The following is a 119169-nucleotide window of genomic DNA, read 5'->3' as shown; positions in this document are numbered from 1 at the left end:
AGCTGACTCCCACTGCCCCTGAAGACACCAGCTGAAACTGCAGCAAGAAACATGGAGGTCAAATCAACATAAGGACTTCCTGGCTGAGATTTGGAAAGCGGTGAAGGAGACCCTGGATGGAGAGACTCCCGTGTCTGTCTGGGAGCCTGGCCTACTGCCTTCCTTGTGACATTCCTGCCTCTGTTCCTACAAAGCTCTCCTCTTTCCTCCAGCTCGGCTGCTGGTGGAGACCCCCATGGCCAGCCTTAAGAGAAACATCAGAAGAAAGTTAATAGCGAAACGCTCTGGCGGATCTAATTGATTTTTTTCCTGTTGGTTCCCTAATATGGGCAACACTGTTCCTGCCGCTTTTTCGGGCTGGAGATTATGTCATAAATAAAGAGATTTGCTCCCTATATCCATGTGCTTATCTTTAATAAGTTAAGAACTCGACATGCTTTAGGAGGACTTGAAATAAGCAAAGGATCTGGTGGTGACGGCTTCAGCTGTGGCAGTGGCAGCCGCAGCTTTATTTCAGCAGAGGGGGAGGGAGATGGCTGAGGCGAGGCGGGTGGTGGGAGAATTTGCATTCTTTGGGCTGCACTGGGCCCAGGCTCAGCCGGAAGAAGAGAGGGATGGGAGGGAGAGCTGGGGGAGGAAATTCGTGGTGGCAGATGTGGCAAAATGGCTGGGCAGGGCCCATGAGGCTGGGGGTAACATGGGAGTTAAGAGCTCAGATTCTAGAGCCAGGTAGCCTGGTTTAAATCCCAGCCCCATCGTTGCTTACTAGCTGTGTGACCTTGAGCAGGTTACTTAGCCTTTCTGTTTCCTCATTTTACAAATGGATAATAGCATCTACCTTAAAAGTTGCTGTGAGGATCAATGACATGCAGAATGTTTAGAACAGAGCCTGGCAAGGGGTGTGCGCAGACTGTATGTTAGCTGGAACATGATAGACATCATCTAACTCAGTTCACCTGAACTGCTGCTGAGCCTCTGCCATGCGCCAGGCCTTGGCGTGGGCTTCACAGATGAGTGAGACACAGCCCAGCCCTCATTTCATGGAGCCCAGCTGGGGACCCAGCCCCTGTGACTGGCATGAACTGGGCAGCAGTCCTGAGTGTCCACACCAAGGGAATCCAAACAGGAAGTGGTGACCCCTTCCTGGGGAGGCTGCCATCCTATGTCCCTGTCTTGAGGCTCACTCACTCTCTAGTTCCAGACATCCCACAGGTTTACTAGCGTTCCCTTCAAGCTGACAGTGAACAGAAACTGTGCAGCATGTTCAGAAACAGCTCTACTCAAGACTGAGCACAATCATCACCAGCCACTGTGCACTTAATGAGTGCCAGGCTTTCTCGCTCCTTGTCTCATTTAGTCCTAAGCACCCCTATGAGGACAATACTATCACTAGTTCCCATTTTATAGTTAAGGAAACTGAGGCACAAAAAGGTAAGGTGATTTGCTTGAAAGCGTACAGCTGGTAAGGATCGGGATTTGAACCCAGATCCACTGACTTCCCTTGCTCTAAACACTGCCTCTATTCCTCATGCTGCACTTATAGTCGCAAGCATTAATGAAGCACGTATAATATGCAAAACCCTAGGCTAAGGGCTGAGGGGATAGAAAAATATAATGAGCATTTATTGAGCACCTACTATGTGCCAAGCACTCCTACAGGTTATCTCACTGAATATTTCTCTGAAAGGCAAGTAGCATCACCTTCCTTCACTTTTTAAAAAATATTTATTTATTTGGCTGTGCCAGGTCTTAGTTGCGGCATGCGGGATCTTCATTGCAGCACGCGGGATCTTTAGTTGCGGCATGCGGGGTCTTCAGTTGCAGCATGTGAACTCTTAGTTGCGGCATGTGGGATCTAGTTCCCCGACCAGGGATCAAACCCGGGCTCCCTGCATTGGGAGCATGGAGTCTTAGCCACTGGACCACCAGGGAAGTCCCTTATCTTCCTTATGTAAAGAAGTAGAAGCCCGGAGAGGCTCAGAGACTTGCCCAAGGCAAGCAAAAGGCTGGGATGATTTGAACCCAGACCTGACTTTGAAGCCTGGGCACCGTTCAGGATGCCCCCCAGCCTCTTGATGAGCAGTCTTCCTTTCCAGAAGGCCTTGTTCTTGCAAACCACTAACATGATCTCGGAGGAGCCAGCAGGCCTGCCCAGCCCTACCCAAGAAGTACCAGTGACTTCCTTTCCCCCACTCACTCAGAAGATGGAGGGCAGGCCCAACAGCGTTAAGCGAATCAGTTGCTTATCCTATAAGTGAGGAAACAGAGCTCCTTAGCACCTTCACATCCTCACTCCTTCCCTGATAAGGAAATCAAGGCTCCAACACGGACCAGGTCTTGGCCAGCCCCTCTGGGCCAGTGGGGCTGAGACCAGAATCACGCCTACCTCCACTTCCCAGTGGTACATGGGGCCACCTCAGTGATCCCAGGATGCTGCTCACCGTGTCCCATCAATTTCTACAGCTCATCTGAGTGGGATTAGATGAAGTTCTCCCTTCACAGGCAATTTCAGAGGGGCTGATTGTCAGTGTAGAAGTTTTCAGTGAGGGGCAAAGTCAAGAAGCTGTTTTTACCCCCTGCAGATGGGCTAGAAGTGGAATCCTCCTCCCTCCCATAGGTCTTGGGTGGCCTTGTGCTTTCCCAGTGGGAGCTGGTTTCCCTCTCAAGCCCGCATTTTGCCCACTCCCTCTCTCTTCCAGGCCATTCTCTGGCCCTGCAGATTCTGTTGCTTTCAAGATTGGTGACCTCACAATTGGTTGCCATAGAGACCATTGTGATGTCACAAGCAGAGGACAAGTAGTTCAAGGAGGAGTGAAGGGTGGGAGTGCATGGCTGGAATTAAGGGACATTTGGGATTTCTGTCCTATTTTCATGCCCAGAAAAGGTAGTGTCTGGAACTGGATTCTGATATCTGAGGGAGACCTGACCAATTTTCCCTGTGTTCTCCTGGGACCGAGATGCCTAAGAACCCAAAAGAAGGGCCAATGAAAAGGGACATCAGAAACACTCCCCACCTTGGGCTCTCAAAGGAATGAGATAGATGCCAGGAGGAACTGTGTGGCTGGAAGATCTCCCTGGAGAGGATGATGTTGCTTTGCCTTAGGAAGCTTGAACCATGGGAGACACTTAGCCTCTAGGGCTTTCATTGCCCTGTTGAAGCACCTTGTACAAATGGACATGCTGTGTTTCAGTGTGTTGAGACTCTCTACCTCCCCGCCCTGGACTGGGAGCTCTGCCTTTCCAACAGGCCACTAAGGTTCTGCCACAATAAACGTTCCCACATTCAGTAAACAAACGAGTGAGAGGGTGATGAATGAACTGGGTAGGAGGTTGGAGGAAGGCAGAATGAATGCATGGACAGATGAATGCCTGGACAGATGGGCAGATGGGGAGCCTAGAGGTCATGTGCAGCCCCCTGAGCTTTGGAGCTCTACACCTGCCTGCCTCTCTAGCTGCATCCCACCCCCCACTTCTTTTTCTCTATCATCCAGCCACACTAACCGTCTCTTAGTCCTGCCTACCACAGGACTTTGCACGTGCTGTTCCCTCTGCATGGAACATACTTCCCATCCCTATTCAATCAAATAACTCATACTTGTCCTTTGAATTTGTATTCAATCACTACCTCCTCAAGGAAGCCTTCCCTGACTAGGTCAGGTCCCCAGTGTGGTCCTCCACAGCCCTGTGAACCTCTCCTGAGCATCTGCTACATTGTAGCTTTGCATTTAATCAGGTGGTTCTGCGCAAGGTCTCCCATTCTAGACAGTGAGCTCTGAGCAGGCTGGGGCAATGTCTGTTTTCACTCACCTTTTTATCCCCATCACTTAGCACAGTGGATACTTAATATTTGTCTAAAGAATAAGTTGATAAGTAACCAGCCCTGCCCTGCCTGTTCCAAGTGGCCCACCATCCACGGACTGCAGCAGAGGAGAACATCTGGGCATAGACCTCCTGGAGGTGAGACCAGGGCAGCGGTCAGAGGTCCAGTGAACCTGAGATCCCTCGCACACCTGCTCCTGCAAAGCCCCACTGGCATCTATAGCTTTCTGCTCTGCCTTGGTATTCTGTATATTTTGGTTGGACCTACTAACTAGCTACAAATCACTTAGCCTCCCAGAGCCTCAGTTTCCTCATCTGTACAGTGGGGACAATAACAGTACCTACTTCATAGGGTTGCTGTGAGGATATAAATTCCCCAGCTCAATGCCCAGTAATAGTAAATAATAAATGGTGCTGTTATTCTGATTTTTAGAGGTGAAGTACAGCCCACTGGATTCAGGGCTAACTTCTAAAAAAATGGGGAACATACCAAATTTTCATAAATCTGCTTTAAATGCATGTGGCAATCTTTTTGAAGAGGAAATACTTAAAGCCCTTCTGTAAAATATGAACCAGCTATGAGCCCGTCCTTTATGTAATTCCAAAGCTTCATGCCTGGGTTTGCTTAAAGGGGAAAACTCAATTATCCTCTCACATTATTCAAAGCAACCCCCTAATCTTATCTCAGGCATTAAAAAAAAGGGCAGGAGGCATTCTTCCACCCCCAGCCATGGCATGACCCAGGGTAAGTACTGTCAGGGGCAAGGGCATGAGGTCAGGAAAGTGGTTCATGCCTCTCCCATCCTGTCCTAGTCCCCAGAGGTAGGTGGAGCTGGCCTTGGGATTCTGTTGGGTAGAAGGGCTCTCCCTGACAAAAGGAGACCAGCATTTGGTCAGTTGGTACCTCCTCCTTGCTTGTCCTATGCATAAATACTCTCTGTCTACTACTGACGGAGATTCCAGGTCAGGCCAACCCAGGTAAGAAGCAGGTGGGGCACTCTAGCTGGCTCCACATAGGAAAGAACTAAGATGCCTTTGAGGGGCATCCCAGGCAGCCTGGAAACTTTGTTCCTTCCTCCCACACCCCCAGCTCACAGTAGCACCCTGAGGCCGACCTGACAGGAGCAGCCCACACAATGCATCTGGGGCCTCCTCCCCCTTTCTCAGGAGCTCACCGCCCCCCCCACCCGTGACCCACTCCCTCATCACATGGTCATCATCTTGGTACCAGGTCTCCAGCCTGAGCCACCCCACTGTAAACCCAATGCCTCTGGACAGATGTATTTAATGTAAGTTCAAGCACTAGAAATATGGAGTTCAGAGCATTTTATTTCTAGAGCCCTCTATATTTCTCTGGGATTATCACCTGTCTTTGTTCCCTCCCTTTCTGGGTTATTATCTTTGGACCCTTTCCAAGCCAAGCCGCCTTGATTGCTTGGGGAGAAGAAGGCTGCCAGCATACTCCCAAGGTTTCTCTGGGTCTGGTGAGGACAACCTTGGGGGACTCTTTCTTCTTCCTTCTGCATAACTCTGCAGGTGGCCGCACTGCCCAGGCAGCCTTGGCTTTTAGGAGTTGGCTTCACCAAGAGACTCTCCAAGTACCAGGGAACATTGAGGGGTGGTGGAAGTGGAGGTCTCATCCCCCAACTTAGGGAGGGCTATGCTCAGGGTGAGCCTCAGGGTACAGAGGGGAGGGAGAAAGCCAGCTGTTCTCTTTTCTACACGGTGCCAACCTAGCCTGACACCAAATTAATAGCATTCAAATGAGATGCAAAGCATTATGCAAATCTAGAAGAGAAGGCCACTCTCACCGAGGGCCTTTCAGCTGTTGGAAGACCAGCACCTTGAGCCCTTTCCCAGAGGACCCCACAGGCTCCCTTCAATTTCAACCTTCAACACTTCAGCACCAGCTGGTGTGAAGAATCCGACGAGACTAGAGTGACCATGTCAACGTCCTCTGATCCAAGGGCCCACTCTCGTCTCACCTCCCAGGCACTCGGGTCCTCTTCCATTCTGAAATGATGCAGAGGCAGCCACAGAAGGTGATATAACCTCCCTCTGGATGCCAGAATTCCAGTTCTCCACTCATTAGCAGTGTATGCAAAGTAGATATGGGGAGCGTTTGCATCTATTTAACTGTCCATTAAAATGGCCTCACACCCATCACCTCTGCACAGGCCCAGGCTTCCAAATTGCCAACCCCTGCTGCCTGCAAGCACCATGTGGTCCCTGTGCCTGGTAATTGCTGTGGTGTTTGTTGAGCTGTATTTGCATTTGATTGTCATTTAACTGTCCATCTTTCTCCTTCAATCAAACCGGGGATTGGGCTTCTGCAATTGATTATTCATTTTATTTTCAACCCATTGGTGGGTTTTTAGTGTTTCCTTTATTATAGCCACAAACTTGAATCCTGGGACTTCAATCATATGGAGGGGGAAGGCCTCCTCCCCCCATCCCAGGGCTCCTACGTGAAAATAATGTAGCCAACATCATGGATCTTAAGTCCTTTCCCCAGTCTCTGTTTCAGCACCTGCCTCATTTCTGCCCAACCAGTGGCATTAAACATTTATGGAGCTGTGGAGGATCAAAGGCTTTGGCTGGGAGTGGTGGGCTGGCTGGAGGCCTCGGTCTGGCGATGGAAAGCAGCTCGCATCAAACCCCCTTCTGCTGCTGTCTCTACCCACCCTGGGCTCTTGCAAAAGCTGATCTGGTCCTGCTCCTGGAGTGGGAGCAAATACTCAGGAGTTAGGACTCCCATTTATGAGAGCAGAGCCCTCCTTCTGCCCCTAAATTCAAAAGGTTGACTTTGGGTACTCCAGGAAGCCTGGCTGGAGCTGTGGCATCCCAGACGGTTCCAGATGCTGCAGGGTCTCGGAGCCCCCTCTGAGGAGTGGTTTGAGGTGAACAGGCAGCAGTGTGCCCCTGGGAGTCTCTGGAGTGAGGTGGTAGCCCCTGCTCCTGCTTCCCTGAAACCCCAAAAACCCCTTGGCTCCATGGAAGATGTAGCTCTGGTTTGAAAGCTGTCTTGGAGGAGACTAATTTTCTTCTCCTTTCACTCAGAAAGCAAGTGTCATCCAGGCAGAGACTTCAAAATAAGTCACCAATGTGCCTGTGATCCCGCAAATTGATGGGCTGTTTGGAAGTGGGGACGTGAGGCTGGCTTCTCCAGGGTGTGTGCTGGATGTCTGGCACTCTCTGGGCAGAAGTTATGAGGGTCCCTGAGGTTGGAAAGCCCCTTCCTCCCTCTCTCTGGCTCTCAGTCCTAATGCAGCCATTGTAACTCAGATCCCTTCCCCTACCTTCTGAGTCAGCAGTGAACCCCTCAGTTCCTATCACTAGCCATGGTGCTTGAAAACCCAGCTTAATAATTCTGGACTCCCTTGTTTGGGTGCCAATATCTTTGTGATGGGGTAACCCCTTCCATGTAGTCACTAAGGATGTCCTATGGCTCAGATGAACACAAAGCCTGGCCCCAGCCTGCTCCAACCCTTCCTTCTACATCCCTGCAGAGACTCCCTGCTCCACCAGAACCAGTCTTCTCCCTGACCCCACACCATCTTGCAATTTCCACCACTTTGCACTTGCATAAGTCACTCCCTCCACTTTGGATGCCCTCCTTCTTCCTCTCCCCTGACTGAAACCTAAAGCATAATTAAGACTGATTTCAGGGAATTCCCTGGTTGTCCAGTGGTTAGGACTCAGCGCTTCCACTGCAGGGGGCACGGTTTCAATCCCTGGTCGGGGGAACTAAGATCCCACAAGCTGCATGGTGTGGCCAAAAGCAAACTAAAAAAGACTGATTTCAGTCAACCCATCTGCTGTGTGAAACTTTCAATGACCTCCCCTCCCCCTCAAAAGCAATTGTCCCCTCTCCATTATCTCACAGCACTAATTTGGCACCAATGACCTGCCTTGGGCATGCCATTATTTATTCACAAATATTTATTAAGCATCTACTATGTGTGGGGCACTGGGCTAGGTTGAGATTTGAAGAGACAGACATGTTCTGAACCTTCACAGAGTTGACAGCTAGTAGAGAAGACAAGCAATCAATTACATAGACAAGGAAGCCCAAGATCCTCTCGGGGTAAAGAGCCAGGTGGAGGACACAGAATGAAGAGGAGAAATGAGACCAGTAAAGGGAGCCTTGCAAGTCTCCCCAGGCTGCCACTTTCAAATGTGTATATGACTTGAGTGCACTATAAACCTGTAGTATAGAGCTGAATGTTCCCTAAGGCATCTTATTGTCCTTAATTTGTGGGTGATGCTGAGATCTGGGGAGAACGGGCCCCTTGAAGGGCATGAGACAAGGTGTTGACAGAAACTCTACTACTTCCCAATTTGGTCCAGGCTCTGCCTCAACCTAACTGGGAACCCATAGCACAGAGGCCACGTTGACTGTCTTCAGGAGGGAGGGACAGCCCAGGTACATATTCTTCCCATGATGCAGTACAAACCCATCCTCTGAGCTCAGGGCAGAGTGATGCATTCTGGGGTTTGTAGTCTTTATTGGACCCCCTCCTGAATGCCTAGGTTAGTTCAGGCGGTAGAAACCATGATGTGACATGTTCCTGAGCTTCTCCTTCTTGTGAGTAGTGCCCACCTCATCAAGAAGCCCAGCTGCCACCAGCCTCCAAATCCCCATGAATCATCCTGGCACACAAGGTTCATCCCTGGGTCATGATTCACCCTCCTCTGCCCAAGCTGCTTAGTTCAGAGGAGCCCAGGAATCAAGGAGGAGCTCAGAAATACCTTCAGGGAGGAAAGGAAGAATCTCATGCCATTTGCCAGTATTTCCTCAAACTACCCTCATCCACAAAACCTTCTACCTCCCTCCTCTGTTGGCAACCCTCTCCCTCCCTCCCTTCTGCATCTTCTTTCCTGGCTTTCTCTCCCTACCTCTGATTCTTTTGTCAAGTCCCTTCCCTTCTGCCATCCTTCTGCTACTGCCCTGTTTTTCCTCAGCTTCTTGAAACGACAGTACAGAAATGCTCTCCCAGTGACTCCCTCAGATAATTCTACATGCCACCTGCCTGCTGCCTGGAATTCTTTACAGCTATCAAGGTAGCTCCCCAGAGCCCACAGTAAGAGGATCTAGAGAGAATCTGATAAGCAGAGCTGGAAGATTGTGGAGGTGGTAAGGACAAAAAGACTCTGAGGAATGAGCAGAAGTCTTGCCACTTGCTTCTAGAATGAGATCAGGAAGAGCATTGGACAATGACTGGGGTCTGGAAGCTTTGGAGAGGAGCCACGTCCATGTGAAAAGAACTAAACAGAAAGCTATCCTTCTCCCTGGGGGCCACAGGAAGTTCAGCCCTCCTCTTCCTCTACAGGGAGTAATAACATCAGTCACAGGGTCATGTCCCATTTGTCCATTGAGGCTCTTCAAGTGAGCTCATCCTTGGAGCCAGAAAAACCTCTGGATCTAAACATCTGCCTCAGGGATGTGACTGCTCTCTTTGCTGCCCCATGACTCACTGGGGCTTCTCAGCCCAAGCAGAGTCCTAGAAGCTTGTTCTTCTATGCCCTCGAATGGTACAGCCTCCCTGGCTAATCCCCTGGGCCTCCTTCAAGTCTCTATCTAAAATAGCCCTAGGGAAATGCCGTCTCACACACACCCCATGCCTGTCCCATTTTCTCCACCAGTTCCAGGAACCTGGGCAGGGATAGGTGTGAAGGGTCTGCTCTCACTGGCTAGCGTTGTGGCTTCTCTGGTCCTGTAGGGGGGCCAAGGCAGGGTACTGGAGATCCAGGGCTGCATGGGGACCCAGGATATTACCTTCAGCTTCCCACCAGGTTGGCTCCTGCCAAGTGTAGAATGTCTTCACAGGACACGAGTACCACTGGCTTTTAACTATGATATCAGGATAATTAAGCTTTTCTGTGAGTACAGTTTGCTGCTGATGCAGCTGCCTGGAGCCCTGGCATTTATTGAACACAAAGTAATAAATTATTGTCCTTTGTACGCTCAAAAGCCATCTTCATTACAGGCCCAGGACGGAGCTGCCACAAGGGCACGCGGGCCTCGCCAGCTGCCTCACTCGCGGACGTCTTCCCAGGTCACCCTTAGCGCCTTCAGGTACCAGGATGGGGTGGGGAGAGATGGTGAGAGGGTTGCTCTCTCACGGAGAATCGGGTTAGAACCCCACCTCCTCAGCAGGCTGCTAATGGGGGAGAGGGCAGCAGGCTTGGCTGGGCGTGGGCAGCGCGGAAGGGCGGGGGCCGTGTGCCCACATTAGCAGGGAAGTCCTTCCCTTGAGCTGGCGGCGGCGCGGGAGCCTGTGCTCCCGCCGCCGGGTCGGCTGCGCCTTTGCTTGAGACTTTACGGTAAGCCGCTCCTCCCGCGCCCCCGCCCCCAGCCCAGCGCGGCGATCCCCGGCGGCGACGCCAGGCGCTGGCCGTGGTGCTGATTCTGTCAGGCGCCGGCGGCGGCTGCGGCCACGCTCCCTCTCCCCGGCAGGACCCGCACCCAAGCCCCGCCGAGCTCCCAGCCCTCCCATCGCGGCCCCGACCTGGGGCGCGGCCGCTACCGGCACCATGCGCCCGGCATCCCTGCTGCTCCTGCCCTCGCTGCTGGCGCTCCTGGCTCACGGTAAGGGACCCCGGCGTCCGGCGGCAGGACTGGGGCAGGGGCAGGGTCCCAGGGGTGGGAAGAGAGGACCATCCCCGCGCTAAGCTCCGAGCATCTGGCTGCCCAGCCCAGGCACCGCGCTCCGCCGGCTGCGCTGCTCCCCGCGCCGGCCGAGCCGGGCGGGGCACGGGCTCCGCGGGCGGGAAGCTGCCGCTGCTCCCGCCATTCGCACCCGGCCGAGACCTCGCCTTTAATCATCTCTCCGGATCTAATGGGATTTTTCAGCTGCAATTCATCACGCCACCCACTCCCCGCATACACTCACGCGTTCACCCGCTCGCTACCTCTCCACACTCCAGGCGTCTAGGAGCGCTGGGGCGCATGCCGGGGGGCAGAGCACAGGGCGGTGAGTCGGGACGGTCCCGTTGGCGGCCCAGGGTCCCGCCTCGCTTGTCGCGCGCCAAACTTCGTTTGACTTTGCCACCCGTTCCGGGGCCTCTCACTGCGGAGGGACGGGGCCGGATGGCGGCCGGACCCGGGTTTGGGACTTCGCTCACCTCTCTCCGCCTTGGCGCTGCCACGCGGGAGTCGGGATTTAGAGTACAATTCCAGGGAGAAACTCGGTGGGTCCGGGTACCCCTATCAGGCTCCTCACTCTGCCCTGAGCTGCAACAGCTGAGGTCCTGGGATAGAGACTCTGTCCTCCCCGGAGTCCTTTCCTTGCACCCTCCATTCTTGCACACGCACGGAGCTCTTCCTACCTCCCTGCCTGCCGTCCTGCTCGGCCCCTCCCCACCCCATGGCCGCAGACTCTTCGCAGGAGGACTGCTACCTCACCCTGCGGTCCTCGGTCCCCCGCTTGCAGTCAGATCTCCAACTTCATCGGTCCTGGGTCGAGAGAAGCTTGGCCATGGAGTGGGCAGCGAGGGAATGTTAGGGAGAGGATGGGGGTTCTGTGCCTCGGGGAAGGAAGGTTTCCAACTCTCGGCGGGACCTGCCCTGGCTCAAACAAACGCTCTCAAAACTACGGACACCCACGTCTTTCTTCCACTGCAGCCAGTGACTGGTGTGATCGCCGAAACCTTGCTTGGCGTTGGGACCCGCCATCCCTAGGAGTATGGTTCGTAGGGCATGATGTGGAGGGGGGAGAAGGTGGGAGTTTCTAACCTCTTCGCTCCATCTTTCCAGGCCTCGCTGGAGCTCAGGGCGGTGGGGACGGGGCCAGGTTGGGCCCCTGGGCCGCGGTTTTCTTCGCTCTGCGTCCCCAGAGACGTGGAAGCCCCTCTCTGAGCCTCTGGCTCCAGTCACACGCAGCCAGGTGTGCTCACTCTGCTCCCTGGCTGCCCATGCCGGGTTCTTCTGTGGCTCCAGAAACTCAGTGCCATGTGTTCCCGCTGCGGAAGAGGGAAAGAGTCCTGAACGCCCTACCGGGCCAGGGCAGGGAGAGGGGGGAGGAGAAGCTCGCATCCTGGCCCAGCTGTCCGAAAATGTCCCTGGGAGTTCGGGACACTTCTTGCGATTGGGCCATGTCCTTGTGCTGGACAGCTCCCTTGGGGTGCAGGGCCTGTGTGTGCCTCCTGGCCTGTAGTCCGAAACCTCCTGTGTGGGTGTGTGGCTCTGTGTGTGAATGTAATCAGGGCACAGAGTGCCCGGAGTAGTGGGTCCGAGTGTGTCTGGGCTTCAGAAGGTCTGGCTGTTGCATGAGGGCTCAGCAGTGAGTGGTGTGAGGAGTGTGTAAGGCCGCTAGTGTGCGGTGCAGCCTCTGCCAGAAAGCTCCCTGCAGGGCTGGAGTGAGACTGCGGGTCTCCAGGAGGATGGCTGGTGTGGCCGGGAGCCCGGGGAGCCTCGCTAGGCTTGTGGGTGTGAGAGCTGAGAAGAATCTGTTCACACTGTGGCAGAGTCTGTGTGTCTCCAGCCAGTGTCCCTCCCTGACCACCCAGACCTCTCCAATGCCCACGAGACCTCTCCCCCAAGGGGTATGTGGGATAGAGGTCTGCCTGCTTGGAAAGATCTTTATTTTCACTCCCCAAGGGAGAAGAGGAAGGAGCCTGGCAGTGCCAGGCCTGAGGAGAGAAGGCCTGGACCTGGGCCAGCCCTGGCACACCCCTTCCTCCCAGCGGGGCTGCAAGGTCCCAGTCGTTTGGGTACTGAGTGGTCTCACTGGCAGGCAATGCATTTGGCCATCTCAGGGCTCCTGGGGGCTTCAGCAATGAGAAGGCAGGCCCGGAGCAGTAAAGACCTCGGCCTGTGAGCCTTTGTGGCTGGGTGGTGCATCCCTCTGCCTCGTGGCCTCGAGAGGGGAGCCTCAGCTTTCCTCACATTTAGGCAGAGAGACACAGGCTTGGATGCAGCCGGAAGCGGCCCAGAAGTGGCAGGAGGCGGGATAGGTGGAGACTTCAGGGGCAGGGTGAGATCGTGCGGGGCCAGGCTCAACCCCACGTGTTCAGTTCCCTATTCCCTCTGCAGCTGCGGGGGCACGATCGGCCTGAGGCTTGAGGGGCGCCATGAGCCACCGGTGGTCCTCTCAACCCACAGTTGGTACCCAGCGATCCTGCCACAAGGGGAGAGGAAAGCTGTTTGGGAGGGGCAGCGTGTGCTTGAGCCTGCTGTGTCAGTTTAATGATTTTTAATGAGCAATTACCTTTAGTCATTCTCCTAATTTCTGAATATCAATAAAGTTAATTAAACTCTGCATGTGTGAATGTGGCCTGGGGAGATTGTGAAGGTGGAAGCAGCAGAAACTGGGGTGGGGTTTGGGTCTCCAGAGGTAGAGGCTGCCTCCTCTGGCTGTGTGACCTTGGACCTGATGCTCCCCCTCTCTGAACTCTGATGGAGTATGTGGTGGGAAGAGTGAAGGAGGGGACCGCAAGTAGGGGTTGCTCTCTGTGCCAAGAACTGGGGGACGGTGTCTGGGAGGCAAGAAGAGGAGGAAGGCTTGACCTCCAGGAGCCCTAGTGCTGAAAGAGTTAACAAACCAGGGCTGCCTTAACATAAAATGGTAATTGCCGTTTCCTGCAGACTCTGTGGTAGGTGCTGGAGTCTGACAGAATATTCCTGAGTCTGGGGGCTACAGCCAAAACTAGCACCAAGCCCTTCTCCCTGTTGCCCAGCCTGGCACTTTGGGGTAAGGAAGGGAGTGCTGGGGACAAGCCTCAGTGGGAGACAGTCTAGATTGCACTCGGAGTCCCAGAGGTTGACATGGCGGGCAGGAGGCTCCCCTGGCTTTCTGAGGAGACTGGAGGACCCAGAAACTGCCACGGACTGGAGGGGAAGTCTGGGTTGGCTTTTTGCCCCTCACGGGCCTAAGCTCATCAGGCTAGGCAGGCCCTGGCGGCGGTCCCAGCCTCCTCAGCAGGGTGGCAGCTTAAAATGCCTTGGAGACACCATGGGGCGCTAATGGGGATCGAGGAGACACAGGGGCTGGGATTAATTAGAAACTGGGTTTAATTAGAGCTTCTGTGCCCCTCCCACCATGGCTGCCTGAATGGTGGGGGGCATGTCAAAAAACCTCCTTCCTTAGCCCCTCCCTCCACCCAGCCCTAGGTGCCCAAGCGTGCCAGCCTCCTCCCACCCTCCTTGTCCCCGCCTCTCCAAGCCTTTTCAGGCCCTGTTTGCCAAGTGGGCTCGGTTCAGGGATGCTGTGCCCCGACCTGGGCAGAGCTGTCAGAGCTGGGTACCCCAACCCCCAAATAAGAAAGAGGGTGTGGAAAAGGGCCTATAGGTAAGGATTACTTTAGTGAAGCAACCTCTCACTTCAGATGGTTAAGAGCCTCAGGCTACCTGTCTGTCCTCAGGCATGTCTCTGTCCTCTGTGGGTCTCCACCTCCTGGAGCGTTCAATTTAAGGGTGCACCAAACTGGTGGTTGCCAAGCCTGGAAGCACATTAGGGCCTCCAAAGGCTGTCAAGTCATGCAGATTTCTGGGTCCCCAGCTTACTGGCCTCCTCTCAGGGGAGAAGAGCCAGGCTGTGTATGTTAGAGGCTTGGGGGCGGGGGGGTTGGTGTTGAGGAGACAATGCTACCAGCCCTAGTCAGCAGCTGGGAGGTGGGGAGCAGGCACCAGGAGGTCTCCAAGGCCCCTTTCAGACTAATTCCGGCAGGAAGCCAATTTACCCAGCCAGGCCAATCAGTTCCCCAAACTATCCATGTTTTCAACAGCTTCTGGTCTCTTGCTGTTCCTCCTGCCTGAAATTCTTTTCCCCTCCTGGGCCAACCTGGCTCACTCTATCTCATGCTTCAGGTCCCAGCTTAGTTGGCCCTTCGTGGAATTCTTCTGCACATATTTACAGGGCATCTACTATATGGTTTCTCAGGGGAAGCCTCACCTGACCTCCAGCCTGGGTCAGGGGATTCTTCCGTGCTCCCACCATTCCCTGGCTTTCCCCCATCAGGTTACCCATCTTGCTGGGTCACGAGCACCTGATTGCCTGATGCTCCTTTCCAAGAGCAAGACGGAACTCAAAAACAAGGGTACCAAATCTGTTTTGCTCAGCCCCTCCATTTCAGGGCAGTTCTAGAATTCCTCTTTGGAAGAAGTTTAGGGTCAGCTGCCTGCTTAGAAAGGAGAGCTGGGTGCATGGCAGCTGGGACTGTCTTGAAGCTGAGTTTGCGTAGCAAGCACACTATTTTTACATAGATTGTATGTTAGGATTTTTTCCCTTTCCTAACGGTTGGCCAATTATCCCAACTGTAAATTATAGCCTTTACTTAGTTTTTTCCTTCCACAAATTAAGCTGTCACGCTGTCAGCCTGAGGTGGCTTGGGGGTGGGGTGCTGATGGCCATTCTGAGAGGGCTAAAGCCTCTCTCCTGCTGCCCTAGTGCCACCACTGCTTGGGTCCCCAGTGGCACAGAGCCTAGCACATGGCATGCATTAAATACACATTGAATAAATTCATGAGCTGTGCAGGTAGGCAGCGGCAGAGTTAAGCCCAGAGCCTAGGCTTCTTGACTCGCTCCCACAGCATGTACCCACCACTTCTGCTGGCTGGGAGGGGGTGCCCTGCATGAACTTAAGGACTGAGACAAGGGAGGGGCAACCCCATGCCTTCTGTCTTTATCACCTCCTCATCCGTCTCAGCTTCAGACACCCTCACAGAGCTTGGAAGGACCAATATGAAACCTTGGGAGCAGCTCTAAGCTGGTCATGCCCGTGAATGAAAAGGTGGGGGTGGAGGAGTCATCCAGGACCACCACAGTTCATGTCCAGGAGCCTTCCACAGCTCCGAAAAAGTGCTCCCTGCGGTGTATCCATCCCCTGGGGTACATTCATTCATCATTTCACAAACGTGTTATTGAGGTATGAGGCCTGGCTCAGAACCCTCAGGGGCCAAGTCTTTCATTTTTAAGCCTTTTCTATTTTAATACAAGAGACTAGTTATCCCCACTTTACAGATAGGAAAACTGAGCTTCAGAGAGATTAAGTCACTTACCCTGGGCTTAAAGCCAATAAGTAATAAGACTACTCCAAAGTGCCTGACCATTTTGCAAAACCTGACTGCAGCCAGCACTGTGTCTACTCCCCCACCCTAAGGCAAAGCTTCAGTACAAGCAGATGGGAGCCCAGAAGAGTATCAATATCCTAATAATAATAATAATAGCAGCAACAATAATAGCAAACATTTATTAGATACCAGCTATGTGCCAGGCACTGTACTGCTTTATATACAGTAGTTCATTTAGTCCTCATATCATCTTTATGAGATAGAAGCTATTATCTTCATTTTATAAAATGCCAAGTTCAAGCCCATGTTGTCAGACAGATCCAAGACATAAATGGCTCCTAACTTTCTTCTAGCATGTTTCTAATGATGACAGTGGTTTATCTTCCTGATGTCTACCCTCAGTCCTTACTGATGTAGATTAGGGACATTTTATCTTGCTCAGTCCTTAGGGGCAGAGGAGTAAAACATCTTTTCTGACACTTGGAGGCCAGTATAGAGCACGGGACTGGGAGTCAAGTGAACCCTGAAGTCTTGGCCCAGAGACCAGTGACCTTGGGTAACTCTTATTCTCCCATCTTTTAGGAGCCTTGGTGAATGAGAATACGAGTCACTCCTCTCCTGCATCTGGGCTGCCCCACCTACTCCCTACCCCTACCCCCCTGCTGAGGCCCAGCCCCCAGGGGGGAAGACCCAAGCTTGCCTGAAGCTCAGATCTTGGACAGGACTGGGCACCAAGCCTGCCACATCTTCCCTCCACCTGCCTACCTGCCACCCAGCTGCCCGCCCTGGGAGGGGAGGATCGATGCCGCAGCGCCGGCAGTGCTGTTGGCCATTGATTGTTGAGATTTCTCAGGCGGGCTCTGGAGTAAACAAACCTGCTGCTTCTCCAACAACAATCCGGGGTCTCAGGCTGCAGAGTCTGCAGCCTTGCTGGCAGGCAGGCTGGTGGAAAGGGGCGGGGGTGAGGGGTACTGGCTAGGCTCAGCAGGGACAAGGGGCTCTGCCAGGAGATGACAAGGAACTGAGTGTGTGGGAAGGTGGGCAATGGAGAGACTGGGTGAGGGTGCTAGGGTGAACCCTAGACCCTGTGCATGCCTTGTTCAGTCCAACCTCTACATTTTTGCTCAGCCATTTTTCCATACCTGGAATGCTATCCCTGGGTCCTTCTGTTTATTTCAGTTCAACTACCCCCTCTTTTCCTGGTCATCCAGCCCAGAGGGCTCTCTCTCTTCTCTCAACACTACCACCCATCAGGAACTTAGCCTATCCATCCATCCTTCATCCACCCATCCCTTTTCCATTCAACAACCCTCTATTCAGCACCTATCCGGTGCTTTAATAGGCAGGAATGCAACATAATCCCTGCCCTTAAGGAACTCATTTTGGAGGGGGAGCTGCCTTCTTAATAAACTCAGCTGTGACTGCCTCCCCAGCTAGACCACAGACTCTCTGATTTTAATTAAATGCGATACAAACAAGATGCTAAACAGCATCCAACCACTCACCTTCAAAAGGACAAGATATTCCTAGCCAGGGACTGCCTGAGCCTCAGTTTCTCATCTGTAGCAAGAGAGCTCGTCTTTTGGGTCTTTGAGGGCCCAGTGAGCCTCTGGGATCCCTAGGCCAGGCCTTGTTTGGTGCCCCCCATCACAACTCTTTCCATCTTTGCTGGGTCTGAGTGTCTCTCTAACCCCCCAAGAAGGCAGAGCAGGTGCAGGGCCCCTCCTGCCACCAAACCACATGTGCTGGAGAATCCAAGCTGTGGGTCTCTCCCCTCCCCCAGTGCAGTCCCCAGGGGCCCAGCCGGAATCCTGCACCCATCAACCTCAGCATCTCCCTCAGTCCCCCACTTCTCCCCTCCCCATGGGCTCCTCTCTCTACCCTCAGGACTCTCCTTCCAGCTGGTCATGTGCTGCAAGGGCAGAACTGCAGGGCCCCTGTGAAAAGTGCCTGAACCACAGAGCAACCCCCAACAGATGCTCATTTGCATGCTGTTTTACCCCCTTTGCATTCTCGCTCCTTATAAAAGGCACAGAAGCAGACCCTGCCCCTCCCACTCTCAGCCCTGATCCCTCCCCCATTCCCACCCCATAACTTCTCCCTCTCTCCCTCCCAGCCCAGCAGCTGAGCACCAGCTCCTTTGTGCCCCAGGCAGCCACATGCTGAGTGTCTGGCCTGGGTCCCACCAGCCAGCAGGTGCCTAGGGAGCCCCAAAGCCTGTGAGGGGGGATATCATGCAGTCTGGAGAGCCAAGTTGTGCCTCCAGGAGGAGGGGGCAGCCCCAAAGGAAGAACATGATTAGAAGAATGCTGGTCAGGGCACCAGGACTCCCAGAGTTTAAACCTGATACTGGCTCTTACTGGTTGGGTGACCTTGGGCAAATCATGTCACCTTCCTGTGCCTCAGTTTCCTTGGGAATTCATGGCACCTGTCCCACCTCTTTCAAAAAACAGCATCCAGATCGAAGAAAATCAGAAGGGGTGGTGACAGGGAAGAAACTGGAAGCCCCGCTTAAGAGGAGGGTTCTCTTATAGCCAGAGCTGTCCAGCAGCAGGAGGGGCTGGTTTTCAGGTGGTCACTGGAGGGGCTGGATCAGAAACCGGAGGAGCCCAGGGCCGGACTCCCAAGGCAGGGGTGGGCAGTGAGTGCCAGCTGGCCCAGGTCTGACTAGGAAGCTGAGACTAGCAGTGTAGAGGGATGAAGGTTGGGATTAGAGTGCTTCTAAGGGCTTTCACCCCGGCTTGCTGCTCTGATGGACATTCTTAGATATCATTTATATCCAGCAAGGGGATGTGCTAGTGATTGGAAACATCTGGTCTGGCAGCTGGCAGCCTCCCTCTTGTTGTGAGGTCCTATTTTCTGGCTGGTTAGAGGAAATGGGGGAGAGGGAGTCACCTTCTTTTGAGGACAGAAGAGCCCCCCGGCGTCTCCAGGCAAAGGTGTAAAGGTGGGACCAAACAAGGCATGCCTGAGAGAGGTCATCTGTGCATTTGCTTATCCAGCCTCCCCTCATCCACCTTCCTTCACCGCCCACTCCATTCTTTCCACCTCCTGACAGAGCCCTAGCCTTGCTCTTCTGGGTCCAGCCGTCTCCCTCTCATCCCCCCACCCTGCCTGCCAGCCCAGGCTAGGAAGAAGCCTGCTGCTCAGGTTCGGGTGGTGCCCTCAGCCTAGTCTCTGTTGCACCTGTATCCCTGATGCTACCTCTGGCGCTTCCTGGTCCTTCCCTGCCCTGGGCCTCGAGCAGAGGAGACTGGCAGGGACACAGGGGGAGGACTTAGCCTTCTCTACTCAAGGTGTACACACACCCCGTCTGGCAGGGTCCTTGGAAGTCAGAGCAAGGTTGAGTCAAGAGAGAAGACTGAGGGATTGGGGGCTGCACAGCTGGGTCCATCTGGTGTTCCCAGGGGGTCTTGGGGAGAGGAAGCCCCAGATATGCAGGTAGCCATGTCTGTATACATCTCTGCCTGGCTTGTCCATCTATCCCTGGGTGTCTGTGTCCATACGTCCCTGCATACCTGCACCCTTCTGTCCCTATACCCTGGGACTGTGGCCCTGGGTGTAGGCACAGCAGGTCCCAGCTCAGTCTGGTCTCTCCCCTCCCCAGAGCCTGTTCCACTCTCTTCCTCCCCAATCTTGGGCTTCACTGACCCCTCAAGGAGACTTGAGCTGCTGCTGCTATTTTTAGCTGCTCTGCACCCCTCCCCTCCCCCACCCATGCTTGCTGGGCAAGTGGGGAGGACAAGCTGAGCCTCGGGAGCCTCACAGGCTGGGGTGCTGGGCTGGTAAGGCCCTTTCCCCTCAGTCCCACAGGCCATAGAAACAAGGGGAGTCTGAGATTGTCCACAGGTGCAGGGCCCATGCCCTGGGGCAGCTTAGGCCCCAAGCCATCTGCCTGGGGCTAGGAGAAGGTCCCAGGCTACCCTCCCCCTGCCCCCTCCAAACCTCTAAAGGCAGATCCCAGGCCTCCAGTGATTCTTCCGCAGGCCATTTGGAAGTAAGGCAGGACCTCCTGCATCTCCCCCATAGAAGCTGGAGAGACAGAATGGAGTTCAAAGTGTCAGGAAGACAGGGGAGGGAGTATACCTGGATGAGGCTACCTACACACACACAGGGACTTCAGGTACTGGAGATGAGGTGTATGGGGTCCAGTGACATTCAGAAGGAAAGTGGCAAATTCAACAGAGCAGTCCCCTGCCCTGCCAGCTGGTGAGGGAGGTAAGGCCAAAGAGGGCCCAGGTTGTTCCTCCCTCTCCTTCCAGCCTGCCCCAGGGGTGGGCGTCAGTCCTGCTGCCCCCCACGTCCAAGGCCAGCCCCTTTCTCTCTCCCAACGCCCCACTCCAGGCCCCCAGCTCCTGTGCCACCTGTCCAGCCCCAGGAACTGTGGGCAGGCAGGGCTAGGGGTCCCAGGGCCAGCAGGCAGGCAGGAGTGGGGAACTCAGGGCCGCAGGGGCAGGTGTAGAGCACAGCAGGCGATGCTGTAGCAGAGGCCTCATTAATCACCTCTCCAGCCCCCAGCTCTGCAGTGGCGAGACCATATTAGATTTTAAATTGGAAAGCGGAGAACGTGGCAGTTAGCTGGGCGCTCCCTCTACCCTGGGCCCGTGGCCACAGCCTCACAGGAGGGAAGGGGCAGTGGGGAGAAGAGGGCAGCGGCCCAGAGCCCTGTCCCCTCTCTCCCCACACACCCAGAGCCTGAGGGGCTGTCCAGGCCACATGGATCTGGGAAGGGTCAAGTCAGGGTCCAAGAAGGGCGCAGGGTGAAAAGGAGGGAGCACAGCAGCCGCCTTGGGGAGAAGTGCATCCCTTCTGGGAGGTTGGGCCTTTCCAGGCTTGAGGACCGTGAATCCAGGTTCCAGGGTGTAGCGTCCATGGTTGAGAACAAAGGGTAATGACTTCTGGCCCTTGTGTGTTTGGAACTACACACACACACACACACACACACACACAAACAAACATGCAGGCACATGCACACGCTCATGTATACACACGGGCCCACGTATTCACAGACCCACACATGCTCACATGAAGCAGCAACTCTGCAGTAGAAACTTGAGCCCAGGCTGTGGAACAGGCAAACCCAGTTCAAACCCCTTATCTGCCACTTTCCTCCTGTATGAACTAGGATGATTCACTTTGCCTCTCAGCCTCAGTTCCTTCACATACAAAGTGTAAAATATTGATTCCAGGCATAAAAGGCGCTGCTCTGGGTGGAAGACAGCTCCCTAGGAAGTCCTGCCTGACCCATGGAGGGTGCTCAGTAAATGTGAGGCCCTCCCCTGGTCCCAAGACCAGGCAGCTACTCTGGGGCTGCCCAGGAGCCCTGGGGTGGTGGCCAGGCCAGGCTCCCTGCCCCTGTGTGCCTGACTGGACAGGGAGGTAGGGGCAGGTGAGCCGAGCACAGCAGGCATTGTCATGGAGCGTTCACACACCCTGGCCCCATCCTGGGCCAAATCGCCAGAGGCCAAGCATTCCTGGCTGCCCTCCATCCATAAAGTCCTCCTATACTGGCTCTGCCTGAGCTCCCCAAACTGCCCATTGAACACCCCACCCCTCCGAACATCAGAGCTCGGCCCAGGTTGGGAAGAAAACATCGTGGGTGGGTGGCACCAATCCTCCCTGAGGAGTGAGTGGCTGACAGGCCCAGCTCTCCTGAGGCCTTTATGAAAAACCTAAAGAAGTCCCAGGGCTCCTTGTCACCTCTCCCTGCCCAACCCCAGGCCCCAGTTTTCCCAGGCCCAAAGGAAGGGAGTAGACACTGTCAGCCCATCTTCTTTTTTTTTTTTAAATAAATTTATTTATTTATTTATTTATTTATTTACTTATTTTTGGCTGTGTCGGGTCTTCGCTGCTGCGCACGGGCTTTCTCTAGTTGTGGCGAGCGGGGGCTATGCTTTGTTTCAGTGCGCGGGCTTCTCATTGCAGTGGTTTCTCTTTGTTGCGGAGCACGGGCCCTAGAGCGCGTGGGCTTCAGTAGTTGTGGCACATGGGCTCAGTAGTTGTGGCACATGGGCTCAGTAGTTGTGGCACATGGGCTCAGTAGTTGTGGCTCCCAGGCTCTAGAGCGCAGGTTCAGTGGTTGTGGTGCACAGGCTTAGTTGTTCTGCGGCATGTGGGATCTTTCAGACCAGGGCTCGAACCCATGTCCCCTGCATTGGCAGGAGGATTCTTAACCACTGCACCACCAGGGAAGTCCCCTGTCAGCCCATCTTAATCTTCTCCAGGACCCCCTCCCACTCTAGGCTCTTCCCTTCTGAGCGGTGAATGCTTCTGTGTCTAGAGGTCAGGTTTTGGAGCTGCGCTTTCCATCATGGTAGCCACCAACTACATGTGGTGATTTAAATGTAAATTCATGAACATGAAATCAAATTTAAAATTCGGTGTCTTGGTCTCACCAGCCACATTTCAAGGGCTCACTAGCCATGTGTGGCTACTGACTACCATGACGGACATGCAGACATAAAACATTTCCATCATCATGAAAAGTTCTGAGACCTCACTGCTCTAGGGCTGCATGGCCTCTGCATTTGAATCTGACACATCCAAACTGGTAACTTGGGAACTGCCCTTCCCTGGGTCTCAATTTCTTCATCTATAAAAGTTCATATCTCAGAGTTATTGTGGGTGGATAAATGAGTTAATTCTGGTAAAGCACCTTAGAATGGTGCTAGGTGTATGGTAAATTCTCAGTAAACAGTGGCGTTCAGTATTTTTATTCACAGAGCCCTTTGTGGCTCACCAGATCCTGGAATGTGAGAACTGGCAGGGACCTTAGATACTTTTTCCATTTTACTGATGGGGAAATGAAGGTTCGGGATGGGGAAGTGATTTGTGCAGAGGAACCTAGCCTGTTAGGGGCAGGACCAGGACAGGTGGGCTGACTCCTGGGTGTTGCCTGCTATACCCCCATACTCCCTCCATCGGCAAGAAGACCCCAAAGCTGGAGATGCCGAAGCCCAGGGTTACCCACCCACCCCCAACCTAGTACAATGGGGGAGGTAGCTGTTCCTGGCAGCTCAGGAAGCAGCGTGCTCTCTGTTGCTGGAGGCATGCCCACAGATGGCAGACAGCCCCAAAAGTATTGGAGGGTTCACTCTTCAGAACAGTTGGGCCAGATACTCTTTGAGCCCCAAAATCTTGAGTTCTGGCCCTGCCCCAAGTTTACTGTGTGACCTGGGAAACCTCTCTGGATTCTGTTTCTTCCTGTGTAAATGAGGGAGGGATGAGATGCACGCAGAGGCTACAAGAGCTCAGATTCTGGGGACCAGCCACTTCCTTGCCTGGGTTCCAGCCAAGAGGAGGTGCCCCCATTCGTATTTGTACTCCAGAGGGTAGTAAGAGGGTGAGATGGGGGATGGTCAGTGGCAGGGGAAGAGAGGGTAGTCTGGGGTTGCAGGGCCCACCAGCTTGTGCCGATAGACACTCTTCATCAGTTGCCAGTTGGGGCTGTGCTGGGGCACTGCCAAGGGTTGGCTGCCCATCTTCTCCCTGCAGGACACACCTCTGCCCGCCCCTGCCCTCCCCTGCCCACTCCTCCTGGCCAAGGGCCAAGCACTTTGGGGAGCAGGGAGCCTTCCAAGTGTGCAGACAGGCAGAATCCTGGCTTGGAGACTGTGTCCCCTGAGCCCACCTTCAATGTACCTGGCACCAGGGGTCAGCATCTGTGGGCAGAGATGCAGGAAGAGAGATGCCTTGTGCTAGATCCTTGGCCATGGACAAAGCTGTACGTGTGCTGAGGGCCTACCAAGAAATGCCCCCAGGAGATCAGACAAGAGAGCTATTGTCACCCACTGGGCCAGGCAGGGATGGCTCCCTCAATCGCAAGTGGGGATTGGAGCTGGATCTGGTAGGATGGGGAAAGTTTAAAGAGACAAAGTAGTGAGCAATAGGGCAGAAGGGGGAAGGCACCTGTTCTGGCAGAGAAGTTCCCTTTGAGTGTATCTGCCGCACTCAAACCACTGCCCACCCTAACCACTGGCCCTCCAAGACACCGCCAGGACTTCCTTCCCCATCACCCCAAGCTGCAGGGCTCCCAGCAGGAGTGCCCTAGGATAGTGACGGCCAGGCTGGTGGGGAGATAGTCAAGAGTTACAGCTGAGGGCCAGTGGGAGCAGTAGACTGAGCTGAGCTATGGAGCTGCTGAGCTCTGGGTTCTAGTCCCAGGCTTGCCACACATTGGCTGTGCAACCTTGCACAACTTACTTAACCATTCTGGGCCTCAGTGTCTCTGTCTCTTGGGAGGATAACTGATTACATGTGAAACTGCTGAGTGCATGGTTAGCACACGAGCACTGAGTAATGGTAGCTGCCTGGCTGCAAACCACAGGAGGCAGAATGTGTCCATTCTGCCTCTGCCATGCCTTTTGGGTGATCTTGAAGAAGCCACACCGCCACTCTAGGCCTCAGTTTCCCCATCTGTTGTATAGGGCTTATATTGCCTTTTCTGTTAATACAAGTAGTCGACAGCAGCAAACCTACCTCAGACACAGGGATACTGTGGGGTAATTATTTCAGTAGTAGAACATGGAATCAGGCCTCAGGGGCCCTATGTGGCCCTGCCAGCCTCCAGCTGGGGACCCTCAGTTCAGGAGGTAGGCCTGGGCCCAGTGGAACCGTCGCTGTGGAGACCAGGCTCTGGCTCTGGGGGGCCCAGGTTCTCTTACTCCAGGGGCCTCTCTTCCCTCCCTCGGGTTCTGGGATAAAGGGGGTCCACAGGGGCCAGGCCCTCACTAATCCCCTATTAAAACTTGAAAGGGGCCAGAGAACCTCCAGAAAAAACTCATTAGCTTTTATGGGATAATAAATAGATCCCATTAAATACTCATTCTCCCTATGCTGGGCCAGCTTAACCTCCAGAACCGTGAGGGGTAGCTCCCTGCCCACTGTATCCCCCAGGTTCCCCCTGTACCCGCCTGCAGTCATGCTCCCCTCAGCTGAAAGCTGGTGCTGCCACAAGTTGGGGATCAAGCCTGACCTTTCCGAGAACTGTGGGGTCCCCTTCCTGTGCCAGCCGCTAAGGCCAGCAGGTCTCCCCACCCTAGCAGAGGACTGGGTGGGGCTGGCCATTGAGAGGATAGGCCTGTCTCTAGATGGCCCTCACCAAACCCAGGAGGTCCCCACTCCACAGATGGAGAAGCAAAGGCTCGAGTGGGCAGCGCCCCCCTGCCCAATCACACCGCTACTGAGACATAGATTGGGGATTGGAACCTGAGGTTTTTCTTTCTGTCTGGAGCAGAAAGATCTGCAGACACAATAGCACTAAGCAGGCAGCCCACCTGGGCCTGAGGCGGCATCTGGAGTGTGTTGCCAGGTGCAGCATTTGCCCCAGGCAGGGACCACCGCCCTCCGCCATTGTCTCCACACAGACCAATTCCAACTCCTCAGCCCACAGGGGCGGTGACCCTTGGCAACGTCCTGGGCCTCACTGAGCCTCAGTTTCCCCATCTATCAGGCAGGGACAGAACACCTACCCAGCTGGATGCTATGAAGAAGAGTCCCCAGTCGTTATGGCTTTCCCTAAACAGAAGCTAGCACCGCGCCCCATCTAGATCCCAGTCTGTGCAGGTGGAGCACGCGGCCCCCTGTCTCCACCCTCACCCAGCTGGGCCCAGGGGAGGAGCGGGCAGGGCAGGCGGCTTTCCCTGGGAGGCCCCGGCGGGGGCTAAGGGAAGGGGGCTTCCAATCCCAAGAGGGGCCACGGGGGGGCGGCGCGGGCCGGGAGGCGGAGCGGGAGAGAATCCACCGGGGAGGCATCCTGAATGGCTCATTAGTGCCGATGAAAGCCTTTTTTCATTTCGTCTAAATACTTTAAACAGGGCTCCCTCCGATGTCTATTTGCATAGCTTAAGAGCTAATGCGGGGGGAGGGCCCAGGAGGCGGCGGCGGGGCCCACGAGGGCTGGGGGCTGCCGGGAAGCTCCACGGTGGGAACGGCGACGGGGTGGTGTGGGAGCGGGGTGGTGTGGGAGCGGAGGGGTGTTTCCCAGTCCCAGCCCACCTGGAGGACGCAGCCCCCGGCCCCGCGGGAGGGGAGGAGGGAGCAGCAGCCCAGGGTGTGCATTCCTGCGTCCCGGCACCGGGCAGGTGGGGATCCAGGGGGACTGTTTTGCTGTGGGCCACTGTCCCCCACATATATGCCAGCCTCGGAGGCGGCTGCCCTTTGCGCGGCGCGATGCAATATTATCCTCGTTGTACAGCTGAGGAGGCTGACATGCTCGAGGTCACACACACTGCCACACAACAGGGGACATGGTCTCCCAGAAAGGAGAGGCCTCACCCGGGCCAGCTTCTCCCAACCCTAAAGGCCTGCTCAGTGTTGCCCTGGCAGGGGGCTGACCCCCTCGGAGTGTGGCCTCTCCCTCTGTATTCCCCGCCACCAAAAAAAACCAAAACAACAAACAAACAAAAAACCCTGCTATTTAGAACAAAAAGATTCTCACAAAACCTCTCCAAAATGCCCGTTTTACAGCTGAGGACACAAAGGACACAGAGGTGACTTGCCCAGGCTCACTTGACTTTTGAGCGGCAGAGCTGACATTTACACCCCAGTGTATGTGTGACCTGGCGTGCCCGCCCTGCGGAGTAGTGTCCTCGGCTTTTGGTTTGAGTCCGAGACTCAGGTGTGCTTTGGACACAGAATGGGGGCTCCCTGGGTCCCAACCAGAAGGCTTCCTGAGGGCCCAGCTCAGCTCAGTCTCAGCTCAGGTCCCAGATGCCAGAAACTCTGGCCTCAGCTCTACTTCTAACCTGCATAAGACCTTGGACAAGTCCATTCCTCTCTCTGGGCCTTAGTTTCCTCAACTGGCTAGAGGACTCTCTGCTGGGTAGCCCAAGTCCCCTCCTCCTGTGAGGCAAGCTAGTGTCCTGGAAAGACTAGGGCTTTGTGAACCAGATCAACATAGGTTCAAATCCCAGCTCCACCTTTGTGTGACTGGACAAGTCCTCACCTTACCTCTCTAGGCTTCAGGTTCTTTTTCTGTAATGTGGGAATAAGAGTCCCACCTCACAGACTCGTAGTGTCAAGTAAATAATCCAAGATCTGGGAACGGCCCAACTCAGTGTCTGGCACACATTAAGGTGCCTGATGAGACTGGGCGTTTGGGTCCCTGACACCTCCTGCTGCGTCCCCTGCTTCACACTCCCCGTGTCAGTCTCTACACCTTTGGACTCAGACAGCCCAGGCAGAGAGAACCCCAGGAACCTGGGGAGGGGGCTCACAGGGCCTCAAGATTCCATCAGAATCAACCAGGGTGTCTGGAGATGCCCTTTCCCTGGAAATGGCCTGTCTCCCAGAGATTATCTTACCCTCTCTGATAGTGGGTAGCACCCTCCGGGACCACGTGGCAGCTGATTGTAGAATCAATTTGCTCGTTTGATATGCTATCTCGATCCCACTTAGCCAAGTGCTCAGTCCCCCCAGATAACACAATCAGTGCAATCAACAGTGACGGGAGGTGCCCATTAGCTCTGCTCCATTGCCCAGCACCCACCTGGCAGCCAGCGGGAGGAGCTGTGCCCGCTACGGTCCCTTCCTGAGACAGAGGCACTCCCTCTCCCAGTGAAGACTTCCGCAGGTGCGTCCCCTGGGAGCCTCTGCTACATCTCTTCTTGGACAACCCTGGAAGGGGACACTGGAACCCTAAGCCTCCAGTCTGTGTGATGAGAAAGGCTCTTCTTCCTTGTCATATGCTATGATCACTCTCTGGTAACCTGGCAAAGACCATGTGACATCTGGAGGGTGGGCAAAGAGAATAGCCCCATCCTGGCATGTCAGAGGCACTCCCTGGACCCTCCACCACTGACTCAGATGAAACACACAGGACACTGCCAGACCATCTGCTCCAGGGGGTATGGGTCTGGCTGGGCATCTAGTTTGGACACTGTGTTGTCAGTGTCTGGTACAGAATGCCAAGGCACAGATGGACTCCTTTAGTGAGCATCTCAGGAGATAGGGGTTGGGCCTCGTTCCTCAGGGCTTTGGGGCCCCAAGGCCCCTCTGACCCAGAGCAATGGAGAACCCTCTGACCTGCACCCACCTCCCTCACCCCAATTTCCTCCCTCCTCCCAATTGTCTGACACATCAGAGCTACCATGGTCTCCTGAACAGAATGTAGGCCATCTGCCGCTTCCTCACGCCTGCCAATCCATGGGGTAGGTGTGAGCCTGTGGAATGACAGCCCCATCATCGGACGTGCAGAGGAACCAACCTTCTCCTTGCAAACTCTGTTATCTCACCCTGGTTGTTTCCCTTCAAATCTTCATGCAGCCATTTTGAGAGCTGTTAAAAATCAGAATATCTTCCCAGCCTTCTCCAAACTGGCAAAATTCTATGTGAAGTGAATCTGGAGCCAGCATCCATTGACCTTTTTCTGGCAGTCAAGGATCTGGGGAGCCCAGTGGGCCACAGGCAGAATATGCATCATCTCTTCAGCTATGTGGTTAAATAAGTCAATACAATCAATAGCATAGCAACCTCAGACCAGTAACAGCAAATAAGTTTCTTCTTCCGTAGCCTATCTAATCAATTGGTAGTGGCTGCCTGGATAACTGTGTTAAGAAAGATTCTGAAGCCCCATGTGGCCTCAGCAAGAAATAACCAAAATTGGTTAATAATGTCTACCATGGATTGGGGGGGAGGGGCTTGTAGCATGCAGATGACCCTACTTTAGATCTTGCCCTAGATGGCCCCTGGCTTGTGTCAAAAGAAAGATAAAGAGAATTCAGAGAGACACAGCAAATGGGAAAAGGAAGTAATATTATCTCAGTTAATCCTATAAAAGAAACCCCATTTTACAGATGAGAAAAATAAGGTTCAGAGAGTTTGTTATTTGCCCAAGGTCACACAGTCCCATGGTGATGGATTTGAAGCTACATCTGCCTTACTCCAGAGTTTACATCTGCCTTACTCCAGAGTTTAGCTTTTGTAGAAGGACAAAAAAGAGAGAGAGAGAGACAAAAGAAATGATTTTCTGAAAAGTGAGAGAAATAGGGCATAATGGGACCCCAACAAAAATGTCATCATGTGTCCGTGAGGGAACCTAAAATAAAATCCCAAATCTATGAAGCATTTCCTGAGACTAATGACCAGGTTCATTGAGAACAGAAAGTGAACTTGAATGCAATGCCCTGTAATCTCAGGCAGAAAAGTCACACTGGTGGGGGATGGCACTCTTGCTAAGGGTGTCATCTCCGGTCTTCAGTTGACTGGTCGTTGACTTTGAGCCGTCATTTCCTTTCTTTGACCTTGTTTCGTCATTGGTAAAATAAGGCCTTTGAGCTACATTAGGGATGAGAAATATTTGTTCATCATGCTGGTCTGAGGTGTCAGGCATGGCTACCTACAATTCTGTGTTGAGAAGGATTTTGAGGCCGAATCTGAGAACAGCCAGGAAATAGTGCAATGATAGATTAGTAATGTCCACCTCTGGTGCTGGAGGAGAAGGGATATCTCATGTGCCATCCTTAAAGTATGTGATATCATCTCACTTCCAGCTCTAAAATTCTATAGCTCCATGATTTTCAACCATGAGGACACTCCCCAAGGCTCTATGTCAAAAGAGAGGTGGATCTCCTACTGCCTGGACTAGGTGTGATGCTGCTCACTGCGGGGCAGGAGGAGAACCTCTGATCCTCTGTTACTATTTCAGGACTTTCCTCGGAGGCCCCTACAGTGGGGGAAGAGCAGGCCCCAGGCATGGAGGAGACGGAGGGGGAGCTGACAGTGAACCCCACACCTGAGCAGCCAGAACGAGGCATCCACTTCGTCACAACGGCCCCTACCCTGAAGCTGCTTAACCACCACCCCCTGCTCGAGGAATTCCTACAAGAGGGGTTGGAGGAGGGGGAGGCAGAGCTGAGGCCAGCACAGCCCTTCCGGCCTGACCCACCTACACCGTACACCCCGAGTCCCCTTCCCCGTCTGGCTAAGCAGGACAGCCGCCCCGTCTTCACCAGCCCCACTCCAGCCATGGTGGCAGCGCCTACTCAGCCCCAGTCCAGGGAAGGACCCTGGAGCCTGGAGTCAGAGCCCCCTGCACTTCACATCACAGCTCCTCTACCTCCAGGGCCCAGTATGGCAATGCCCACCCCAGGCCCAGCAGAGAGGCCCAATACTACACCCCCTAGCAGGGCATGGACTCCGACCCGAGAAGGTCCTGGAGACATAGGCAGGCCCTGGGCTCAAGAGGTCATGTCGCAGACCACAGGGCTTGGGATTGAGGGGACCATCACCACCTCTACGGCTTCAGGGGACGATGAGGAGGCCACCACCACCAGCACCATCATCACCACCACCATCACCACAGTCCAGCCACCAGGTCAGCTACTTGATGGCTTGCAGATCTAGAGATGGGAATGGGGGAGCTGAGGGGCCCCTGAATTCCTCCCTCTCTTTCACTGTGCTGGCCTGCCTTGCCCTTGGGAACCAGACAGACCCAGGTTCAAATCCTGATTGGAAGCAGCTACAGCAGACCTTAGAAATTTTATCTCACCTCCCTGAGCCTCATCTGTAAAATGGCAATAAGAAGACCTACCTCACTGAGCCACTGCAAGAACTGAGATAAGATTGCACACAGTAGGTGCTCGAGAGAAAGTGGTCCCCTGCTTTTAACAGGGTAATAGACCTCCCAAGGGGTGAGCTTCACCACACACGCGCACGCACACACAAACACACACAGGTCAGCCATAGTTGGATCCACTTTGCCAGAGCTGGGTTTAGCCTTATGTCTCCTCCTGCCTCCCAGGCCCTTGTAGCTGGAATTTCTCAGGCCCAGAGGGCGCTCTGGACTCCCCCACGGCCCCCAGCTCACCCCTTGATGGCGGCCTGGACTGTTTCTACTACATCTCCGTCTATCCTGGCTACGGTGTGGAAATCAAGGTGAGTGACCTGGATTCGGCAGGGGCAGAACTGGGGCTAGTGTGTTATCTTTCCGGAAAGGTGCTGGCCATGGGGGTGGGGGGGATGGGTAGAGATGTGCAGGGTCATCAGTTGGACAGGGACCTAGGGCCAGGGCTGGGCAGTGGGCCTAAAACATGGTTGGATTCTGCCCTGCGCCTCAGGGAGTGAAGAGGCTCCTGCTCCCGCGCAGCAGTGCCTGGGCTGAGAGGGGCTGCTGGAGAAGCACGTGTGCCTGTCCTCTTTCCCCAAGGGTTTAATCAGGAGCTCAGGAGAGCCTGAGGAGGGGCTCCAGCCTCGATGGGCACGAGATTGGGTGAGTGTCTGAATCCATGCGTCTGAGTCGAAAGAACTCAGGGTGGCCTTGTTAGACCTGTGAGAGCCGTGGGGCCTCACTCACTCATATATTCACTCCCTCATGTATTCACTTACTCTTTCCCTTCAGCAAATACTCCCTGAGTAGCTCCTCTGGGCCAGGCCCTGTGCTGGCTCCTGGGATGCAGAGGTGGGAAGACAGACATGGCCGCAGCATCAAAGGTGACCAGCTGCTGGGAGAGCCAGACCTAGCACCCAGCCCCATGCCCCCTACCTTCCTATCTCATCCCTCCCTTGGCATTAAGCCTCCCTCTTAATCCCCAAACCTGAACCTGCAGGTCCTCGTGGCTGTTCCACAGGCTCCACCACCTCCACAGGCCCCAAACCCAACTCTTCCTTTTTGTTCCCCCAAACCTGCTTGCCACCCCACTCCTGTCCTCAGAGGCTGACCCCAACCAGCCAGAAACCTAGAGCAGGGCCACCACGGTGCATTGTAGATGGCATCCCTGGAGCTGTGTGACCAGAGGCACCTTGGCCCTTCCCTCTCCCTGTTCCACCATCTCCCTGATGCCCAAGTTCTATCACCATGACGCTCCCCCAGACTCAGATCTACCTGCTTCTCCCCCTCTATCCCAACCCCCACGTGGTTCAGCCTCTGTCATCCCTCCCCTGATGCTGTAGCGGATGCCTCACTGGTCACTCCACTCACGCTTGCCCCCATTACCATCCTCCACCCACACTGCAGTCATTTTTCTCAAATGAAATCGATCCTACCTCCCACGTCTCCCCCAAGGGCCTCTAAATCAAGGCCAGCGCCTCTGGGCCCGTCTCTAGCCACTTCTTCCCTTGTTCTCTACTCCTGCTTTGCACTAAACAGCTTTCAGCTAAGGGAATGGGTCAAGCGCACTTTCCCCACAAGCCCCAATTTCACCTACTGGTCCCTTTGCATGGAAGAGTCATCCTCCTATCGCCTCCCCTAGGACTCAACCCTGGCATCACTTTTTCTGGGAATTCTCTCCTGATCCCCAAAGCCTGGGGCATCCCCCATCCTCGCTCATCACGCTGTCTCCTATGGGTCTGTTTATAGCTGTCACCTCCCCAGCTAGACTGTAAGCTCCTTGAGGGGTGCCTCTGTGTACACGGCCCAGACTGGGTTCTCCATGGGCTGACTGAATGAATGGACAAATGAATGGAGGTAGGAAGGAATGAGGTGACATTTAATGTGACTCTGGAGACTGAATGCAGGTGGAGAGGAGAGGCATTCAACCCGGTTGAGGGAATCAGGGCGGTGACTGAGGAGCACAGGGAAGGGGCAGAGGAGGAGTCCCGGGAAGAGAACAGCTCTGCCTATCCCCCCTTCCCGGCCTGCTCTGCACGCATCCCACAGCCCCTGGATCTGGGCCTAGAGCTAGCTCATCTGTCCTGGGGCAGCACCCTCAGCCCTGCCCTCTGGGGATGTCAGGTCCAGGTCTCTGAGCCAGGCCCTGCGGAGGGGGACGTTCTCCCAGCACTGGTGGGCCCCTCCCCTTCTTTCTGTAACTGTTCGCTCCTGTTCTGTCAAGTCCTGTGCCCCTCGCTCTGGTCTGACTGGGAGGGTAATTAGGAACAGCCACCCCCCTCCCCCCAAGCCATTAGCACTCAGTGCCGCTTAATTAAGGTAATTAATGTAAAATCATCACCTAATGAGTGGTGGCACTGGCTGTGGCTCACCAGGTGGAAGGCACCAGCTGCAGGTGTGGGGAAGGGGGTGGGAGGGGGCAGATGCCAGGCTGGCTGCCCCTCTGCAGGCCTGGCCTGGTTCTACCTGTCCCCCAAGCCTACCATCCCCACTGACGCCCACTAGGCCAGGCCGGGCCCAGTCCTGGTTCTCTCCACAATGAGGCAAGATGCTGCCTCTGCCTGCCCTGGCCCTGGCCCAGGCACAAGCCCCACCCTGGATACCCGCCCCCCCTCACGTAAGCCCCCGGAAGCCCTGTGTCTGTTGTCTGGTTCTGCCACATTTTTTTCATCAAATTCAAAAGCTGTTACCAGGCAACCTTGAGAGGAAGACCTGCCATAGCCCTGGATTGCTGTCAGGAAACGTAGCAGGCAGATGCTGGCCCCGCCCTCTACCGTACCACCACTGGGCAGAGTCCTTGGGGACCCTGTCGGCCCTGATGGCCTGAGAGCACCTGAGGCCATGGCAGGGAGGGCTGGGTGGGGAGGGACAGAATCATCCAGGGCTGAAGCAGGATTTAAGGTTCTTCCATGGCCGGTTCCAGCAACCTCTGCTCCTATCTAAGCCTCCTGGCCACACCACACAGGCCACTTGGGGACCTAAAGAATTAATGACACTGCCGACCAATACCCAATGGGTAGTTGAAAAACTGAGGCCATGAAGGAAAGGGAATTGCCCAAGGTCACTCCGTTAATCATTAACTAATGTTTTGTTTTTTTAATTAATTAATTTATTTATTTATGTTTGGCTGCATTGGGTCTTCGTTGCTGCATGTGGGCTTTCTCTAGTTGCGGCGAGCGGGGACTACTCTTTGTTGCAGTGCGCGGGCTTCTCATTGTGGCTTCTCTTATTGCGGAGCATAGGCTCTAGGTGCGCAGGCTTCAGTAGTTGTGGTGCGCGGGCTTCAGTAATTGTGGCTCACGGGCTCCAGAGCTCAGGCTCAGTAGTTGTGGCGCACGGGCTTAGTTGCTCCGCGGCATGTGGGATCCTCCCAGACCAGGGCTCGAACCTGTGTCCCCTGCATTGGCAGGCGGATTCTTAACCACTGCGCCACCAAGGAAGCCCTAACTAATGCTTTTTGATGAGTGAATTTGTTCCACAAGTACAGATTGAGCAATTACTATGTGCCAGGGTCTGTACTGGGCGCCGGAGACATGGCTCTTCACAGTTAGTGAGGGAGACAGAAATCATAAATGATGACCAAAAAAAAAAAAAGATGACCACAGAATGTGCAGTGCTGTTGGGGATAAGAGTGGGAGGCACAGAGGACCGTAGGAATTCCAGGATAGGGCACACTCCACCATCGGGGGGCCAGGGGGGGTCAGAGAAGGCTCCCCGGAGGTGATGATACCTGCTCTGAAGCCTGAAGGATGAGAGGCCAGCAGCCAAGCCTCGGCTGGAAAGCAGCAGGTAAGGCAGACTGGCCCTTGAAGGCTGCCCAGGCAGTTTTGAACAGGTGACTTTATTGCCTAGGAGCAGGAGGTGGGCTTAATGGCTTCTGGATTGCACTCCTGCCAGAGGCTAGGCCTGAGTGCAGTGCCCTCCTGCCCAGGGCTGGCAGCTGGGCCAGGCCATGCTGTGCACTGGGGGCAAGACAGATGAGACAGCTGGAACGCCCAGGAGGCTGCCCACTGCTCCTTCAGGCTTGGGGAAAGCTTGTGGCTTCTTCCCATCATGGGTAAGCCCCTGCCTGCCCTTCCGTGAATTCACAGGGATGGCTCAGGGTAGGCGGAAGGGATGGAATCCAGGCAAGGGGGACTGGAGGAACCATGGGAGGAGAGGAACTTTTTTTGTTTTCTGTTTTGGCCACACCACGCGGCTTGTGGGATCCTAGTTCCCCAACCAGGGATCGAACCTGAGTCCCCTGCATTGGAAGTGCGGAGTCTTAACCAATGGACCACCAGAGAAGTCCGGAACATCTTAAAGACCCACAAATCACACTCCTGTGCAGGTCAGCCTGACACCATGCTGAACCCCTGCCATGTGACCACAGCTCTGACTAAAGCCTGGGCCCCTGGGCGAGACCCTCTCAATTCCCTCTTTGTGAGGAACAGCCTCAGGGGTTCCAGAATCCCTAACAGCCCATGTCTCCATGGCTTAGACCACAGCCCCTCATAACCTGCTTCATCCCTGGCCCCCACCCCCCTTCAGGATGCTGCAGCTATCTGTGCCTTCTGAGGCTGAGGGTCTGGGCTGCCTGTAGGAAGAAGGCCAGGGCCAGCCCTCTATGATGGGAAGAGGCTTGCCTATTTCAGCTGGGGATTGGGCACTGGGCTAGGCTCTTTTCAGAGAGATCCAGAGAAGACCCTTCAGGATGGGTGGGCATGAGCCCCATGGCCCATGAGGGTCCCATTTCCTCTCCAGGCAGCCAGCTCCCCGGAGAGCTCCAGGCCTTTCTGGGCCTGGCTCATGTCTCTCACTGTGCTTGGCATTCCAAGAGCCTTCCCATTGCCAGCCCCATCTTGGCTTGGCTGCTCTCTGTACCATCTGGAGCCTGGACACAGCTGCCCACAGTCCCTGCCCTAGTGCCCCAGATGGCCCCATTGGAACACTGCTCTCCCATGCCAGGCCAGCTGCCAGTTTGATAACCGGAACACCCTACCCTTCTAGGCCAGGTCAGGGCCAGGCCTGATATGGACGCAGGAGTAGGGTGGTGGGTCAGGAGGGGTGAGATTTCTCAGCAACCTCCTCTTTCTTGGCTCCTGGAAGGCTTATCTGAGGGGGGGGGGGTCACAAGGGAGCAAACAGGTCTAGCCCCATGGATTTAGGCCCCTCTTCCCCTCCCTAAAGCAGACCCTACCCCATAAGTGTTTGTAGACAAGCATCAGTTAAGACAATAGCATAGAAGCTGTCACATAGAGCACAGAAACTGAAAGTGGGGTTCCAATCCTGGTCCTGCAGCGCATCTCTCAGTCACTGGGCTAAGCCCCTGGCCTTCTCTGGGCCTGTTTCCCTTTCTGTTAAAGGAGGTTGAACCAGATGATGCAAAAGGCTCCTCCCAGCCAGTCCCTCTGAGTCTGGCTCTTTTTCTGGGTGGGAAGCTCCCTCAGAACTCAGAATGGACAGTGGCATCTCAGGCCTTTGACCCTGTTTCCTGCTTCCTAGCAGCTCAGAATCTGGGCTAGGGAGAGGGTGGCTCCCAGGTACAGTGCCTCCCAGGCAGAGCCCTGGCAGACCTGAGGTGAGGTGGGTCCACAGCCTGGGTGGGGCCCAGGTCTCTCCAAAAAAGGGAAAGAGGACTGCTCATGCTGCGCCCACTCTGTGCTGAGCCCCATACAGGCGGGATCTAACTTAACCCTTACAACCCCATGAGGTAGGTGTGATTATCTCATTTCACAGATGAAACTGGGGTTCAGAGATGTCATGTGACTTGCCCAAGGACCTATCAACTAGTCGATGATGGAGCTGGGAGTTGATCCCAGGACTCAAGAGTCCCTGTTCTTCCTCCTGGCCCAGAAGATTGGCCTGTTCCAGAAAGAGAGTTCAGTTGGGAACAGTTGGAGAACTCCATCCCCAACCGCTTTTCTCAGCCCAGCCCCGCCTGCTCCTCTAGGAACCCGATCTGGAATTCTCCCAGTTTCGGGGGGAGAGGCCTGGGATGCTTGCATGAAGACAAAGCACTGGACCAGGAATCAGGAGTCCTGGCCTGGAGTCCTGGCTTTGCCTTGGATTTACAGTGTGACCCAAAGAGGAGCTCTCAACTTCTCTGATTACGAGGTTCCCTTCTCTATAGACTGGAGGTAAACACAGCCTGCCCCTGCCTCCCTTATTGAGGTTTTGTGAGGTCTGAGAGGATAATGGGTGTGAAAGAGCTTTGAAAACTGTAAAGGATCTCATGGGAAGAATTGTGATTCTACTACTGTTGGAGTGAGGGAGCACATGTATGTGTGGGCATGTGTGCCAGGTCATGTGTTTGAGGGAGTTGTGTGCATGCAGTGGGTTTATGTCAGAGTACACACACAGGTGCTGGTGATCAGGAGAGTGCAGTGGAGCAGGGGCCGTGGTCAGCTTCTGGGAGTGGGACTCAGGTACTGGGGGAGGGGCTTACACACAAGTCATCCCTGAGCTCATGGCCTGTGCAGGGTTGTACTAAGATGATTGTGTGCAAAGACTTGTGGCACCATCCTGTCTATGAGTTGCACCATTAGAGCATGTCCTGCAGACTGACTGGCAGCTTCCATGGGGACAGACAGGCCAGTCAAGGCTGATGGTCTGGGGTTGGCAGAGGGCAACCTGAATCCTCCCCACCTCCCATCCAGGAAGGAGTCAGCCCCCTCAAAGCAGCCATATTTCCTTCCTTGAACTGACCCCTGGTCTGCTGGCAGCTGGGCAATATTAGACAGCCCAGAGTCCTGTGGGAATTGTTCTTGGCTCCCTCTGCTTCTGTCTTCCCCGGCCTGATCCCCAGCTCCCCTCTTGTCACTGGCTAGGGGTGTGGGGAGACAGCCCTCGTGAGCAGAGCTGACATTTCAATCTGTCTCCTGAGCCCTTCAGATGCCTGCAAATTACATCAAGACTTCATCACCCCCCTTGTCTAACACCCAGCCCTGTCTGGCCCCTGTCAGGCCTGGCCCTCAAACAAGTGACAAATTACATCTGGCCACTGTGGCAGGCCTGCAAGTGGGTGCTTGAAACCCAAGGGACCAGCGCTGCATAGACAGCCATTGTGAGAATAGAGTACCTTCTGGATAAGAGCCCCAAGTAATCAGGCCTACTCCATTCCATGCTCTCATGGCAACCCCTGCCACGAGGCCAGCTTTGAGCGGCCCATGCCTTGCCCAGATCAGAGGGGGACAGAGGTCTCAGCTCCCAGTTTTCTCAGCTTTACGGGCTTCTGGGGGGAAAGATGGCTCAACATCTTGAAAAAAGCCCAGTGTGGCCAAAAACCACCTCCCTGCTAAACCTGGCGGACCTGGGACCCAGGAATAAAGATGTCTAGAAATCTGTCTGCAGGTGACACCCCCATGAGGTTAGGAGGGAGGGAGCTGCCTTTGCCTCCAGCAAGGCCAGGCTCTGCTACTTAACACCTGTGTGACGTTAGCCTCTCCCAGCCTCTGTTTACTTAAGGGGATTTTACCACCCACCTTACAGAATTCTGGTGAGGATGAAATAATATCTATAAATAGTACAAGGCTTGACACATTGTAGGTGCTCTGTGAATGGTAATTGTTGTTATTGCTGTTGCCACTGTTGCTGGCTAAAAAGCAGGGTCAGGAGCTGGAAGATAGGGGTCAAAAGGGTGTTTATGGGAACTAGGAAAAAATGCTAACTTCATGTCTACTTCTCTGCCTTCACTTCATTAGTAATTTCCCTGCAGTGATGTCCTCCCTTCCTCCTCCTCCTCCCAGGCTGGCCCTGCCCCCTTAAGGCGCTCTCAGACCCACCTGCTGCACGTGCTCTCCCTGAGCCTGCAACCCCTCCACTCCCCCCTAGAGGATTCCTGCTGCATGCATTCAGTCCCACTTAAGGCAGAATTATATGCTGCCTGGCATCTCTCGATAATTACAGATTCCACGTGTGTGAGTCTTGTTTGCCCAACTCTAGAATCACAGAATCTCCAAGTTTGAGGGGACCTCATCCAGCCTCCGCCTGCTGCAGGAATTCCCTGAGGAATGTCCCTGGCAGATGGTCCGGCAGCCTCCACCCAAATGTGCCCTGGAGGGGAGCTCCTTATGGAGAGGCTGCACATCTGCCCCAGCACCCTGCCTTGAGCCTTCTCTTCAGCCCCAAAGATCCCCTAGGCCTTTTCTCCCAGGCAGGGGAGTCTGCAGGGCACGTATGCTCTCAGCATCCACAGTCTGAGGGGGCCAGAGCCTAGCGCAGCTGTGTCCTTGGACCTGGCTGGGCTCAGCATCCTCTGTGCTTCTCAGTTTACAGAAATCTGCAAGGAATGTACCTCTAGAGACCCGCACATTCACCCTTTCCACACATCTTTATTGCAACTGGCCAGTGAAGAGGGCATTGTGACCCAAAATGCTACCTTTAGGCTTTAGAAGAGAGACAGACGGTAGAGAGGCCTGAAGTAAAGGAACTGACTGGCCTGGCTTGGGAGGCAGAGGATGGTGGCCCTGAGACCTGAATGAGCAGCTTCAGCAGGAGAGGAAAAACGGAAGGCATTCCCTGGGCAGGGTCCTGCATATGCAAATGCCCAGAGGAGGGGAGTGAGGCGTGGCCTGTGGCTGCAGTGAAGATAAGAGGCTGGCATAGCTGCTGAGGCCAACTGTGAGCTGGGAAGTTTGAACCTTTTCCTGTGGACAATCTGAAGTCACCAACAGGGTTTGGGTAGGAGAGAGACATGATCCAATCTGAGACAGCTGGGGCCAGGGAGATGCGTTGGGGATGGGAGGGGTGAAGGCCAGGTGAGGAACAGTGGCGGGGTTGGGGGGGGGGGAGGGTGGTAGGTAATCAGAGCCAAGATAGAGACAAAGGGATGGAGAGGAGGAATCAACTGAAATATTTGGGAGATAAGATTAGGAAGGATTTGGTGACTCACTGGATGCCACTTAACTAGCCCAGGCGGATAATCTGTGAAGGTCCTGCCTCAGAGCAACATAGTAAGGACCTTGGAAACCATGTAGATCAGTGCTTCGGAATCACCTTGTTAAAATGCAAAGGATGAGGACTTCCCTGTTGGCGCAGTGGTTAAGAACCCGCCTGCCAATCCGGGGGACACAGGTTCGAGCCCTGGCCGGGAAGATCCCACATGCCTCAGAGCAACTAAGCCCGTGCGCCACAGCTACTGAGCCTGCGCTGTAGAGCCCGTGTGCCACAACTACTGAAGCCCGTGCGCCTAGAGCCCGTGCTCCGCAACAAGAGAAGCCACCACAATGAGAAGCCCGCGCACCGCAACGAAGAGTAGCCCCCGCTCGCCGCAACCAGAGAAAGCCCGCGAGCAGCACCGAAGACCCAACACAGCCAAAAATTAATTAATTAATTAATTAATTTAAAAAAGAGAGAAAGAAAATCAGAGATATAAAAAAAAAAAATGCAAAGGATGACTTAGTAGATCTTAGGTGGGGTCTGAGCTTCTGCATTTCTAACAAGCTCCCCGGTGGTGCTGATGCTGCTGGCCGAGGGACCACGTTCTGAGTAGCAAAGATTCACACTAGGCACTTTATATGATGGAGAAAATGAAGCTCAGATAGTCGGCATACTTGTCCAAGATCACATGGTTAGGATTAGGTCCCAGACCTCTGGGCTCCCAATCCAGTGCTCCTTTACCAGGCCACACTAACACTTCCCCTCTGGGCAGAGTCTGTTGCTGTCCGATCCTTGTTTGACTGAATGAAGGCACGGAGCCCAGAGGATGCTCCAGGGATTGAAGGTCTAAGGGCGTTGGGGTGGTGGCAGAGGGGCCTGTGACAGCCAGAGGAAAGGACTGGAAAAAGAGGCCCAGAGAAGAGAGAACAGAAGGGTGGCTGGCACGTGGAGGGGTGTGGCATAAGGCTAGGCTGAGCAGTCAGCAGAGGCCAAGTTGGGCAGGGCCTCGAGGGCCACAGCAAGGAGTCTGGACTAGATACTATGGTCTTTGTGGGCTCACTGGAGAGCCACAGATGATTTAAATAAGGAAGCACCATGAGCAGCAACATATCAGGGCTATTCACTGGCTGCAGTTCAGAGAATATCGGTGTGGAGGGAGAAGTGGGTTAAGCCCCGCAGGCAGGGAGGCTGGCAGGAGGCCGCTGCGATGGTCTAGGTGAGCAATAACAGTGAGGACGGGGGAGGTAGCAGCGGGGATGAAGAGCAGTGAACAGAGTTGGGGGCCAGTTGACAGGAAGGAATGACGGATTTGATGTGGGGTATAAGGGAGGAGGAGAGATGCCAGTTTCTAATTTGGGCCTGCAGATGGATGGTAAGGTCATTCCCTGAGCTGGGGAGCCAGGGGAGCTGCCAGCTGGGGGAAGGGGGTGCTCAGTTTGAGGCAGGCTGGGTGTGAGATGCCCACAGAGGATGTTCAGGGGAAGCTGATGTTTAAGAGCCCACCTTGCTGGCCAGGCCCTCGGCGGACACCATCTAGTTCAACACACCAACTGCATCCCCACCTTACCGATGAGAAAACTGAGCCTAGAGCTATGAAGGGACAGGAAGCATTTGGTGTAGCTGAAAAGCTTTGGAAACAGACACGTTTACAAATCCCACTTGTGCTAATCTCTACGTGACCCAGGATAATTTACTTGATATCTCTGAACTTCAGGTCCCATTTCACAGGGTTACTGGGAAGGTAAAATGAGCTCTTCCTGCACTGAAGTGCCTAGCTCAGGGCCGGGGGCTCCAATGCCCAAGGGGCACTGAGGATTGGGCATGCCCCTGGCCTGCAGGAGCCTGAGGGCAGCAGGGCTCAATCAGCAAAAAGAAGCCTGACTCTTCTGCTTTGCTCTGTTTATTCTATGGACAGATCCAGAACATCAGCCTCCGAGAAGGGGAGACAGTAACTGTGGAGGGCCTCGGGGGACCTGACCCCTTGCCCCTGGCCAACGAGTCTTTCCTGCTGAGGGGCCACGTCATCCGCAGCCCCACCCACCAAGCGGCCCTGAGGTTCCAGAGCCTCCCACCACCTGCTGGGCCTGGCACCTTCCATTTTTACTACCAAGGTAGGCCTGGGTAGCTGAGGAAAAGACCAGCCCAGACTGCCTGCCCTCCTGGGGATCTCTGGTGCTGTTACAGCCTGGGGGAAACATGGAGAGACTAGTAACATACAACTCAGTTGCCCAGGGAAGCTCTGTACAACTGGAGGTGAGTATTGCCCATCTGATACCTCCAGGACCTTCGCTCCTCCACCTACCACCCTGCAGAGAACTGGTCTCAAAGGGGGACCGACACAGAATCAGGCAGCCCCAGGTGTGCCCATTGCCACTCATTCATTCATTCATTCAGTAAACTTTTCCTAGGCATCTGCTCCTTGCCAGGCCTGTGCTAGAGACTGGCAGTATTAAGATCCAGCCAAGTCCTTGCCCTCAAGGAGTTCAGAATGTCCTCGGGAGGCAGACACCTAACAGGCAGTAACAATAGAAGGCCTCTCCCCAAATGCAAGGGGGTCAAGGTCAAAGGGGCTTGATAGTGACCATCTAAAAGTCCTTAGCTACCAACCTGGCCTTCCTGAACTGCCTCACCCACCCTGGACCTGGCCATGTCCCAGTCAGCTCAGAACACCACTGGAAATAGGAGAGTGGCATGATGTAATAGGAAAATCACAGACTCAGGATATGGGCAGATCTATGTCTGAATCTCCTTCCCACTGGCTATTGACCTTGGACAAGTCATTTGACCTCTCTAACCCTCCTTTTCCTCTGTTGTAAAATGAGTCCAAAACACCTACTCCACAAAGTCATGGTAGGGATGAAACAAAATGGTGCATGTCAAGGGCTTAGCGCACATCCAGGAAGAAACCGGAACTATGTTAAAGAGCTAGTAGGATGGGAAAGGGAGGAAAAGGGGTTTGAGACTCTATCCCTCTCCCATCAGTATCCCTCCTGGCCCCTTCTTCCCCAGACAAAGTCTTCTTGATCCCTTGCACAGCTGTGACAAGGTAACCAGTTCAGACTGGGGAGTGCTAATGGGGAAATAATTGACATGAACAATTGGCTTGCATTGTCAGGGACCACTCTGCGGCCCTGCCGGGAGCCACGATCACTCCTCTGGAGATGGGGATGCTTGGACCTCCCCCCGCTAAGGAGTACTCACCCCTTTCTGGCCTCTCCACCTAAACTGGGGGAGCAATCTGGTGTGGCAACAGGGAGCCTGGTGGCCATCAGGGGCTGGCCAGGGGCTTGTCAGAGGCAAGGGGCCAGCTGAGGCAAGGGTGAGCGTCTAGGCAGCCCGACCAGCCTCCCTAACGGCTCATCAATCCTCCCTAGCGGCGGGCATAATTTCACACCACGGTAACCTTCTCTCTTGCTGCAAATTCCTTTGCACAAACCCCCAGACCTTCTCTCTGTTGGGCCAGACAAAGTTCGCTGAAAGGCAGCGAGTTGGAGGCCTGGCGAGGGGTGCAGACCCCAAGGAGGGGCTGGGAAAGCTGGCCCAGTCCTGCCTCTTTCTCAGTTCCCAGAAGCCCTCCCTCCTCGCCCAGTTTTTGTCAATGATCAGCTCTTTCCTTAATGAGTGTAATTCCCCTAATTATAGGCTGTAATTAGCCCTGATCCCAGAGATGGGAACAGGAGCGTGTGCTCATACGCGCGTCTCCCTGGGCTGGAGAAAGAGGGTGCCAGAAGAGGGGGTGAGGGGCCCTGTACCCACACCCCTGTCAGAGCTATCCAAGATAATGTTGGAGATCATAAGGTTGGGCCCTCATCTGCAGAACCAAGTTCCAACTCCCCTCCCACAGCCTCAGGCAGGGTGAGGAAGTAGAAGGCCCTGCCAGGCATCCCCCTCCTCCCTCCTGAATATTCCTGGCACTGGACTTGGCCCCAGAAACAGATGCCAGGGAGAAAATAGCTCAACAGATTGCAGTGATGCAGGCTCCCCGGGAACAGTCGTCATGGCAACAGGAGGAAGCTCGTCTTGAGAAGTGGCACTTTACCCACCATGGAGTCTGGGGGCTTCATTGTCCGCCCCCAGCCTCCTGCTCTCACCTCATCCCAGCCCAATTTCCTAATCTGTGAAATGGGGGACCTTCCTTCCCAGAACTGTGATAAGAACTCATGGGGAAGATGGAAGTACAAGTGCTGAGCATGACGTCTGGCTCATAACCTAGACTGCCCTCAGTGTCACTCCCCCCTCCATTCTGGGTAGAATGTCCCATCCCATCCCAGCCTGGGGTTTCTCCCCAGATCATTGTGAGTGGCCGCCCTGAACAACCACCCAGGACAGCCTTGGTTATTACTCTCAGGTTTCTCTGACTCCTGAGCCCAGGTTTCTACTTCATGTGGGAAAGCAGGTGGGAAAGAGGAGATATAAAGCAGTGGGCTCTAGAGCCAGGAGTTTCAAGCACCCACTCTACCACTTACTGGCTGTGTGGTCAGGGCAAGTCCCTCAGTCTCTCCGAACCTTAGTTTTCCTCACCTGAAGGTGAGTTAATCAGCCCTAACTTCCTCCTAAGCATGTTGTAGACATCAAGTAAGAAGAGTATGAAGGCACTTTAGAAGCTGGAAGGTGCATGCAGATGTGAGGTGCTTTTATTAATCAAAATTACAAACAATAACAGCAAGCTGGTGTGTGCAGTATTTGTTCTGTGCCAGACAATGCACATATATCCTCTCACTTAACCTCTCATGTAACAACATTGGATGCAAACTCCAAATGGGTGGGTAAACAAGGAAACTGAGGCACAGAGAAGTTATGCAACTTGCCCAAAGTGGCACAGCAAGTAGGGGAGCCTGTATTCAAACCCAGGTAGTCTGACCTCAGAGCCCACCTCCTCAGCACTGCCCCGTACTGACTACCAATCACAAGCAATCACTCATTGGCCATTCTTTTAAGAACTCTGTGAGAGAGGGATGAGTAGGAATCATCTCCCCCTTTCACAGACCTAGTAACTAAGACCAGGACAGGTGAAAATCACAAAACTTGTGTCTGGACCCTCGTCTGCCCAGAGGCAGCCCTTTCTTATATTCATACAAAGGCACACAGAGGCTTGTAGAGTCCCTGCCTGGACCTTTCTTCCCGTCCACCTAGTACCATCAGTAAGGGTGGGCCTCCTCCACCCCGAGACCCAGGAGTGGTTCCTCAGTCTAGACGGTCCTCAGCTCTCCCACCACCTCCGAGGGTTTGCAGACTATAGCTCAGACTCTTCACTCAGCCCCTCTCCTTGACCACCTCTCAGACCCAAGCCCTGACCCCTATTTTTAGCTAAGGCCCCAGCTTGGCACTGGATTGGGATTGGCCGGGTTTTTAAATAGGATTTGCTGCCACCATTCGGTCATACCTGGTATGACGGTTCTAAAAGTTACCAAGTTTCCCAGGGCAACGTGTCCCTCCCACAACTTCCTTGAAGGCGTGTCCTGCCTCGCCACCCTCGACCCGTCCTGTTTTTGAAAAGTCCACAGCCCTTGCCATCAAGCTTTTTAGCATTTCTCAGTGAATACTGGGAAAGCTTTTACTGTCTCTGAGTTAAGTGTTTCCTGCTGTAATTCATATTTGTCCCCTACAGGAAACATAATATCAGTACTTTACATCAGTATAGGCTTTTCTCTATTTCAAGTTCTTTCACATCTACAAGTCATTCAATAAACATTTCTTGGTTCCAGGGATACCAAGCTGAATAAAATACTATCTCATTTATTCTCACAATATCCCTGTAAGTGGGCTGGCATTTTGAACCTCATTTAACAAATGAGGAAACTAGGACACAGAAAGGCGAAGTAACTTGCCTAAAGTGTCAGAAAGCTTGGACCAGAACCCAAGGCTCCAACATCCACCTCTGTGCTTGCTCCAGTAACCAGCCCAGGCTGCCGGAAATATCACTGGCACCTTCTGGGGAGGGGGTCAGAGTCTCTTCTGGAATTCCTGATGCTTCCTCTGACACCTCAAGGCAGGCTGGGGCAGGCCCCTTTTGCCCTGGCTATGACTCAGCCCACTCAACACACACACACACACACACACACACACACACACACACACACACACATCACCCATATCACCCATTCTCTCTCTGCAGCCTATCTCCTGAGCTGCCACTTTCCCCGACGTCCAGCTTATGGAGCTGTGACTGTCACCAGCCTCCACCCAGGAGGTAGTGCCCGCTTCCACTGTGCCACTGGCTACCAGCTGAAGGGTGCCAGGCTCCTTACCTGTCTCAACGCCACCCAGCCCTTATGGGATTCTCAGGAGCCTGTCTGCATTGGTGAGTAGCCCCAGGGGACTCAGTGCTGAACAGGGGAGTGAGGTGGGGGGCTCATTCCTGCTCTCTGTTGCTGTCTGGCACCTTCATTTGCTCTCCATCAGGAAGCCAGAAAATGGCCACACGCATCAGTAGCATTCACCCAACCTGCACTTATTGAGCACTTACTGTGTGGAGGCACCACAGGTATACAGAGCAGAATTAAACAGGGACTGTGCCTTCAAGGAGCCCACAGTTCCAGGAAATGGGAGTGAAAGAAAGTACATGGGTCACCAACTTCCAGAGCAGGAAGTTAAAAGTACCAATGAAGAGGGAATTCCCTGGCGGTCCAGTGGTTAGGACTCAGTGCTTTCACTGCTGTGGACCCACGTTCGATCCCTGGTTGGGGAACTAAGATCCAGCAAGCTGCACAGTCAAAAAAAAAAAAAAAAAAAGTACCCATAAAGAGGCAGAGTGACCTGGGATGGGGGAAAGCAATCATTCTTAGCTGGGTACTTAGGAGGCTTCCTAGGGGAAGTAAGCATTGAAGGTTTGACATTTCTTTTTTTTTTTTTTTTTTTAATGAGTGTTGAGTTGTATTAACTATTCATACAGCTGTTATTTAGATGATCATATGATTTTTCCTTTGATCTGTTGATGTGGTAAATTATAGTAACTGATTTTTAAAATTTATTTATTTATTTTTGGCTGCGTTGGGTCTTCATTGATGCATGTGGGCTTTCTCTAGTTGCGGCGAGCGGGGGCTACTCTTTGTTGCGGTGCGCGGGCTTCTCATTGCTGTGGCTTCTCGTTGCAGAGCACGGGCTCTAGGCGTGCGGGCTTCAGTAGTTGTGGCACGTGGGCTCAGTAGTTGTGGCGCGCAGGCTCAGTAGTTGTGGCGCACGGGCTTAGTTGCTCCGTGGCATGTGGGATCTTCCCAGACCAGGGCTCGAACCTGTGACCCCTGCATTGGCAGGCAGATTCTTAACCACTGTGCCACCAGGGAAGTCCCTGGACATTTCAGTGGAGGGAACAATGTGGGCAGTGACACAGAGGTGAGAAGGTGAGGGAGCATTTAGGGACACAGAAAACAGTCAGGTTTGGCTGAGGCCTGAGACATGTGGAGGGGGCAGTGGGAGGACCTTGAATGTTAGGCCAAGACACTGGGTGGGGAGCTGTTGAAGTTTTGTGAGATGGGGAGGGAGGGGCTCAGAACTATTCCTCAGGAGAGACAGCCGGGTGGTGTCTGGAGGCTAGGCAGCCAGCCAGGCAAGAGGGTTTGAACTTAGACAATGACTTTGGGAATGAAGAGGAGGGAAGTGTTTCCAGAGTCACTGATGAGGGAATGGGGGGAAGGAGGAGACTCCCAGGTTCTGGCCCTGGGTGATCAGGGAGTCTGAGATTGCTGCCAGTGGAGTGGGGCTTGTTGGCAGAAGGGAGATGGAATGTTTAGTTTGCAGCGTGAAAGGCAGCTTGGGTTTTTGATACTTATTTCATTCTATAAACTCTTTCTAGGTGCCAGGCATAAGCAGAGGTGAATAAGCCAGACACGGGCTCTGCCCTCAAGGAGCTCTCTGTATGGTGGGAAGACTGGAAAGCAGCTCAGGAAGTTCAGTGCAGATGGAGCTGTGATGGGGGGGAACTCAGGGCACAGTGGGGATCCAAGGGAGCGAGCGCTTCTCCAAAATGAGGAAGGAGACAAGGAAAGCGTCCCAAGGAGAAGGCAGGGAAGGATGACAAGCATGTTAGAGCTCAGGGAAGTGGAGTGGATTCCTGGAACAGCACCTGCAAAGATGCGGAGGCATGAAGCAGCACACTGTAGTGAGGACATCGTGAGGTGCGCTTGAAGAAGAGGGTGTACGGGGAAGGGCTGAAGCTGAGTCAAGAGAGGGTGGTTTATAAAGGGCTTGAATACCCTCTTGAGCCTGAACTTTATCCTGAGGGTAATAGGGAGCCACTGAGGAATTTAAGTGAAGGATGGGGCATGATCAGATTTGAAGGGCAGTTCCATTCTGAGACCAAGCAGAAAGGTGAGTCTGCCCTCTCTGCAAAGAAGCAGAGAAGAAACTCACCACAACTCCTTCCCCGGGAGCTTTATTAGGTTAAAATATTCTGCAGTCTTGAACACTTGGAGACAAAGGCACTGGGTCTTGGCCATGGCAGCCTGGTCTCTGAGAGCTGGCAGGGTCCAGAGCTGTGTGTCCAGAAGAGGAAAGCACTGCCTGAAACCAGCCACACTCCTGTTGCCTGAGACCCCTTCTCTGGCCCCATTTAACTGCCAGGAGCCTGTGGCCAAGTAACTCCGCAGCCCTCAGTGATGGGGATGGGAGAGCTGCTAAGCCTCTGCTTAGGAAGAGAGGACGGTCCCAGGCCAGAGGGACCAGTGCTGGAAAGGCCCTAAGGGGTCAGCCCAGAAATGACAGTGGTAGTGAAGCTGTTTCAGACAGCGTTCAAGACTATGGCCTGGCTAGCAATGCCTGCTAAGGGCACAAGATTTGGAGGTGGATGGCATGCATACCAGGTGTTTGTCATCCCTGATCTAGTCCTACTCTCTTTTTTAATATCCATTCACTCATTTTATTCAACAAACATTGAATACCAACTCTGTGCCTGGCCTGAAAAGACTTGGCCCCTGCCCAGGGGGGCCTAGGTAAGGGACATATCCAATAATAACTGGTTTAGGAAAGTGGCATGAGGTAGAGACAGCAGATGTACCCAAGAAGGTTGGATATACCCTGCAGCAGATATACCCTGGTAAGGGGTATTAATAAAGTTCACCTGGGCGGGAGGAAATCAGGGAAGGCCTCCCAGAGGAGTCAGCAGAGAGGGTAAGTGACTTACCCAGGGCTACACAGCTAGGCAATGGAAGATCTACGTTAGTCAAGGGAGTTGCACATGAAGAATCCCAGAGGTGTGAAAGGTTAGGAGGTCAGCTGCCTGGAGCTGCAGGGTCACAGGGGCAAAGGATTGACCTTCAGGGCCATGAAAGCAAGCTCCCTGCTGCCCTGTGCAGAAGGTACAGAGCTGGGATGGGCAGAGAGGCTTGTTAGGCTGTCTAGGATCCCACAGGCCAGCCCAGCCCACCATCCCACCCCTGTCTCGCAGCTTCCTGCGGTGGAGTGATCCGCAATGCCACCACGGGCCGTATCGTCTCTCCTGGCTTCCCGGGCAACTACAGCATCAACCTCACCTGCCACTGGCTGCTTGAGGCTCCCGAGGGCCAGCGGCTGCACCTGCACTTTGAGAAGGTTTCCCTGGCAGAGGATGACGACAGGTGAGGGGGTATCCTGGTGGGATAGCAGTGCCTGGCCTGGTAATACCCTGCTGGAGGGATGGTACCCAAGCCTGGGGCCTCACCCCACTCAACTCAGCGACCAGCCATGCAGCTGCCGCTCTCCTGGCCCAGGCTCATCATCCGCAATGGGGACAATGTGGAGGCCCCGCCCGTGTATGATTCCTACGAGGTGGAGTACCTGCCCATTGAGGGCCTGCTCAGCTCCGGCCGACACTTCTTTGTGGAGCTCAGTACTGACAGCAGTGGGGCGGCTGCAGGCATGGCCCTGCGCTATGAGGGTGAGCCTGCTGGAACCTAACTGGGGGTGGGGGTCTTGAGCCTGGGGTCTCTTCTCACACCCTCCCCCTCTGCCTCCATTCCATCATCACGCCTTCCAACTCAGCCCTTGCTCACCTGCCACCCAGGTCCCCTCTCCCTACCCCTCTCCTGAAGTCCAGGATTCTACTCCATCTTTTCAGGAGACCCCTGCCTGGACCCAGGGCCTCTGGTCCAAGAGAATGAATTCTCTAGAGTTTGAAGAACAAAAATGGCCCCAACCCTTAGGGAAGGAGAATTGCTGCAAGAGACATTCTAGCACCACTCATGCATGCATATGTTAATTATTCAAAAAACATTTATTGAGCACCCTCTGTGTACTAAGCACAAACTAGGCACTGGGAATACAATGGTAATCAAGATGGCCTCCTGAGCACAATCGGGATGGATAATCTGGGCTGTCCCTGCCCTCTGCTCCAAACCTCAGACATACACCTGCAGTCAGGAAGAGAAAGGCCTTGGGGAGGGAAGTAGGCGGACAACTGCCCCCTGTGTTTGCTCTAGTCGAGGCTGAGCTGGGCTGGGCCCTGTGGTTTGCAGCCTTCCAGCAAGGCCATTGCTATGAGCCCTTTGTCAAATACGGCAACTTCAGCAGCAGCGCACCCTCCTACCCTGTGGGCACCACCGTGGAGTTCAGCTGCGACCCTGGCTACACCCTGGAGCAGGGCTCCATCATCATTGAGTGCGTTGACCCTCATGACCCCCAATGGAATGAGACAGAGCCCGCCTGCCGAGGTCAGTAGGCACCAGTAGATGGGCCTGCCAGGGCAGGGAGCAGGGTGGGCACCAGGGAGCCAGCCACGGGGCCTGGGACCACAGCGGCCCTCTGACATGTGTGATTCAAGCTTCCCCCTGAGGAGGAGGTGGGGGGCTCCGAGCAGTGGGTAGGCACTCCTGTGGGCCGGTGGCAGCTCCAGGACATACCACTGGGGGGAACGCGGAGGGGACGCGCCTCCTCTGCCTTCCAGCTGTGTGCAGTGGGGAGATCACAGACTCGGCCGGCGTGGTGCTCTCCCCCAACTGGCCAGAGCCCTACGGCCGTGGGCAGGACTGCATCTGGGGCGTGCATGTGGAGGAAGACAAGCGCATCATGCTGGACGTCCGAGTGTGAGTGCCCACTGGGCTCGGCCAAGCTACCTCCTGAGCTCTGGGGACATCTCTCACCCAGCCCGTCATGGGGTCCCCAGGCCCAGCCTCCCTGACAGTCCTCCTCCACAGGCTGCGCATAGGCCCTGGTGACGTGCTTACCTTCTACGATGGGGATGACCTGACAGCCCGGGTGCTGGGCCAGTACTCTGGGCCCCGTGGCCACTTCAAGCTCTTTACCTCCATGGCCGACGTCACCATACAGTTCCAGTCGGACCCCGGGGCCTCAGTGCTGGGCTACCAGCAGGGCTTTGTCATCCACTTCTTTGGTGAGCTTGCCCCTGCCCCACCCTGCTGCCTGGGGGAAAAGGGATGCCAGGATGCAGACCCCGAACCATGGCAAGTCAGAGAGTCCAGGGCAATGAGGAGCCTGAGCGCTCTTATCTGATGAGGGAAAGCTGGGAAACTCCAGGTATCACCTTCAGGAAGCTAATCTTGTTCTCCATCTTCCCTGAGGGCCCAGTGAGAGGAAGCAAGCCTCCGTTGCAGCAAGAGGGATTTGGGTAGACAGCAGGAAGAACTTCGTAACAGAAATAGGGAACCGAGGAAAGGTGTTCGTTTCTACCTTTCTAACAATCTTTGACAGAAATGACAGTTTTCCCCACCCTACCCAATCCCTCTCTCAGGACTGAGGAATTGGCCAACATACTTCTGGAAGTAAGGCCAAAGCTTAGGTGACAACCCTGGAATCTAGGAGACAGAACAATGCCAGGGACAGGCAAGGAGGGGCCCTTGAGCAGGAAGGCATGAATCGCTGAGCCCGCCTAGACCAGGCTAGGCCCAGGACAAACTGGCAGGAGCCGGAGTGCCCTTGGGGTCAGGGAGGCTAGCACAGTCCCTGTGGTGCTGCTGACGGCCTGCATCTTGCTGCCCCCAGAGGTGCCCCGTAATGACACGTGTCCGGAGCTGCCTGAGATCCCCAATGGCTGGAAGAGCCCGTCGCAGCCTGAGCTGGTCCACGGCACTGTTGTCACTTACCAGTGCTATCCTGGCTACCAGGTGGTGGGATCCAGTGTCCTCATGTGCCAGTGGGACCTGACCTGGAGTGAGGACCTGCCCTCCTGCCAGAGGGGTGAGTGTACCTGTTCCCCATATTCTCCCCAGCGCAACCTGCAAGCCTCTCTCCTGGATTCTGACCCAGACTCCAGCCATTATTAGCTGGTATTCATAGCCTCAATTTCCTCATCTGTGAAATGGGATAATACTTTCTCATAGGGTCATCCGCCAAGTACTCCAAGTATTTCGTTCCTGGTATATGGCCAATCAGTATTTGTTGACTCTGATGGACGGGAAGGGGCAAATGAGGAGATACACCAGCAAAATGGTAGGGGCAAATAAATAGGGGTGGAGCCATATGCCATGAAGATGTTGGCTGACTTGGAACAAAGCCAGCGTGGACTGGCTTTTGCTGAGTTCTACTTGGGCTACTTCCCCCCATCACCCCCCACCCATAGTGACTTCCTGCCATGACCCTGGGGATGTGGAGCACAGCCGACGCCTCATATCTAGCCCCAAGTTTCCCGTGGGGGCCACCGTGCAGTACATCTGTGACCAGGGTTTTGTGCTGACGGGTAGTGCCATCCTCACCTGCCATGACCGCCAAGCCAGCAGCCCCAAGTGGAGCGACCGGCCCCCCAAATGTCTCCGTAAGTCTCAAATGAGGAGGATGGGAAGATGCTGCCTCTGGAGGCTAGGAGCCTGGCACCCTCACTGGGCTCTGCCTGCTTTGCAGTGGAACATCTCAAGCCGTGCCATGGCCTCAGCGCCCCCGAGAATGGTGCCCGCAGTCCTGAGAAGCAGCTGCACCCAGCAGGGGCTACTATCCACTTCTCATGTGCCCCTGGCTACGTGCTGAAGGGCCAGGCCAGCATTAAGTGTGTGCCCGGACACCCCTCACATTGGAGTGACCCCCCACCCATCTGTAGGGCTGGTGAGTGCCCTGCCACCCCCGGAACCTCTGCCTGGCCCGTAGGGCTGCTCTGGCAAAGATGTCAAGTGCTGAGAACCAGAACCCCCTGCCCATGCCCCCTTCATGTTATTCTTGGTCTCCCCAGTCTCTGCCAGATCCGTCTGACCTGGTGACACCAAGACAAATTCTGGGATGGGCTCTCCTTGGACAAATCCTTCCCATGATCAGCCCACTCCCTACCTTAGTGGTTTGGTTCTTTGGGCTCATCCACTGCCCTTGGCCCTCCCCTCTTGTTCCAGCCTCTCTGGATGGCTTCTACAGCGGCCGCAGCCTGGATGGTGAGCCCCCAACCTTGAGGGCCAGGGAAATAATCTCCCTGCCCCTAGTTCTCACAGCTCCCAGGCCATGGGTTCTCTGAGGAGGGAGGGCAGAGAAAGAGAGAGGTCTGGGACTAGCGGGGCAAAAAGCTCCTTCCCTGCCCCCAGCCAGCTAGAGGGAGCTGGTGGCTGGATGCCCCTGGGCAGAGGTGAGGGGATGTGGGATCCAGGCCTCTGCCCCAATCCCATCCTCTGTGCTTTCAGTTGCCAAGGCGCCTGCTGCCTCCAGCACCCTGGATGCTGCTCACATTGCAGCTGCCATCTTCTTGCCGCTGGTGGCAATGGCGCTCTTGGTGGGAGGTGTGTACCTCTACTTCTCCAGGTGAGTCTGGCTTCCCTTCCTGCCCTGCACCCCTGACTCACTCCTGCCCAGCACTCCTGACTCACAGGCTTCTCTGCCGCACAGGCTCCAGGGGAAAAGCCCCCTGCAGCTGCCCCGAACACGACCCCGCCCTTATGACCGCATCACCGTGGAGTCAGCATTTGACAATCCGACTTACGAGACTGGAGTAAGTACCCAGGCCAGGCCTGACACCCTAATCAGGACCCAATCCTATGCTCCCTTGGGCAGGTACCCCTGAGGGTCCTGCCAAGCCCTCTCTCTCTTTTCCTTTCCCTTGGGAAGGTGGATTATGGACTGGCGAACATTTTACAAGTTTCCAACTCCCAGCAGTCTCTTTCCTTTGCAGGAGACGAGAGAATATGAAGTCTCCATCTAGGTGGGGCGGCCTGGGGAAGCCGGCTCAGCCCTGCATCACAGCCCAGCAGCAGGGCTCCCAGCTTCCTGCTGTCCCTCCACCTCCTGTACATACCACCTGGGAAGAGATGCCACCAATCCCTCAAGAATTTGTGCTCTTCCCGCCTGCAATGCCCACTAGGGCCTGTTTTCTTGGTATCACTGCCCACTTAGGGCCCCTCCTTGGGTCCAAGTCAGGGGCATCTGCCTCTAGGCAGAACACAGCTGGGGCACAGGCATCAAGAACCAGCATTCTCCTGACTCTCCCTGGACCTCCAGCCTGGAATTCACAGGCAGAGCGGGAGCACCTTTCTCCATGTGACCACCATCCAGCCCTGGCATGTAGCACCCTGCAGCAGGGTTAACTTGACAGTGGCGGAAACTGTGCCAGGGTGCTCCTCACGGGGCCATCACCAGTGGCCAAAACTGCTCTCAACAGTGACCTCTGGGTAGTCTTGACATGCTGACATCAGCCCCCTCGGCGGGGGGGGGGTCTCTAGTCTTTCTCTAAGGCCCCGGGAATGATCAGTTCTGCCTTCTGTCCCTTCCTGGGGGAGGCAATAATTCTAAGGGATCCTAAGGGGTTTAGGGACTCTACCCCAAGCTCAGGTTGGGCTTCCCTAGGCCACACCACTCATGCTCCACACCAAAGCAGGACACCCCGCTGCTCCCCTGGCAGCCCTGCACCCTGAAGAGAGGGAGACCTTCCCCTGATGTCAGCCTGGCTGTTAAAAACATCCTCTTTCCCACTAGCCCCTCCTCCAACCCCAGCCCCCTGTCAGCCTTCCCTCCTGGCCACTGCGTTTTGGGATAAGGGGAGTGGGCAGGTATATTCTGGAGAGGAGCAGAGGTCCAAGGGTCCAGGAATTTGGCATGGAACAGGGGGTCAGAGCGTCCCAGGGAGAGGCCCAGAAGCTGGCTGCAGGCCACTTTGTACATGTAATGTATTATATGGCGTCTGGGCTCCAGCCAGAGAACAATCTTCTATTTCTGTTGTTTCCTTATTAAAATGGTGTTTTTGAAAAAAACCAAGCAATGGCCTGGTGGATGGTACTTTCTTGGAGGGAAGGAAGGTGGAAGATAAATGGGATGTGGACTTTAGGACCAGAAGGCATGCTGGACCTACCAACTGATCATCTCCAGATTTTATCAAAACCCAGTCATGGGAATTCCCTGGCGGTCCAGTGGTTGGGGCACAGCACTTTCAATGTGGTGGCCTGGGTTCAATCCCTGCAGGGAACTAAGATCCTGCAAGCTGCGCGGCACAGCCAAAAAAAATACAACAACAACAACAGAAAAAAAGTCACATGCCAGTGCTTCAGGGACTACTGTCCCAACAAGGTCAGTGCAACAGATGGCATGTGAAATGAGAGGTCCCAATTGCTGGTGCCACAGGGGTATGGGAGCCCAGGAACCCAAATGCTCATCAATCCCAATGCTTCATTTCCTCCTCTTTGCTAGGTCCAGAACTGCAGGCTGGCACATTCCCAAGCCTGTCCTCTAAGCCACTGTATTGCTGAAAAAGCCCAGGAAGCCTGACGCCTCTCTTCTTTCGCTTCCTTCCAGCTAGCAAGGCTTAGGAAATTGGAATAGGAATCAGAGACTGAACCCCTGAACATGAGGCTCTAGTCTGTCTTGTCCTCAGAGAACATCCAGACTGTCAGGCGCAGAGGCAATGCAGCATAGGGGCCTGGCTCCTATTTTAACAAAAGCTGTATCCATGGACTCCAGAAAGAGGTGACTGAAGTGGACGTGCTTAAGTTTGCCATGTTTGGTCCCTCCCAGCCTCTATGCCCCTTCCCTATGGCCCCCAGCACCTCCTGAGATGTGTTTAGCCAGCCTTGGTCCCCATTATACATCCATGCTTAGAGGTATGCTCTGCATGGCTGCTCTCCAGAGTAAGAGCAAGAGGGAGGCAACAGGGAGTTAAGGGCACTCAGAAGCCAGATGACACAAAATCTCTGATGGAAATAGTAGCAGCAACCAGAACTTCTACAGTCATCCAGCGGGGATGTCTTGACCACTCATGGCTGCCCACCTCCTGGTTCTACCACAAGCCACCTTGAAGGATGGAGAGGCTCCAGTCTATGCAGGATGCAGTGCCTAAATTAGCCACAAGAGGTCACTTCCGAAGGCATCTGTAACCCACCTGCTCTCTCTCAATCCCCCTGGAACAGCCAGGGCTGGAGCTCTCCAAGGTGGCACCAACTACTGGCCCCACTGGGCTGACCTCATCCTCCAAGTTCTGAGAGGAAGGTTTGTGGAGTGATTAGTTCCCCTGGCACTTGTCAACAGAGCCAAGTATTATTTCCCTCTTTAGCCCATTAATGCCTATTCTGTTCTCAACAGCAATGATGGTGTTGATCAGAGCAAAGCCTGGCTCTTTGGACATGTGCCAATGGCTTACTTTTCTGCCCCATAACACCTTCAGGCTGACACAGCAACACAGCTGGGCGCTGAGCAGTAGGAAGGACGCCAGTGGGAGAGGGCACATTATGTATCCATTTCTGAGGGTCTGTGGCATGAAATACAGCCTAAGAAGAGATGAGGTCCGGCCACTTCCATACTTCTAGCTCTGCCCTCCTCTCTCTGAGGGCCACATCTCTGGCCCATAGCCACTAAGATTTCTTGTTTGCTGAGGCTGGTAGAGGGCAGAGAGGGCCGATCTACATGATATACTCCCCTGCTTGATCAATAAGGCCCAGGACTTTATCGTTCTTCCCAGGCAACAACAGGATCATTAGGAAAGTCAGAAAAACGGAAACCTAAGACCACACACCGACATCCCCACCCTATCCAATCATCCTCCTTACTCTCCCCAAAAAAGCAGCAACTCGTCACAGGCAGTTAGACAGTATCCTAGCCTGGGAATCAAGAAAGCTGTTTGATTCCTGTTTCATTCACTGCTCTTCTTTGTGCATCTGGAAGTGAGGAGATTAAGAGAGATGGTTTTTAAGCCCTTTCCAGTTTTAGGCTTCTGAGAATGCTAAGTACACCTTAACATCAAAAGTGAGCCAGGACACAGCTACCTGGTAACAACGCCAACTAAACGCCTAGTGTCAGGCACAATGATGCCACTCCCTTCTCCACCGCTTCATCTACATTCAGGCAGAGATAACTGGCAGTCTCTGAAGATGGTACCAAGGGCAGGGGCGGGCGCCGTGGAGAGCGTGAAGCCCCGCCCAGAATTCGAGGTGCGGCGTTTCAGATTACAAATCCCAGCATGCAGCACGGCAGCTCTGAAAAGTATCTCTTTCCGGCAGGCAAATCACTCTTCCCCGAGTCCATGCTACCGTCCACAGCATCGCATGCACACGGAACTACGGCCCCCATAACCCACCAGCGCCACCGCGATTCTTGCTCCCAGGATGCAATGCGCTCCCGTTCGCCCTTTGGACCCTTTGCGCATTGCAAACTGGGAGTTGAAGTCCACTGTAGGCAGGTAGCTGGGCGTTGTCCGCTTTACAAACTCTTCGCTTTTGGCTTCCTCTTGGAAAGCAATTCTCAGGGACAGTGATCAAGAGAGGGTAGTAACGGGCAGGTTGACCTCTCCTTTCATCACCATGAAAGGCAGGAATGCTCAGGCTAAAATTTACTGCTGGGAGCGGGAGGGAAGAGGGAACAGCAGCCATCCAACCCGACACCAAAAGCATCGTTTTCCGTCGCGATGGCTTTTCTTTTCTCTTTACCAATATGGCGCCTGGTCCAGCCACACCTGACGCTGGAACCAAAAAGTCCAGTACAACATCCCTAGGAGTACTTGCTGTCACCGACAGCCTACCAGCTCTAGCCAACACCACACTTTGCTCCTTTCTGTTCATGCCTGAGGACTCCAAGGACATGGTAGTTTATATCCCACTACCAAAATGGCGAAAGGAGAAGCATTCTCGTTAGGGCCTTCAGGTGACAATACGCCTGCGCGGAGCCGGCCGTGTTGCTGTGGGGCGGGAGGGGAGCATCCTCAACACGCCTGCGCGAGAACAGAGTAGTCTTGGTCTATACTCAAACACCAATGGATGAAGAATCCCCATGTTCCTGCGGCTGCGCTATGACCCTGAGGAGCTCTCCCAGGCGCCTGCGCGAGACCTCAAGTCCCGCCCTTTTCTCTCAGTACGCTGGCGCAGGGCAGAAAGGCGGGGCTTCGGCTCTCCAGACGAATGCCAGCGCGGCTGCGCGCTGGGGGGTACCCCCTCACTGCGGCTGCGCGGGAGCCTGGCCGCCGGCTGTCACTGCGGTTGCGCGCGGCGAGCGGCGATCCCGGGGCGCCTGCGCGGGTGGCTTTGCGGGCGCTCGCGGTAAGTTTGCGCCAAGTGCGCGGCAGCCGGGACGCAGACGGCGGCGGCGGCGAGAGGCGGAGCCCGGGGACCACCCCCCATCACCCTCCCCGCAGTCACCTCACGTACCACAACCTCACCTAACCTCTCACCCCCACTCCGATCCCCCCAACCCCGGGATGGCAGCGCCCGCCAGCTTTCCCGGCCGGACCAGCGGTCGCCAGCACCGGCTTTAGCCTGTGGGACTAGGCCCCGCCGAGGCCTGACCCCCGGAGCCGGGACCCACCGTGCAGCCAGACGCCGGGCCGGGGCTGAGGGGCCGCTCCCCCCTCACGGCCCGTGGGGAGGACGCTGCCGTCCCGGGGACTGGGGGCCGGGGGGTGGGGGGGAGCCAGGGCGAGGAAGTCGGGACCCGTGTTTGGAAAAAAGAAGGGGGGCCGGGGTCAGGAGCACCCCCTCCCCCCGTTTCCCCCCTCCCCCCGGGGTTGGGGGGGCCGGAGCAGAGAGCGCCCAGCCCGGGAGGTGGATGAATGTGGGAGAAAATGGAGACCAAGACGATCGTGTACGACTTGGACACGTCGGGGGGGCTGATGGAGGTAAGAGTGGCCCTCCTCATCCCCTTCCCCCAGCGCCGGGAGGGAACCTCCGCCCTCCGCCCCACAAAGCCGGCCCTGAGTTCGCAGCGCAAGAGGGCCGGGGGGGGGGGCTCTTCCTCACCCAGACTCTCCCTCCCATCTTTGCAACTTGGGGGGCTACGCTTAGCCGCCGAGGACGTTTGCAGCAGTTTCACCTACCCGCCGCCCTCGATTCGCTCTCCCGAGGCGCCAACCCACTCCATCTCGTTGCACCGGCGGGCCTCCCCACCCCCTTCTTGTCGGCCCCTTTGTGCTTCCCACAGCACGTCCGGGTACTGGGCTTCAGGCCTCTCCCGAGCCTGGCTTTGGAGTCCCCCACTGTCCATACAAGGAAGTGGCGAGAAGGGAACCGCGCACCCTCTCCCCATCCCCCTACTCTGATCCTCCCCATTTGGAAGAAGCCGTTCTCGTTGTTGTGCTGCAGGAACGCGGTTAGGTTGGGCTCCCCCTGGTTCCGGGGGCTGAGAGGTTCTGGGAGCAGGCTGGATGGGAGGAAGAAGGACAAAAGGGGGGAGAGGGGTGGGTGACGGAGAAGCCGCGCCGGGGGGGCGACGGACCGCCCGGGACCTCCGAGTGTGCACACACGCCATTTGTATGTGTGTGCAGCAAATCCAAGCTCTGCTGGCTCCCCCCAAGACGGACGAGGCAGAAAAGCGGAGTCGGAAGCCTGAGAAGGAGCCCCGGCGAAGCGGCAGGGCCACCAACCACGACAGCTGCGATAGCTGCAAAGAAGGTGGGGATCTCCTGTGCTGTGACCACTGCCCGGCCGCCTTCCATCTCCAGTGCTGGTAAGGTCTGGGGACCCCTCCGGAGCCCCTTGGCGGACCCTTCTCGGAACATTCCTTCACCCGGCCTACCCGTGGCTGCCGAAATAACGGGCGATTGCAGCCGCTAGCTTTCTGCAGCCGCTGGGGCCAGCGCCTCCCCGCCCCCAGGTGCTGCCCGGATCCGGCCGTTTGGTGGGGGAGGAGCAGCAGTGGGTCCGGACCCCGAGGTGGGGGTTGGGAGGGGTGAGGAGAGCCCCATCTGGGATTGGAAGTCACTGAGGAGCCGGGACGGAGCCGGTGGGGCACGGCCGACGGTGGCGGGGAGGAAGGGGAGGAGCTCCGGGCCCTGCGCCGCTCGGCTCCCCGCGCGCCCGCCGCCCTCGGGCTCCTGCCTGGCTGGGCTGTCCTCGCGGTGGGTGCGCGGAGCCCTCGGCGGCCGGAGCTGCCCTGGTCCAGACCCGCGGGACCCGGCGCCCGGGCGCTCCCGGCTGTGGAAGAAATCATGGAGGGTGTCTCTCGAGTCCGCCTCTTCTCTCTGCCTCTCTGTTTACAATATGGCGACCTGCCTTTAAATTATATTTTTATTCTCAGCGCCATTTTGGCTGCATATATGATTTGCAAACGTCTCCCGGGGAACGGTGGGGGTTGCCTCGGGGTCCTTTCTGCGGAAGCTTCTCGGGGGCCGGGGCTGGGATCTTGCCGCTTTAGTCCCCTTTCTCTGCCGCCGCTTGCCCCCTGTTGCCTGTCGGAGCTGCCTCCCTCTTCCCTCCCCACCCCGCGCTGCCGCCTCTTGGGAAATCGGACCGGGTTAGACAATTAAAATTGCCATTGGGCGCCGATTTCACTTCTCCGCTCGGGATCGGCGAACCCTTCGCTGCAGAATTCTTTGCTGCCGGGGTTAGGATTGTGTGTGGTGGCTCCGCGAGGGCATTTTTAAGGACCGGAGAGCTGGAAAGCTGTGCGCTTTCCGCCCCCCGCCCCACGCTTACTGAACGCGAGGGGAGGGGAGAGACCGAAGAGGGAGGGAGGGACCAGGGTTGGTCGCCCGCTGCTTGATCCTCCTCTGCAGCTCAGCCCAGAACAATCCGGCCAAGAAGAGTTTAAACTCCAGGTTCTGCCTGGAGAAATCACCTCTGCCCTCCACAAAAATCCCACATCTGCGCCGGGACCCCGATTGCATCTTGTTCTGATGGGTCTTGTTCTGTTCAGCAACAGTTGACTGAGGCAGACGTTTATGAGAGGAGATGGCTGGAGAGAGCGGGAAGGAGAGGGGCTGTTCTGTTTGTTCCCACCCGTTTTTGATGTTGCCTCTTTTAGCTCTCTGTTTAAAAAAAAAAAAAAAAAAAGTGGTTTTCCTTAAGCTCTCTACACAGTTCCATTCACATTCCGTTTCTCGGTTGGTGGAATAGTGCCCATTGTATATTTGTACTAATTGCAGGTTTTGGAACAATTATTAGACAGATGACTGAGACTGGGCAAATTAAGTCTGTGGTCAGAAGTTTTGTAGGAAGCTCCCATTACCATTCCCAAGATTCCTTTGCCCAGGAGAGCACCCCATCTTGGCTTGTAATGTTGCAGAGACAAAAATGATTATCCTGGAGGAAGCTTTGCCAATGGCTTTAAAATTTTTATTGTGAAGTGACTAATACCAGCAGTAAGGGTCTGTGGTTTTTAACCTTTGCTTCCTGTTGGTATAAGGTGTAATCCACCTGGAAAACAAAAATCTCCTGTCAAGTTTCCTGTGCTGTTCTTGAGCACAGAAGAGATTTGTACCTGGATGTGTTGTGTTGCTCACCAGTTATTCCCTGTTGCTTCTGTTTTTCTTATTGTGCTTGTTTGATACATACTAAGACTGAATTGTAGACTTCTTGATTTAAAATGTGGATTAATGTTTTACCTGTAGAATGAAGTTACCGTTAACCAAGAATGGTGATTCCCATACTGAGTGAGAATTTTGTAAGCTCTTTATTATTGTTTGTTTAATAAAGCTGAAATTGTTTATTAGAAACTTCAGGCATAGAAAAAGTGTGCTGTTTTGCCTGAGATTGGGCTTTCAAACTATAAAACCTAACCCCTGAATCTTTGAATTTGATGAGTTCAAGTCTTGTCAAATTTTAACAATTAACAGTTCTACTTTAGCTGGTAGGAGAGAGGGAGGGGCTTCTAGCTGTTAGTGAGATTCAGACTGTGCATTTCACTGACTACTTTTTTTTTAAGACCATGAATGGGAACTGGTAATCAGAGCTTTGAGAATCCTAGTAAATGAGGCAGACTTGTTTCACATCTCCAGTTCCCTCTTTGAAGATGCCAGTACTGAATGTACCATTGACTTATTTGAGTAGTTACATATATCACAAAACGTTGCAGATATTGATACAAAGGCAGGAACCCTTCTTTCAAGTGAGGCTTACCCCACTTTCCTGCCTCCTACCCCACACTCTTTCTAGCCCAAGTGAAATATTTCATTAACCATCTCAACCCGAGTAGTTAGGTCAAGCACTTAATGGTGTCAGAAAATTTTGATTCCTGGGTGTGCTCATGGTAATTTGTCCCGTTATTGTTTATTTGTGTCATGTGGGAGAGAGGTTAGGAGGTGTGACTATATTTTCTCTTGCTTCCCTTTTTAACTAAGAGTGGATTATTTAGATAAGCATAGTGATGATAATTTTCCTTATGTACAGAATGTTCAAAAGTGAAGATGGCGTTTTGCAAACCCTGTAGGTCATAATTGCAATGCTGCTGTGGGTCTCCATTCAAAATTCTGTGAGACAAGTCCTCTTTCAGTCTCTGGTGGCCTTTCCAGCTTGCCTCCCAGTGAACAGCATCTAGTAAAATGCTCCCGAAGTGATTCTAGGCAAGCTTTACCTCCTGGGCTTAGTGACATGGCCATAACCACAGGGGATTTTTCCTAAGATAATCTACTGGAGGAAATGACTGGTCACATAAGCTGTATTAATTGTCTTGTCTTATCTCAGGGGCCAGGGCTGTGTATGAGGAACAGTCCTTTCTTCCCAGTTAGACTGGGAGCCCTCTTTCTGGGTTTTCTCTGATGAGCTTCTGGGTGAGGGAATGAATTGTCCTGTGCTCAGTACCATGAACTCACTGAAGAATTAAACTTGAGCTGATGTCTTCATATTTGTTTAAGTGATAGTGTAATCATTTTATCCAAGTTTAGCTGGTTTATCAATTATTCAGAGTGGGGTTAGGGGTTACTAAACCTGCTCCTAGAGAATTAGGAAGAGATGTTTTTAAGTGTTCCCTGGGGAACCTGACCTTTATCATAATTGTTGTGCCATAAGTTGAGCTTTCTGAAAATACTGATCTCCATGGACTGGTCTCTAAAAATAGGCCTTAAAAAAAAAAAAAAATTAGACTAACTGGTGGAGCTCTGGTTGCCGCAGACCCATCTTTCTGTTTGAGATGGATAGGATTGTTCTCACTGATAAAGTGGATACCATAGGCATCAGTAATGAGGCTGACTGGAACCTGGAGGGTTTCCTCTGATTGCATTTTGCTCCAAACAGTCTGAGGGACCAGAACGGTCTGGTTGAGAAGTGCATCTACCTCAGCAGACCTCAGCATGGTCGCTTCCCGTCAGACAGATTTCTGTAGCATTTGCCTCCGCATGTTATATTTGGAATTGTTGGCCGGCTTTCCTCTCTCTGGTGTTGGCAGCATGATCCAGAATGAGGTTTTCGAAGAATGAGAGTAAAAAGGTCTCTGTGCACAGGCAAAACGAAGCTCAGCTTGGAGTTTTGCATATTTAATTTTCAGTGAGTCATAACAAGAAAGGTTGCACACACACAGTAGAAAACTGCCTTGCAGAAAATCTATACTGTTTGAACTTTTAAGGAGGTGATTTTTCTGATTTTGTTGTGTTTAGCTCGTCATTAGAATAGTATCAGGCAAGTGGTGAATTAAAATACATTTGTTTTAACATTATCTTATACATCTTTTGTTTCTGACATTCCAAGTGCTTGGAAGCCTGGCACTGAAGAACTGGAGGTGACAGCATCTGGACTCCCTCCCTTCACTCTGCCCCCTCAATAGTAAAATAACTCAACAATAAACAAACCTAATTTGGTTTTGTGTGTATTTTATTTATTTTTGCATTTGCTGTGTTGTGTTGGAATCTGGGTGTGTAGTATTGTTTTTAAATGGTCCACTCAAACAGGAAGGGTCTAGTAACATTTAACTTTAACTCAATTTCACATGCATGCTTCGTCAAATTAATGTGGGGCTCCGGGGCCAATTTTCATGAAATGAGTGCTTTAGTTCAAAGATAAGGGATAATCGCTGTTTAAAAATATAAAACTAATACTTGGTATGAGTTGTTTACTCACAAAATGTTTGTGACCCAGATGGCTTTGGTTGAGAAAGGAAGCGTCAGAAATATTAAAACCGGAAAGAGAGGTAATACTTCTCAGAGGTAACAGTTTTTGTGTAATTTAAGGCAAGTACTTAGTGGTACTGTTGTAGGAAATTTTTCGTTTCAGGCTTGTCCCAAAATTAATTACCATACTCAGTGAAAGGTAGGATGCAGTTATAATCTCATCAATCTCCTGCTGTTCCTTAAGGCTCTCAAAGTACTTTACAGATGGGCTCCACTAGTACATTAGGGCTGTTTGGGGCCTTTGTAAATGAGTTGTGTTGTTTTTTACATGTTTAAATGTGTAAAAGCCATATTTAGGTACAGCCTTCATTTTAATCTAGAGATGAGATTCATGTTGGTCTTTTTAAAATTCTTAATCAAGTATGTTTCCAAGAGAATTTTTTTAAAGCCAAATCATAAAGACAAATAAATTACCTGATTTGAACTGAAAAGGAATTCAAATTGTCACTACTGTGTGTTGAATGAAACACTTTTTTATTAAGCTCTGAGTGAAAGTACAAGTGTTACTCAAAAGGGCTCAGTGAGTTTTCCAGGTTCATCCTTCTAGGATTTGTTGGTGCTTCATTCCTTTTTATGGCTGAATACTATTCTGTGTATGGCTATACCATATTTTTCTAGTCCATTCATCAGTTGATGGATATTTGGGTTGTTTCTTCTTTTTGCTGTTGTGAATAATCATGCTATGAATACTTGTGTGCAAGTTTTTGTGTGGATATCTGTTTTCATTTCTCTTAGGTATATACCCAGGAGTGAAATCACTGGGTCATATGGTAACTCTTACATTTAACCTATGAAGAACTGCCAGACTATTTTCCAAAGTGGCTGCATCATTTTACATTCCCACCAGCAGTGTACGAGCATTCCAATTTCTCCACATCCTTTCCAATACTTGCTATTACCTGCATTCTTGATTAAAGCCATCCTATGGCTATGAAGTGCTATCTCATTGTGGTTTTGATTTGCATTTGCCTGATGGCTAACGATACTGAACATCTTTTCATGTGCTTCTTGGCCATTTGTATATTTTCTTGGAGAAATGTCTATTCAGATCCTTTGTCCAATTTTTATCAGCTTATTTGGTTTTTTATTATTGAGTTGTAAAAGTTCTAGATACAAGTCCCTTGTCAGATATATGATTTGCAAGTATTTTCTCCCATTCTGTGGGTTGTCTTTTCACTTCCCCTATCTTTTTATTTTTTAATTTTTAGTCTTACCTAGAAAAAGATGGTTGATTTAACCACACTTGAATGTCTATATCTATATTGTCTATGTAATGACAGTAAGTAAAGGATTTCTTCTGTGAACTCAGTCAAGATGGTGTATCTCAGTGGAGGGAACCTTATGATGATTTGGTGTGTTGCTATTTCAGCTTTTCTGGGTGACTCCTCTTAGCAAAGAAGTCTAAGGCTGGAAGTTACCCTAGAGGCAGTATAAAAAATCCACCACCTGCCCTAAGGCAGGATGCCCACCTGGCTCCCACCAGCCACAATAGAAAATTTCTGTGTATAGGCACTTCTCATAATTGGAGGCCCCTGGTTCCTGGTTTAAGGAGGAAGATTTTAATCACTTCAGGTTGATTGGTAACTGCTTGGGGTGGAAATAACTACAGATCAGTTAATGAGCTTTTGATCCCGGTGAACAAGAACAAAAAGTTGTTCGAACAGTGCAGTGAACTCACCTATTTATACGTGTCTTTATGTAAGCCCAGATAGCAGTAAATAGCGAGGCGGCATGCAGAGAATATTTGCTTGAAGGTTTTATATAGCTTATAAAAAGAAACCGTCTACTTTGATGCTCCCTAGAAATGCAGGTGTCCTGCTTCTTAACAGAAACGGGTATATTTTTTCTTCTACAAGTGATAGGGCGATAGAAAATAGATGCAGCTGAATGTTGTTTGCTTTGAGTTGTAAGTAGAGTACTGAAATCCATCTCTGAACTTTCTTGTCCCACCCCCAGTGCATACACAACAGTTGGGTGTGTAGTTAAGCAGACCAATCTGGTGGAAAATTCTGGTTGAGGTTATGATGGCATTTACTATGATAATGCAGCACAGGCTCCTGGAAATGCATTCTTGTTTTCTGGGGGTTTTTTGTTTGTTTGTTTTTGTTTTTTATTTTTGTCTGCGCTGGGTGTTCATTGCGGCGCGCAGGCTCTTCGTCGTGGGCTCAGTAGTTGCAGCCTGAGGGCTTAGTTGCCACGTGGCATGTGGGATCCCAGTTCCCCGACCAGGGATTGAACCCATGTCCCCTGCATTGGAAGACGGATTCTCAACCACTGGACCACCAGGGAAGTCCCTGCATTTTTGTTTTAAGGTGCCAGAGTTTTAAGTCACCAGAGCAGGGGAAAAAAAAACTTTGTTTTCCCAACTCCACTGTGCTCTTCCTTTGACTTAAAGTCCCCAGGGAGTACAACATGGCCAGCTGCATTGCCATTCATGAGTTACACTTATAAGAGCACCTCTGCATAATGCTAGCCTCCCAAGAGAGAGGACAGGAGTACAGCTGTCCCCCTGCCAGTTTCCTGAAAGAGGAGGACATTGTATTCAGTGCAAGTCCTAGACCAAATTTCAGAAAGGCACTTTGGTGTTGCAGATTTGTCACCATGCCCAGGACGCATGCACAGGTCGCTAGCTGACTGCTTTTCCCATGACTCAACAACAGTTAAGAAGAATAAGAAGGTGACTCTTTTTTCTGCCTGCCACTTACAGATATCAAAATCCTCATCCTTTAAGCCTTTAATTATTTCTAAATCTAGTCTCAGCAAATAAGAATAAAGATGAAGTTTTGTGTGGGAGGCAAAAGACACTGAGGGGTATAATGGGCACTGACAAAAGAAGAAACCGTTGATTGGACCCATCAGCAAAAAGGAACTTGGCTGTTACATACAGCTGTTGCTGAATTCACAATAAGCAAATTCCAAGTACACCTTGCAGATTGATGAAATTTTCTAAGAAAAACTTGACTCGCTCATTCAAAGAACTACTTTCCCTTTTGCAATCCTGTACTAAATGCTCATTAAACTACTTGAAAGCCAGAGACTGACCCATTTCCTCTGCTCATTGCTGCGTAATACTTAGTGGTATTACAAATGAGAGACGTGCGAAGATAAACACTGGTTGGGGAACAGAAATGATGTCTGGGTTCTTCGAAGTGGATGGTACCTTTGTTAACACAAACACATGGTGACTCTTCCTTTCTCCCTAATTACGTTTGCTTTTCTGTATGTTAGTAGCTTTGGTGTTTAATCTTCGCCCTTCCCCTGTTTTCTGACAAATTGTACAGGGTATCTCCCAGGAAATGTTTCCCAGTCTTGAAAGGACAAAAGACTTAGTAACAGCAGGGCGGGGGAGGCAGGTGGCGGGGACTCAATGCCTGAACCTAGCGTTAGTCTTTCCCACTGATTTGGGCTCTGCGTGAGGCTCTTTTTGAAATAAGCTCAAGTGAGCAGGAGAGGACTCTCTGTGGCGTTTGAGTTTGACTGTAGCCCAAAGACATCACTTTACCTCCAAGCCAGGCAGGGGTGGGGGTACCTCTCAGAATTACTAGCAAGGTTGAATTCTAGAGTGGAAACCTGTTTGTGGCAGCACAAGCACATTTATAGTCTTTTATCCAGCTGTGATCCTCAGAGGGTTGTTGGATATTTTTTCCTCCTGTCTGCATTTGTACAAAGAGCAGAAAAGCTAATGAAATGCATGGAACTTCGAGTGAGTTTAGAAAAGTCTCTGCATTACGAAACTGGGCAATGTGGAGCTACTCCTGTTCTTTCCACCAGCCATGGGCTCCTGTGATGAGCTGTGAGCTTTTTAATTCCCATGTTCACTGAACCCTCAGGTAGAGTTCTACTGATTCGTGTTTTTTTTTTGTTTGTTTGTTTGGTTTTTTGGCTGTGTTGGGTCTTCCTTGCTGTGCACGGGCTTTCTCTAGTTGCGGCGAGCAGGGGCTACTCTTCGTTGTGGTGCACAGCCTTCTCATTGCAGTGGCTTCTCTTGCTGCAGAGCATGGGATCTAGGTGCACGGGCTTCAGTAGTTGTGGCACGTGGGCTCAGTAGTTGTGGCTCGCAGGCTCAGTAGCTGTGACGCACGGGCTTAGTTGCTCCGCGACATGTAGGATCCTCCCGGACCAGGGCTCGAACCCGTGTCCCCTGCATTGGCAGGCAGATTCTCAACCACTGCGTGGCAGGAGGATTCTTAACCACTGTGCCACCAGGGAAGTCCCAGTAGCATTATTCTTCTTCCGTCGTTTTTTTTTTGGAAGACCCTGTCAGAGGAGAGTAAATGAAGCAGAAATCCTCCTTAGGGAAAAGCAGCTGAGCCTTGGGTAAAAACCCGCTCTCTGCATTTAGTTGGATTTCAAATAGATATTCTCCCTAAGATGTTACTGTTTTTAGTTTTCCCAGCCTTTATAGAATTTTAGGTCCAATATCTGTAAGATGTGAACTGGTCCAGGTTCCCTGAGCTGTGTCTGCAAGAAGAGTGTAGCCTATTTCCTTATTCTTGATAGTCCACTAAAATTTGACCATGGAACAGTACCCAGTTTTCCATATCTTTGAGACTCTTATGGAAGACATAATTAAAAGTGTTGGTTCTTTCCAATGGAATATTCCCTGGGAGTATTAGAAAGTGACTGTTGGGGATGTATGTATATGTATAGCTGATTCACTTTGTTATACAGCAGAAACTAACACAACATTGTACAGCAATTATACTCCAATAAAGATGTTAAAAAAATTTTTTTAAAATAAATAAGTAAAATCCTTTGTTGCCAAAAAAAAAAAAAGAAAGTGACTGTTGAGGCCAGAATATTGACTCTTTTCTAAAATAGGTGGGCTCCAGCATCCATCATAAGGTGAATGAATGAAGCCCATTTTTTAAATGTTTGCAGCCAGCTCATTTTCCATTGTAGAGAAGCCAGGATTGCAAGAATAGGCAAACCAGTGGTAGATCAGGTCCTATGGCACCAGGCTTGGCTTGTAGAGAAGTTAGCAGAGGCAAACACCTGTTATAACTGTTGGTGTTCTACCCTCCCTCCTTCTTTCCCTGCACTTCTTATAACCCTCTTCTCCAGGTGTCCTTCACTGGGAGGATGCCCCAAGCCAGCTCTACATAGAAGGAAATAAAATTTGGGGGCGCAGTCAGTTAGCTTGAAAGGATTATATGCCTGTGGAAGTGACGCAACTAGCTAAGTTTCTCAATAGGGCGTTTGTAATGGCCTGGCACTTCATTGGCCTCCTTGTTAACACAGCTACTAAGGCTCTGCATGAAAAAACCAGCAGCCCTTGTACTTTTTATGTACTTTGTGGCATTAGCTGTATTTGAGTCAGTAGCTGGGATAAAGGAGAGTAAGAAATTAAGGTTCAGGGACCCCCATGAACTTTCTCTCTGCTTTCATCTCTCCAGTATCCTTCAATATGACCCTCTTCTCTGCCTTTGAAAGGTAGGCCATCCATGAAGGGAAAAGCTGATACCCACACAAGTGTCCAGAGAAAGCTTACTATTTCTGCTGGCATTTAAATTTCATTAAATTTTGTTCCCTCAAAACACAGACCATTAAATTTGGGAATTATTAATATAGCTTTTAATTTAAGTTTTAAAAGATATTGTTAAATTAAACTTTACCCATCACCTCTTAGCTTTTCCAGGACAGAAGCTGATTTCAATTTATAAAAGGCTTGTTTTCTGTGCTGATAGGTGCCTTTATAGATCCAGATGGCTGCTAGGAGGCTGGGACATGGTTGTAGTCCTGTCAGCGATCACCCTCGCTCCCCTTTTGACTGGTACCAACACGTTTCCTGAGCGGGCCGAGAGCAGCAGGGCCAGTCTGAGAGAGAGGAGGCCTGTTCTGAGCATGTATTGTCTTCTGCAGTTGGTCTTACACGATGCCGTGAAATATAGATGCAGGATTTTTATCTGGTAGTGGACCTCACATGGATGGATGAGACCCATGAACTGTGAAATTAAAAATCAAAACTGCTCAGTGCCGTTGTTTGCTTGCTGAATACCCCACCACCACCAAAAAGGGGGGGAGAAGGGACATACAGATGATGCGGGGCAGCGGGCAGCGGAATCTTTCTTAGTCTGATATTTTATTTCAACTGAAATGACGGTTTATGTAGCTAGAGAGTTTCTGATTCTTGGAGAATGATGGGTTCTGACAGGAGGGACCCTAACCAGGGTCATTTGACTGACCTCTTTTAGAAGAGAACCTGAGTGGAAGGCTGTTGTTGGTATTTTGTGTGCAGACATGCTGTTTGCACAGTGTTCCTGTTAAGTGTTTGTGTTAAGTAGAATATTTTTGTCAGTCCAGGAAGAGAAAATGGAGTGTGTTCTTTCTTAAGTATTTTTCATCCACTTGCTTCCTCTTGTCCTAAGACATACACCAAAGCTTATAATTTGGTTAAGTGATATTTTCATGTCTCTCCGGCTCCCTTTGGCTCAAGTTTTAAAATGTCAGTGTTGCTTGGCTGGATGGACAGTTGCAAGCCATACATCAGTAAAAACATATTAAAAAAAAAAAGTCCAGAGCCCAACGCCATTTTTATCTGCATGTTGTAATGTAAAAAATAGGTCTCTGAAATAAAAGGCAGTCTTTTCTGCTTCTCTGTCTCCCTTCACCTCTCCCCTCCTCCCTTTGTTCTCTTGTTCCCCTCCCCCTTCTCTCTTCCAGTTCCATATTGAAAAACTGCTTGTGCTGGGTGGATAATTAATGCAGAGCTATGGAGCAACAGGTCCCACTGGTGGCGACTAAATCTGAAGTAAATGTTAATGTCGTGCAGGTTCACATATATTAACAGGCGAGGGAGATGAGTGAGGTTAGACTCCGATCAACCACACTGGTATATGACTTGAAATAGATCCTCTTAATTAGAGAGCCAAGAACCATGACAACTACCAACATCTTCCACCTGCAGTGGTGAGCTGCAGCCTCATTAGTGAATGAAAGAGGCATTCTAAATTAAAACTGGGCTCTGTCCTTGGGCTGTAAGTTGGGATCATCTGGCTCTGGGCTTTGACTCTTTGACACGGAGAGGTCTGTCAGTGCAGGCATTACAGTTAGCTGAGGGGTGTATGTTTGTGGTTTTCTCTTCGATGACTCCAGAAATAGACCAATCTAGACACCCTCTTCAGCAACAGAGATGCATCATTTGTATTTGTTTATGGAAGTTCAGATGCTAGAGTCCCGCTGCAGAGGTTGGCTTTAGGAGTTTTAGTTTGAAAAAATTAACGTCTTTGTCCAGCTTTTTAATTGGTTTGTGTGCAGATGTTACTGTTAACAGTTTATAGGCCCTCTCAGGCCTCACAGAGAGCCACACCAAACTCTGAGACGCATACTCTTCAGTCGTACAATCTCTGAAGATTTAGAGCTCTATTGTTATGAAGTATTTTATAGCTAACAGTGTCTTCAAGATCAGGTAGTGGTTAAAATAAATAAGTTGAGAGAGCAGTGAACAGTCACTTTCTGGCCAGGAATTGCAGGCCAGGGCTTTTTTTTTTTTTTTTTTTTTTTAATTTATTTATTTATTTAGGGCTGTGTTGGGTCTTCGTTTCTGCGCGAGGGCTTTCTCTAGTTGTGGCAAGCGGGGGCCACTCTTCATCGCGGTGCGCGGGCCTCTCACTATTGCGGCCTCTCTTGTTGCGGAGCACAGGCTCCAGACGCACAGGCTCAGTAATTGTGGCTCACGGGCCTAGTTGCTCCGCAGCACGTGGGATCTTCCCAGACCAGGGCTCGAACCCGCGTCCCTTGCAATGGCAGGCAGACTCTGAACCACTGCGCCACCAGGGAAGCCCCAGGCCAGGGCTTTTTAACAAACGATCTGGAAGGAAACATCCATAGCCATGAAGATGGGAAGATATTCTGCAAGAGCGCCATGCTCACAGGGCACTCTCTTCTCTGCCGTGGAGAAGGGTGCCTGTCTCACAGCACCGCAGGCCATATTCTTTTGAAGTCAGAAAATAAAATAAAGGCCCTTGGCCTGTTGGCTAAAGAGCTACCAGTTTTCCAAGACAAGCCAGCTCACATAGAGAAAATGACTCTTCCAGGGCTCACCTTCCTTCCCAGGACGTAGACAGTTCTCAGAAGGAATCTAAAGGCTCAAATAATATTGTGTGCTAGGTGGACTTTAGTCTCTGTTCCCAGGGAAGTGTCTCCACTCCCAGAACCTTCCTTTCATCAGGTAGGTTTTCAAAATACAGAAATATACCTTCTTCTAAAACTATAGTCTCCTTGTGAACACCTCAAGATCCTTAACTTCACCATCTTTAAAGGATCACTGGCTTAATTACCATTTGCTGAATAGCAGTTGTTGAGATGTGGAAAGAGTAGGGGAAAGGCCACCGTCACCTTCAGGTACCAAAAGACCAAAGTTCTGAGGCTCTGTTTTGAGTCTGGCATCCATGAGCTGTTGAGTTTTATATAGGTCTGTATGGCAAGAATCAGTTTGTAGTTGATTATATGTGGTCTCATTACCAACTGTCCTTTTCACATTATGATCCCTGAGAGCAAGGACCATTTCTGAAATCTCACCACTTAGCACATTGCCTAGCATAACATAGTGTCCAATAAATGCTTGAGTGGATGACTCTGGTCCTCTCTCCCTAAAGGCCGTGTTTCTTGATGGGTTAGATCATAACTTGTTTGCTTTGTGTCCTTCCTCTAGCATGGTACCTCCAGTGTGGCATTGGTTAGTAAGCAGTGGGAACTCAATAAATATTGACTAAAGGAGAGGGGAATGCTCAACCCTGTGGTTGAGGAAGATACCGTGACGGATATTCCACTGTGTTCTCTAGAAATAAGAGAACTACCTAGAAATCAGATTGAGCTCAAGATTTGGAAGAACCAGGAAGCTGATTTTGGTTCTAATTCTGCTTTCTGACTCCATGGCTTTAGATAAGTCTGTTTAGAGATACCTGTATGATGGGAGTAAGAATTAATTTTCACAGTATGATGGTGAAGATCAAATAAGAGCATCTGTGAAAACACTTTGTGAACTGTAATAGACTAGATGTAAAATGAGATTATCACTCTGCTATTTCTAAGCTTTAGTGATTAGGAAGCATATTGATGTCTTTGTAAGCAGCACTAGCTCATTAGTGTTTTCATGGTTTTTACTGCTAAGCAGCAGAAACTGATAATTTTAGCACTACCTGACTTTTAACTTCTAATGATTTCCTTTTGTAGAGGATGGCTCTCAGTACCCTGTCTTCACTGATATATGGGGATGAGAGGGAGCTGGAACAGAGCGATGTTTTTCTTGACAGGCATATCATGATTTAAAGATTCTGGCATGCATGTAATTGTTTTGAAGTTCATACTTAACTTATGAGAACATGGCGGGGAAGGAGCTTTAAGATGAGTGGATGAGGTGGGGAAGTCCTCAGGATGTGTATGTGAGTACCCCGAGGCTGCAGAATCTCCTTTCTCCCTGGAATCCTTTCTTGGTTGACAGTATTTCTCATATGGAACAAAATTAGTCTGTTTGCAGAACAACATCTTCCAGAACTAGTTCCTGAGCTTATTACCCCAATGGCAGCCTGTCTTTCCTTGAGTCATTTCATGAATCCTTTTCCTCTAGATGTTTGAGTTGAAAAACTGCCTTCTAATTTTTGGCTGTGTTGAGTCTTTGTTGCTGTGCGGGTTTTCTCTAGTTGTGGCAGGCGGGGCGCTACTCTTCCTTGCGGTGCGCAGGCTTCTCATTGCGGGCTTCTTGTTGCAGAGCACGGGCTCTAGGTGCGTGGGCTTCAGTAGTTGTGGCACGCAGTCTCAGTAGTTGTGGCGCACGGGCTTAGTTGCTCCGCGGCCTGTGGGGATCTTCCCGGACCAGGGCTCGATCCCACATCCCCGGCATTGGCAGGCGGATTCTTAGCCACTGCGCCACCAGGGAAGTCCCACCGTATTTTCAGATTTATTTCAAGATGCATGTTCTGTCTCTAAGAAAGCAGCAAAATCCCAACAAGGCCTCACTCTTTTAAATGTTCTGTGTTCATCCTGGAGACAACACTCTGACTTTGCTGTACGGCTCCCTAAACTCACAGCCTGAACTTTAGGGCAGACAAGAGGAGTCTGTGGCCATAATCTACAATTCTGAGAAATGTTTGTTCTTCAGCGTGGTATCTCTGAAAGTGATCCTTTAGAAACCAACCAGGAGCTACTTTTGAGAGCCTCTTAATACAGATTTTGAGCATTTTACCCCTGTGTTAAGAAAGAGAAATGATGAGGACATGGGGAGGGGGAAGGGTAAGCTGGGACAAAGTGAGAGAGTGGCATGTAGATATATACACTACCAAATGTAAAATAGATAGCTAGTGGGAAGCAGCGCATAGCACAGGGAGATCAGCTCAGCACAGGGAGATCAGCTCAGTGCTTTGTGACCACCTAGAGGGGTGGGATAGGGAGGGTGGGAGGGAGGGAGATGCAAGAGGGAAGAGATATGGGAATATATGTATATGTATAGCTCATTCACTTTGTTATAAAGCAGAAACTAACACACCATTGTAAAGCAATTATACTCCAATAAAGATGTTAAAAAAAAAAAAGAAAGAGAAATGAGAAATCAAATTGTTTAAAGAGGGTTTAAGTAGGTTACGGTATGAAGTTCAAGCTTGCAAGTATGGACTTTGATGTCTTCTTATTGAAAACATAAGTAATTTCATGTGTGATTTAACCACCAAAACAAATGTCTGTACATCCACATTGCCTTGCCTCATGACTTGGGCGGAGGGGGTTACATTCACTTCTTAGAAGCGCATTCTTTTAGTGTTCCCCAGTTCTTTAAAGCTTTATTGAGTACCTCCTATGTGCCAGGCATAATGCAGAGTGTAGAGATACAAAGGTAAATGAGGCAGAGAAGGAGATTCGGGTATATATTTCACTATAGTATGGCACAGAAGTGCTATAGGGAATCAGGGGCTGTCAGAGGAGTCTTCCCGGAGATAGCGCCTGACTTGAGCTCCAAAAGATAAGGCGTTCACCAGGTGAAGGAGTGGGGGGAGGCTCAGCTTTTGTGGTTGTGGGTAGCAGAGAATGAGAATGAGCAGAGAAAGGGTTGAGAAACAGTGTGGACTGTGTAGGGAGCCACCAGACTGACGGAGCTGGGGAAGGGACAGGGTTCTGGCCTGCAGTACTGAGGAGCTTGAACTGTATCCTGATGGGGTAAGGGCGATATTGAAGGGCTTTTTAATAAGGAGACTGATATGATCAGAATTGTGGCAGAATTATTCTGCCAGCAGGGTTGCAAATAGATTGAGGAAGGCAGGAAGGGTGGCCCGGGGGCCATTCACATCTTGGTAAAAGACCTAAGCCACTGCCACCTTGCCTCACCCTTCTGTGCTTTACATGTTTGGTGTAGGGTATCTTGGTACAAAACACAAAGTCAGTAGGCAGATGAAAAGAAATGATGAAAAACAGAATGAGAAATGACAGCCTTTTCAGGATTAGTTTTAATATGACAGCTGCTGAAGCATAGCAGAGTCTGTAGGCCTTTGCAAATTACATGCATGCATTTCATTAGTTTGGATATGGCCTATGCAGAAATATATTGGAGAGAACTAGGGAAGACTTTACAGGTGACATTCACTTGTGGTCCTCCAGGGCTTGAAGACCTGTCCCAGTAGGCCAATGTGCCTCCAGTTTTATGCTTCCTGGTAAGGATCCTCCTGAGATTCCACCAAGGAAACAGAGGATAGGAAGCAATGAGCTGTGAGGGCTTAGTGGACATCCTGACATGTATGCTCAGGGCTCCAGGGACGCATTGGTAAAGTAGGAGCTAGGAAAATTTGTCAAGCCAAATGCTGTTTTAGGAAGAAACGGTAAAGCAGCCTGGCATCAAGGCCTGGGACTTAAGGGAGAGTCCTTATATATTCATAGTCCATATATATATATAATAATATTTTTTTAGCATTTCTCATGTATTTTGAAAAAAAAATTTCCTCCATACCATTCCAAGTAGGTGACTCCCAGGAACCAAATGTAGGCATTTCTTAAGAATAAATGTAGCCTTATTCTGTATAGCAGTGGTTTTCAAACTTTGGTATTGAGCAGAATCACCAGGAGAGCTTGTTAAACATGAATTGCTGAGCCCCACTCCCAGAATTTCTAATTCAGTAGACCTGGAGTGAGGTCTCAGAATTTGCATTTCTTCTTTTTTTTTTTTTTTTTTAATTGAAATATAGTTAATTTACAATGTGTTAGTTTCAAGTGTACAGCAAAGTGATTCAGTTATACATGTGGATACACACACACACACACACACACACACACATTCTTTTTCAGATTCTTTTCCATTATAGGTTATTACAAGATGTTGAGTATAGTTCCTTGTGCTATACAGTAGGTCCTTGTTGTTTACCTGTTTTACATATAGTACTGTGTATATTTTAATCCCAGACTCCTAATTTATCTCCTCCCTACCCCTCATCCCCCTATGCTATGCCCTTTAGTAACCATAAATTGGTTTTCTATGTCTGTAAGTCTTTTTCTATTTTCTAAGTGAGTTCATTTTAGATTCCACATGTAAGTGATATAGGATATTTGTCTTTCTCTGTCTGACTTCACTTAGCTGCAAATGGCATTATTTCATTCTTTTTTTATGGCTGAGTAATATTCCATTGTATATATATACCACATTTTCTTTATCCATTCACCTGTCGATGAACATTTACGTTGCTTCCATGTCTTGGCTATGGTAGCTAGTGCTGCTGTGAACATTGGGGAGCATGTATCTTTTCGAACAGAATTTGCATTTCTAATAAGTTCTCAGATGATGCTGATGCTGCTGGTCTGGGGACCACACTTTGAGAACTGCTGCTGTATAGACATTATAAACGTGACCCTCCTAAGAATTTAATAAAATTTCATATGGTTCTTGGTGTAACCTTAATGGAAATCAATGATCTGGAGGAGCAGTAAGGCTGGCCCTACACAGCTGTAATTTTGATTCAGTATTGACTTACTGACTGACTACTGTGTGTACAACATCTATATTATAAAGATACAAAGAGGGAAGAGATCCAGTCCTTGTCTTGGTTCCTCTAATAAAAGAAGTAAGAGAATTGTCACACAAGGGAAAGCTGAAGAAGGAAGGATGTCTTGAGTAATCTGGGAAGAGCGCATGGAGGAGCTGTGTGCTCAGTTGTCTATCGCTGAATAACAAACTACCCCAAAACTTAGTGGCTTAAAATAGACACTAGTTATTATCTCTCACAAATCTGCATGTTGACTAGGCTCAGCTGGGTGGTTTTTCTGTTCACGTTGTTATCTGGGACTGCAGTTATTTGGAGGCTCAACTGAGCTGGCATGATCCAAGATGACTCAGTCACATAGCAGTAGTTGGTGCTAGCTGTTGGCTTGGAGTTAACTGGAGTGCCTTAAGTCTCCTGCATGTGACCTCTCAGCATGAGAGCAGGGCTCTGAGATGGAACATTGCAAGCATGTAAAAGTGGAATCTGCAGGTCTCTTCAGACCCAGCCATGGAAGTTACAGCATTGTCACCTCTGCTGCATTCTGTTGGTCAAAACAACTCACAAGAGGGAATTCCCTGGCGGTCCAGTGGTTAGGACTCCACAGTTTCACTGCTGAGGGCGCAGGTTCAATCCCTGGTCAGGGAACTAGGATCCCATTGGCCGCTAGCTGTGGCCAAAAAAAAAAAAAAAGTCACAAGACAAGCTCAATTCAAGAGGAAGGAAATGGACTACTTCTGGGTGGAAGGAGTAGCAAAAAATTTGTAGGCATCTTTAATCTACCATAGGCTGATTGAAGCAGCCCTTACAGGATGAATAGGGTTTTGGTAGGCATAGCTTTCAAGGGGAAGAGTTCTAGAGGAAGAAATAGCAAGTCTTCAGTTTAACTAGAAGAAAAAGAACCCGAAAGGGGCCTGGGAACCTGGAAGGAGACCATTTTACAGAGGGCTTTGAACAGCAGATGGAAGATTGTGGACTTACACTGGCAGACTTTGAAAAGATGGCGGAGGACCTCTCTCTCAGTGATTTTATTAGCGTGGTGCAGAGTTTGGGAATGACTCTTCAAGGCTCCAAACCAGTTCATTGTATCTTTCCCTGTAAGCCCAGTGTTAACAGCTTTGGATTTGGCTTCTCTTTCTAAGATATGGGAAGGGATGCTTACTCCTTAGGTTATTGTAAATGATGGCAAGTAAGCATTTTGAAGGATAAGAGAACCCAAGCAGTGCTGCAGGACTGGCCAGAATAGGAGTTGAGGGACATGCAGCTTTGTGTCAGACCTAGTTAGGCTTTTCCCTGCTGCATCAAAGGGTTAGTTACTTAGTCTTGCCCTTGTCTTTTCCCCACAGTAACCCTCCACTGAGTGAAGAGATGTTGCCTCCTGGGGAGTGGATGTGTCACCGGTGCACTGTTCGCCGAAAGGTAATAATGCTGCTTTCTGAAGGCTTTGCTCAGGATGCCAGATCTAGAGCACTGATATTCTAGAGCTAAGACGGCTTGGCCCTGAAGGCATTTTTGTCCCTTCTTGTCTCTTCCAGCCCTGGAATCACCCTCACACTCCCCATGGTGACTGTTTAGAATCCAGTAGGGCCTAAAATCCAAACATGGGCTGCTGAAATGGGCAGAAAAGGTGTGTTAATTTACTGAGCCATGTTCATTCACTAGTGACAGGAGTAGTCTGATCTCCTTGTAGACCTCCTGATAAGTGGCCTGAATGTGGCAGCCATATCCAGTGGCTGAAAGAGGCTGAAGAGGAAGGCTGCTTCTCCAGCTTGATAGGAAAAGGATTCCCCTCACCCCAAGGCAAATAAGTTGCTGGTATCCAGAAGCTTGGCCAGGTGTGTGGAGTGGAGAGGACTTGGACCCACTTGTACCCCAGGTTGCCTAACCTTTCTTTAGCTCCCCTTCCCTCAGCTTTGATAATTCAGTACTGGCTTTGAGAACATAATTTTCTACTTTGAGAACTTCTGTGGGGTACGAAAGCTAAATGCTCCCTTATCAAAAAAGGAAGTAGGTGTGCTTCCACCCAGATTATGAGAGACCCAATCCTCAAATTATAGGCTGTGGATTAAAATTTGTCTGTGAATTATAAACCACTCCCTGCCCTCCACCCCACACTAATTATACACCAAGCAACTTTCCTTTGTTGTGACGTCACCTCTTTTCCTGGCCCCTCAACATGATGTCACAATGAATGATGACTTCCTTGGTTGCAGAAACAGGATGAGATGGTTCAGAGATTGTGGTTTATGTGTGTAACAGTTTTCAGCCTTTAAGAAGAAGGTAAACAATTAGGCAGACCTTATTCTTCAATGTGTGCATAGGGTTCTTATTAAAGCAAGCCAAGGCCAAGTCAACCACCTAATCACAGCTGTAGTTTAATATCTCTTGAAGTCCACAAACCAGGGTGTCCTCCAGCTTGTCCTCCTCCCAAGATCTCTACCTGTGTGTCCCCAGCTAGATTAGAGTAGGGCCAGTTAGAGGTACCTGCCAGCCAGGAGGCCTTTCAGAAACTTGCCACTCAAAGAAGCTGGACTTGAAAGGGTTGGGAACAGCTGTGGCGGAAGAGGTGAAGCCAGGAAAAGAGAGTGAAGAAGAGGAACTAACATTGTTTTAGTGCTCATCGTAGCTGGGTTTTTTACATGTGTTATCTCATTTAGCCCTTACAGCCGACTATGGGTACTGGTGGTATATTCTCCTTTTTTTTTCTCTCCCTTTTTAAAAGGAAGAAACTGAGGTTCACAATTGTAGAACTTACCCAAGTACTCAAAGGAATGGACACAGCCAAGATTTGAACCAAATTCTGTTTCGCTCCAAAGCCCTATTACTTCTTCATCAATTTTCTGGAAACAGCGCTACTTTCTGGCGATTGTATTATAGTGTGCCTTTTTCTACAGAGTGTGCTTTTCCTGAAATGCCACTCTGACCTGCTCTCAGATGGACCTCTATGCCTACCAGTGCCAAATCTGCCTTTTGCACCATCACCTCTACAGCCCTCTGGCCTCCTGCAGTTACAGTGAAGTGGATTGAAATGATACATCCTGTGGGCCTCATCAACCTCTGATGTTCAGGTCTTATTCCTAGTGGAGGCTAGATCTTCCCCCAACTCAGAGCCATCCCTTTCATATACGTGATGCTCTTTTTCTCTACCGTATCCCTGAGAGGAGGAGAAGAAAGGTCTTACTAGTCTCACTTTACACATAGAGAAATTCCTGCCCTCCGGCCTGAGTCACCTAAGGTCATAGGGAATCAGTGTGGCAGAACTGGGACAAGATCCCAGGTCTCCTGACTGGAGACCAGTGCTAAACCTTCATTTGACCACTCTATTTGGAGCCCTGGAGGAAAATGTATTATCAGTCATTCAGTCCTACTCTGTACACTTAATCTTTTTCCATGTCCCCACCTTTCCATTCAAAAGTGTCACTGTCAGAGTTCTAGTTAAACTTGAGACATTGAAAGCCGCCATTCTTGGACGCCATGATTGCTGGATCACTGCCCTCCGCACACCATCCTTCCACCTTGTGGTGTGGCTGCCTTGCAAGTCAGCACCCAGCCTCCCTGGACAGGGAGCTCTGCTTGCCCGTTTTACTTTTTACCTTTGCTTCTGCAGGTTTTTCTGTATTTTGAGCAAAGTTCTTAAAACCATTCAGGGCACCCCGAGGCCAACAACAGTGCTCTCCTTGATTCTCTACGTTATTCTCACTGTCCTCACTTAGTCTAAGTTTATTCTCACTGAATTAACGTTTTATCCCTTTACCCGCCCCCCTACCTCGTGTACAGATACTATGTATCATATGATGTGTGGTTTGTAAAATTGTTTCTAACTTTTGTACTTTTTGGTGATTCCCTGCTGCAGTGGTTTTGCCAGCTTTAGTTTAGTTCAGCTATAGTTTTGTCAACTTTAACAGACCAATGTTCCAAGTCCCCAGGTGGATGAGTCTCTGATATTAGAGACTTTCGTAATTTTGGTTAGTGGTCTAGCAGGACTTTGTAGCATCCATCTCTTTCTATTTTGTGTTACTTTGTGTGATGGGCCCACCTGTTTATTTGCACAGAAACGAGAGCAGAAAAAGGAGCTGGGCCACGTCAATGGACTGGTGGACAAATCTGGCAAACGGACTACATCCCCCAGCAGCGATACTGACTTGTTGGACAGATCAGCTAGCAAAACTGAACTCAAGGCCATTGCCCATGCCCGAATCCTGGAAAGGAGAGCCAGCCGGCCTGGCACGCCCACATCCAATGCCAGCACAGAGACCCCCACCTCTGAGCAGAATGATGTCGACGAGGACATCATCGACGTGGACGAGGAGCCAGTGGCAGCAGAGCCGGACTATGTGCAGCCCCAGCTAAGGCGCCCCTTTGAGCTGCTGATTGCTGCCGCCATGGAGCGGAACCCCACCCAATTTCAGTTGCCCAATGAACTGACTTGTACCACTGCACTACCAGGTTAGCCAGACTGTCATATCCTCTCCCCTACCCCGGCTTCCCCAAAGGACTCTTGTCCAACCAAAGGGCTGTGCCGCCTGTGGGGTCACTGTCCGTGTCGCCACTGTCTCAGGTTCCTGTTCTTGGTTCGAGATCTTTGCAGCTTTACAACGCTTACTCAGTTTTCTATTTTCCACCCTTCCCAGTATCAATTTAAAAAAAAAAAAAAGTAATACATACACATAGTTCAAAAATCAAAAAATATAAAAAGGGTTACAATGAAAAATTTCACACCCATCCCTGTCTGCCATTTGCCTAGTTTCTACATTCCTACCCCTCACAGATAACCACTGTTTGGTTCTTATGTATCTCCTAGAATTTCTTTATATAGATGTACCATTATATAGATGTACCATAATTTATTTAACCAATTTCCTATTAATGGAAATTCTGGTTGTGCTTAATCTTGTGTTACCACAGATACTGTTTCAACAAATAATTTTGTAAATACGTCATTGTATACATGTGAGTGTATACATGTGAGTGTATCTGTAGGGTAAGTAGGATAAATTACTAATACTAGAATTGCTGGGTCAAAACTATGCATTTATATTGTTTTTAAACTATGCACTTGTAGTTTTGATGGATATTATAAATTGCCCTCCATTCCCTTTTTTTTTTTAAATCAACTCATGGCTTCTACTTGATACCACAAAGTGTCTAGATCTTATTTTCTTCCCAGAGAAAGTGAAATTGGCAGGCTTAAGAAACCTGCTGGTCAGTAGGATGCATACAGACTCACAGCTTTTCTGCTTTCTATAAAAATGCAGTAAAATTATACTCTTTTCCTCAGCCGCCTTCACAGAATAGTCTTTATTGACCATTTGACCTGGGTATTTCTATTTCTTAAGTCACCAGTATCTAACCTAGGTTTCTGACCACTTCATGTCTGCAAAACATTTAGATGTGTTTCTGCCATAGAGCAAGTGACTTGTGATCTTAGTTCTGACTTATATCTCCCTTTTCGTCCTTTCTCATTCTTTTTCTCACTTGAAACCAGCCCAGGGGGCCTCAGAAAGAGATGCATGTCCAGGCTGTGACACATGCTTTTACTAAGACCTGTTCCTCGGACTTACTGTTGTTTCCATATCCCGAACTAGGAACTCTCCATCCAGGGAAAATTCAGCACCACCAATTTCTCTTCTAGGTTCTAGCAAGAGGAGAAGAAAGGAGGAAACCACAGGGAAAAACGTGAAGAAGACACAGCATGAGTTAGATCACAATGGTCTTGTTCCCTTACCAGTCAAAGTCTGTTTCACGTGTAACAGGTATTTTTCTTCCATAGCAAGAGGCTCTTCCTCATATTTAGCAAATGTTTTTTCTCTCTTCTGTTGTCTCTTCCAAACCATGTGTGTTAACTATAGATAACCCATATTCTGATGGTATGAGTACAAAGAGACTGAGTGACTAATTGACCAGAGCCTTGAATGTTTTAACAAAAAATTCTTGAAGAATCACGGTGCAGAAGTACTGTAAACTGTGTTTATAGAGGCTAGAACGAGAGGAGTTGGACTTAAAATGAAGCATGAGATATTTAGACTGGCTAGCAGGAAGAACTGTGGCCAGCGGAGACACACATCCCTGGAAAAGGCAAATGATTTTTAAAGCACTAAAGATGAATTTTAAAGTAGTACAAATATACATGCTAGCTGGTATGCATCAGACTGGATGACTTCCAAAAGCCTCTAGGCTGCCCCAGTTGCAGCTTCCCTGGGACGCTGGTTTCCTTCAAATAGGGTCTCCTCAGTGACAGGAACCAGCTGCATCAGTTACTGAAGCTGGACTTGTTGGCTTGGATGTGTTAGAAGGGCAGGATAGCAGGAGAAAACAGCTATCAAAAAGAAATGTTCCACAGCAAAAGCTATAGGGAACCAGACAGTAGAGCAGCGGAACTCTGAGCCACGCCCAAACTGTGTCTCCAGAGCAGCTTAAGGACTCACTGAGTATTGTAGTTACAAATCATAATTGGCATTAGCTTACATACCCTCCCTTGATCTATGCTTACACGAATACATTACAAAACCATTTTTCCAGCACAACTCTCTAGTTGTCAGTTTTGCTGAGTGCTTCATGTGGAAGAGAAATCTTTTCCTCTTGTAGTATAAGACTCTGGAAAGGTTGCTAGTGGTTTGTTTGTTTTTTCTTTTAAACTGAGGTAGTTGCATTCTTTTAAGGAGTAGAAAGATCAGAGCAGGATTGGCTGTCTTCCCCCAGTGGGTACCAAGCATTGATCATTCCTGCTGTGACAACCACTTTAGCTCTACTCCAAAAAAACATTCACTTCTCTACATTCCTCTTAGAAGAGAGAATAATGAGGAACCTGGTGGTAGCCCCCAACTTCATCCATCTTCCTAATGGTGAATGTAACCGGATTATTGGGGAGGAGGGTGTGGGAGAACATTGTTAGGATTAAGGAAGGGAAGCTGTTCCACAGTGCAGAGTTTGTTTGAATTCTCCCACCTTGCCATAGAAATGGCCTGTATCTCTTTTTTGCAGGAGTTGTCGCGTGGCCCCTCTTATCCAGTGTGACTATTGCCCCCTCCTGTTCCACATGGACTGCCTCGAGCCACCGCTCACTGCCATGCCCCTGGGCAGATGGATGTGTCCGAATCACATCGAACATGTGGTGGTAAGCACAGCAGTGTCCTTCAGTCCTCTGTGGGCACAGCTGGGGCATGGACTGATTCAGTGGAAAGCATAGTATAGTCAGCTTTGTACCAGAGTTCACTTTAATCTCTCAGATGCTGGTTTCTGCAAACCATCCTACTCAGTTCTGATTACTTTGACATGCCTCAGCTGTGCATTTAGCCTTTTCCCGCAATGTCTTGTTTCAGTCGCACAGACAGACTTAACCCACTAGCGCTTGGTTGTTCATGAATAATTTCCTCTGTAATGAATTAAGCAGTTGGTTTTACAGCCCTAAAAGGGGGAGTGCGTTAGACCCAGCCTTATACAAATAAATGCTCTTCCATATTTTCTTGCTTCCTGTTTTTAGAGGGAACAAACTAAGAAAATTCTAAAATATTTATTCTCGTAGCACTGGCAGTTAACTGCCCAGTAACTTTGGAGAACTGAAGAATTGACACAGATAACGGTATTCCAGACAGTCAACCACTTATTGAACACCTTATGTGTCTTACGCACCAAATGAGGCTCTTGCCCTTCACTTGTTTCTTTACAAAGACCTTGTCATGGCACATAATAGGTGTTCAGTAAGTAAGTTGTTGAATGAATGAATGAATGAATGGTATGAGGGTTCTATTATCTTGTCTCCCAGGAGGTTTGGTTACATTTTCCAGACTACTTCCCGGGGCTAGAATAGAACTGTAATTTGCTATCTCCAAAAGAGGTTTAGGACATTTCCTGATAGGCACGGTCACTCGGAAGGTTGAATGGGAGAGGGCCTCAGGCGGAGCAGCTCCCTTATAAGAGCAGCCTTTCCAAATTAAAAGGGTAATTGCTTAAGACATTGTCCATCAGATGATGATAACCGTGGAATGACTGCTTGCCTTCAGCATGACAGCGTGCTGTCCACTTTGCACCGAGAGGAGCTTCAGCTATAGACTTGCACATAGGGAGAAAAGGTTTGTTTGGCCCTCTTCATTTGACTAATGCCACTGAGAAAAGTTTACGTAGGAGGAAGCCTCTCTGCGAGGCTCAGTGGTCTTGTTTTGCCTCTTGGTGAACCAGAAAAAACCAACCATGAGCAGTCAACCCAAATATGAATCTGTAAGAGCAGCTTTCCAGCAGATGAGAAATTATTAATTGGGTGACTTTTTATTAGCCACTTAGGGGTTTTTCCTAATGTACTAGTTAGGAAGCCGGCACATAGATTTTTTTTTTTTTTTTTTTTTTTTTTATTTATTTTGGCTGTGTTGGGTCTTCGTCTCTGCGCGAGGGCTTTCTCCAGTTGTGGCGAGCGGGGGCCTCTCTTCATCGCGGTGCGCGGGCCTCTCACTATCGCGGCCTCTCTTGCTGCGGAGCACAGGCTCAGTAGCTGTGGCGCACGGGCCCAGTTGCTCCGCGGCATGTGGGATCTTCCCAGGCCAGGGCTCGAACCCGTGTCCCCTGCATTGGCAGGCAGACTCTCAACCGCTGCGCCACCAGGGAAGCCCCTTTTTTTTTTTTTTTAAATATTTATTTATTTGGCTGCATCGGGTCTTAGTTGTGGCAGGCTGGCTCTAGAGCGCGCAGGCTTAGTTGCCCCACAGCATGTGGGATCTTAGTTCTCCCACCAGGGATGGAACCCGCGTCCCCTGCATTGGAAGGCGGATTCTTAACCACTGGACCACCAAGGAAGTCCCCTTTTCTTTTAATTAATGTGTAGGGGACCAGATGTAGAAGAGGAAAAGAGGCATCGTTTCTTTATGCCTTCTCTATGCTGCTGCACAAACTTTTCTTCCCTCCTTGTGGCCTCTGAGAGCAGTCCAAGGTTTTCTGCCTGTTGTAGAGCAAGGCTCTGGTATCTAGATGGGTTCACCAATGTTCCCTAGTACCGTGGAGGAGGAATAGGGCAGGAGACACAGTATTCTGGTGCTGATCTCACCTGTCAGCCAAGCTCCCATACAGGAAACAGTCTTGCTTCTGGTGGAAGAAAATCCCTTGCTAGGAAAGGAGTCTGGAGCGCTCTAGGGTCAAGGCCTGCGTCTCCTCTGAACCCTATATGCTGGATAGACGACTGTCAGAGGCTGAATTTGGAAGGGCACTTCTTGGCTAATTCCCTATTTCTTGTACCCCTCAAGCCTCCCCAGGAAGTAGGAATTAGGCTGGACTGGGCAGGGTTAAGGGAGAACGTCTCATCCATGTTCCCTGGCCCTCTGACGGGAGTGTTGACATACCAGCACCTGACAGAAGGAGCCCATTTGGCCCAGGGCTTCCTCTTTTTTAAAAGTAGAGAATAGGGTTAATTGGGAGGGGGATGCGTTCTGAACTTCACTGCAGGAGTGTGTCTGCTCTGTCCCTAGCTGAACCAGAAGAACATGACGCTGAGCAATCGGTGCCAGGTGTTTGACCGTTTCCAGGACACCATTTCGCAGCACGTTGTCAAAGTGGACTTCCTGAACCGAATCCACAAGAAGCACCCTCCTAACCGCCGCGTGCTCCCGTCGGTCAAAAGAAGAAGCTTGAAGGTGAGTCACAACCTGGTGCAGGCAGGATGGTGGTCTCCGATTGCCTTCCTGGGGTGGACAGAGGATCGTGGTCCCAGTTTTACAGATGGGGAGACGGAAGACCCTGAGATCTGTCTGTGGTGTCTTAGCAAGTAATGAATGTGACCATCATTTTAATACTTGGGGATGGTGGTCAGGAAACCCCCAAGTGGGCCTTCAAACTCAGCCAGGTTTCTAGTTCTCCTGAGGATAAGTGCCCTTTAGGCCCTCCCACCAAACTTAGGTGTGCTCTGCTTTTACTGCCCCTTGTCTGGCACTCATTCCATCTGTTTCTGTTAGATGGCCCCTTTCCCACAGCTGTCGGGTGAGGGGAAGGTGAGCGTGATTAAGCAGAAGGCCTTATATGGAAGGTGAGGAACTATCCATTTTTCTGGGCTGCTGTTAATATATCACCAATACTCAAAAAATTGTGACACTGGTATAACCTGACATTTGTATGCATTTGACAGCTGCTAAAGTGTGTCCACAGAGATGGACGGGAGTATTTCCTTCATTGAAAAGCATTTGGTAGTATTGAGGCTCTCATAAACCGTTCGGTCTCATTCATTTAACCTAGAGAGCGCAACACTATATATCTGAATGTAAACTTGATTTTTCTCTTGAAATAATCCTGCAGACAGTCCCATGCACCAGTGGAAAACAGCAATTCTCAAATATGGCCACTTGGTGGCAGCCACACTTTAAAATCACTCATCACACTTCCACTGGGTGTCAGGGCTAGCAAGATGTTAACTGTTGAAAATTGTATAACAAACTCTTAACTGTGTAAATATTTATGCGTCAGTAGAAACACCAGTTTTCCAAAGTTAAATGAAGGTATTTGCAGTTGAGGGTAGTGTATATTGGAGGTGACATGCCTCATACCTTAAACATCTAAGAGTAATCTCAGCTGTGTGATTCACCATGTGGATTCGGAAGAAAGCCTGGCTGCTGAAGTGAACAGGCCAGGAGGCCTTGATAAAATCCTGTTGTTTTATGATGCCCCCTCCCCCTTTTTAAATGTTTCCTTATTCTCGAGGAAAATCCAGGGGTATGAGTTGCCTGAAAAGCATTTTGTTCTTAGACAGTTTGAGAGTGAAATGAGGACTTAGTACCAGAGGACAGTGACAGAGAACTGCTCCAGCTCTGTTCTGGAACATTGGCCTTCATCCTTGATGTATAACAGTGCAGGCAAAATCAACTGAGACCTTCGTATCTTATCTTTGTTAGGGGTTCATCTTCCCCCTACCCCTTCACTCTTCCCCAGGGGCAACCTTAGGCTAGCCTACTGCCCCATTTCTCCACTTCCGATTCCTGGATGACCTCAGACAAGCCCATAGCACCAGCCACCACTGTTAGTGGTGATGACTCTCAATTCCATGTTCCTTGCCTTTCTCATCATACCTAGATTCATATCTGCCTGCCCATCCCACAGACGCCTCAGTCTCAGCCTGCCCGAGACCAAAAGTCTTCTGCCTCCAAATCTGCTCTTCCTCTTGTATCTCCTGTTTCAGTCAATGACAGTGATCTCTACACAGTCCCTCAAACCAAAATTCAGCTCTTCTTCCCTTATCCTCTGTAAGGACTTGGTCACCACATCTCACATGTTTTCCAAGTCCACCTCCCCTACTTTTAGTTCCCCTTTGTCTGCCTGGAAGTTTGTCCTCAACTTCCAAGTCTCAGCTCAAATACTGCCTTCCTATGAAATCTTACCTAATCCCAAGCTCCTGCCCCCCAGACAGAAATAAGCGCTCTCTGTGTTTTTTATAGCTCTTTAGACATGCCTGTCTTCTAGGACCCATTTACATTGTATTGTAATGTTTCTGTGCTTATCTCCCCACTAGACTGTGAGCTCCTTGGGGGCAAGGCTTAAGTTTTGTTCATCTCTGGATCTCTAGGACTTGGCATAGTGCCCAGACTCAGGAGGCGCTCAATAAATGTTGATTGAATGTATGAATGACTCTTTGCTTGTATGGCTCTTTCATTCATACGTGGTGTGATTCAGGGTGTGTCTTCTGTCTTTTTGCAACAAATAGGTCTTCAATTGTTTTGTGAGTCATGAATGAATGGATGAAGAAAACTGACATTGATTGAATGCTTATCACGAGACAGGCCTCACGCTGAGCATTTCCACTGTGAATGTGACGTTATTTAACTTTTTATCTCTCAGATACTGCTCACTCATCTCTCAAATTTGATACTGATCAATAAGAGCCTAGAGTACCAATTTGAAGTCCTGTCCAGTGGCCATCCTATACTTTTTAGGCCAAAGCAGAAGGCAGCATGCCAGAAGGCCTGGTTTCTGCAGCTCTTGGACCTTGATGAAGAAAAGTGGGAGACATGGCTGCATTTTCCAGTTCTATGCCTTCTCAGGCTAGTGTGTGTGTATGTGTGTCTGTGTGTGTGTGTGTCAGAGCCAAAGAGATGGAAGTACAGAGCAGTAGCAGCCCACTGGGCCTCCTCGTCCTCGGTGGACACCCTAGTGGATGATTTCCCCTTGGGCATCAGCACCACAAACAGAAGAGCATGGCCAGGGCAGAATCCACTGGGCCTGTTGGCACTGTCACCCTCTCCTTCCTCCTTCTATCTATCTATCCTGAACAGGTTCCCGATGCTATCAAATCTCAGTACCAGTTTCCACCCCCTCTCATTGCACCCGCGGCCATTCGGGACGGGGAGCTGATCTGCAATGGGATCCCTGAGGAATCACAGACGCACCTTTTGAACTCTGAGCACTTAGCCACCCAGGCAGAGCAGCAAGAGGTGAGTGAAGGCAGGGCCGGGATTCCAAATCCAATCTTCCTCCCACCTCGCCGCAGCTGTTATTGGAAGTCATTCTCATCCCCAACTTCTGCAGCCCCACCCTCCCCCTCCCTGAGCCCACCCCACCACCACCCCGCCCCCTGAGTTGAATGTTCCAGAGAGAACCTCTGGCTCAGGTCCTGAGGCAAGTAAGAGAACTACACAGTCAACTGGTCTGCTTCTCTCCATCAGTCCCCCAGTGTGCTGTGAGACGGGCAAATCTGTCTTGTAGAAACAGATCAGTAGACCTTTAGAGAAGTTAGGTGACAGTGCTGGACACACAGCAGGTGCTTGGGTGCTTGCTCAATATTGGTGACAGGGTGAGCCTTAGGGGCAGAGTCAGAACGGGAATCCCAAGCTCTGCTGACCAGGGTGTTGCCTGCCGAGTATACCAGCAAGCCTTGCTTGGGAATGGAAATGGAACCCTCTCAGGAGTCAAGCACACCCTCTCTGGGCATTCGCGATGCGACCTCGGAAACAGTGCTTGTCAGCTCTGCTGTAGCCCTGGCCGCTGTGGCAGGAAGGACCAGCGCCTCCCAGGCCTCTCACCCTCCTCTCCTCTCCTCTCCTTCCGTTGCAGTGGCTCTGTAGTGTTGTTGCGCTCCAGTGCAGCATATTGAAACATTTATCTGCTAAGCAGATGCCTTCGCATTGGGACTCTGAGCAGACAGAGAAGGCTGATATTAAGCCTGTTATTGTGACTGACAGCTCAATCACCAACTCCCTGCAAACAGCTGACAAGGCACCTACACCTTCCCACTACCCCTTGTCCTGCCCCTCAGGGCTTAGCACCCAGAATTCCCTGAGCTGCTCTCCACCCCACCAGCCCCCAACCCTAGAGGACATCAGCTGCAGTTCTTGTGCGGAAAAATCCAAGAAAGCCCCCTGTGGGACTGCCAACGGGCCAGTGAACACAGAGGTGAAAGCCAATGGCCCACACCTCTACAGCAGCCCCACTGATTCCACGGACCCCCGGCGACTTCCAGGCGCCAACACCCCCCTACCAGGCCTCTCACACCGGCAAGGCTGGCCTCGGCCCCTCACGCCACCAGCGGCTGGGGGGCTTCAGAACCACACCGTCGGCATCATTGTGAAGACAGAGAATGCCACTGGCCCCAGCTCTTGCCCCCAGAGGAGTTTGGTTCCTGTCCCAAGCCTACCCCCTTCCGTTCCCAGCTCTTGTGCCAGCATCGAGAACACCAGCACTTTGCAAAGAAAGACTGTCCAATCACAGATAGGACCTCCGTTGACAGATTCAAGGCCACTGGGCTCACCCCCAAATGCCACCCGGGTGCTCACTCCCCCCCAAGCAGCAGGAGATGGTATCTTGGCCACAGGAGCCAACCAACGATTCTGCTCACCAGCGCCATCGTCAGGTGAGTGCTGCTCAGCCTTTCATGCTCTTCCTGGCAAATAAGACTTAAGATTCAAAAAACACTTGTATCCCTGTAAATGTGTCAGAGGACTTTGATGTCCGTATTATTTGTCCTCCCCCGTTTCTATGATAGAAGAGAAAGTACATGTTAACTTGTCCCTATTTTGTAGGTGGGACTGCTTAGGCTCTGAAAGTGATTTCCTTAAGGTAACCTACCAAGTCAGTGCAGGATTCGAACTGTGGCCTGGGTCTTCTCGCTCCACCTTCCCACACCTTCCAGGCTTAGTCTTCTGCCTGTTTTGTTCCTTCACCTTAGAGGAAAGCAGCATGCTCTCTGGAGCCACTGTGGTCAGCCTGAGGTTCTGGGTGATGGCTTCAGTGTTTCATGATCCACACCAGAAACTAGATCCACACCTGATCCAGATTCTCAGAGAGAGCTCATCTGAAGGAATTTCCATGTCAGGGAGTGCAGATGCCCGCAGAGGTTGGTCTGGCCCAAAAGCTTGCCCTCGGGGCACATTCCAAAAGGCAGTCCCTTAATCCATACTTGGCCTGGGGTAGACCTGCTCTTTCAGCTGTCCCCAGTCAGCATTCAGGACCTCAAGGTTGCTGACCCCAGCATCTGAACCAGGTTTCAGATGCTGCTGGAACCCCCTGTGGTCTCTCCCGTCTGAACTGAAGCTGGCCTCCTAGTCAGCTGGGAGTCTCGGTAACCAGGTGACTGTGACTTCTCTGCATGGGGGCCCCTGGTCCCAGGATGGCCCCTACTCTCAGCCTCTTTTCCTGTTCTGTTTATCTCTTAATACCAACCTGGATAGATTTTGCACCCTGTGAGTCCAACTTGAGTACGCAGGAATTGCAGAGGCAGGCACCACTTATTTGAATGAGCAGAGGCAGCAGGGAGGTAGTCGTGGCCCAGCGAATGAAGCTATCCCACCACGTTCCCCAGAGCAGTAGATTTCACTTGTTCTCAGTGCTCTGGAGACTCCTGCGTGCCCGGGTGCATTGTCGTTCCATCTGCCCTTCCTCACCACACGTTTTTAGCTCTAGGAGTTCCAGAGCCTATGGGGTGAGAATCAAGAAGGGAACATCACCTTGGGTCCGAAATCCAGACCTGTCTCGGCAGTGGGGGATTGGACCGGTGGGTTTCCCTCAGGCGACGTAAGTAACAGTCTTCCTGCTCCGTCCCCAGATGGCAAGGTCAGCCCCGGCACGTTATCCATAGGAAGCGCTTTAACCGTACCCTCTTTCCCAGCCAACTCTACTGCCATGGTGGACCTCACCAACTCACTTCGAACATTTATGGATGTCAACGGAGGTGAGTGAGTGAACTGCTGCTCTGCCACCAGCGGCTGCGGTGAAGGTGCTGCCCCTGTGCAGCATTCAGCTCATTGAAAAGGGGACAGAAAGGATGCCTGATCTCAGAGGGCTGGGAGGTGGGTAGGGGAGTGGGGTAGGAAAGAAAGCCCCTTCTCCTATTTCTGCCTTATATACGTGCATATACACATAATCAAAGACGAAGGGAGAGCAAAGCCAAGCTGAACCAGTGAGAAGAGAAGAAAATCACTTTAGGCAGATCATCTGGACTTGAAGAATAAAACCAGGAGGAGCCTTGCTCCCAAAGGAGGGATCTCATCTGTGAGAAACCCCCAGAGTCAGGGAGAACTGGGGCAGGTCTTGATCTCTGTGAACAGGGTGGGTGGAAAATCCAAGCCTCAGTGTCAGACATCTGGGCCCTCCCCCACAGGCAGGCAAGTGGTTTGTCTTGCTCCACTTTCTAGGACCGCTGTACCTAACATTAAGCTACCGCACCGCAGGAGGCATCTGCACAGGCTGCGTTGGCATCTGTCTCTCACTGCAAATGGCTAGTGAGGTGCTCAGCTCCAGATCCTTGTACCACTTTGTACTCTGTGTTGTTTAAGAAAATCACTTGGCTGGATTTTAGGAATGCTGAAATAGTTGCTCTGTGATGCTCACCTACTTCCGCATTCCATTTCCTCCTCAGCAGCTTTTTAATCTGTCTCTTTGGTTAACAGAAATCGAGATAAATATGCTGGATGAGAAGCTGGTCAAGTTTCTGGCCTTGCAGAGAATACATCAGCTTTTCCCCTCCCGGGTCCAAGCTTCACCGAGCAGTGTCGGGGCACATCCGCTGGCTTCTGGAGGGCACCACACAGAAGGTGCGCATGCCCATATCTGCCACCACACCACACCACACCGTTAAGATCTACCCTCTGTGTGTGAACAGCCATCTCCTCTCCGTGGAGAATCTCAGCTTTCAGTATCTCAGTCCTCCATGTATGCCTTTACTGGGCTTAATAAACCACCGTGGTTTCTTTTCTCAGAAAGCAGAAACAAGATGGCAACCACAGCTTTGAGATCAGACTCGGGAAAGTCTGCTGTAACTCTTTCATACGCGTCCTCTTTGAGACACAGAAAGCAGCTATGAGTGCCTTTGGGTATTTGTGGTGTGCTTTCTGCTCAATTGCTCTCAAATATTTGAGTTAGAAGAGTTTCCCAAAAGGTTAACTCTGCTTAGGATAGCCCTTTGAGCATTAGCCATTAAAAGCCTCGCTGCTCAGAAGGTGGTCCCCAAACCAATAGCACCAGCGTCACCTAAGAGCTTGTTAGAAATGCAGAGCTCAGGCCCCACCTCAGACCTATGGAATCAGAATCTGCATTTTAACAAGATCCCTAGGTGATTCATATTCAAAATTAGAGAAGCATTGGTCTGTGCCTTCTGGGTTTTTTTGTACAGCCTCCCTATAGTATCAGTTGGTATATCCCTGATAAACCAACAAGCAGCCCAGGCGCTTCAAGTACTATCATCCTTGAATTATATGGTCATCTTCAAAGATGGTCCTTCTTATTACCCATGTGGGAAATGCTGTAAGTGGGGAGAGAAAGCCTCACCCTGAAGCAGCCTAGTGTCAGATGTGAGTTTGGAAAGATGACTCATCCAGTGGGATTATTTTCTTCAGGCCATCACCAAAGGTCCAGGTTCTGTTGATTTATGTTTGGGCCCCAGGTTCTGCTTCTGAATGGCCACATCCCTGTGTTTGCCTTGTAGTGCCGAGAAGGGAAGTACAGGCCCGAGCTGTGTTCTACCCTCTCTTAGGGTTGGGAGGAGCTGTGAACATGTGCTATCGAACCCTCTACATCGGGACAGGTAAGCCAGCTGGGAGAGGTGCTGAATCTGTTCGGCCCTAAAGATTGATACTCTTACCCACAGAGGCTAGAAAGGGAGGGAAGCCCTCCCCAGGGCTGACGGGTTTAACCCAGCAGACCTCTGGACAAGAGGGACTAAGAAAGGAGACTATCAACTGCTTGTCTTCCCTGCTTCAGGCCCTTTTGCCTTGTGCCCAGTGTGGCATCAAGAGGGCTGAACGTCAGCTCTGACTGCCACCCAGTGAGGCATTTTAAACACTGCAGGAAATACCTGAGGAGAGGGCAGATGCTTTGTCCCTGGAGATCTTTGAAAAAGTGATGGGGCTCACACATATCTAACACATACTTAGTTAGCCCTACATCTTGTGCAGAGGGACAGATGAGCCCTTAGCCTAGAACTTTCCCTTTCTTTCAAATGATACGGTTTATGGGCCCTGCACCCCATCTTGTGCTCTCCTAGAAATACCCCATCCTCTTCAGTAGCTCACTGCTCTCCTCTGGGCAACAGCGCATGTTCTAAAGCAGATGAGCTGGCGGGGACAGCTGTTCTTTAACAGGGGATTAGAAAAGACATCAGTTTTTGTTCAAAAATACAAGGAGAGGGCCCTGAGCTACCTACCCCTTGAGCTCCCGCCCGGAAGTCCCCTGCCCCCTCACCTCCCCCACACATACCCCTGACAGTCTGTTCTCTGCCTTCCTTTTCCTCGCCTCCTGCCACCTCGCAGGAGCTGACATGGACGTGTGCCTTACAAACTATGGTCACTGTAACTACGTGTCCGGGAAACACGCCTGCATCTTCTACGATGAGGTGAGGGGTGGGGATGCGGTGGGAGAGAGGTCTTCCAACCTGAGCCCTGTCCCAGGCACTGGGGTTTGTTCAGTGCCCTGGGGTGAGGGGAAGGGGGTTGGGGGTCCTCTCCTTTTCTTCCGTCCCCATCATTCCTGGAGAAGGGTCTTGGTGTGAAGGGGCATCCTACATGGCTACCTGCTCCCCAGGAGCAGGGCTCCCATTTCTCCTGAGGTTGGTCAACAGGCCCAGCGCGGGGCGGAGCACCCTAAAGCAGGGGAGGGGACCATCATAGAAGGAACCAAGCCCTCTGGGCGTGTCCCTGTGAGTTTCATCATCATCATCACGTGCCAGTGAATATCATTTCACCAGGAGCCCGTGCTAAGGAGGCAGACTATTGGGGGGGCGAAGGGTGGGTTAGGAAGGAAAGCTTCCTTGAAGAGGTGAGTCTTGTGCCCCATTCGAAAGGGACAGGGAAGGGGGGCATGATTGGGGAAGAAAGAGGGAGCTCCCCAGGTAGAGCAGCACAGCCTTCTCCATGTGTCCTCTCTCCCCTTAGCCCCAGGCCCCACGCAGCAGACCACACATCTTATCTTCCCTCCTCCTCCTCAGAATACCAAACATTATGAGCTGTTAAACTACAGTGAGCACGGGACAACGGTGGACAATGTGCTGTATTCATGTGACTTCTCTGAGAAGACCCCGCCAACCCCCGCAAGCAGTATTGTTGCCAAAGTGCAGAGTGTCATCAGTAAGTTGGAGCAGAGGCCTGTGGCCACAGAGCCTGCCATTTTTGGACACATTCTCTAATGCCTCAGCCAGGGTGGCTCTGGCTTGCTGCCATGACCTGCTGTCTCTTGCCTTCCTGGTCCCGTTGGCCAGGTTCTCCTTGCTCGTGGGCCCAGGAAAGGCCACAGAGAAGCAGGTGCTGTGCAGCCCCACGTGTGTACACACCTACCTGGGGATTTCAGACTCCACCGGTCCTTTCTGAGTGCCCCTCACCCCGAGTCACGCAGCATTTAGACGGGGGAGGTACAGGGGCCCAACCCTGGCAGACAGCCCAGGTGGGTTGGCTGCTCACTGTTCCTCTCCTGTGACCTTCCCCCTTTTTCCCAGGGCGCCGCCGGCACCAGAAACAGGATGAAGAACCAAGTGAGGAGGCAGCCATGATGAGCTCCCAGGCCCAGGGGCCGCAGCGGAGACCCTGCAACTGCAAAGCCAGCAGCTCGAGCTTGATTGGGGGCAGTGGGGCCGGCTGGGAGGGCACGGCCTTACTGCACCACGGCAGCTACATCAAGCTGGGGTGCCTGCAGTTTGTCTTCAGCATCACTGAGTTTGCGACCAAACAGCCCAAAGGCGATGCCGGCCTGCTACAGGATGGGGTCTTGGCCGAGAAGCTCTCTCTCAAGCCCCACCAGGGCCCTGTGCTGCGCTCCAACTCCGTTCCCTAGGACTGGCGGCCACCCGTCTCGTCCTTCCACCCAACCCAAGACTCCTGCAATGCAAAAATGTACACAAACCAAGCCCGGGGTTTTTTCTATACTCCACCAGAAACCCTTCAACTACAATCTTTGCATGAAATGAAGAAAACCTTTTGACTTTTTTAAAAATCCTTTTTCTTTTCTCAAGTTCTAGGGGGCATTTGCACATATATTTGTACTCAACATTTCATGGGAAAGCGGCAGACCGAGCTGAGGAACAGCGTGGGCAGGGAGGGGAAGGCCAGTGGTCTGGACACCTCTTCCGACACAAAACCGTTCCCCACCCACCTCCTGCTCCCTCCCCCTCGCCCGCCGTTGTAAAATAATCAGAAACTTGTTCTATTTTGTGGCAGTGACAATAGTTTTATATTAAAAGAAAAAAATACAGTTTTCATACAGCAAAATCTATACAATATCATTGTTTTATTTAATATAAAGATCGCTACCCACCCTCCTTCCATGGTTCCCACCCTCCAGGTTATTTTCCCTTTCTGCAGCGGTTGCACTACAGGTAGCTACTGTGTATTATGGACAAATGAGAAATGAATTCTTTTTCTGGCTGTCCATCTATTTTATTTCAAATAAGGAAAAGTGTATTTGGATTTTGTGTAAATACATCTAGTGCTGACATTTTTTCAATGTTTTTAAAAACTGTACAGTACTACATGTGGTAGAGCGTTTTCTTCAAATTGTCTATTGTAGCAAAAGCGTTTTTGTCGTAAACTGTTCTGTCTCCTTTTTTTGTTCTCCTGCCACTTCTCTCCTCTTCCCTCCACCCCGACAACTAGTACCGATGTACATAGTAATTGTAATGTTTTAGACTTTACAGAAACTTTCCTGTATTCTGTATATAAAAAAACAAAAATACTTCAAATTATGTTTTCTGCCTGTCTGTCCTACCTGTCATCACCCTTAGAGGGGACCCTCCCTGAGGCCCTGGTCCCACAGCCTCATTGAACAAGCGTCACTCCCAGATACTTAGTCCCCAAGGGAAGTCAGGAGAGGGGAGGCGCTGGAGAAAAGTGCACCTAAGGTGGGAGGGAGAAATGGGAGGGGAGGGGTGCAGCTGCGAAGGGGGGCTGTTCTGTGGCTTTGTGGGTGACTTGAGCGAGTTCAGAGGGCTTGATCATTTGACACGATCAGATTCTGCAAGAATCCAAGAGTGTGCAGATCCCTGCTCCTCCTGGCTCCAAAACCAAAACATTAAAATAGAAGATGGCATGAGACCTCTGCATTCTGGTCTAGAAGCTTTAACCCAAGGAGTTGGCGCTGCCTTTGGTTCCAGTTGTTTGCTATCGTATTTTATCCACATATTCTGGGGGAAGTCATAACACCTGGTTTTGTTTTTTTTCGCCCGGAGCCCTTAGCTGGGCATGGAGGAATTCATTAATATATTCAAGTATCACTCGAGTTCCTCCAGTTCCGGCCTTTGCCAGGCCTTGGGTCTTGGTCTAGGTCACTTGCTGTGAGCAATCGCCAGGGCAGATGTGGCCCCTGCCTCTTGGAGCTTAGAATCTAGTGCGGAGTTTGTTGATTCAAATGTCTGAAGAACATGAAAAAGGAGAAATCCAATCTCTGACTCAGCTGTGCCACAAGTAACGTGACTTGTGATCACAACTTTACAACTGCAGTTCCTCCTCAGAAGATGATTCTACCCGTTACCTTAATTTTAAGGCCCCCAAGCACCCTCTTTTTAAACCAAACTATTTCTTCCTCCTCGTACACTTTACCTAAGAAACCTTATCTGAGAAGTTTTTCCTGAAGACCATCTCCTACTCCTTAAAGAACACATCTGTGTGTATGCCAGCACTGTTAGAGTGGGTGGTACCTGTTCGCATATCAGGATTTTGCCTTGGCGGGGGTGGAGAGTGTATCCATTTATTTCATTAATATTCCATCCCTAGCCTCATCCCACAGTACTGACACTTGAACACTGAATCCACAGTGCAGCTAAATAGGAAACTTCCCCCTGGAATGTGAGGTCTGGCCCTGGCTTCCACCTACTTGTCTAGCTTTGTCTCCGCCACTCTCCTACCCCTACCCTAATGGGCCTCTTGAACTCCTTAAGGACAAAAACATTGTTCTGCCCGGTATTTCCAAGGCTAACTGCACTGCCGGGCACGCCATAAGTGCCAAACAATGGGTGCTAAATTGTACTAGATTTTTTTTCTCCTTTCTCCTGGCAAGTCACCTGGCCAGGAATACCCTTACCCATGCCTCCCTAGCTGTCCCCACCCACTTTGCCATCATAATCACTTCCATTCAGTGATGGAGCTTCTTTACCTATTTCTACCACCTGTGAGAATTTCAGAGACAAATCTCCTGAAGATCAGATAACAGATTTTACACTCTCTTCCTGCTTCCCTTCAGAAATGGAGGGGTGGGGAAGGCAGGGAGGTAGACAGCTAATGAATGAGTGACTCCTGACAGCCCTTAACTGATGGTGCCACCCTGAACACACTGTGCCACCTCGCTGGCCTCTTTGGGAAGAATCCCAGAAGCTGAGGGCTGAATATGAGGATTAGGAATTGACGGACTTGTTTACTGAGAGCAGAGCGTCCAGGACTGGACTCACTCTCAGACACAGCAGCATTCACGTACCCGCTCCTCTCCAGATGGGAAGGATTGCTATTTACTGACACCCAGAGGGCTCACACATCTGCTTAGCCTCCTGCTCCAGAGCCCAGCACAAAGTACAGGTACATACGAAGACGGTCACTCAAGCACCCACTGACAGACTACAGATGCATGCACACACCTGGAGGGTCTCGAGGCCCACAAATTCACACACCTACAAGGTGCTCACATGGGCACACACACACAGGATCCAGAGGCACGCACACAACCTAAAGGGCGATCCCAGGATCTATGGGCACATTACACACCAAAAAGTCATTCACGCCCTCCCTAGGGATTCATGTACATACGTAGAGGGCGCCCCCACGGCTCAAGCGCACACATGCACCTAGGTTTTCGCACCAGCACACACCCAGAGGACGCAGACGCACGCCTAGGGGGCGCTCCCAGGGCCCACGCGCACACGCACGCACACACACCCCCTACCCTGCCTCCCGACCGCGTCCACCTCCGCCTCCGCCTTCTCGAGGCCGAAGCGCGCCTGTCGCCCTTCCAGGCCCGTGCGGGGCGATCCTGCAGCCTCCAGGCGGCGATCCAGGGCTGCTCGAGGCCTGAGCGGGAGCCCGGAGGCGCGGCCGGCATGGAGGCGCTGCTGCTGAGCGTGGGGTTGCTGCTGGGCGCCTACGTGCTAGTCTATTACAACCTGGTGAAGGGGCCACCGTGCCGCGGCATCGCCAGCCTGCGGGGCCGCACTGCCGTGGTCACGGGTGAGTGCCGGCTGGCGGGCATGGGGCGGGGAGGCCGGGACGGCGGGGGCGGTGGCCCGCGGGCTCAGCTCGGCTCCCGCCCGCCCTCCGCAGGCGCCAACAGCGGCATCGGGAAGATGACGGCGCTGGAGCTGGCGCGCCGGGGAGCGCGCGTGGTTCTAGCCTGCCGGAGCCGGGAGCGCGGGGAGGCGGCCGCCTTCGACCTCCGCCAGGTGAGGGAGGGCGGGGCCGGGCGGGACCGTGAACAGAGGACAGTCACACCTGGGACACAGGGGTGAGCAGAGCAGCTCGGGGCGGGTTTGGAGGAAACGCAGCCCCTGAAAGGAGAGTGCGGCTCGGTTCGCCAAGTGCAGAAGAGGGGGTGCACAGGTCTTCTGGTCACACAGCAAAAGGGCACCAGACCTGAAGGAATTAATTGCAATTCTAAGACATTTAAGGACCGGTAGAAGTTACATTAATGAGAGAGTCAGAAAGGGAACAGCAGAGGGAACAGCATATGCAAAGGCCCTGAGGCAAATTAATTGGTCTGATTTAAGAAACCGATTAAAAGGTTTAATGAGGCTGGAGCACAGAGTATGAGGAAAAGAGGCAAAATGAAGGGGCTGAACACTCTGAGCCAGGGCCAGGTTCTGAGGGCCCTTACAGACCCTACTGAGATCAGATTTTATAGAATGGGCAGTAGAGATCCAGTGAAGGGTCCTCCATAGGGTCTGGACTGTCAGAATAGCCTTTTGGAATGAACCCCTTGGTGGCTGTGTGGCATCTGGTTTGGAGGGGGTAAGAGTGGGTTGGAGGACACCAGTGAGAAGTCTGTTGTAGATTTTAGGGTAAACAATAATGGGCAGAGGGTATGATAATAATAATAATAATAATAATAATAGCAAGTGCCTATGCACGAGTGCGTGCCAGGCACTGTTCTAAAGATTTTACATATATTAACTCATTTAATCCTCACAATAACTCTGAGATAGGTACTACTATTATTATTCCCACTTTACAGAGAACTAAGGCTCAGAAAGATTAAGCATCTTGCCCAAGGTCTCACTCTAGTAATAGGCAAAGTCAAGATTTGCATCCAGTGTCCACACACTTATCCACTACATTCTAACGCCTAGGGGCAGATCTTAGTAGTAGTAGGAGTTGAACTCTCAGAATTTGGTGCCTGGGGAGAGGGAAGAAGAGAGGGGTGCATATGACAGCCCAGCCCTTGCCACTCCACAGGAGAGTGGGAACAATGAGGTCATCTTCATGGCCTTGAACTTGGCCAGTCTGGCCTCCGTGAGGGCCTTTGCCACTGCCTTCCTGAGCTCTGAGCCACGGCTGGACATCCTCATCCACAATGCCGGTGAGGGGCAGCAGGCCCTGCAGGGGGGCGGCGGGTGGCCAGGGGGCAGTCGACCCCTCCAGCCAGGCTTTGCCAGGGGACATGTGGGAAGGATGCCCCCTACCACCATCTCACATGGGGGACACCGAGGCCTCCAGGAATCCCTCTGGAGCAGTTGCTCACACCTAGCCCCTGCCCCAGGGATCAGTTCCTGTGGCCAAACCCGGGAGCCCTTTAACCTGCTGTTGCGAGTGAACCACATCGGCCCCTTCCTGCTGACACACCTGCTGCTGCCCCGGCTGAAGACATGCGCCCCCAGCCGCGTGGTGGTGGTATCCTCAGCCGCCCACCGTCGAGGCCGCCTCGACTTCACACGCCTGGACCGCCCAGTGGTGGGCTGGCGGCAGGAGCTGCGGGCATATGCCGACAGTAAGCTGGCCAACGTATTGTTTGCCAGGGAGCTCGCCACTCAGCTTGAGGGCACTGGCGTCACCTGCTATGCAGCCCACCCAGGTGAGACTTGGCTCTCTGGCTGCTCTGCTTTGTTTTGATTCCCCCTCTCCCATCCTCGCCCCCATCCCATGCTCCCCCAACCTCTCATTGAGCCACAGAATCTCAGAGTAGGAAGGAAGTCTGGTCCAAGGAGAGAACTGTTCCTTGCCGATCTTGAAGCTAGGCTCTCCTTGTCTGGGTTTTTCCTCTCACACCACAAACTTGGATGCTGACTGCTAGGTAGGGTATGGCAATGAATAAGGCCTAGGTTCTCACCCCAAGGAGCCATCCACATGACTGAACTGACTATAACATGATGATAATGATGATGTTAGCCAATAATTATTCATTCATTCAGGGAGCATTTACTGAGTACCTACTATGTTCCAGGCATTAATCTCAATGCAGAGGATGTAGCAGTGAGCAAAACAAAGACCTTATCCTTGTAGAGTTTACATTCTACTTTAGAGAAGGGGGAGACAGCTAATAAATAAATATATACAGTGACAGGTGGTGATAAAGTGCTACGGGGAAAGATAAAACAGGGTAAGGGGACTAAGAAATGACAGGGTTGGCACAAGAAAAAGAAAAAAAGAAATGTCAGGGAGTGCTATTTTTATCTATGGCAGTCAAGGAAGATGTATCTGAAAAGGTGACATTTGAGTAGAAGCCTGAAGGAGATGAGAGAATGAGCCATGAGGCTTTCTGAGGAGAAGAGTTAAAGAACAGAGTGAATAGCAAGTGCAAAGGCCCTGAGGCAGAAGTGCCTGGTGTTCTTGAGAAAGAACAGGGAGCCTGGTATGGTTGGAACAGAGTGAGAGGGGAGAGAGTGGCAAGAGATGAGGAACAGAGGTGGGCTGGGTCATCCAGTGTCTGCATTTTGTCTTACAGTCTGAGTGATTTTACTGATGACTAAGACCCATCCCTGCCTTTAGGAAACAGGTTCCAGGATAACAAGATTTGCCCCACCCATATTACCATACTGCATATTAGATAATCATTGCCTAAGGCTCATTAATAACTATAATAGTGACAATAATAATTATAGCTAACCATTATTACACTCCATGTCTCTAATGTCCGAAACAGTGTCTGGTCTACTACAGGTGTTAATAAATGTTTGCTGATTAAACAAAGGAATAGGAAAAAAGATGAGCTAGTAGAAAAGGTGGAGAGAGACAGAATTGTTCCAGGCTGGGGACACAGCATGAGCAAAATCTGGAAGATGAGGATATATAAGGAGTTTGGATGGAGAAGATGAGCTTGCTGTTAGAAACGAGTGAGGTCACCTTGTCGGGGCCCTAAATACTACCTGGTAAATACTACCTTGGTTTCCCTGGAACTGGACTCTGTTCCCCACTCCCTTCTAGCCCGGTTCTTGCTGCTCTTACCCTGGGCCCTCACCCACTGTCCTCCCGGCTCCTTCCTTCCTTTCTTCCTGTCCACAGGGCCAGTGAACTCGGAGCTGTTCCTGCGCCACGTTCCTGGATGGCTAAGCCCACTTTTGCGGCCAGTGGCTTGGCTGGTGCTGCGGGCACCACGAGGGGGTGCCCAGACACCCCTGTACTGCGCTCTGCAGGAGGGCATTGAGCCCCTCAGTGGGAGATACTTTGCCAACTGCCATGTGGAGGAGGTGCCCCCAGCTGCAAGAGACGACCGGGCAGCTCACCGGCTATGGGAGGCCAGCAAAAGGCTAGCCGGGCTTGGGCCTGGGGAGGGTGCCGAATCTGATGAAGATCCCCAGCCTGAGGACCCATCTTCTCCGAGCAGCCCCCACCCTGAGGAGCCCACGGCTTCTGAACTCTACCCCAGCCCTCAGAGTTCACCAGACTTGTCTAAGGTCATGCGCCGAATTCTGGTTAAAGCTGAACCTGAGCTCCAAACCTCCTAACCCCCAGGCCGGGAAGCTTTCCAGGGCACTTGGTGGGCCTTGAAAACCTTAGCTGTGTTCCAGGCCACGCACTGGGCATTGAGAGGGTTGCAATTTTTACCTCCATGGTTACTTTCTGGGGCTTCAAGCTACATCCTGGACAGCTCGTTTCCTGATGGAAGGAAATAAAGGGTAATGATTTCTTCCTGAGAGTGACAGTAACCCCAGATTGAGAGGTGGGGCATAGTGTGCCAGATGCGGCTTCTCAGGAATTTGAATTTCGTATTTTCCAGGCCCTACCCTCAGGAATGCTGATCAGCCCTGGATGAGGGCCTGGGAATTTGTAATCTGATGCACTGCCAACATTGAGAATTACTCAACTGGGCCCTTTTCGACCGTGTAGCTAGGTAGTTACATTATCCCCTTTTTCCAGAGGCGGGATTAGGCAGCCAGGTAAGGGACTCGCCCAAGGTCTCCCAGCTAGTAAGAGCAGGGGCTGAAATTGGAACCCCGGAGGGCTGACTCCAGGGCCGGCCGCTGTAAGGTGGGTGCTGGGAGGTGAGAAAGGGCAGGGCGGTTGTTATCGAGGCGCCCGGCGGGAGTGGAGGGACGCCTTTGAGGGCTGGGCCCCGCGATGGCGACCCGGTGTCATAAAGCGTGTTGACCGCCGCGGCTTGAGCTCTGGCTGCTTCCCTCGACACGCCGGCCCCGCCTTCCGCCGCCACACTTCCGGCGGGGCCGCGGCCGCGGAGGGACGCGGGCGGGAGGCCGCTGGGGGTGGCGGGATAGGCTGGGCGCGGCCGGCGGTGCAGGCGGGCGTGGAGTGGGCCGGCTGCTGCTGTCCAGGTCTCTGCGGCCCCCGAGGGCCCTCCGTCCCGCCGGCGCCATGGGCAATTGCCACACGGTGGGGCCCAACGAGGCGCTGGTGGTTTCAGGTGAGGGGGCAACGAGGGAGGTGGGTCTGGGACGCCCAGGGCCTGGAGAGTGTTTGGGGCGGGGGCTGTGCCTGGGAGGGCGGGGGCCGGGCTGGGGAGCGAACGGGGAGGGGCCAGGCCGGGGAAGGGCTCCGGGGGTGGGGCCTGAGCCTACGGCGCTCCGGGCCGCACCTGAGACCCCTTCCAGGAGGGACCCCCCCCCCAATACTCCCATTTGCCGTGCTCTGCGCCCTAGGGCACAGGCCAGGTTCTCCCCCGACCTCCCCCGCCCTGCGTGTTTAACCGTGTTTATTCCCTCCTTTCTCTGCTTCCTCTCCTTGGCAGGGTCTCCCCTGTGGCCTAGGGGATCCCGAACTGAAACCTTGGGGTTCCGGGAACAGTCTGGTCGGATGCCAGCGCCTGGGACGGGGGTTGGGTCGCAGGTGCACGTCTGGGGAGGGGCCCTGGACATGAATCCTTGGGCTCTGGGCACAGACCCGTTAATTCCCAGCAGGCTGGGTTTGCTGGGGTTAACTGGCACTGCCCGCCCCAGGGACGCGGGTGCGGCCTCTACAGAAACCTGGCTCTGTGTTGCTCTGGTTGCAAAATGCTGCAGACTCCAGAATTTCTGTGAGCTTAGGTGGGGCTGGGGGACTGCAGTATTGGGGAGGGGAGAGATATCTTGCCTTAAGGCTGCTCTTTAAATTGTATGTTTGGGTATCTTGGGAAGTGGCAGAAGCCTTTCAAGCCACCAATTCGTGCAGCCCCTGGCGCGGGTGCTGGGGAGAGGCTGTGTTTCCTGACAGCTTGGAGGCCTGTAGCTGCAGGAATCCTTCATATCTTCCCACTGCCAGTGTGGCTTCTCCGCCTGTGCAGAGTTGTTAGGGCCGGCTGCAGAATGAACAGGAGAGGGTGGGCTGGGCCAGGGCTTGTAGCTGCCCACCTTTGAGAGGTGTGATGAATCCATTGGGAACTTTCACCCCAGAACATGGCCTCTGTCTCAGTTTGGATCTCAAAATCCATCTCTCCCCTGGGACGGGAAATCCCCAGTCTCCCTAACTAGCACCTTACTCCAGTGGGGGAATTAAGAACCTTCACTTCCCTAGGAATTCCCTGGCGGTCCAGTGGTTAGGACTCCATGCTTCCACTGCAGGGGGCCCGAGTTCGATCCCTGGTTGGGGAACTAAGATCCTTCACTTCCCTGAAAACCAGAAAAGATAGCCTTGGGGTCACCAGGGAGACCCCCAGAGAGCACTGAGGCCAAACCTGCTCCTCTATAAGAACTGGGCCAGTCTCCCAGCCACCACTCCTAAAGAAGGTTTTTAGAAACCCGAATCTGCATCGCACTTGGTTTTTCTTGTGGGATTTCTCTCTAGAAACCTAGACGCTGGGCTGAGGAGACAAAAGCTCCAGTCCCGTCTTTGTGGAGATCCTTGAGACTGAGGGGCAAGAGGAACCCCTGAGATGGGCTGCTCTGTGCCTTCTGGTTGCCAGGAACCTGGTCCTCTGGCCAGAGGCGAAGGCAGTGCTAGCTTCGAAGCTGTTTTAGGGGTGCGGAGAGGAGGCCGCGCTGAGAATTAAGAGAACTGGAGTCAAGGGAGGGTGGAAGAGAAGAGAGAGAGAGAGAGAGAGAATGCCCAGCACAATATTACCTTGGGATTTGAGATGATCCAGCTGAGCTGTGGCTCTCTAGCACGTGGACTCGCAGCCCTGCGCCGCCCCCGCCCCCATCACTTGGGCCTGCATCTAAGTCCAGGGGCATCTCACACAGCCTACTTTCAGAAGGAGGATGTTGATATATTTCATGATCATCTTTTCCACTTGAAGAGTCTGGCGGTTCTTCTTCTTGTGTAACCCCCCTCCTTCATTCTGTAATGTAAAATTTTTTCCTCTGTTTCTGCTTTTGGGAGTTTAAAAGGGGAATCCAAATACCATACACCTTTCTGTCTCCTCTACAGTAGGTCAGAAGTTCTTAACCTGGAGTTTGTGGATAGAATTTAGAGGTCTTTGCATTTGGATGAGGGGAGAATAGTACATTTTTATTCACACTAACCTAAACTGATATTTAGCGTTTCTTACGATTATTAACGTCAGCAACAATCCACGATAGTATTAGCAGGTATTTTCCTACCATGCTGCCTTTGTTGCAGGTACCGTAAAAACCATTCATGCTCATCACTACTTTGAAATTAAGCCAGTTATTAAATCTACCACTAGATCTTATTATTTAATGTATTACACAGAGCACATATTACTATATCACACATTTGGTTGTTTTAACATTTTGATAACTTTAATTTGTTTCTTCTGTATCTTATTTTATGCATTTATGAGCATTTGGCCATTGCCAGACTACTAAGGGGGATTTCGACTCAAGAAATCCCCCTTGTATGGGAGTTCCCTGGTGGTCTACTGGTTAGGATTTGGCGCTTTCACTGCTATGGCCCGGGTTCAGTCCCTGGTCAGGGAACTGAAATCCCACAAGTCGTGCAGCACCGCCAAAAAAAAAAAAAAAATCCCGCTTGTAGAGTTGTAGATGGTCTTCTTGACTAGTAGGAAGAAAAGGGTGGAAGAGGGGCAGGAAGGGAAAGAGAGGGCGGACTGGCGCCTGTGTTTGGGGAGGGCTAAGAGTAGGACGGAGGTCATCATGGGATATTTTGTGATTTTTCAGCTTGGTTGAGGACAGAGCAAAGGAAAGCAGACTGAGTTAGAAAAAGTGAGCTAACATTAGGAGAAACTTCCAGGTCTGGAGACAGTGAGAACTGGGGAGGTCAAGGAGGGGCCACCTAAGCGTCCTCTTTTGGGAGTGGTGCTCAATGTGACCAGGAAGCTGGGGGGAGGAAGATGCCTTCCAGGGGAGGAGGCTGCTGGGGGCGGGACAGCCTGGCAGTCCCAGCTTCCTGTTGTTGCTACCCCTGGGAACCTGGCCATGTTGCCCTTGGCCGAGGCCCAGCTTGAGCTGTGGCAGCCTGCTCCCAAGGTCAGAGAATGAGTTAAAGGTAAAGGGTGGACACCCACCCTGGGCTCCCCCGCCCCCATCCCGCCCCGCACCACTATCACCACCCCTCCCACAGCACACTGGGAAGTCCCCGGGGTGGGGGGGACGAGGAACGAGGAAGTGATGACTACTCTAGAAGTTATCCCCCCACGTGAACCCCTAGGTCTGGCCTGGGTCACTGCAGGAGGCTACCACAGCAAGGAAGCTGTGCCCCAGCCCCGACCAGGCCAGAAGAAGTGGAACAAGCTGTGGTTTTGGACCCTCTTCCAGTTTCACTGGATCCCGAGGTGGTTTGGGTTTCAAACTGACTGCTTGTCCGTAGAGGCTTCCCTTACCCCATCCCCAGGGCGGAGAAGCCTGCAGCGGCTTACCTTGAGCAGCAGCCCTGAGGACACGTATCTCCAGAGACCTAAGACCTCTTCCTGCCCCTGTGCACGTTGCGGGGCTGCTCCTGGTCCCTGGGCCTCTGGCTCGGCTGCTTGCACCCTGTGCATAGAGCAGACCAGGAAACAGGGTTGGCCGCTCAGTGGGCAGTGCCAGACACCGGCTCTCTGACTTGGCAGGCCCGCCGCTCTTGTGGGGTCCTTGTTCCTTTGCCTCCGCCTGTTTAAAACTTGTCTCTGGTTCGCAGTTCTGTTGTCTCTGCTCGGTTGTCGGCCTGACCACCCACCCAAACCCAGGCTCTAGACCTGCACTGTCCAATATGGTAGCCACAAGCCACAGGTGGCCACTTAAATTTAAGTTAATTAAATTAAAATTCAGTTCCTTGGTTATACCAGCCACATTTCAAGTGCTCAGTAACAAATGTCCCTAGTAGGTGTTTTGTTGCACAGCACAGCTGGGGAGCATTTCTACTCTCGAAGGAAGTTATCTTGGACAAGACTACTCTAGAAGTTATCCCCCCACGTGAACCCCTAGGTCTGGCCTGGGTCACTGCAAGAGGCTGCTTCTACCCAGCCTCCCTGACCCAGGTATCTTCCTCCCGGTGCAAAGTGGTGTTTCTAAAATGCAAATATAACTGTTGCTCCTTAGCTTAAATGACTCCCCCATCACTCAGACACACACACACACACACACCCCTCCTTGGCCTGATACCTAAGACACTCCGTGATCTGCCCTCTGCCCCTCCACCCTGCCTTGTCCCCTCCCAAGGGGCCTGAGAGACACTGTAACCCAGCTATACACTACGCCCTGACCTTTGACCATGGGAGGAACACACCCTAAGGCTTTCCTGAAAACCCGAGTTTGTGAACGAGGAAATGATGACACCCACTGGCTTTTTCCCCATCTCGTTTCCTTTGAATTGTCTGTTTCTGAACATGTCTGCACTGCAAGTGAACAGCCCCTCTTGCTTTTACTGAGTTTTCTTGAACTTGAGTAATTTTGGCATCAGCAGGAGGGTTCGTGACAAGAATTTCAAGAATTGATTTTTCTCGTTTCCGTATAGAGAGCATGCCGTACGTGTCCACGGCATGAATCTGGGTCGTGGCCAGGTTCAACATGCTATTTAGTTGATACACAGTTTTTCCAGGAATCACTTCCTTTTTAGGCCTTTTCCCTTTCTCTTTTCCAGTTGGTACCATGAGTTGGCCTCTGTTTTGAGGCCTTGCCTTCCCCATCCACTCCCACAAGAAGAACGAATTCACTCTGAACCCCTGGGACTAGAGAACCAGCCTCACTGTTGGACATGAGCAAGGCCCCAGCCTTGGCTCAGAGACTCTCTTCCATTAGCCTCCCACCCGCATTCCCTCTGTGACTGCAGTCACTCTGATAACAGGCGAATCACATAGTACGACCAACATCTCAGGAAAAGGTCCCTCCTCCTAGTCTCACCTCTTTTAAGATAGGAATTTTATTTTCATCTCTGTTTCCCTAGCATGAGAAAATATTTGTTTGCTGAATGGATGGTTGAATCAAAGATGGAAGCTTTTCCATTCACTCTTGCCCACTGACCTCTCATCTGTTCTCTGAAAGCACTTACATTCTGAACTACTCATTGGCTACCCTCCTTTCTATGCAAATTGCCTGTCTACCAAACTAGATCCCAAGGCCCTTAAGGGCATACCTTCCATTTATTTGTAACCTCAGCACCTGGCACCCAGTAGTGGGAGTTGTCAAGTGTCAGAGCAGGTGAAGGCCCAGAGCTGCTGTTGGTGGCATGGAGGGTAGACAGACCCAAGAACTGACTGACCAGCAGTGGTTTGCTTTGCTCTCCAGGGGGCTGTTGCGGTTCTGACTATAAACAGTATGTGTTTGGCGGCTGGGCCTGGGCCTGGTGGTGTATCTCCGACACTCAGAGGTAAGGGCCTGGGGGCCAGCAAACCGGGCATCCTGGTGGGCAAGGCAGAAAAGGGTTTCCATCCTTACCCCCTTCACCCCACAGGTCAGCTAGAGCATCTACCACTTGCCGCCTTCCACTCTGGGGGGGCGGGACCTCCTAAGAAGCAGATGAAATGGGTTACACAAGGATGCAGGAGGTCTGTCTGTGGGCACCTCCTCCTTGGTGGGTGTGCTCTTTTCCATTGAGGGCATCACTTCTGTCCCAGAGAATTCAAGCAGAATGCTAATGCCCTGATTCTAGCTCAGAGTTATTCACGAAGCCTTAATTACATACACACCTGTTTGGAGTGGGTCTAAGAAGGGAAGAAAGGTTGAAGAGACCCCTTACACATACCCTCACCTGTGCAGGCCCTGGGACAGTGCAGGCGGGGGCTAAATGGCAGAGAATGGATATACAGTCTGAAGGGGCTCTGACAGCAGCGTGTTAAAGACAAGGGGTAGGGATCTAAGGAATTGGCTCTGGGGCCGGGCGAGATGGCTCTGGACCTCCTAAATCAGTCTGGAGAGACTTACTCGGGGAAGGGAGGTTTCAGCTCCCCAGAGGGCCCACCGTCAGGCTCTACCTGCTGGCTTTCCCAGAGCCTGCCGCAGGGCTGGACTTGGCCTGGGCCTCTCCTGCCCCCTTACTGCCCACCCAGGAGGAGATGAGGCCCGGCCACCTCTCCACCAGCACCCCTTCCTGACTATGGGAGATCAGGGGAGGGGCCCAGATTCTTCCAGTCCAGGACCCAGGCAACACAGGCAGCAGAGCTGCGACAGTGCGGGCATGTTGGCGGGGGTGAGGGTCATCTGAAGGGGAAGCAGTGGAGATTCCAGTGAAATCCCCTTCCTGGATCCCATCCCCACCAGTCAGCAGAGAGACGCCCCGTGGCTACACTGAGCTGCTAGTGCTTGGGGCTCCAGGGAGTCTGAGGGTGTTGGCTAGTGTCAGGGGCATGGGAAGCATGTCACCACTTTTAAACTTCACTGATTTCTCACTAACCCCCTCCACTGTTCCATCTCTCCCCACACTTGGCCCTGCCTAAGTTGAGGGATCCTGGGGGACTCTTCTGGCCCAAGGCCAAAAGTGTCAGAGAGTAATCGGTACTGGTCACAGCTTCCTCTCAGGCGGATCCTAAGCACTCCTGAGGGGGCCAGTTGGCCTGTCAGAAGCCATGAGGTGCCCTCCCCAGAGACACTGTCACCCCACCCCACCCGCCATGCAGTCCTGGGACGACAGAGCATCTTGTCAAGACACCTCGACGTACAGCCATGCCGAGAGAGTTTGCCATTTGCCCAGAGACCTGTCCTGCCCGGGCATCCACTGCTGGGGCAACACCCAGGAGCCCTTTCTCCACATCCGTGGTCCCCCCTCCCTCTTCTTACTCCAGGGAGCAGACCCCAAGACAGGAGGGCCAAGCTCCTCTGACAGCAGGCTTGGAAGTGAGGGGTGGGGGCCCTTGTCCTCATCCTAGGAAACTGATCTCCCACACCCAGGCTCAGCGTCCTCCCTCTGGTCACACTTGCTGGGTGGTCTGAGCCTGCAGCCCCTCCCCTTCCTGGGCCCTGTTTGGGGCAGCCCCTTCCCCAGCCCCTAGCCTGCTTGGGGGACATCTCCACAAGCTGGGGCCTTTATTTCCCTAGGCTGGCAGGAGCCTCTCAGGTCAGAGTAGAGGTTTCTAGCCCAGCCTCCCTTTTGAGATACTTTGCACAGCCATCCTACATGTCACCCCCCTTGGTGTCAGCCATTCTTCTCCAGACTCAGGGAAGTCCCTCCTGCTGCACTTTGCTGCCACGTCCTATCCTATCCTGAGGCCCTGATGTGGGCCGCTCTCTCTCCCTTGCCCGAGTGATTCCTCCACCTCTGGCATCTGAGCTGCAGCCTCCCTCCTTCGCTCCCTTCCTCCCTCCCTCCTCCCTCTTTCCTGTCTCCCTCTCTCCTCCTTCCCCAAAAGAGAGCTTGGTGGGTTCCTGTCTGAGCTGGGTCTAGAGTCCTCTCAGACCCAAAGGTGCTATTTTTAGGGGCTCGAGTGAAGGCAGCCTTTGCACATCTGCATGGCTGGAGCCCCCGGGCTGGCACTGTGAGGGTAGAGTTGGGGGGCCCACATTGCCTACTGCTCCCCACCCCCCGAGTCTGCCTGCTTCTGCTCCTTCACCTCAGCCTCTCTCCTCCCTTCCTCTGGTCTAAGGCAACCTTCCATGCTGTCCACAGCCTGGCCTCCGCCTGGACCAGCACCCTGCACCCACTCTCACACACGCTGCCCTAGGAAGGCCCAGCTAGGGTGGGCCAGGTAGCTTTGAAGTACTTGGTTTTCTTTGCCATGACCCTGTGCCTGTGCCCAGCTCTGGAAATTCCGAAGTGAATGACTCCGTTGTCTCCCAGTTGTCCCTGTGAATATCCTGGCAGGGGCATACTTTCTCCCCCAGCCTTCCTTGACACACCCTTCCCCCCAGATCAGAAAATCCAAAAATCTGGGGGGGGGGGGTGGGCTTTTCTGGCCCTAAATTGCCTTCTTAGTGATGTGAAGCACAGGCCTTGAGGGTTTGTGCCCCGAGCAGGAGTCAGTATTTTCTGTGGCTCATTGATCCCCAGAGTGGCCTCCCCACCCCAATTCTGGAAACACAGGTTAGCCTGTGTCCGGAGGGTGGAGCTGAGGCTGTCTGCCAGATTGTGCCAGGAATCTCCTGGGAAAGTGAGGTGGTGGGTAACCCAGGTGCCCTACGCACAGGCCTCCCAACCTCAGGTCACGGGCCCAGGGCATCGGCAGCCTTTTCCTCCGGCCTGGCAGCTCCTCACTGGAAGGGTATGGGGGCTAGAGAAGAGACCCAGAGGCCTCAGGCCAGCAAGGGGGTGTCTCTGTCCCCCTACGGCCCTAGGCTGAGCTGGCAGCGGGGGGAGCTGAAGTGCTAAGAGCAGCCCCGCCCCACCCCCCAGGCGTCAGGCTTTGGGTGCTTGTCTGGTAACCACTGTGTGTGTTTGCTGTGTCCCCTCCTACCCCTTCCTGTCCCTACCTCTCCCCACCCCCTGGCTGCTCCTCAGACTGTCTCTGGAGGTTATGACCATCCTGTGTCGCTGTGAGAATATTGAGACGTCGGAGGGGGTCCCGCTATTCGTAACAGGGGTTGCACAGGTAATAACCCACCTGCTTCCCTCCTCTGTGTCTAACCTTCTCTCTTCCTGCCCTGCGGGGCCTGGCAGGCAGGAGCCGATGGACTCCACTCCTGAGAGTGTGCCTCTCTCCCCTCTGCTCCCACCTCTGCTGCGCTGGGTGGCAGGATGGATCCCTATAGATCCCCACCTCCCTTGCCCTTGCTCACTGGGGCTGCTGGCGGGGAAAGGGCGAGGGCTTCTGGAAGCTCTGCCCAAGTCCGCCAGTGGGGGTCCTTGGATGACAAGCCTAAATTGGGAGTAAGTTGAGGCAGGAGACACAGGCCCTTTCGTGACAGAGCTGGGCTGTCTGGGCGGGGAGGGTTCCGTCCTAACGACTCCTACAGAAGTCCTAGTCCTCCAGGCACCACGGAGCCCCGTGCCGGCCCCTCCTCCAGGCTGACACCTCAGTGTCAAGCCCTAGTCCTCCTCCCTGCAAGGCCAGAAGATGGGTCCCATGGGGAGTTCTGTTCACCCCGCCCCTTGACGCCCTCCAATTTCCTGCCCCTAATTTGTGTCGAGAGACCTTTGAGCAGATCTCTCTTGTCACCAGACTTCAGCTTCCCCATCCGTGAAATGGGGAGAATTATGCCCTCCCTGTGCCTTGTAGGAATATTGGAAAGGCGAGTAGAACAATATGAGGGCGCTTTGGGATTTTCAGGAAAGAAGTGCTAGAGGAACCCCATCTGTATCATGAACATGACCTCACTTGGAAAAGCAAGTGACCTGCTGTCTCACTCCTCACTGCCACGCAGCCGTAGCTATGAAGCCCTTTCTTGAGCAAGGGCGTTTAGCAAGTCCAAGTGCTTTCTTCATGACATGCAAGTCCCCATCCTCATTGCTTCATTCACCAGCTCCCTGCTGAGCACCGTGTCAGCTCCAGGCACTGAGGAGGCAGTGATGAACATCAGAAAGCCCCTGGCTCCTCAGAGCCTGCATGCTGGCAGGTCCCCAGGCTGGAAGAGACCTACCTGTCACCTTACCCATCCCCTTCCCTCTCATGAAATTGTCTTTCAGCTTCTCAGGCAAAACCCCTGCACCACCACACCCTTCCTCACCCATCGTGTTATCCCTAATGGGGAAGGGGACTGTCCCCATCACACCCACCCCTTGTAGCCACAGGAGGGCAGGCTTCAGGGCAGAGGCCTGAGAAGAAGCTCAGAGCACCTTGTGTGGAATGAGTGGGGTCCAGGCCTCTCTCGACCCGCTTCTAGAGCAGCCTCATCTCCCTCCAAACCCACGTTCTACTTGAAACAGCTGCAAATGCCCAGGTCCCTTTTCAGCTGGGTGCTGTGGACCCTTGAGGACTCAGGTTGTCTGGGCAGAACAGCTCTTTGTAGGATTAGTGCTCCTTGGCCAGGAAGCTCTAGTGTGACCCCAGCCCTGTCCCCCACTGGCCCACCTGGCCCCAACCCCAGAGGGTGGGCTTCAAGTCCTAGCCTGTTGCCAGGTAGAGGGACCAGGCAGGGCTTCCCTCGCAGGGGACAGACTCCCAGCGTGCCAGGCTACAAGGCAGAGCTTTCTCAGCAGCCTCCTGGGGCATCCCAGGGTGTGAGCAGACCCAGGGAACAGGTGAGGGCCCCTCCCTGGGGGATGTTCAGATGGCATCCCTGGACGGCCCGCACAGCACGGCCTAGAGGACCAGCATTTACGTGCTGTCCCAGGACACACACACAGCTACACCTAGACTCTGCCCACCCCGCCTCCCCCAGCCCAGACTACCCACAACCCATTCTCCTCTGCTTCCCTTTCCCACTCTTCCAGCCAGGCTGACCTGAGCAGAGGACACGTGTGCACGTGGGTAGCGCACTCCACTCCTCCCCGTGAGCCATCTGCACCCCACCCCCCGCCTGCTTTCCCACCCGTCTCCTCCTCACATGCTCCCAGCTCTGACCCCTCGGAGAGTCCTCCCCCGCAGCAGGACCCCTGGCCCGTCCCAGCCGGAGCAGTGAGGTGTCGCACTCTTTCCCCACACCCCAGGCCCTGGGCCCCCAGACCCATGCCCCTGTTTTGCGTTTCTTGGCAGGATTTCCCTAGAGATTATGACGTTGCAGCCCCGCTGCGAGGACGTAGAGACGGCCGAGGGGGTAGCTTTAACTGTGACGGGTGTCGCCCAGGTATAGTAACTCAGCAGCCCCGCGCATGTCCGTTGAGCTGCCTCGTCCCCATGCTGGGGTTTGGGGGGAGGAGGAGAGGACGGCAGCCAGGGGCAGTCTCTCTCCAGCGCCCCTGCCCCCGCCCCCCCGCCAAGAGAGTGTCGTCGCCACTGGAACACGCTCGGCCTCTTGGCCGCCCAGCAGGACTAACAGACACCCCTTCTTTCCCCAGCGGGCCCGCGGAGGACAGAACCAGTGCTGAGAACTCGTGTCTCACTAACCCCACCCCGTTCTTTGCAGGTGTCAGAAATGCCAAGCCCCAGAGTCCAAGCCTTCCCTGTTCCCTGGGTAGGGGGCTGCAGGGTGGGGACCAGAGGGCGAGGCCACGTGAGGCAGGGGAGCTCTGGAGTCGGAGGCTGCGTTATCTTCCCAGCTCAGTGCCTGGCCAAGGGGCTTCCTGCTCTCCAGAAGTCCACACAGGGCAGGTTCAACCACGTTCTAGGCCTCTGGTGAGGGGGTTGTCGGCTTAGTGCCTTGGGAAAGAAAGGCAGGAAGATGCCCACCCTCGGTGGCGGACCCCGGACCTGTCTCCTGCCCTGTCCCGCCTCTCTTTCCTAGTCTGTCTGTCTGTCTGTGCCCCTATTGCTCATTCTCCTTTTTGCAGAGACCTGCAGGCTGAGGGGCAGAGAGCGGACTGCAGGGGTAGTGGGGAGCCCCAGATGCCCAGGAGCGAGGCCGTGGCAGGGCCTGGGGCTGCCAGTGAAGATGCAGTTCCTCGTGTCTTCTCCCCACTGGAGGCCTCAGGCAGACTCCACCCCCTCCCAGCCCCTAGGCCTCCAGGTCCTGAGAAGGAGGGGAGGGGTACCGTCACCATCCTCCTGGGTCTGGGGCCTCCGTCTGCCTCCCTCCAGCCTGGCTCAGGCGCCTCTGTGACCACCGGCAGGTGAAGATCATGACCGAGAAGGAGCTCCTGGCCGTGGCCTGCGAGCAGTTCCTGGGCAAGAGTGTGCAGGACATCAAGAACGTCGTCCTGCAGACCCTGGAGGGGCACCTGCGCTCCATCCTCGGTGAGGCCCTGCCCAGCCCAGGGACCCCTCTGCTGCCTTCAAGGAGCCTCACCTTGGCTCCCCAAGCCATGGCCAGGGAGGGGACAGGGCGGGCAGGGGGTTCTGTCAGTCCCACTGAGAGGCTTCTAGCTGAAAAGCTGATATGTTTTCTGTCAAGTATTTCCTTTCAAAACATGAGGTGACTTGAGTGAAGAGGAGGGCATTGAAGTAGGGGGTGAGCGGCTGCCAGTCTGGTCAGGCACCTGGTGCTGCTTGGGACACTTTTCCTCATCCTGCCTGGATCCTGCAGGAGGAGGCTCAGAGTTAGACGCTGTTAAGAAGAAACCGAGGAAGACCCAGCTCTGACTGCGTGACCCCTGCATACACTCAGACCTCCACCTGCATGCCTCCTCCCTTTCCCAGCTGGCTGGGCCCCTGGGGAGCCAGCCCATGATCCTTCTGCCCTCAGGGACCCTGACAGTGGAGCAGATTTATCAGGACCGGGACCAGTTTGCCAAGCTGGTGCGGGAGGTGGCAGCCCCAGACGTCGGCCGCATGGGCATCGAGATCCTCAGCTTCACCATCAAGGTGCAGTGTGATGGGAAGGCTGTGGCCTCTGCGTCCATCCGGGAGTGCGGAGCTTGGCCAGAGGGGAACCTTTATGCCTCTGACTGTTCCCAGGGATGACTCCCCCTTCCCTCCCCAGGACGTGTATGACAAAGTGGACTATCTGAGCTCCCTGGGCAAGACGCAGACTGCTGTGGTACAGAGAGATGCTGACATCGGAGTGGCCGAGGCTGAGAGGGATGCAGGCATCCGGGTATGTGGGCTTTCCTTCCCAGCCCCAGGGACAGGGAGCTCAGGGGTGGTGGGACCACAGTTGCTCAGGGGACCCTAAGCACCTGCCCCTCCTGCTCCCAGGAAGCCGAGTGCAAGAAGGAGATGCTGGACGTGAAGTTCATGGCAGACACGAAGATCGCCGACTCCAAGCGAGCCTTCGAGCTGCAAAAGTCAGCCTTCAGTGAGGAGGTCAACATCAAGGTGAGAAGCCGTAGGGCATCTCGGGTTGGGGCTCAGGGCCCAGGACTTGGCAGCCAGCCTCTGACATGCTGACCACACTCCCACCACAGACGGCTGAGGCCCAGCTGGCTTACGAGCTACAAGGGGCCCGTGAGCAGCAGAAGATCCGGCAGGAAGAGATTGAGATTGAAGTTGTGCAGCGCAAGAAGCAGATTGCAGTGGAGGCGCAGGAGATCCTGCGCACAGACAAGGAGCTCATTGCCACAGTGCGCTGCCCCGCCGAGGCCGAGGCCCACCGCATACAGCAGATCGCCGAGGGCGAGAAGTAGGTGCCACTGGTGCCCGGGCTGGGGGATTAGTCCAGCTCCTCTGCCACCCACGCACTCCCTCCACTCCTGACGGAGCTTGGGGGCCCCTTCTCCCCCACCGTGAAGTAGGGCTGACCCGCCTCCCCCGTGGGATTGTTGTCAGGAAGACTGAATTAGATGTAGGAGGTTTAAGGCCCTGGTATGGTGCCTGGCACAGAGGGCACCTCTGCCTGGTCCCCTCTCTCACTTGCATCTGGGAGCCAGTGCCCTCTCCTTGGCCAGAGCCAGAAGGCCAGGGCACCCCCCTCTCATGGGTCCCCTACCCCTGACACCTGCCAAGGCAGAGGCTCGGGGTTTGTTAGCCCCCAGGCAAGGCTGGAGGGGTCCCTGGCACTTCCCACTGATCCTGCCCACCTGGGCTCCCCCAGGGTGAAGCAGGTCCTCTTGGCACAGGCAGAGGCTGAGAAGATCCGCAGAATCGGGGAAGCGGAGGCAGCAGTCATCGAGGCGATGGGCAAGGCAGAGGCTGAGCGGATGAAACTCAAGGCTGAGGCCTACCAGAAATATGGGGACGCAGCCAAGATGGCCTTGGTGCTGGAGGCCCTGCCCCAGGTGAGGCTCCCACCCCAGGCTGGGACTGGCTGGGCAAGTGCTGGACTTCTCTGGGCCTGGTCAGCAACACAGCGACAGGCTGGCTGGGAGGGTTAAACTGGGGAGTACTCAGCAGTGGGGAGACAACCCCACAACAGGCATAGGCTCATCGCTAACCCACTGGACCATCTGACCATGAATTGCAAATGAAGGCCACCCAGGCTGCACTGGGATTGGGTGAGGTAGAGACGGGAGGGAGAGATGCTGGACAGGGCAGGTGGATGGAGTCTGAATACCAACCAGCTCTCCTCCCACCCCGCCTCCTAGATTGCTGCCAAAATCTCCGCCCCCCTGACCAAAGTCGATGAGATTGTGGTCCTCAGTGGGGACAACAGCAAGGTGACCTCAGAAGTGAACCGACTGCTGGCCGAGCTGCCTGCCTCTGTGCATGCCCTCACGGGCGTGGACCTGTCTAAGGTGGGTGTGGAGCCATCCGCGGTGGGTTGCTGGGCAGCCCAGTGGACTGGCCCAGGCGGAGCGGTCGGTTGGGGGCCCCGGAGCCAAGGCCTCATGGCATCTCCCATCCTTGTAGATACCACTGATCAAGAAGGCCACCGGTGCACAGGTGTGAGGTCCCGAAGGCTCACACTGTTCAGCAGCCAGCGCCCCCTCTTCAGCACCCGTTTTAGTACCACAGGGACAACGGGAACGTTACTGACTCTGGTGCCTTATTCTGTAGGGACCAGGAGTGCTGCGTGTTCAGGCCTCTGGCTGTCTTCCCTTCTCCCCTGTCTCTGTCTCCGTCCTCTTCTCCTCTACCCCACACCCTCATTTTCACTGCCACATTTGTCTGGTTTGTCTCTTCCGCCCTTATCTCCCTGTACGTTTCTTCCTTTGTCTGTTTGTCTTTTTCTCTCCCCTCTCCTCCCATCCTCTACATACATCATGTACTTTAAGCTGAAGATGTTTAGTATAATCACTGTCTGTCTGTTGGGGGGTGGCCCTGCTGCTCCTCAGAATCCTGGTGCCTTGAAGTTTTCTGTGTATCTGTCCATTCCCCCTGTGGCCCCAGCCAGAGCTTCAGCATGGGTGCAGGGATTCTGGGTAGGACGGCCACCCTGCCCTCTCCTGGCCTGGTCCCTGCCCCCAGGAAGCCCCCAGCCTCGCCCACTCTGGCCCTTCTCGGCCCAGGTTATCTGTGGCTGCAGGCCCAGGGCCAGCGCCATTCACTAACCCCCTGCCCAGCCCCAGGCCTGCTCTCATACCTTACCTCTTTCTCCCCCGCCCAGGGGCACGGAGGGAAGGCCTCCTGTGTAGAGCAGCTCCCTCAGTTTACTACTGCCTTAGGAGGCCCCTGCTTGTGCTCAGGGAAGTCCCCTTCATGGACATGTCCCTACTAGGTGGAGTGGGGCTTGGTCCCAACTCTGCTAAGCCCTCTGGGATCAGGATCTAGCGCTTCTGGAGACTAGAAAGTGTAGAGACCCTCTTCCTACTAGGGCTGTACTGTCCTGGGTGTCGGGCTGGGCCCTTCCAGTGGGCAAAGCTATGCCACCCTATGCAGAATCCAGTGCTGTAGACTGGCCAGACTCCACACCCCTCGTGCCAGCTTTCTTCCTGGCCAGAGTGATTGGGTTCCAGCCGTGGGGAAGCAGCCCAGTCCTCTGTGTCCTTGCTCCCGTGGAGGCAGAAGAGCCCAGGACCCAAGCATCCTGGCGGGGGTGCTGTGGGTGTCCTGTGGTCCCAGTCCCCACCCCTTGCCCTGCCCCAGCCTGTGTAGCTGTTCCTGCATGTGGATGCTGCATGTGTGGTCTGGGGCTTGGATGCCGCACTGCCCCGCTGCCTGTCCCTTCTGGGAAAATAAAGATCTGGTTATGCCCACACCCTGTATTGTGGCTTTTGTGAGGGGAGAGACTGGGAAGCAAGAACCAACCAGGTCCCCCACCCCTACACCCCTTCAGCCTGAAAGCTGCACTTTGCCTGTTCTTCCCCACGCTAGCCACCGGGGGGCATCAGCACCCTGGCCATGCCCCCTTAGCATCCTAGAGCAGGGCCGCCATCGCCCAGGTGCTGAAGCCAGACCTGAGGCCAGGGAGACCTGGCTCCACTGCAGACAGAAGACGGAAGGGGCTGCCATGTTCACTGCA

The 119169-nt window shown here is 52.4% G+C and overlaps 4 protein-coding genes across 12 annotated transcripts; all 4 read left to right on the top strand.

Moving 5' to 3' along the window:
* Window positions 1-29695: 29695 nt before the first annotated feature.
* SEZ6 (seizure related 6 homolog) lies at window positions 29696-53274 on the top strand. 2 transcript variants are annotated; one of them, XM_068530855.1, is made up of 16 exons: window positions 29696-30146; window positions 30573-30706; window positions 41152-41347; window positions 45352-45537; window positions 48619-48787; window positions 48920-49086; window positions 49664-49858; window positions 50092-50230; window positions 50342-50538; window positions 51147-51341; window positions 51724-51915; window positions 52002-52199; window positions 52478-52516; window positions 52760-52877; window positions 52962-53064; window positions 53245-53274. In XM_068530855.1, exons 1-16 carry the CDS (start codon window positions 29798-29800, stop codon window positions 53272-53274), a joined length of 2607 nt encoding a protein of 868 aa, XP_068386956.1. In that variant the 5' UTR covers window positions 29696-29797. The 2 variants fall into 2 exon arrangements, with proteins under 2 accessions (XP_068386956.1, XP_068386955.1); XM_068530854.1 differs by having other exon boundaries at window positions 53229-53261.
* Window positions 53275-57530: 4256 nt separating this feature from the next.
* PHF12 (PHD finger protein 12) lies at window positions 57531-96429 on the top strand. 4 transcript variants are annotated; one of them, XM_068530431.1, is made up of 15 exons: window positions 57531-58161; window positions 58807-58988; window positions 77657-77729; window positions 80363-80756; window positions 81943-82063; window positions 83292-83424; window positions 85760-85924; window positions 88547-88705; window positions 89325-90120; window positions 91312-91437; window positions 92156-92299; window positions 93190-93288; window positions 94013-94095; window positions 94687-94825; window positions 95191-96429. In XM_068530431.1, the coding sequence occupies exons 1-15, from the start codon at window positions 58096-58098 to the stop codon at window positions 95523-95525; spliced, it is 3015 nt and encodes a 1004-aa protein (XP_068386532.1). In that variant the 5' UTR covers window positions 57531-58095; the 3' UTR covers window positions 95526-96429. The 4 variants fall into 4 exon arrangements, with proteins under 4 accessions (XP_068386532.1, XP_068386535.1, XP_068386534.1 ...); XM_068530433.1 differs by lacking the exon at window positions 57531-58161 and adding an exon at window positions 60871-60923 and having other exon boundaries at window positions 58914-58988; XM_068530432.1 differs by lacking the exons at window positions 57531-58161; window positions 58807-58988 and adding an exon at window positions 76978-77074.
* Window positions 96430-98592: 2163 nt separating this feature from the next.
* DHRS13 (dehydrogenase/reductase 13) lies at window positions 98593-102790 on the top strand. The gene is made up of 5 exons (XM_068530784.1): window positions 98593-98899; window positions 98993-99111; window positions 100121-100244; window positions 100425-100736; window positions 102164-102790. Exons 1-5 carry the CDS (start codon window positions 98773-98775, stop codon window positions 102604-102606), a joined length of 1125 nt encoding a protein of 374 aa, XP_068386885.1. The 5' UTR covers window positions 98593-98772; the 3' UTR covers window positions 102607-102790.
* A 184-nt stretch (window positions 102791-102974) lies between these two features.
* On the top strand, window positions 102975-118903 carry FLOT2 (flotillin 2). 5 transcript variants are annotated; one of them, XM_068530070.1, is made up of 11 exons: window positions 102975-103129; window positions 108715-108796; window positions 113991-114081; window positions 115004-115127; window positions 115576-115694; window positions 115813-115926; window positions 116028-116147; window positions 116237-116451; window positions 116863-117046; window positions 117353-117502; window positions 117618-118903. In XM_068530070.1, the coding sequence occupies exons 3-11, from the start codon at window positions 114007-114009 to the stop codon at window positions 117654-117656; spliced, it is 1140 nt and encodes a 379-aa protein (XP_068386171.1). In that variant the 5' UTR covers window positions 102975-103129; window positions 108715-108796; window positions 113991-114006; the 3' UTR covers window positions 117657-118903. The 5 variants fall into 5 exon arrangements, with proteins under 5 accessions (XP_068386171.1, XP_068386173.1, XP_068386170.1 ...); XM_068530069.1 differs by lacking the exons at window positions 102975-103129; window positions 113991-114081 and adding exons at window positions 103330-103520; window positions 111857-111947; XM_068530068.1 differs by lacking the exon at window positions 102975-103129 and adding an exon at window positions 103331-103520.
* The last annotated feature ends 266 nt before the right edge of the window (window positions 118904-119169 follow it).

This window comes from Eschrichtius robustus, chromosome 20 (genome assembly GCF_028021215.1).
Source record: "Eschrichtius robustus isolate mEscRob2 chromosome 20, mEscRob2.pri, whole genome shotgun sequence".
NCBI classification, from domain to species: Eukaryota; Metazoa; Chordata; class Mammalia; order Artiodactyla; family Eschrichtiidae; genus Eschrichtius; species Eschrichtius robustus.
Note: the sequence above shows the minus strand (reverse complement) of the source record. Positions and strands in the feature narration are given on the sequence as shown.

Bases quoted from the DNA above. Each gene is read 5' to 3' on its own strand.
- SEZ6 (XM_068530854.1), top strand. From the start codon at position 29,798: ATGGTGGCAGCGCCTACTCAGCCCCAGTCCAGGGAAGGACCCTGGAGC. The intron at 30,147-30,572 runs GTCAGCTACTTG...CCTGCCTCCCAG, and splicing joins CACCACAGTCCAGCCACCAG to GCCCTTGTAGCTGGAATTTC. The intron at 41,348-45,351 runs GTAGGCCTGGGT...CTCTCTCTGCAG, and splicing joins CTTCCATTTTTACTACCAAG to CCTATCTCCTGAGCTGCCAC.
- PHF12 (XM_068530431.1), top strand. From the start codon at position 58,096: ATGTGGGAGAAAATGGAGACCAAGACGATCGTGTACGACTTGGACACG. The intron at 82,064-83,291 runs GTATTTTTCTTC...TCTTTTTTGCAG, and splicing joins GTCTGTTTCACGTGTAACAG to GAGTTGTCGCGTGGCCCCTC. The intron at 91,438-92,155 runs GTGAGTGAGTGA...TTTGGTTAACAG, and splicing joins ATTTATGGATGTCAACGGAG to AAATCGAGATAAATATGCTG.
- DHRS13 (XM_068530784.1), top strand. From the start codon at position 98,773: ATGGAGGCGCTGCTGCTGAGCGTGGGGTTGCTGCTGGGCGCCTACGTG. The intron at 99,112-100,120 runs GTGAGGGAGGGC...GCCACTCCACAG, and splicing joins CCGCCTTCGACCTCCGCCAG to GAGAGTGGGAACAATGAGGT. The intron at 100,245-100,424 runs GTGAGGGGCAGC...CCCCTGCCCCAG, and splicing joins CATCCTCATCCACAATGCCG to GGATCAGTTCCTGTGGCCAA.
- FLOT2 (XM_068530069.1), top strand. From the start codon at position 103,472: ATGGGCAATTGCCACACGGTGGGGCCCAACGAGGCGCTGGTGGTTTCA. The intron at 108,797-111,856 runs GTAAGGGCCTGG...GCTGCTCCTCAG, and splicing joins TGTATCTCCGACACTCAGAG to ACTGTCTCTGGAGGTTATGA. The intron at 115,128-115,575 runs GTGAGGCCCTGC...TTCTGCCCTCAG, and splicing joins GCACCTGCGCTCCATCCTCG to GGACCCTGACAGTGGAGCAG.